The sequence below is a fragment of the Protopterus annectens genome, chromosome 12.part0, assembly GCF_019279795.1.
Source record: "Protopterus annectens isolate FY-2018-M chromosome 12.part0, PAN1.0, whole genome shotgun sequence".
Taxonomy (NCBI): domain Eukaryota; kingdom Metazoa; phylum Chordata; order Ceratodontiformes; family Protopteridae; genus Protopterus; species Protopterus annectens.
Genome location: NC_056746.1, coordinates 12,340,644 through 12,484,822, shown reverse-complemented (window position 1 = coordinate 12,484,822; position 144,179 = coordinate 12,340,644). Strand labels below are relative to the sequence as shown.

At 39.8% G+C, this 144,179-nt stretch overlaps 1 protein-coding gene and 1 long non-coding RNA gene across 2 annotated transcripts; both read right to left on the bottom strand.

Moving 5' to 3' along the window:
* Nucleotides 1–59,127: 59,127 nt before the first annotated feature.
* Nucleotides 59,128–61,624, bottom strand: LOC122816326. The gene is made up of 2 exons (XR_006367071.1): nt 61,564–61,624; nt 59,128–61,505 (listed from the first exon to the last, which is right to left on the bottom strand). It is a non-coding gene; the product is annotated as an uncharacterized LOC122816326 (long non-coding RNA).
* A 1,541-nt stretch (nt 61,625–63,165) lies between these two features.
* Nucleotides 63,166–138,781, bottom strand: SMIM22 (small integral membrane protein 22). Its single transcript, XM_044089054.1, has 4 exons — nt 138,695–138,781; nt 108,797–108,991; nt 86,586–86,668; nt 63,166–63,642 (listed from the first exon to the last, which is right to left on the bottom strand). Exons 2-4 carry the CDS (start codon nt 108,930–108,932, stop codon nt 63,595–63,597), a joined length of 267 nt encoding a protein of 88 aa, XP_043944989.1. The 5' UTR covers nt 108,933–108,991; nt 138,695–138,781; the 3' UTR covers nt 63,166–63,594.
* Between the last annotated feature and the right edge of the window lie 5,398 nt (nt 138,782–144,179).

The window sequence follows — 144,179 nt, the reverse complement described above, 5'->3', positions numbered from 1 at the left end:
AGCACTTCCCCTGATAGTGGACTCCGTTTTGAGAGATCTGTGTACTCTGATAGTAATCTGAACATTGACCACTGTATGTCCATGGGATGTAGAAATCCTATGTGGCTTAGCTCATAAGTAAGGGGCATGACATCCAGATCTAGGGATGTCATAATACCACTGTACTCTGCCCTCAGCAGACCAATAATTGAGTACTATGCACCCTTTGCATGTACTGCATCAAGTACCTGCAATAGTTGGAGCATCCTCAGTGGTTTCTCATCAGAACATACAAGGTGTAACCAACATGTCATATGCAGACCGATTTAAAAGCCCTATCACTGTATTCCCTTTCCTACCAATTTACTGAAGGGTGATCTGTGCCTGACCTACTCTGACCCAGCACTGATGGAAATGTTACATATTTGCAAAACTAACTGCATGAGGGTTACTGCTCCAAAGACCTAAACCTGATCTCTGACATGAATAGTTCATGCAGGAGAGACTTGTATCCCAATGATTGCCTTCCTCAGGAATAGGCTTCCTATTCACATGAAGCAGGGCCGTTTCCTGACTGTCTTCAAGCACAATCTGTACAAATGGATTGGAAATCGCAGATTTGCTCCTGGGGTGGTGCCCATGTCCCTTATTGACAGAGACAATCTCTAAAGATTGTCAAAATCCCATTGCTGACCCTAATTATCTTTTCCCCTAGGGATAGAAAATTGGATAAAATCTTGGTAAAACAGGCTAGGCTTGTAAGGGCTCTTGAGCCATTTAGCCTAGTAAACTCCTGTGAACCTAAGACAAAATGTAACTTGCACCCTCATGTGCTAGTAATGCGCAGCACTTAGAATTTGCCCAGTGTACTAATTTTAACTATGGGTCATTTGTGGACTCTCCCCTTTGGTTCTTACTTTCTGAACCTCTCCACTTCTTTCCCATCTTGTAAAAATGCATAATGTGTTGGACTTTGTAATTTCACCTGCAGGAGATGAAGTACTGCTTTAGGGAATGCCCTAGCCAAAATGTTAGAGGGATTAGAAGCATCTGCCTTGATTTAAGCTCCTGAAGAACAGGATAAGAGGAAAGAGAGTGAGAGTACCTTCTACGGTCAGTGTCTGGCACTAATTTTTTTGTCCCCGTCCATCTTTACTGGCTGGCACCCCAGTGTTCCACATCTGTCAGGTCTATCTCCTTGCCCCCCCTGACTACTGTGGTATTGCTGGGGTTAGTCGGGTGTCTCAGGGGCTCTACACACCTCTGTATCCATCTGGGGGGGTTTACTTTATACCCTACCCACTTCACCCCTCTCTTGTGACAATGTGTTAACATCCATGGTGGGCATCCAATGTGGGCAATCGGCGTATCACTCCACTTTGGCAGCACAGCCAGGCCCACCTCCGATGCCATGCCTCCTCCCAGTGATAGTCTCCACAAAGGATTATTGCAGTGATACACCCCACATACTGTCCACCCCCGGGATAGGCGCACCAATCCCACTCTGCTGCTCAGTCACCTGAGCCACTAATTGAACCTTGGTCACCTGGGTCATAGGGCATTATCCTTCTACAGCAGCATCTGGCACCAATGTAGTTGTCTATTTCTAGATTATATGTGGAGCACCCCCAGGTGCTCTGCATGGACAGTTATTTGTTGTGATTCCAGATCTTTGTTACTTCCCCATTCTTACATTTTCAGCAGGCTTTTGCACAGGTTTCCCAGTAATCCAGGAGAAGTGGATGTCTGCTGCCAAGCTGTAGACATCTGTGATTCAGAACCTCTTTCAATTCTATCTATTTTTAAATTACCAGTTGAAAGAAGAAATTGTGTACAATAAGGCTTGAAGGTGTTTGCATGGTACAGATTGTGTGGGTGTCTCTGATAGTAGCATGCACACCTCACATGCCTTACGGTGCATATAAAATAGTTCATGCACCCATTTAAGCAATTGTTATACAGGGTTAGAATTTTCAAATATGTACAATATTGATATGAAAATTTCCAAAGTTATTGGGAAACTGCTAAATTTCTAGCTGACAACTTAGTTTGTGCCACCCATGGTTACAACTATTCGACAGTCCCAGCTACCCATTTTTAATTACTATGGAACAAATCTTAGTGCTTTCAAAAGCTAAGAGCACCTTTTTTGGCCCTGATAATATACCAGGTTACCTAACTATCAGTAACAAATCTGGCCTATCTGAACCCCTACTTAATCTCTTTAATCTAAGCCCCTCCAATATTAAATTTCTAAAGTCTGGGAGACTGCTAAGGTAATGCTATTGTACAAGGGTGGCCCAACTATGGACCCTGGTAACCATAGACTGTCTTTTATTAGCCACTCATGTAAAGGTGTAAAATGTAATTCAGACTTCTTTAATTAGGACATAGTCTCCTAACCCTCACCAGTTCTGCTTTGTCAATGTCCTGCCTGCTTACCTTCATTAATTTCTTTGAAAAGTCACTGAATCCGTGGCTAGTAGTTACATGGCACATACAGCATAATGAGGAGCTGGCCAAGGTGTTTGTCACTATTCTCCATCCCAATGCAGACATTAACAGACTAAAGATGAATATAAACCCTTGTGTTGTGCAGTGGATTGCTAAATGGTTGTCTGACAGAACCCATTTGATAAGTTACAGTTGCCACTTCTGAAAGTAGAAAAGTTACTAGAGGTGTTGGCCTTATCCCACACCAGGCCAATGGTCCTGGCCTATAGTTTGTTTGTCACTGATTGCAAACTGTTATACAATCTTCCATTGAGTCACAATTCCTCCAGTCTGAATTATACCATCTTAACAATTGGTACAAAGAGAGTGGTCTCAAATTAAATGTGAAAAAATGTATTACAGTTCATTTTGGTAAAACAATTATTTTCATGTACCATATGTGACGCACCCCTCTAGTCAGACTCATTCATAAGGGATGTAGGCACTCTTATTGATTTATCTTTTGACCATCACATTTCCACAGCATTTTGGAATGACTTCTGTCTGGCTCATTTAATTTCCAAAAACATCTCCACTGAATCCAGTTAAGTATTACTTCCTTTTACTCGCATCTCATCAGTCCCATTACTGAAAATAATGCCCTTTTCTAAACCTATTACTTCACTTGAGAAACTTCAAAAATCTTTTTTGTCAGGATGGACTGGCAGCCCTTTTTCTTTACTCAGTCTTCTACAGACTGAGTATCTGAGTAGCCATTCCAGCCATGAAAGATCCAACCCTCTTTGACCTGTTCTTTTACAAAACAAATGGCTCTTCACATACCTGATTAAAGTAAACAAATTGTCATCAACAGCCAAATAAGCCACTTTGGCATGATTTCTATTTCCATGTATTCTATATGTCTGGAACAAACTTCCAGTACATGTAAAGCAAGCTGTCTTGCCAGTTTTAAAGTAAACTAGAAAAATGGATGGGCAGCCATCAGTCCTCACCAGTTCTATCTTCTCTTACTATCCTTGAGGCTGAAGGAACTTTTAAATGTGGATTTTTGGCTAGGCTTATGATGGTCTGAACTTTCTTATGACCCTTCTGTTAAACTAATGTGAACTGTTGAGCAGTTCCATGTGTAATTTACAATTTTCCATTTTTGTAAGTCATGTTTTGGACAAGTTATGAAATGTGATCATCTTTGTTTAGTGGTGCTGTTCCACAGGTGGTATATTGAATACTGAAACTTAAAAATGTATTTTGAAAAAAAATTATATAGGCATTTGTTAAAACGTGTTAAAAAAGCAAGTTTTTTATACAAGTTTTATCTCCCTTTTTGTGGAGCTGTTATGCTTACATTTTCTGCTGTAAATTTTTTTGGACTGTCTGTTTTAATGATCTGTAGAATTTGATTGTAAAGTATTCCTTTCATTGCATGTCAGATATGGTGAAAAAGTAATGGCTACCAGTGCTTTTTTTTTTTTTTTAAGAAATCTTAATGTCTAGCATTGATAAAAACAAATAATATATATGCAGTAAGGCTTACATTATTCTATGTTAGTAACAGAACAAGTTATGTGGACTGATACAGCATCTTTGCATTCCTTCCTTTTGTTTTTTTTTTTTAATGTAATAAGAATTGTCAATAATACTTAAAGAATAACCTTAAGAAAACTCAGTGTTACAGATTTAAGTACAACTTGGATTACAAGCAACACAGTAATTCAATACGAAAAAAATAGTTTTTAGGTTCATAGGTACTAGGTTATCTGCCCGAGAGCATTTATAAGCCTAGCCAGAGTGCCAGCTTTTGCCACCCCATTGATTAATTAACTGATCCTCTGTCAAGCAGAGCCAATGAAGTGATCCCAGGGGTGTATTTTCTGTTACCCATCCACTCGTCAAGGTTTCTCTTGAAGAGTGTTAGTGAGGGGCTCTGCCTGATGTAATTTGGAATTTGGAATTTTGTTCCAAAGCATGGGGAGTCTCTGTGACAGGAATCTATCCCTCCAGCATGTTCTATTTATTGTTGTGGTGAGGTTTAGCTCACTAGAGCGAGTGGCTTGCAGTGACTTGGATTTTTTAGGTGGAGCATGTCCATCAATTCTGAGTTGGACATGGCTTTGTAAGTCAGGCAGAGATCACCTCTGAGTAAGCGATATGCTACTGAGTACAGCCGGAGCTTTTTCAGTGGGGCTGCATAGGACATATGTTTGAGACCAGTAATCCTCTTGGTGAGGTACTTTTGTGGTCTTTCCAGCTGTTGGAAGTGTCTTGTGAGGTACATCCCAAATGGGGCATTGTACTCTATGATGGGTCTAATGAGTGACAAGTAGAGGGGCACTATAACCTCTTTATTTCTAGATGCGAACCCTTTAGTAACTAGATGGGCCACATAGAAGGATTTCCTAACTACTTTGGCAATATGATTGTCAAAGGAGAGATTACTATCTACATGGGTCCCCAGATCTCTTATTACCTCTTCTGTATTAAGGGGGCTGCCACCTATGTGGTAATTTGTGGGTGTTTTGTTTTTCCCAAATGGGATGACTATGCATTTTTTGGCATTTAGCTTGAGGCCATGACTTTGACACCAGGTGTCTGTCTCAGTAAGTCCCTTTTGGAGGATGTCCGTGTCGGCCAGAGAGTTAATTATGGCTCCCAGTTTGCAGTCATTGGTGAACTTGGTTAGCCATAGTCCTCCTGTGTTTACCTGTACTTCTGAGAAGTATATGCCAAGCAGTAGGGGTCCCAGGACCGAGCCTTGCGGGACATTACTTGCGACTGGTTTATAGTCTGACCTGGAGCCTGCTATTCTTATGTGAGTTCTGCCTGTAAGCCAGTTGGCAACCCATCTCGTGACGTAGGGGTTTATGTTCAGGTTGGTGAGTTTTTCTGTGATACCAGAGTGGGGAATGGTGTTGCAAGCCTTAGGGAGGTCAAGGTAGGCTGTGTGAACCACCTTTCCCTCATCTGTGGCCTTGGTGTCTGTCTCGAAGTCAACCAGGTTTAGTAGGCATGATCTGCCCTTAACAAAGCCGAACTGGGTCGGGTCAAGTGTTTGGAGGTTCCCAATGTCTTTGTTAATGAGTTCCATGATTATGTGCTCCATAGCCTTGCAGACTAGGCTAGTCAGGCTTATGGGGCGATAGTTACCAGGGACAGTTGTGGCCCCTCCTTTGTGGAGAGGAATAAACGTTACTGTGCGCCATTCTGTGGGCACATAGCCTGTGGAGAGGCTGAGGTTGAACCAGCATGTTTAGGTGGAGCTTAGTTCATTCTGTAGTTTGTGCAAGATGCAGCCTGGGACACCATCTGGTCCCATTGATGCTGTGTTTTTGGCTTTTGAAAGGGCTGTTTTCACCTGTGCGTCTGTGACGTTTGGGACACTACACTTTTCCGGTATTGTTGTGGGCCCTTTTGGAGGTGAGAGGGGTTGAAGTTTGCACTGAATCTATCAGCCAGGATGTTGGCAATATCAGTAGGTTCAGGATATTTTGTGCTATTTTGCACTAGTTCAGTGCATATCTGCAAGTTGCCACTTAGATTCTTAACCACAAAGCCTTCTTTAGCTATGTTATCTTTTGAATCCTTGGCTATTTTTCTTTTGAAGTTAGCCTTGGATGATTTCATGAGGGACCTCAGTTTCTTACTGATACTGATCAGGGATGTCTTTCCTTCTTGGGATTTGCTTTTTTTCTGAACAGGTTTCCTCCTCCTATTGTATAGCCTGTGTATTGCAGGGGTCCACCAAACTGGTTTCCTTCTCTTAGAGGAGTGAGTCTTGGTTTTGCTAGGGATGGCATGATCCATGCATTCTTGTAGGTGCTCAGAGTGCATTTGTAAAGGTTTCTGCATCTTGGGCACCATTATCCTTTAGTGTGGGGGCTGTGAAACTTACCACCTCTGTCTTAAGTAAGGTGAAGTTTGCTTTAGAAAAGTTTTTTTTTACTGTATTTTCCTTAGTTGGGTGGTGGTGGGGTGTCCAGAGTGATTAGTTTATGGTCTGATCTAACCAGTGACTGGTTGACCTCCGGTGTGGAACACCTGTTGCCCATGTTGGTGATGACCAGGTCCTTGACCTCCGGTGTGGAACACCTGTTGCCCATGTTGGTGATGACCAGGTCCAATATGTTTTCACCTCTGGTAGGGGAGTTTACCAGCTGATCCAGGGCTTTTGAGCTGATGAATTCCAGGAAGCGCTGGGCCTGGGAATTTGTACTCTAGTAGTTTTTCCAGTGAATGGTAGGGTAATTGAAATTGCCCAATATCAGGGTGTTTGGTAGGACCTTCATGTTTTCCAGTGTCCCTAGAAAGGTGGAGTGGTGGTCCTGTATCATGGAGGGTGATCTGTAGCAGGCCACAATTTGCATTGCAGATTTGCCTCGATGTTAGTTGCACATGGGTGATCTCAGAGGTATCATGCTGCACCACTAACCTGGTGGTGTAGGTATCCTTGATGAATATGGATACACTCCCTCCTTTTGTGTTTAGGTCTGTGTTCTGTGGCCAAAACATGTGGTATGAGTTGTAGCCTGGTAGTGCTGGGGTGCTCTCTGGAGCCTTGAACCAGGTTTCAGTTACTGCACAGATGTCGACATTCTCCATACTGAGGAGTGCTTCAAGAGTGTGCATTTTGACATTTAAACTCCTGGCGTTGAGTAGCATAGCCCTCAGTTTTTTGTTAATTGTGCTGTTTACGGAGGTGGGTTTGACTTTTGAGCCTTGCCTAAAAAAGTCACTATGGGGGCAGCAAAGAGCCTTGGCCAGTAATCGAAAGCCTAGGGGTGACAGGTGAAAGCAGTCTCTTGCGAAGCAACCTGGCTTGTCAAGCATATTGTCCCAGGCTGACTGACACTGGATCCCCTTTCAATGACACCAGAAGCTTAGCCAATTGTTGAAATTGATAATTTTTTCTTTATACTGAGGTATCATTCCTGGTAAGGGCAGGATGCTACTCATGGTCATACCAGCCTGGGCTACATGATCAGAGAGCTCTTCCAGGTCTCTTTTCATGTCATCCAGGGAGGTACTTCTCAGGTCATTCACACCAACATGAACAATGACAGAGTCATATTTGTACTTGTTCTGGAGTGACCTGAGTGCTTGTGTTATGTGGCGAATTCTGGCTCCGGACAGGCAGCTAACAGTAACCTTCTGCTTGTCCAGCCTAGTGAGTGGGACGTCAGTGTGTCTGACTACTCACCTATTACTAGTGTGTTAGGTATATTATTTCACCTTAAGGGCTGTGATATATAGTTTATCAGGAGATGAATATTTCTAAGTTAACAGATGGCTATCAAAATACTGATAATGGATATTAAGTCCAGCCAAGGACTAATGGAGGGAAGGATAGTGCCCATTGCTGTAAACAAATGCTGACTAGACTCAAATCAGCATTGAAATTTAGTAATTAGCTACAGTGCTAAATAATGCAGTAATTATGATGTAACCTGGAAGTATGAATGACAGCCCCCACAGAGCCAGCATGAGAGGAAATGGGCTACATAATAAATGGATGCAGATACATTGATGGTAACCATCTTGCTACTGCAGTGGCTGCACTGTCCGTGGTAATGGGATTAGACATGAAGGCTATTTGCCTGATACTATATACATTTGCACATGCAATGACACGCCTCGTAGCTGCAACACTGACATTGTGAGATGGTCATACATAAAATGCCAGCTCAGTTTATCATATAAATAGGGTGGAAAGGGAAAGACAGTAAAGCCAGGAATAAACCAAGAGCAAGCAGAGAAACATGAACAATGCTATCATGAAGGAAAGGTGGTTTTGTGGGGGAAGGGCACTTTTTAATGGGACAGGACCCATTAGTACATTTTAAGACAAGTAAACAGAGATAGCTGCAAGGAGGAAGGATGGTCTAGAGAAATCAGGGCAGGCAAATGTACAGAACAGGCACTGATGTGGGGAGTGTGGACATGGCTGACAGATGTAGATAGATGGGGTCAGCTGGTGTTGGGGAATATTAAAATACAAGCAGGGTAATGGAGTGACATACAAGGAAGGGGCACCATGATGGGGTATAGTGTGGGGGGTATGGTGGGCCTGTCTAAACGGTTTAGAGGATAACCCACCCAGGTGTCAGTGAACTACATGGCTGATATCCTGGGCAGGTACTGCCTCCAATGACTGAACACATGGGTCTGCCTGGCCTTGTGACTCATCAACCACACAGGTTGTCACTCCATTGTACAAGTTCAGGCACTGCACTGCTATCCCATCTAGGTAGAGACCAGCTGCTACCCCTGCTGCCAAGAGATATATGGAGTTCTCTGCCTTGAGAAGTGGCCATAGAAGATGCAAGCCCTCAGTATCATCTTCCACAAGGGTGATCTTTGCCCTCCTTGCAAAGAGGCTGCCCTAGGACTGTTGGTGCAGACAGGTGTCCATCACTATTTGTCTTGCATTACAGCTGAGCCTGTATTAAAAGGCAAGAAGAGAAAAAAAATATCTCAGACTAATATACATACATATGATATATAGTTGTCTACATACCACGCTTACCTTGCATGAGTCTGTCATGTCTTCTTAGGCAGGCCTAATGATTAAATGCAATCTGCTCTGTGACTGTAGAATAAACAGAATCAGTACAAAATATCCATGGCAACAGAAGGAAGGCAGTAGTAGCAATAGGCACTGTTCAGCATGTGCAGTTTAAAGCCATCTACAAATCCTAACTGTAGTAAGTTGATCCATTTCAGTAAACTCTGCCTCCCACTGGTAGAGGAGGTTGGGCTGCACTTGTTTCAATGCCAGCCTGCCAAGCTACTGAGGATTTCTGCTGGCATCACCCATTCAAGTGAACAGCATTGAAACAAGTGCAGAAGTATCACCCCAACCTCCTTTACCAGTGGGAGGCAGATTTTAGAGAAATGGATCAAGGCTAGGCAGACCCATGTGTTCAGTCACTAGAGGCAGTACCTGCCTATGATAGCCATGTAGTTCATTGACACCTGGGTGGGTTATTCTCTAAATTCACTACACTGGAGACAGAAGTGCTACACACATGTAGCATATGTATCTTTGACAAGGGTAAAGCAGGAAAGGTTTTTGGGATCAGGAGATGTCCATCTATACACTTGTTGCAGTATTCTTCACTTGAGAAATATCCCTGCCAGATGGCGCCCTGATGTTGGGCAATATACAAAAGGCTTTCACCACTCTAGGGTACATGATATGTCTAGCATAGGCTGCAGTTATATGTAGGCCATAAAATGGCTGTATGCACTTACCATCCTCAGAACTTTTCTGCTGCCAGTCAGCAATTAAATGTCGGTCTTGCAGTTTCCAGCATTCTTGTTGTCATTTTTCTCAGGTAAGTGCCCCATTGGGGAATTTTTTTTGTTCATTTTTGCTATGTCATCCAGGAAGGGCAAGTGCCAGTGTGGAAGACAAATTCCACATAAGGACAGCCATACCCAGTGCCTCTTCTGCCTAGGCCTCCAAGCACGACCATAGGTCATTTAGTATTTGCCAATCATTTGTTTCAAAGACCCTTAGAAACAGGCTTAATGCCTTAGCTTTGTATTTGGAAAACCAACATTTAAAAATTTAAATGAATGGAGGGTGCTCCAGGGTGCGATGCTGAGTCACTGAAGCATAAGGGCAAAAAAGCTAGGCCTACACCTTCGGCTGCACCTCTGCCATCTGACATCCCGCCTGAGGCACTTATCGACCTGGAGACACATGGGATCTCTGGCTTGGAGTCAGAAGCTGAATCCATTTCTGAGGTCACCTTGCTTTTAGCTGTAAGCACTTTGATAGAGGTTCAGCAGACATCCGACTTGGATGTTGAGGGGGAACTGAGACTTGAATGCGTTAAGGACCCTAGGGGGTTAGCTTGCAGCTCTGCATCTGAAGTCCTGGAATCTGAGCTGTCCAACACTAGGCTAGTGCCTGGCCTGCCAACCCTTCAAAAATAGTGTCTCCAGCTAAGAAAAAGCAAAAAAAACCAAAAAACGTTTATCCAGTACAAAAGAGGCCCCTTCTGAATGGCAAGCCTTTTCCAGGCCTTCATGGCCCTTAAACAGACTTCTACAGTGCCTCCTCCTTCCCCAGGCCCAAATCCTCCCAGAAAAAGGTTAGGGATTCTCAGTCATCAGAGGATTCCACTTCTGAAGAAGAGGAATCCTTAGACTACTCATCCCAGATACCCTCTCCTTTACAGTATGCTTTACCTGAAGTCAAGATGCTGAGTCCCTATGGAAGAAATTTCCATTGGGGAAACCATCTTAAAAATGAGGGGGTGACTTCAAGTGGGATGCCACCCAAATTTCAGATGTACAAAAAAGTTATTACCAATTGCTACAAATGGATTTGCCTAGCTCTTCTATGGTTCCACCTGTTCACCCAGCATTTTTGGATGCATTTAACAATGCCTCTCAAAATTCATACTCTATCCACAGCCCCTAAGAAGCCTGATCATCTTTTACAAAGTCCCAGAGGACTAGAAGTTTCTTTTCAGATGCCCTGCAGCAGACCCAGCAGTCATTCTGGTTAATACTGACGAGCCTTCCAGGATGCTCCCTTCTACTTCCCTGTTGCCCTCAGACAAGGAAAGTAGAACATTGGAAAGACCAGGTAAAAAGACCTACACCTCAGCAACTGTAGCTTTCAGGGCTATAAACTGCCAGACCCACATGACTAAAATATTCTCGAATTATTGTCTCAGGCTACTGCTGCCATCTCGGACTTTCCTAAGTCTGAGGGAAAAACAGCCCTATCTCAGTTGGGAGCCTCTTCGAGTGGCCAAACATTCCATTAAATGCAGCTATGATGCTGTTGAAGCCTGTGCTAGGGCTTAGACTTCAATCACTTATGATTTCAATTCCAGACTCATGAATGCCCCTTTAGTTGACTGTTCTCTGTTTGGCCCTGCTGCTTCAATTTTCAAGTCTCTACAAGAAAAGTCCAAGGAACTCAAGGAGCTAAAACATCTAGTTTCACCAGTGCCAATTTTCCATAGGAACTTTCCTTCAGAACCTGTCTTTGTCCATAACTGCTGCCAGCACTAGAACGGTAAGTCTTCTAGAGGTGGAAAGAGACTTCAGAGGACCAAGGGTTCCTCAGAACCCTCTTCAACAAAAGCAGCCCTTTCCTGACAAAGCAGGAAGTCTGTGACTACCCTGTCTCTGTTCCCCCTCCCCCTCCCTCCACCTCTCAAAATCTGTCAGGGTGTGTGGATAGGCATTACCAAGACAACCTGGTCCTTTCCATCATACGAAATGGATATCTTATGGTCTGGCAATCCACTCCCACCTTTTGGGGTGTGTCCCCCCTCCAAGATCAGCTACATCTCTTCCCCAACCTCCTTTCAGATCTGTTCTTACAGGGCTGCATTCAAAAACACCCTGCCAATTCCAAGGGAAAAGGGTTCTATTCAACGATGTTCCTCATTCCCAGAAAGGATGCCCCCTGGATGCCAATTCTGGACTTGTCCAACCTCAACACATTCTTAAAGGTCCCTTCCTTTGGAATGCATTCTCTCCAGACCCTTTTCCCTCTTCTCCTTCCAAGGGGTTTCATAGCATCTCTAGACATAAAAGTTGCCTAATTGCACATCCCTATTCACCCAAATTATGAAAATATCTGTGTTCTCTGTGAGTTCCTGGCATTTTCAATTCTCAGCATTGCCCTTTGGCCTCTCTACAGCTCTGAGAGTTTTCACCAAATGCTTGGTTGCGGTCATTGCCCATTACAGGCTACTAGGAATCCAGGTATTTCCATACCTGGACGGCCTGCTCTTACAGACCCTGAGCCCACAAATCCTGCAACACAATCTCCAAACCAGCATTTTCTTGCTGAGAAATCTGGGATTCCCAATCCACTACAAAAATAAATCTACCCTTTATCCAGCCCAAGACCACATTTTCCTTGCGTGCAGAATTCAGACAAATTAAAAGTATCTCTACCCCCAGAAAAAGCACACTTCCTGATGTTCATCGTGCATACAGCTGCAGTCATAACAGATGGGTTCTCCTGCCGTCAGGCGGGTCCTCGGTCGGCCGAATTCCAAAGTGTAGGTCCGGCGTCGGTTGTCACTTCTTCCCTGACGTCAGTGTGACAGGGGTATAAAAGAACCAGCCAACGCCATTTTCTTCAGTCTTTCTTACCGAGCGGTGCCCGAAGCAGAAGCAGTTCGCAAGTGCCGGTCGGCCAGCTCCTGAGATTACGAAAAATTTGGAACCAAAGTCTTCTTAAAAGCTAAGTACCCCGTAGGGGAAACTTTTTCTTGCCTCAGACCGATGTCAGACAAAGTTAATAATTGTATTTCTTGTGGGAAGCAAATACCGCATAAGGATTTCCATTCCCTCTGTATACCTTGTTTAGGCCCAGACCACGACGTCTCGGTCTGTCGCTTTTGTGCTACATTCAACAAACGCACTATTAAGCGTCGGGCGGAGTTCGCCCAGCATTATTTTGGGAAAGCATTTAACTATACTATGTCGTCGGATACTCCGACTCGGTTTTGTCTAAAAAACGCAAAGACAAGGACCGACACTCGAGGTCCACGGCCTCTACCGACACCACGCCAAAGCCGACTACACGTGGTCCGGTTCTCAGCGAGGCGCCTACGCAGCCCCTGATTACCGACTGCACATCTTTGGCGGTGTCTCCTGTACCCGAGGTCGCAGGCTCCTCGGCCCACACCCTGACTACAGATACCGAAGCCACGCTTGGCGTTGAAACACACAATGTGGACAGGTCCACCTCCACTCAAGGTGTCTTCAGACCTTCCTCTTCTTTCTCCATCAAGGCTTTCACCAAGTCTAAAGCTACCATGCACCCTAAGAGACCAGCTGCACAGGGCCCATCTCCAGGCCCCATGCCTAAGAAACAGATGCTTAAAATGGCTGAGGATTTAATTACTCTAATCAGAGGTTCTCAGCCACCTCCGGACAAAAGACCCAGAGTGGAGGAAGATTCCCCCTCCTCTGATCAGGGCTCCATTATTTCAGAGCACTCTGATTATCAGGAACAGTCTTACTCCCCTTTTGAAGACTCTGATGCAGAGGAATCTATTCCTTCTGTATCCCCCCCTGAGGATTACTCATTTGGAGAAACTCTGCATACCTTAAGGGAACACTTCCACTGGGGCCAGGATTATTCAGATTCCAAGAAAAGGCTCAGGGAATTTCTTTTGTTACCCCAGCACAGGCCTCTGGCTCTACCTCCTGTCCTGGACATCCTAGATGATGTTTACTCGGAGGCCTGCCTTAACCCGGACTCTCTTCCTCCAGCTCCAGTTAAGCCTGACAGGTACTACAGGGTTCCTGACTCGCACCAAATTCTATACAAAAGCCATGCTGATGACCTAGAAACCATCTCACAGGGGCCCAGGGGAGTTAAGGCCTCCATTGCCAAAATTCCATTGCCTTCCGAGAGAGATTCCAGATCCTTAGAAAGGTGGGGAAAAAAGGTATATACCTCTGCTACCTTACCCATGAGGGCCTTAAACTGTCAGTTTCATATGCTAAAATACCAACAGTTTCTGTTATCTCAATTGAAAAGTAAAATGTCACAACCTGAACAACCAGACATGAAGGAGTTGCAGGATTTGATGCATAGTGCAGAACAAGTGGGTAAACATACCTTACAATGTGGTTTTGATGCTCTAGAGGCCTCGTGTAGAGCTGCTGTTACAGGCTCAGTCATACGTAGGCATGCCTGGCTCAAGGAACAAGCCTTGCCTGATCATGTCAAAGCTAAATTACTACGCCCCTCTTCAAAAGGATGCACTATTTGGGGCAAATGCTGAGGAAGTATTACGGAAAATGGAGGAAAAGGCTAAATCAATGCAAACTGTGAAAGAATTTCTGCAGGTTCAACCCCCACGTTTTAGTAGAAATTGGCCTTCCAAAAACTGGTCCTTTCCTGCCACAGACAGACCCCAAAGAGGCAGATACAGGCGCCCGAGGGGCAGAGGACAAACACAAGGCTCGTACAGAGGCAGACAATGGCAAGCTCCTACACAAAGAGGTGGTGAGGACAACTTGCAATCTTTCAGAAAGCAAAACCAATGACTTTCCCCTTTGCATGCCAACCAGGTCTCAAATGGCAGCCCCCTTAGGAGGAAAGCTGGCACTATTCTCAAAAAATTGGCATATTGTCACAAAGGACAAATGGATCCTGAACATTATAAACAGAGGCTACAAATTCCATTTTCATACCCTTCCAAAAATGAAAGGCATGCCAAACCTGCCACACAATCAAAGGGCAGAGGCACAAAAGCAAATTTCAGATCTTATAAACATGAAAGCTATTCAAGAGGTACCTACACACGAACAAGGTCAAGGTTTTTATTCCAGGCTATTTCTGGTGCCAAGGAAGGGAAAATATTGGAGATCTATTTTGGATCTTTCCATCCTAAACACATTCCTACTCGTACCAAAATTCAAGATGCTCACTCTACAGCAACTTCTTCCCATGCTGGGCAAGGAGTCTTGGCTGGTAACATTGGACCTCAAGGAGGCATACCTGCATGTCCCAATCAGACAAAATTGCAGAAGATACCTCACATTTCTTGTAGGTTCAACCCATTATCAATTCTCTGCATTGCCCTTTGGTTTATCTACTGCGCCCAGAGTATTCACGAAATGCCTGGCATCAGTAATTGCCTACTGCAGACTTCAAGGGATACAAATATACCCTTATTTGGACGACTGCCTGATCCAAGTGGACAGCAAGCACATTCTTCTGAAACATCTGGCTTATGTAATAATGTTATTAAACTCTCTAGGATACACAGTCAACAAAGAGAAATCAAGACTAATACCCTCTCGGAAGATAATTTTCCTGGGTGCCAATTTGGACACAAACACCCAGATGTGCCTACCTCACGCCAGAGAAGCAGGGGCAACTAATTCAATATTTCAGAACACTGGCGAATTGCACCAGGCTGACTGCAAGGAAAATCCTGCAGGCTCTGGGATTCATGGCATCTTGCATCTTACTAATCCTATGTGCAAAGCTGCATATGAGAAAACTACAATGGTACATAAAAAACATATGGTCTCAACACAGCCACAGTTTGGAAACAATAATACCACTAATTCCATGTCTGCAAAAGGAATTTCTGTGGTGGGCTCAAGCATGCCAAACTAACACACGTCTTCCATTCAGCAAGCCTCAAGCAAATCAAGTCATCACAACAGACGCCTCGGACTACACCTGGGGCACATGACAGACCGGTGCATTCAGGGCAAATGGACCCAAAAAGAAAAGCACCTTCACATCAATCAAAAAGAAATGCTAGCAGTGATAAATGCTATTACAGCTTTCAAGGACCTTCTACAACCAGGTCAGCTATTGATAAGAACAGACAACACCACAGTTATGTGGTACATAAACAAGCAGGGAGGAACACATTCTTATCCCCTATGCAGACTGGCCATGTCACTTTGGAACATGGCCATGGACTTACAAATGGAACTACAAGCACAGTACTTGCCAGGCAAGGAAAACACGCTGGCAGACAACCTAAGCAGGAGTATGACAGATCCACACGAATGGAAGTTGCATCCAAAAGTTTTTACAGAAATAATCCAAGAATGGGGAAGGCCAGACATAGATCTCTTTGCCTCCCACAAAAATCAATTGACAAAATTCTGCTCAAGGATCTTCCATCCAAAGGCCTGGAGAGTGGACGCTCTCTCTTTCAGTTGGACATCAATGACAGTTTATGCCTTCCTACCTCTTCCTCTGCTGCCCAAAGTCCTATTGAAGACCAGAGCAGACAGACCAAAGATGATCCTCATTGCTCCGGACTGGCCAAGGCAACACTGGTACCCACTCCTGAGGAGCCTGACGCATTCCCCACCATGGACCCTGCCTCTAATGCCTCTTCTGACTCAGCACAGCTTCAAAACTCTTCACAATCAGCTGAAAACACTCAATCTAGCCACATGGAAGATTCCTTAGCATCGCAGCAGGCCCTGCTCTCCAAGGAGGTGCAGGATGTCATTTTGGAGGCCAGAAGGCCATCAACTAGAAAAGCTTACTCTGCAAAATGGAAACTTTTTTGTGTTTGGAATGAGAAAAAGGGCCAGTGCCCTGGAAAACTGAATTTACCTCAAATACTACAATATTTGGCTGAACTGCTAAGCAGTGGACTTTCGTTCTCCTCCATCAAAATCCATGTCTCAACCATTTCTGCAGAATACAACACTGATCCACCTTTATTCTCTCACCCTCTATTAAGACAGTTCCTCAGAGGGGCTAAGAATTTAAGACCTCCAAGAAAACAACCAATACCTGCTTGGGATCCTGGAAAAACTGACTTTGCCTCCTTTTGAGCCAGCTGCCTCATCAGATTTACAATATTTGTCCTGGAAAACAGCTTTCCTTCTGGCTATCACTTCAGCTCGTAGAGTTTCAGAACTATAGGCTCTTATGGCTGTCCAGCCTTTTATCATCTTCCATCAGGACAGAGTTTCATTACGTACCAACCTGTCCTTTATGCCTGAAGTGGTATCCAGGGTAGCTTTAAATCAGGCCATACATTTACCTACTTTTTATCCTAATCCTCAAAACAAAGGGGAGAGATTACTGCATTCCTTGGACATCCACAGACAACTGCGTTATTATTTGGACAGAACAAAACCTTTCAGAAAATCAGAACAGCTTTTTGTGGCCTATGCGGTAGGAGTTCAAGGAAAATCAATATCCAAACAGACACTCAAAATGGATAGCCCGCTGCATACGCTTTTGCTATTCCTTTCATGGCAAAACTGTACCTACAGGCATTAGAACTCATTCTACCAGGGCCACAGCCACCTCTGCAGCCTTCCTCAGAGGAGTTCCTACCAAGGATATTTTAGAAGCAGCCACTTGGAGTTCTGTGCATACCTTCTCTAAGCACTACAACCTACCATTATACTCCAAATCTAGAGCAGGCTTTGCCACTGCAGTCTTGCAGGGCATTTTGGCTCCTCCTAGCTCCACCTAGTGCCTACCACCCCTTTCTTAGCTTTGGGATTCTACCCATCTGTTATGACTGCAGCTGTATGCACAATGAACATAGTACAGTTTTGTACCTACCATAAATGTAGATGTTCGAGTGCTAATACAGCTGCAGTCCAGGTTTCCTCCCTCCTTCCCTCTAGGGGTCTTCTTTTATGGTGTATTTGCTTGCAACTACTGGTCTTTGATTATATTGCATTGCATTATTACATAATTTTATGTATTGCCTTCTTTCTGGGGGCACCTGACATCTGGGGCAAGAAAAACTGAAGAAAATGGCGTCGGCTGGTTCTTTTATACCCCTGTCGCACTGACGTCAGGGAAGAAGCGACGACAACTGACGCCGGACCTAGACTTTGGAATTCGGCCGACCGAGGACCCGCCTGACGGCAGGAGAACCCATTTGTTATGACTGCAGCTGTATTAGCACTCGAACATCTACATTTATGGTAGGTACAAAACTGTACTTTTCTTATGCCTTTACACCACATCACAGCCGGGGAATTTCTTGGGGTACTAGGGTTCATAGCCTCTACCATTCCCATGGTACCTCTGGAAAAACTACACATGGGGAAGCTCCAATGGTTCCTCGGGTCTGTCTGGACCAAACATTCTCATCCTCTAGAAATCCCCATTCCCCTGATCCCCTTGCTTGAAAAAGGAAGTTCTCTGGTAGGATCAACAGGTTAGCCTAAATCCAGGACTACCTCTCCACCCTCTGGATCCAGTCCAAGGAATTTACACAGATGCCCCAGACACAATGTGGGATGTGGCCAAGGGAAAATACACTTTTCAAGAAAGGGGTCACTGTCTCAGAAAAGGGTAATGAGAGCATTGCTTCTGGCCCTTCAGACCCTTTTGCCCAGCCCCACTGAAGTTGTTCACTGACAACCCAGGCTATGTACTACATGAACTACAAAATGAACTGGCACCTCACCTAAGTGTCATGTTCAATCATAGCCTCACCTCAGGCTTTGTGCCCACTGAGTGGCACATAGCTGCAGTTATCCCACTTCACAAGGGGGGATCCAACTTGGATCCCGGGAACTACCAACCCATCAGTCTGACAAGCCTGATCTGCAAGGCCATGGAACGTATTATCATGGAACTTGTAAACAAAGACATTGGCAACCTTCAAACACTGGACCCCACACAGTTTGGGTTCATGAAGGGCCGGTCTTGTCTGCTGAACCTGATTGACTTATTTAAATTGGTCTCCAGAGCCATGGACAAGGGTAAAGTGGTCCACACAGCCCATCTGGACCTTGCCAAGGCCTTTGACACCATCCCCCACTCTGGAATCATAGATAAACTTACTAAAGCTGGGCATTAATCCCTACGTCACTCGATGGGTTGCTAACTGACTTACTGACAGAACACACACTAAAGGTAACCGACTCCAAATTCAGCTCCAGACAAGTGGAGTACCTCAGGGGTTCAGTCCTGGGACTGCTGTTGTTTGGCATCTACTTTTCTGAAGTACAGGCTGTCAAAGGAAAAATATACTTTAAAAATGATCAAAACACAGTAGGTTCAGGTTAAGGCACTTTAATCTTGCAGCAAGGAGACAAAAACGTGCTAATACAGAGTTTGTCTAACCAGAAACAGGAAATACTTTCATTTTTATACATTCTATAACTAGTCATGGCCTACCAAGCTGACGTAACAGATTACCACCTTTTTCATCATCATCTGTTGACCATCATTCCCATGAATTTCTGCTGATTTATCAATTTTTATGTGAAACTTCCTGAGGAAAACAACACGGCCTTGATTACTCCTAGTTAGATACATGTTATGTTACCATTCAAGGTACTATGGCTAATTCAAGCACAATGCTAGCAGTTCATTTCTCTAATAATCCTTTGTCTACTTTATCTCTAAGTTACTGCAGCTGCACATGTTCTCATGCTTTGAACAGAGCTGATTGCCTAAAATCATTACATTTACAGAATATAGTATTGTTCATTCATTCGTTCCTGACCTAGCAGATCAGCACCTGCTTCTCAAGTACATTTCCAAAAGGCATAAACATGAATATTGCTGTGCTAGCAGTTACTAGGTCAGAGGGCAACTTGCAAGTTTCAGAAAGCATACCGCAGTTCTGAAAAAGCATCTTTTTCAGTCTCGTATGAAACTCAATTTATATATAACAGTGCATGAAAAATAGAATGAAAAGTGTATTAAATCATTTGATTATTAATTGGCTTTAAGCATACACACATTAATACATATTTTTCTAACATTTCCATCCTGTTAATACTTTTCAATTCTATTTTCAAAAAAGAATAAACTGCTTGCTTCTTTTCCTAACCTCTTCCATTTAGGATTTGCAGTTAAAGTCATTCAGTTTAAACTTTTATGAAGGTGTTTCACACTCTATCAGCTCTTCAAATTCAGTACTCTGATATAGTCTCAGATACTGATATATCTATGAATTCTTTGATTAATTTCTTCATGCAGGGGATTCCACAACAAGCACAAACTCCTATTAGGAGTAATCCTACCCCAATGGCAATCAATATGTTCATTAGGATGGAACCCCACCCCCCAAATACATTCTGGAAAAAGTCTGTCAGAGGGTTTGGGCCTGGTTTGGTCATGGCCAACACTTGCTGAATCACCTCAAGATGATCGTTAATCTCATGCTGATGATCAGGAATAAACGCACAGCATTCTTTGATTAAAGCGCACGTCCCACCCCTCGCCGCTAGGGTGAAGTCAAGAACCATTCGGTTTTGGAGTACTACAGTTCTCAAGGCATTCAGTTCATCAGTTATCAGTTCAAGAGCAGAAAAAGTCGCATTACTCGTTACTTCAAGAAGTTTTGACAGTTTTCGCAGCTCCCATATCGATTTAACTGTACCATATGCAGGTAATATACCTGCCCAGGATATGACAGCATCACTCAAGTCCATGTGCGCAAGTTTAGTTCCCATATTACAATGGTCTTTCCAGACCGCTTCGATCTGTCCCACTAGATTCTCAGGTTTCTTGACAGTCTTTTTGGTCACGTCTCGGGTATTTCGAATATTTCCCTGAGGCAAAACTGCAGTGTGTCGGATGGCCAGGACCAGGTACCCCAAAAAACAACTGCCAGACCAATTCTCAGGTAACCATTTATATGCTTTTTTACCACACACGAAATAACAGTCCTCTACTTTAGTTATTACTTTGTTACGAAATGACTGCCCTGCATGAAACATTTTCCTATCTATTACAGATAACTGTTTAAAAAGTACAGGATTACGTTGTACCTGATTAAGAGTCTTATGCATAGATTTCAAAAATGAGTCATAATCTGTACTACAAGATCCACCTAAATCGTTTGGTTTTCTATAACATTTATACTGTACTGTGACATTACACTTACTCCATACAACTTGGATGGTGTCATTTTTCTAAAAACATACAATTCCTTTTTGTGTTACAGGCAAATACAGTGCTACCTTATGTGCTTTAATAGCAACCGTGTCAAAAAACAGATTTTTCCAGGTCTCATTGACCCCTAGGGGGATAGCAGCCATCAATAAACCCCCGTAAGCTGTTGGTATGGCCGTACAGACCCAGCAGTTCGAAACATTAAAAGTCTCAGCATACACACATGTAATTGCCTGATAAGTGTTGAAGTTCGGATGCCAGTCATGTTTGGTTCATTACGTCTAATCAGTTCAACTTTTGTGGCAGGAAAAAGGAGTGGCCACAACAAAAAGAACAGTGTGATTAGCATAGCTATTAAAACAATCATACAATAGATTATAGGTTTATAGATTAGTACTATGTTAACTGCTCTTGTGAGCCATTTTAAGCCTAGCCATTTATCCCTTGTGAGACTCAAACCCTGCACTTTGTGCTTGTAAGGCAAACACTTTAACCATTAGGCCACCCTCCCAACCCCCAAGTTTTCTGAGGTTGCTCAATGTCTCTATTCACTCTGTACCTGGCCATTATTTTCTCGTACAACAGTAACAAAGTTTTTGTCCAATTCAAAGTTCTTAACCAGTTTACAGTGTGTCAAATGAATCCAGGAAGCTCACTTTGCGATCTTGACTGCAATAGGTGTCGACAGTAGTACCTGGTACGGTCCTTCCCACTTCAGAGAACTCCAGTTCTTTCGCTTCACAAGCTTCACCCAGACCCAGGTGCCTGGGGCTACTGGTGCTTCCGATTTTGGTTGTTGTTGTCCTTCAAGGATGCATCTGCAGTACCGAAGACTTCTAAAAAGCTAAGTACCCCGTTGGGGACTCTTTCTTGCCTCAGCCGATGTCAGAAAAAGTGAATAACTGTTTAAATTGTGGGAAACAAATACCTCATAAAGATTTCCACTCTTACTGCTTACCTTGCTTAGGCCCAGACCACGACGTAGCAGCTTGTCTAGCTTGTGCTTCTTTCAACCGACGAACGCTTAGACGTCGGTCTGAATTTGCTGAAGAGTTTTTCGGCTCCGCTTTTGCTTACATTATGCCGTCGGATACTCCGACTACGCAAATTTCTAAAAAACGCAAGGAAAAGGACCGACACTCACGGTCCGCAGTTTCGGCCGAAACCACGGTTAAGCCAACCGCGAGTGTCTCGGTTTCGGCTGAAACAGAGTCCACGGTTCTTCCTTCGGCCGAAAGCTTGCCACTTACCGAGGCCTCATCCAGCTTGGCTGAATCTGCTACTGAAATCCCACCTGCTCCTGCAGGTTCACAGGATTTATCAGATACTATCCCTTTGGATATTTCTACCCCTGCACACGTGGAGCTCCTAGGCCTCCTGCATCCATGTCGATTAAGGCCTTTGCCAGGGCTAAAGCAGCAAAAACTACCAAAACTGTGCGTGCTAAAACCCCCTCTCACAGGCCCAGTTCTAGTTCACAAATGCTTAGTCTAGCAGAGGATCTCATTTCTTTGATCCGGGGATCCCAACCTCATCCAGACAGGGCCTCTCGCCCACCTCCAGAGAAGAGGACTAGAGTAGAGCCCCCTGAGCCAGTTTCTTCAGATGGCTCCTCTGATGAATCCGATAATTCAGACCCTCCAGAGGCCCCTTTTTCTCTTTATGAGGACTCTGATGCAGAAGAGTCCATTCCTTCTGCCTCTCCGCCTGAGGAATTTTCTTTTGGGGAAACCTTGCATGCTATGAGGGAACAATTTCAATGGCAGGGCCAGGATTTTTCAGACTCTAGGAAAAGGCTTAGAACCTTTTTGCATTTGCCACAGCATAGGCCTTTAGCCATTCCTCCAGTACTTACTGTTGTGGATGATGCTTTTAATGATGCTTGTACTGCTCCTGATTCTCTTCCTCCGGCCCCTGCTAAGCCCGATAGGTACTACAGGGTTCCGGACACACATTATCATTTGTATAAGGCCCCTTTTGCAGATCCCGAAACTATCTCCCAGGGACCCAATGCTGTAGCAGCTACCTCTACCAAAAGCCCCCTCCCCTCTGAAAGGGAATCTAGGGCCTTAGAGAGGTGGGGTAAAAAAGTTTACACTTCTGCAAGTGAACTGTCAGCCTCTTGCAGACATGAGAGGTTTCCACTGAGGTGTATAATATGCCCTCCCAAACAAAGTTTCAAAAGGAGTTAATCCTTTTGCATTTGGAACAGTTCTCATGCTCAACAATGCTAAAGGCAAACTGCACCCAGTTCTTCTGTGTCTCGGTCATCAACTTCCTAAGCTTGTTCTTCAACACCCCATTATGCCTCTCTACTAACCCTGCAGATTGGGGGTGATAAGCGCAGTGATTCTTTAACGATATTCCAAAATAACGACTAAGTTGCTGTACTGTTTGGTTCACGAAATGTGTACCGTTATCACTATGAATCTTTTCCGGTATGCCAAATCTGGGTATAATTTCTTTAACAAGGACCTTTGCAACAGTAGCTGCATCTGGATTTTTAGTTAGAAAAGCTTCCACCCATTTGGAAAACATATCTATAATGATAAGGCAATACTTTTTATTCTCGCATTTATTCAGTTCTATGAAATACATACAAATAGTATGAAACTGGTACGGTGGTGTAGGGAAACTCCCTTGCTTAGGCTTCAATGCCCCTTGTGCATGATGCTTGTTACAAACATGGCATGCTGCACAGAAATTTTTTGTGTAATTTGTAAATCCATAGGTTGTAAACACTCGATTTACTAACTGTACCATCCCCCCTGTTGAGACATGGCTCTGCCCATGGCTGAACAAAGCTGCATATCTAAACAAGTTAGATGGCAAAATTGGTTTCTTCTCCTTGGAGATGTACAGTCCCTTTTCAAGGATTGCTCCTCGTTTTATCCACTTCTGTTTTTCTACATTTGTAGTAAGTGTCTGCATTGTTTTTAAACATTTCTAAATCTAAGGTCTCAGAGGGTTGTAATTCCTCACTCAAAAGAAAAGCTTCTGAGGCTGAAGCTGCTTGCTTCGCAGCTGTATCAGCCTCATTACCTTTTGAAATCTTATCCTGTTGCTTGGTATGAGCTACGCATTTGCAAATAGCTACTTTTTGAGGTAACTGAATAGAGTCTAATAGTTCTAAAATGAATTGCGCATGATTAATTGGTTTACCAGTAGATGTTATCATTCCTCTATTTTTCCACTGCTGCGCAAAAACATGTACAGTAGAAAAAGCATACTGACTGTCAGTATAAATGTTCACTTTCTTACCTTTTGCTAAGGTACATGCCCTTGTCAAGGCAATCAATTCTGCAGCTTGTGCAGATAAATTGTGTGGTAAAGATTTTGCTTCTAAAGTTTTAGTATCAGAAACGACTGCATACCCCACTAGGATCTGTCCTGTAGGACCCCTTCTGCACGAGCCGTCCACATAGTATGTCACCTCGGCATCATCCAAGGGATGGTAAGGTCTTGTCTAGGTAACGTCTTTTGCTCACTCTCCTGCAGGCAGCAGTGCAGTTTGCCATCTGCAGGGGTTGGGAGCAAGGTTGACGGATTCAAAGTTGTGCATCGTTCAGTTGTCATATGGGGTTGGCTCAACAGTATAGTCATACAGGAAAGATGTCTAGCAGGAGAAAGATATGCTACTTTTTCTTGCAGTAAAATAATTGACTGCATACGGTACTCTCAATGTGAGAGGGTGGAATAACACTACTGAGGCCGAAGCCTGCACTGCCATTGCAGCTGCAACTACTGCTTGTACACAGTGAGGCAGGGACCGCGCCACTGGGTCTAACTGATGAATAGTAAGCTATGGGGCATTGCTTGTCCCCATGCTGCTGTGTCAATACTGATGTCATATAACCCTGCTTACAGTCTGAAAAAATGGCTTATGATAGTTTGGTAATCCTAAAACTAAGGATGATGCTATCAATTGCTTCAGCTTGCAGAAAGCTGCTTCTGCTTCTGGTGTCCATTGTAATAAATCCTGTGCTGCCATCGGCTATTTGAATATTAAATTGGCCAGTGGAGCAGATTCCAAAGCATAATTTGGTATCCAACTCCGAAAAAAATTAGTAGTTCCCAGGAAGGGCATCATTTCCTTCTTGGTAGTTGGTCTAGGTGCTTGCAATATTGCTGTCTTTCTATCTTCGTCTAATATTCTACCTTCTGTGGATATTACATATCCCAAGTACTTGACTTGTTTTCTCCAAAGTTGTAGTTTATTCTTGTCTACTTTGTGTCCTTGAGTAGCTAAAAACTGTAATAATGCTATGGTGTCCTCTTTGCATTCTTGCTGGGTGGAGGATGCCAGCAGAATGTCATCTGCATAAAGTAAAATCTGACTACCTCTCGGTGGGATAAATCCCGCCAGGTTGCTTGCCATTTCTTGTGCAAATATTGTTGGACTTTCACAATATCCCTGTGGTAATCTCGTATCTGTATATCGCTTTCCCTGAAATGTAAATGCAAACCAATATTGGCTGTCAGGGTGTATCGGTGTAGAGAAAAATGCATTACTAATCTACCACAGAAAAATACCTTTTCTGAGGCTTTAAATCATTCAGTAAGGTGTGAGGGTCTGGCACCGTTTGTGCCCTGGGTATAACTGCATTATTTACAGCTTGTAAATCTTGGACCATACGCCATTAACAGTTTGCTTTCCTGACGGGAAATAAGGGTGTATTACATGGTGAATCAGAAGATTCTATTAAGATTCCTTCCTTAAGCAAGGCTGCTATTATAGGTTTAATTCCTATCTCTGAATCCTTTCTCAAGGGATACTGTCTTTTCTGGGGTCTAAATGCTGACTTTGGCGTAATAGTAACTGGCCCTGCTGTTCGTAGAAGTCCTACATCTGATTTCCCTGCTGACCAGAGAATGTCTGGTATGTCTCACAAGGCTTTTTCCTCTTCTAATAAGAGTAATACTCAGCTATTCTCACTAGCCTGTGAGTGCACAGCTGGGTGTGTGTGTGTTATCCAGTTCAATTTCTGTTTCTGTACTCCCTGTTTGGAGAGCTCTAATTCTGTCTGCTTTTCCCACCTTGTGACTTTTTCACCCAAGTCTGCCCATTTCAAATCTCTATTCTTAGTTAAGCTAACATGTGGCAATCGATTAGATTTGTAAAGTGCTAAAAATTCCTGGGGCAATTAACAGCTTACTACACTGTTTCCTTCTGTGTCCCAGTACAAATTTCGTAACACTAGTCTGTTTGCGTGGTTCTGAAACAATTCCTGCTCATAATCTTTATCAGGTCCTGGTCTATTACAGTAATATAGAGTACAATGCAACAAATGCTGTTTGTCCATGTCGAGGGAGGGGAACTTACTGATGGCTACGTTCATCAGTTCTTTGGTTACTGCCCCTGGACCAGTCGTAACTAAGTTCTGGCTGTACCAATAATATGCCTCACCCTCCGGTCGCACTACAAAGGTTTCCATTTGTCGCTGCGCTTCCATACCCTGCATGGTTGGAACTACGGCTATGCCAAATATCTGCATTAAGTCTCTGCCCAAAAGATTTACTGGGCATTTTGCAGAAACTGCAATATTACTTCTCTGGGTCATCCCTGAAACAGGGTCTGTTATTGCTATGTCATGGGAGAGTGGCTCCCGATACAGCTGTCCATTAGCTGCTTTCACTAGTATATAATCCGGTGATTCTGAATCTTCTGGTAATTTGGAAGGGTGTATCAGGGTCCGTGAAGCCCCTGAGTCACACAAAAATTTGACTTCCCTCCTCTCTACCAGAAGCGTCACTTCCGGTTTTGTATCCGCTAAGTAAAGCTCTAGGCTCAATAAGGCTAAGTCCAAAATTTCACTTTCTTCAATGTCTGCAAATTCATGTACATCCTCTACCCCTTCTGTCACATCCTCTACCCTTGCTATCACATTTGCACTTGTCCTTTCCTGTTTATTGTCATTCAGTGATTCCTGACTATCATATAGTCATTCCTCATCTTCCTTATTTTCTGTAGTCACCTTCTTATTTAGCCTGCAATCCCTTGCTAAATGTCCTTTTTTCCCGCATTTAAAACATTCACCCTTTTTCTTTCTTTCTTCAAAATTCTCTGATCGCTTGTCAGATTGTTTATTTCCCTGGGTATTCTTCTTACCCTTTCTCCCAGTTTGTACTACAAATACTTCTGACCCATCTTCTGCCGAAAATACTTGTTTTCTTTTTCTTTTTACTATTAAAATGTCTCTCTGCATGTCTAGCATATTCAAGTAATGGCTGTAGTCTATTTGTACGATGATCTACCATGTGCTTCATAATAAAACTGCTAATGGGAGTTATACTACCCTTCAAGAATGCATTCTTTAGCTGTTGTTCATATGGGGAATCTTGTGTCTGGTTTTCTGGTATCTGCATTCCGCAGTGGTTATTAAAACATTCCAATAATCTAGCATAATATCTATCAACTGTTTCACCTTCTTGTTGAATGCACTGATTAATGCAAGTCCAATCAGCCCTAGGCTTCCATTTTTCAGAGATTCGGTCTGTCAGACCTTTCACTCTGCCATCCAATTCTGCATTAGTATGTGGGAGTGGTCTAAGCTGTGCGTCACGAGGATTCCAGTCGCCGCTAATCATGTGCCAATCTGGACCTACAATTTGTCTAACTACTTTTTCTACTTCTCCATTCAAATGGTAACTCAATCTCATACCCTGTAAGTCTTCTAAAAATTTTCAAAAATTCACTTTTGGATGGGGAATTCCTTCTGTGGCTTTCCGGATATCCTCCGGTGTCTACGGTCTATAAACTAAAAGAGTCTGATCCTGTCCTGCCTGAGGATTTTGTACTTCTATGAGTGGACATATCTCTTCTTCACTCAAAGCCTGTGATTTTCTATTTATTTCGCATAATTCAATCTCCCTCCTCAAGTCGTGTGTTCGAGACCTTGTCTCGATAGGATCCCTGACAAACGGTTTAAATGCTGTAGAAACAGCGGGATATAGCGGTGGTGGATCAGCTTGTCCACTCGCTTCATATTTTGGTAAGGGAAGCGGAGGGGGCGAAGGAGGGGCCGTTGCTATTACCAAGTTATTGTCTTCTTTATCTAAGAACATCGTTTTTGAATTCTTTATTTTCTGTTCCCTGCGATTTGCTTCCTCAAGCCATCTATGCGCCTGAGGGACTCCTAATTGTCGTTGCTTTTTTAATTGACCTTTTGAGTCTGTTTTTAGTTACCTGACAAGTTTAATAAGTGCGAGTTTATCTAAGTTACCATCGAATTTATACTTGTCAACCCATTTTGTATAATACTTAACATTGTCGGCACGTTGTAATTGCATATACTTCGCATCTTCAGTTAGGGGTGGGTCTCGCGTCTTCAGTTAGGGGCGGGTCTCGGGAGCTTTTCATACACTGATTTCCCATTGTTGCCTTAGCTAAGCTGTAAATTGTTTCGAAACCCTTTTTATCACGTGGTACCACAGTTCTATACCTTTTCACAGTTTAGAATAACTGCCTACCTATCCTGTTTCCCTGATCTATGACAAAAACAGTAACCCCTTTTTCTGTCCCTGATCTGCACATGCAAATCTTCCTGACAAAAAACAGTTCTGTAATAATCCCTGATCTTAAAACAGAAATAAGGTAATTCCTCCTTACCTGACCCTCCGTGAGTTGATCCACCGGATCGTTGACTCGTCCTCCAATCCCAGATCAGAAACAGTGGCTGGCCTCTTTTGAACGACAATTCAGTCTGAGGTCTTTCAAAACAGAAGAGCTGATTTGGCCTCTTCTCCGTACGGATGCATGCCACCGGGCCCAATTCTGACCTAGGCCTAGAGCGAGAGGTACTTTCCGGTCCGAAGGACCAAACTGTCAAAGGAAAAATATACTTTAAAAATGATCAAAACGTGGTAGGTTCAGGTTAAGGCACTTTAATCTTGCAGCAAGGAGACAAACACGTGCTAATATAGAGTTTGTCTAACCAGAAACAGGAAATACTTTCATTTTTATACATTCTATAACTAGTCATGGCCTACCAAGCTGACGTAACAGATTACCACCTTTTTCATCATCATCTGTTGACCATCATTCCCATGAATTTCTGCTGATTTATCAATTTTTATGTGAAACTTCCTGAGGAAAACAACACGGCCTTGATTACTCCTAGTTAGATACATGTTATATTACCATTCAAGGTACTATGGCTAATTCAAGCACAATGCTAGCAGTTCATTTCTCTAATAATCCTTTGTCTACTTTATCTCTAAATTACTGCAGCTGCACATGTTCTCATGCTTCGAACAAAGCTGATTGTCTAAAATCATTACATTTACAGAATATAGTATTGTTCATTCATTTGTTCCTGACCTAGCAGATCAGCACCTGCTTCTCAAGTACATTTCCAAAAGGCATAAACATGAATATTGCTGTGCTAGCAGTTACTAGGTCGGAGGGCAACTTGCAAGTTTCAGAAAGCATACTGCAGTTCTGAAAAAGCATCTTTTTGTCTCGTATGAAACTCAATTTATATATAACATGGTGCATGAAAAATAGAATGAAAAGCGTATTAAATCATTTGATTATTAATTGGCTTTAAACATACACACATTAATACATATTTTTCTAACAAGGCCAACACTAAGGGACTCTGGCTAACAAAGTTCGCAGATGACTGCAAACTGGGAGCCATTATTGAATCCCCAAATGATGTGGATATTCTGCAAAAGGGCCTTACAGAAACAGATGCTTGGTGCCAGAGCCATGGGCTCAAGCTCAATACCAAGAAATGTATAGTTATCCCCTTTGGGAAAAAACATGTACCAGTGAATTACCATATAGGTGGCAGTACACTAAACACCGAAAGTGTGATGAGACTTAGGGCCACAGGTGGACAGTGGTCTCACCTTTAATCACATCGCCACAACAGGCAGGAAATCCTATGTGGCACACCTCCTCACTAAGGGCTTTTCATCCAGAAAAAAGGAGGTCATTGTCCCACTGTACTCATCCCTCATTAGACCCATTATAGAATACAACACCCCGTTTGGTATGTACCTCTCAAGGCATCTGCAACAACTGGAAAGGCCACAGAAATGCCTCACTAAAAGAATTGCAGGCCTAAAGCAGATACCCTATGCTAACCGCCTAAACAAAAAAAACTCCCTGTACTCTGTTGCATATCATCTACTCAGAGGCAATCTCTGCTTAACATACAAGGCCATGTCAAACCCAGAGCTGTTGGACATGCTACACTTAAAGAAATCCCAATCCGTCAGAGACACATGCTCCAGGGATCTAAACCTTGTCATCACAATGAACAAAACATGCTGGAGGGATAGGTTCCTGACTCAGACTCCCCAGACTCTGGAGTAGACAGCCCATACATGTCAAGCAGAGCGCCTCCTTGGCCCTCTTCAAAAGGAACCTTGATTGGATGGGAGAGAGGAACTTCACCCCAGGGATCACGTCAGTTGCCCTGCTAGACAGGGGTCCAGGGAAGTAAATACTGTGGGAAGAAATAGCCAGGGAATTGTTATGGCTAGGCTTGTATAGGCCCTAGGGCCGATAGCCTAGTACCAACCTAAGACAAACATGACTGTGCTCTGGTATGTGAACAAGCAGGAGGGGACCAGATCCTACCTCCTTTGCAGGTTGTCCCTCCTAGTATGGGACTTCCTGGAGAAACAAAACATTACCATTCAGACAATGTACAGCCCCCCCATCAGAAGCCTTGTGGCAGATTCCCTGAGCAGATCCTTCACTCAATCCCACAAGTGGATGCTTCACAGGAATGTGTTCCTGGACATAGTCTAACAAAAGTAGACCTGTTTGCCTCCCATCTGAACAGGCAAGTTCCAAGATTTTATGCCAGAGTCCCAAGTCCTCTGGCCTGGAAAGTGGATGCCCCCCCTTTCTCATGAAAGGGGATATTTCTGTATGGATTCCCTCCCCTGGCTCTAATACCAAATGTCCTGCTCAAAATCAAGCAGGACTGACCAAAAATATTGCTGGTGACTTCATTTTGGCCAAGACAGCACTGGTTCCCCTTCTTTAGCCCAGGGCCATCAGCACAAGTTGGACCACAGAGTGGACCTTCTCACACAGAACAAAGGATCCCTTGTTCACCCTCAGCTATCGACTCTTCAATTGACTTTATGGGTGATAGGGTTCCAATTCCTTTTCAGACATCTTTTTTCTGAAGATATGCTCAGGGTTTTTGAGGAGGCCAGAAAACCAAACACTATAACATCATATGTTTCCAAATGGAAAAGATTTTCATTATGGTGCCAATCTAAGGATCAGAATCAATTAACAGTAGACATTCCAGTGGTTTTATCCTACTTGTGTGAGTTGCTCATTGCTGGCTTGGCTTATTCATCAGGCAAAGCCCATGTCTGCCTTATCTCCCCCTCTTGCCTCCAGGTTCAAGGTAAAGCAAATCCATAAAGGCATCCTCCACATTAGACCTCCCAGGAAACCCATCCCTCCTTCCTGGGACCTCAACTTTGTACTAGAGCAATTGACTCTGCCCCCCTTTGAACCATCAGCCTCCGCTTCCCTCAAGCATTGTACTTGGAAAATGGTCTTGCTGGTTGCTTTGACTTCTGCTAGAAGGGTGTCAGAATTCTAAGCCCTAATGTCTGTTCCCCCATTCTAGTCTTCCATAAGGACAGGGTGTCTCTGAAGACTTAACCCATCCTTTATGCTGAAAGTGGTAAATGAACTCTCTCTCAACCAATCCACCCAACTTCCTTCCCACCCCAAAAAACGCAGTGAGAGGATCCTATATTCCTTGGATGTTCACAGACAACTGAGGTTCTATACCTGGACAAGACTAAACCTTTCAGGAAATCTGAACAGCTTTTCATTAATTTCCATCCCAGGGAGCTGAGTCTCCCTGCTTCCAAGCAGACCATATCATCCTGGATCTCCAAAACCATCTCCTTTTGTTCCACTAACCATAGAAGGACTCTCTCCTCCCCTGTAAAGCCCCACTCTACCAAAGCCATGGCTTCTTCAAAGGTCTGGATAACAGTGCCATTCTTGAAGCTGTCATTCATACCTTCACCAAACATTACAAACTTTCTCCAGATCCAGAACTGGTTTTGCCAGAGCCATTCTCCATAGCTTTATTGAATGCTCCTCTACACCTGCCTCCTCCCTTCCCTCTTGAGCTTTGGCACTCTCCCTCAAGTGAAGAATACTGCAGCAAATGAATAGAAGGACATAGACAATGTGTGTAAAATCTTACCATAACCATAGATGTCCATCTCTTTACTGCTACGGTATTCCATCCCTCTTCCCTTCCCCACTGAACTCTTGCCTTTCCTGGATGCACACACCACTTAATCCTTGGCCTTTCCTCCTGGGGCATTCAGTTCTGAGGATGGTACATGTGTCCATCCGTTGTATGCCCTATGTATCACTGAAGCCTACTCCAGACATGTCATCTAGCCTACAGTGGTGAAAGCCTCTTGTATACTGGCCGACGTTGGGGTATCCCTCAAGTGAAGAACACTGCAGCAGTGAAGAGAGGGACCTCTATGGTTATGGTAAGATTTTACACAACTTTTCCTTGCAGGGAGTAGTGCAGGACATCACAGCTGTGGCCAGCCGCAATAGACATTCGTACCTGTGTTTTGCAGATGTTAAACTGAGGCACTATCTGCCTAAGGTGGTAGTAACTGATATGGATGTAAAAGATCCCTTGGCATTTATCGAAAGACTAGAAGTGTTTTATTAACATTTACATTCATTTTATACCTTAAAACATTAAATCTAATTACCTTAGATTTATTACTCCCTTCCACTGGTAACTTGTAAAATAAAATTCTCCACAAAAATCCTCTGCGTCATAAAAATTTTCAAACCTTTTTCTCCTTTACCTTCCTTAAATTCATTTTATTCTCATAATCTTCTTTTCCCCGTTTTCTTCCCATACATTTTTATACATTTCATATAACCTTACCTAGCATTACTTTTTCTCTTTTACTTTTCTCATTGCCTAAAATAAATGCATGGATTCTAAATAACACTACTGGATTTTTTTTAATTCAAACCATCATTTCTTTTTTTTTTTTTTTTTTTTGATTATAAATTATTCCTTTTCCCACTGGGGTCAGCCTTGAGCCCAAATGAAACTAAAAAATATCTAATAACTCTTACCATTTGAGTGGGAAACTATCTATATATATATATATATATATATATATATATATATATATATATATATATATATATATATATATGGGCTTACTTCTAAATTTCAAAGTTTCAAAACTTCAAATTTCTTATGGTCGAGACCATAAAATCGAAGTTGTGAAACTTTGAACCATTGAAATGAGGATCCCCATATAGCATGGAGCAGTATATTTATCATTTTCCTCACTGTAGTGTGATCTCGGAGTTGCTATATTTAATTAGCAGGAGGTGTGGGGGTGCATGGGGGCTTGCCACCCCTGCAAAAACATAAGTTTGTTTTTTATTTACATTTTGAAGTTTTAAAACTGACATTATGATCTCAACCATAAGAAATTTGAAGTTTTGAAACTTCAAAATTTAGAATATATATATATATATATATATATATATATATATATATATATATATATATATATACACGTGTGTGTGTGTGTATATATATATATATATATATATATATGTGTGTGTGTATATATATATATATATATATATATCCTTCCCTAAATATGCTAGTTTTCCAAATACACAAGTAATCAACATATGTCTTTCTCTGAAATGATGAAAAAAAAATTCCATAAAGCTAGCAATTTATTTGTTCCAGTATCTCTCTCCATTGACTTTGACATTGTCGTACTCACCAGATGTCACTCCAAAAACTTTTATTTCCTTTCTTTTGAAATATATTCAATTTATTTTTCAGCTTACACAATCCCTTACACTTCATTTTGTTTAAACACAAACCGACTTTTCTATCCTTATTACAATCGCACTTATCCATCCCTTGATTTTTATTAGAAATAAATTATCTGCATATGTCATACATACTGATAATATAACATGTACATTTCTTTCTATGTCCCATCCTGTCTCCATCATTTCACATATACGTTTGTACTACTGCATTCATTACTAATACAAATTAGCACATACGTACCGGGCATTCCTGTTTTATTCCTCTTTTTTCCCATCCATCCGTTTAGCATAACCTGTAGCAATGAATTTTCATAAAATTTCTTTATTACATTAATATTTTTCTCCTATACCATCTGCCACACTGCTTCATGACTCACTGTATCAAAGGCTTTAGCTGCCTGATATGTTATCGCTCTTACTTTGTTGTTTTCTTTCAGTATCATCTCCACTATCTCTCTCAGTATAATTAATGTTTCACGTTTTCCTTTTATACCAAAGATCACGTCTCCTAACTCATCCAATATTTTCTCCATGTTTTTTGTACTAGTTTCATAAATATTTTATAGTCAGCATTCCCTAATGTTATAGGCATCCAATATTTTATCTTTCCTTTTATTCTTTACCACATAATTGTATAATTCCATCACATACATGTTCTTCCCTTTTAACCCCCTTCATCCATTTATTCTGTATTTTGTCTTCTATTTCATCCGTAGTCATTTCCTTATAACATAGGTTATACCATCCAGTCCTGGTGCTCTTCTTTTATTACTCTCTCTCTTTCTTCTGTTTACTTTTTCATATTTTGTTCACTGTCCATTTTTCTTGCTCACCCATTTGTTCTTCATCATAAATTTTCTCTTCAAAATTCTCTACCACCATTATATCTTGTTTGCATTTTGTGTCCTTTAGTATCTATCCTTCCTTATGTCATTTTTACTTTTCTTAAACATCATCTTTCCTTTTAGGAAAAAAAACTTTGCCTGTATAGCATTATTTTACTTTTTCTCTATTTTTTCATATATCTGTTTCCCCTTATTTGTCACTTTTATTCTGAATCTCTCATTGTGTAAAATTTATTTATATTTTGTCATATTTTTTATTCTTTTCACTTCGAAACAGTTTTTTTTATAATTCTTCTTGTATGTATATATATATATATATTACCCACCACTATGTCTAGTTTTTATAAAATGGTCTCAGTCGTTTACCCCCCACTATGTCTAGTTTTTATAAAGTGGTCTCAGTTGTATGATCTTTCCATATTCTTTTGCCCTTATTTCTTCCTCCTTTTTAAGTTCTGCATCTAATCTCTTTCTTTCCCGCCTCCATTATTTCTCTGTCTTCCCTTATTCAAGTTGAAAACTCTGCCATCTACTCTCCCCATGTTATTTCTTTCATGCTTTAAGTAAACTATAAAAGTTCCCGTCTTGTATGTCCATTCTCTGTTCTTTCCTACTTTTAAATTACCACATTTTATGAATTTTCTTATTTTAATGTAATGTTGGTTCCCTTTTCTTTTCTCAGTTTACAGTTCCCACCATTGCTGTTGCCATATTTACTAACTTTTTTTTATTTCTTCAAACTATTTTCTGTCTGTCATATTAGGAAATGCATAAATAAGTATTCTCATTTTCATATCACATGTAACTATGCCTAATACTACTATTGTTACATTTATAATTCTTGATTTTGATAATAATTCATATTTCAGAACATATCTCATCTCCTACTGACCAAACAGTTTGCTACCCCACACTGCCTTTTTTCTTTCATGTCTGGTATCCAGTAAGCAAAAAATATCCACTTTTATTTTTTAGATAAACACAGTCAATGGCATATAATGGAACCCACAAAGACGGTGGCGTTGATATCAACGGTTACTTAGAGTCAAATAATCTTTGTTATATCCTTAAAGCTCTCTCTCAGCGTTGAAATACAGCACAGTAAAAAATGCAGCAGCAGTCAGCAGACCGCTAAAAGCTTTTAATGACAGAGTAGCGCTTTCACCAACAGGCTTTATCAACTCACAATAAAAACCTCATACTAATGCTTTATATACATTTTATATTTTATTTGTTTTATTATTTATTTGCATATATGTATTCATAAGCATTTAAGTACATGGAATATATGTTCATATATAGTTATTACATCCACATCAATATATTTTTAGGGTGCAATAGGATTTTTAAATATATTTTTTGAATGTCTTTTTATGTTATGTTTCCTTTATATGTACTTTTTTATATATGCATTTCATAGATATGTTTTATAGGTAAATATGTATAAGAAGTATTTGTTCCAGACAGAGCATTAAGTACAAGCATGTAGGTAGTTATCATACAATATGTAAGACATCTCTTTAAAAGTATTAATTAGTCTTAATTGATTTATTAACTGACCAATGAATGTTTTTGTATTCCATGTATATAAAGCATTAGTATGAGGTTTTTATTGTGAGTTGATAAAGCCTGTTGGTGAAAGCGCTACTCTGTCATTAAAAGCTTTTAGCGGTCTGCTGACTGCTGCTGCATTTTTTACTGTGCTGTATTTCAACGCTGAGAGAGAGCTTTAAGGATATAACAAAGATTATTTGACTCTAAGTAACCGTTGATATCAACGCCACCGTCTTTGTGGGTTCCATTATATGCCATTGACTGTGTTTATCTACTTTATATTTTATATCACTGGCATTGGAATCCAGTTCCGTTTGGTGATCGTTCTTTTGCTGTTCATTTACACTTTTATTTTTTACACCATTCCACCACCCAAACCCTTATAACATTTCTAATGATATTAAAATGTAATGCTAAAATTCCTATATCAGCCTTTGTCCATCTTTTGTAAGCATTTTACTTCCCGGTCTTATTTTTTTATTTTTTTTCCTACTCCTAAGTTTCCTATCAGTTGACTTTTTTACTATCATGTTCTTCTCTTATATCCATTTATCCTTCCTCCTCGTCACTTTCTGAAATTGCAAATCTGTTCTCTTCCTCTGTTAATAAACTCACTTTGAATTATTTCTTCTCTTACTAGCCTTTTATTATTTAATGTTTCTTCAGTATCCCTTTCTCCCATATCACCTTCTCTTTCAACATCATTTGTAGTAATATTTTCTGTCTTCTTTCTTTCTTCTGAGCTTCCCTCTTCATCTTCTCTATCATTTTTTAAAATGGGACAGTAAAAGCAGAAATATCCAAATTCTTTACATTTTCAGCACACAGGTTTGTAGTTTGTTTGCTATATGTCCCCTCTCCCCACAATGGTCACACCTTCATTTGTTACAGCCTTGTAGTAAATGATTTTCATTCACACAGAAATTACATGGTTTAGGTTGGCCCCATTACCCAATAAATCCTTTCTTACCATTCACAATTATTGTATTTGATATGCAACATAATTTCCTTGCTTAACATCCATTGTTACCCACACTTCTCAACCTCCAGTCCATACATTTTTTCACCATACAGTTTTTTCAACTACCTGTACTTTACTGCAAAGTGAAAAAAAAAACTGAACTCATGCTCATCCATATCTGAAGTCCTAAATTGCACATTTATTTTCTTTTTTTGTTACAATCCCAAACTCTGAAATAGTCTTCTCGTGGTGCTACTGTATTAATTTTTTCAGTTTCATATTTTTCCAGCAAATTAAAGCTTTCAAATGTTAAAATATTTCAGAGCCCAAATTAATTAATGCTGTTATCTTTAATGTCAAACCTTAGTGAGAAAATAATGCTATTCATAATATAATACCCATTTACTCTGTCATTTGTTTTTACTCTTACCACTGGACATCTGTATGTCTGTTCAGAAACTGCAAATGTTTGTCCCCTTTTGGTTCCTCCTTTCATTCTTTCTAGCCTTGTGGCATCTGCATAACTTTGTTTTTGTAACAAAAAACCCTGTTGTGGAGGTAAACCCTTGAAACTGGCTACTCCAGTGTTTTCCCTTCACCAGCTGTTACTTCTGTTTCTAACCTCTCAATTTCTTTGTCCTGTAATAATCTGTACAATGTCACTCCATTTCTTCTCCTTCCTTTGTCTCTGCGTGATTCAAGTCTACCAGCACTGATGTCACTAGTCCTCCCAATTTCCAACTCTGTAACAATTATTTTTTCTCCTGCTCCTCTCTCCAGCTCTGCTGCACTTTCCTCCATCTTGAAATTCCTGAAACTGCAGTAGCAACCCTCTGGTGCCAGCTAGCAGCTCCAGAAAGTGTTTCACTTCCTCCCTCCAAAGAATAGGGAATGTTTCCTGGTGCCCAGGCCAAATTTCCCCTCGTCAGTATGAATACCACCTCCGGTGTCCTCTGAAATGAAGCCATTGGCCTAATGGGACAAAGTGTAAATAAAATAAATACATTAAATAAATTTAATACTGCATGTTAAGAACAAAGCATGGGATATTTCCATAGAGACATCCATCACTGGAGGCGGAACACTAAAGCAAAGGCACCTGCCAGAGGGAGAGGAATTTCTGGTAACCCTGCCTGGGACAGATGACAGAATCCTCAAACCTGGCAGTGGCTTGGATATTGAAGTCAGGCTGATAACTGCCTGGGTGTCTTTAGGGGATGCAGCATTACTGTTGTGCAGTTACCTAAAAATATAAATAGGTTAGTCAGCACAATACACATGCATGTCTGTTCTCCAGATACAAGGTCTGCAAATGTGACAGCTTGCACAGCTAGGTATGTACATGCACACAGGCTATGCAAGTCCTCAGCTTTTAGGAGGCTGTGCCATGTTGGTGGGAATGATGCATATGATCCATCATTGCCACAGGTATGTTATCTTCATGCTTTCACAGGTTCCACTGGTAGAAGGTTCAGCACAACAGATCACCATATGCTTGATGTTGGCGTGTCTCCTGTGATTGAGGATAGCAATCCTGCACATGACAAAGTAACAGTGTCACCGTTGCCAACACTAACAGTAATGAACATGCACATATGCCCCACAGATAAGAACAGTGAAGGGACAAGGTGAACCTTTGATGTCCTTCAAGGATGCATCTGCAGTCATAACATATGGGTTGTCCTGCCTCAGGCAGCCCTTCGGTCGGCCGGATTCCAAAGTCTGGGTCTGGCATCGGCTGATGTCGCACTTTCCCCGATGTCAGAGCGTCTGGGGTATAAAAGCATCAGCCGACGCCATTTTCCTCAGTCTTTCTTGCTGCGCGGTGCCCAAAGCAGAAGCTGTTCGCAAGTGCCGGTCGGTCAGATCCAGTGAATTCAGCTACCGAAGACTTCGAAAAAGCTAAGTACCCCATTGGGGACTCTTTCTTGCCTCAGCTGATGTCAGACAAAGTAAATAATTGTTTAACTTGTGGGAAACAAATACCTCATAAGGATTTCCATTCCTACTGCCTTCCTTGCTTAGGCCCAGACCATGATGTATCGGCCTGTTCAGCCTGTGCTTCCTTCAACCGACAAACTCTTAGACGTCGGTCGGAGTTTGCAGAGGAATTTTTGGGGCCAATTTTGCATATAAAATGCCGTCAGACTCCGACTTCATTTGGTGAAAAAACGGAAGGACAAGGACCGACACTCGCGGCCCACGGTTTCGGCTGAAACCATGGTAAGGCCTACCGCGAGTGTCTCGGTTTCGGCCGAAACAGAGTCCTCGGAGATTCCTTCTTCCGAATCCATTCAACCGACCACCGCGGCCCGGGAGGCCCCGGCTGAGTCGGCTACCGAGCTACCTACCGAAACTAGTGTCCAGGAAATGTCTGACACCATACCTTTGGACATTTCTACTCCTGCACGTGGGGCAGCTAGGCCCCCTGCTTCCATGTCTATTAAGGCCTTTTCTAGGGCTAAAGCTGCTAAACTTTCTAAAGCTTTGCCTCACAAGACTACCTCCCAGAGGCCTTCCTCTAGTTCTCAGATCCTCAGCCTTGCAGAGGACCTTATTTCTTTAATTAGGGGTTCACAACCTCACCCAGACAGGGCCTCTCACCCTCCACCAGACAAAAGGCCCAGGACTGACCCCTCTGACCCACACTCTTCAGATGAGTCCACGGATGGATCTGAGTTGTCAGACCACCAGGAGGAGGCTTATTCGCCCTATGAGGATTCTGATGCTGAAGAATCAATCCCTTCGGCCTCCCCTCCTGAAGAGTTTTCCTTTGGTGAGACTCTACACTCCATGAGAGAGCATTTTCAATGGCAAGGTCAGGAATTCTCTGATTCTAGAAAAAGATTAAGGACCTTTTTACATTTGCCTCAACATAGGCCCTTAGCTATACCTCCTGTTTTGAATGTAATTGATGATGTGTACAATGATGTCAGTACAGCCCCTGATACTCTCCCTCCAGCCCCTGCCAAGCCTGATAGATACTACAGGGTCCCGGATTCTCATTTCCATCTGTATAAAGCCCATTCTGCAGACCCAGAAAACTATTTCTCAGGGCCCTAAAGGGGTTGCAGCCACCACTGCCAAAAATCCTCTACCCTCTGAAAGAGAGTCTAGAGCTTTAGAGAGATGGGGAAAGAAGGTATATACTTCTGCAACTCTTTCTGTCAGGGCATTAAATTGTCAATTTCATATGATACAGTACCAAGAGTGTTTGTTAGATGAACTGAATAAGAAACGTTCTTCTCCTGAAACCCTTGACCGTAAATCCCTTCAGGATTTGGTACACAACCACAGCAGGTTAGTAATCATTTCTTAAAATGTGGCTATGATGCATTGGAGGCTTCATTTAGGTCAGCTATGACTGGGGCAGTCATTCGTAGGCATGCCTGGCTGAAGGAACAATCTTTGCCAGACCATGTTAAAGCTAAACTCCTGGATGCTCCAATGGAGAAACAAAATTTATTTGGCTCCTCTGCTCAGGAGGTCTTAAAGTTTGAAGAAAAGGCAAAATCTGTGCAAACAGTTAAGGATTTCCTGCAAGTACAACCACTGAGATTCAGCAGAAACTGGCCTACTAAGAATTGGTCCTTTCCAGACTTGGACAGAGCCCAGAGAGGCAGGAACAGATGCCCTAGAAGCAGAGGCCAATCGAAGGGCTCCTACAGAGGCCGTCCATGGCAGCCTGCCAACCAGAGGAGTAGTGCAACAGCAGCAACAACAACTACTACACCAGGACAGGCTCAATGACTTTACTCTGATTCCGCCTACCAGGGATCAACTGGAAGCACCCTTGGGTGGAAAGCTGGCTTTATTCTCAAAAAACTGGCATTATATTACAAGGGACACATGGACACTGCAAATAATAGACAAAGGATACAGGTTCCACTTCCACACTTTGCCAAAAAGAAACGGAATGCCAAACCTACCACCAAATCAGAGGGCAGAGGCTTTAAGGCAGATCAACAACTTGCTTCAAATGAAAGCTATAGAAAAGGTACCACTTTCAGAACAAGGCCAAGGATTTTACTCCAGACTATTCCTTGTACCAAGAAAAGAAAATCAATGGAGGCCTATTCTCGACCTGTCCGCACTGAATACTTACCTCATTGAGCCAAAATTCAAGATGCTGACCCTACAGCAACTTCTTCCCATGTTGGGCAAGGAGTCATGGCTGGTGACTCTAGATCTCAAGGAGGCACACCTGCACGTCCCTATTCGACCAAGTTGCAGAAGACACCTCAGATTTCTTGCAGGATCAGAGCATTATCAATTCTCAGCATTGCCCTTTGACTTATCTACTGCGCCCAGAGTATTCACGAAATGCCTGGCATCAGTAATTGCACACTGCAGACTTCAGGGGATTCAGATCTACCCATATCTGGACGACTGCCTTATACAAGTGGACAACAAGGGAAATTTGATAAAGGACTTGGCCTATGCCATCCACCTGCTACAGGCCTTGGGATACAGTCAACATCCAAAAGTCAAGACTTGTGCCATCCCAAAGAATAACCTTTTTGGGTGCAGATCTGGACACAACCACCCAAATGGCCTTTCTCACAGAAGAAAAACAAAAACAACTTCATGATTCTGACAAGACAAACTCAGCTTACTGCAAGGAAAATCCTGCAGGCCCTGGGTTACATGGCATCCTGCATAACTCTGATACCACAGGCCAGGCTGCATATGAGAAAATTACAATGGTACCTAAGGAGTGTATGGTCTCAACACAGTCACAGTTTAGAAACTTTGATACCAATCATTCCTTGCCTTCAAAAGGAATTTCTGTGGTGGGCTCAGGCCTGCCAGTCCAATAGAGGGTTGCCTTTCAACAAACCAAAAACAAAACAAACCATCACCACGGACGCTCCAGACCGAGGATGGGGAGCACACATGGAGGGCAAATGTATCCAAGGCCTATGGTCTCAAGGTCAGCTACGCATGCACATAAACCAAAAGGAAATGCTGGCAGTGATGCATGCAATCGAGGCTTTCAAACCCTTCCTCCATCAAGGACACCTGTTAATAAGGACAGACAACACCACGGTCATGTGGTACATAAACAAGCAGAGAGGCACACACTCCTACCCTCTCTGCCGGCTGGCTATGAATCTATGGGAACTATGCCTGAACCTCAATATCCAACTACAGTCCCAGTTTGTGCCAGAAAAAGAGAATACACTGGCAGACACCTTAAGCAGAACTACCATGGATGCACATGAATGGATGCTGCACCCAGACATCTTCCAACTCATAGCAAAGGCATGGGGAATGCCGGAGATAGATCTGTTCGCCTCCCCCCTCAACCATCAACTGAAGACATTCTGCTCAAGGACATACCACCCACAAGCTTGGAGGGTGGACTCTCTCTCTTTCAGCTGGAAAGCTCTAAAAGTATATGCCTTCCCACCTCTCCCATTAATGTACAAGGTTCTACTGAAGATCAGGGAGGAGCAGCCAAGAGTGATTCTGATAGCTCCAGACTGGCCAAGGCAACACTGGTATCCATTATTGAGAAGCATGTCACAGGCAAAACCATGGCTTCTCCCCCTATGGCCTCTTCTTCTGACGCAGAACAAATTCAAGATCATGCATCCCAACTTGAAAACATTGCAGCTAACTGCCTGGAAAATTCCTTAAATCCCAAACAAAATGTTTTATCACAGAGAGTGAAGGACATTATCTTGGAAGCTCGCTGGCCTTCCACAAGGAAGACATACTCAGCTAAATGGAAAAGATTTCTCATTTGGAACACATCAAAAGGCTCAGATGTGACAGTGGCAAGCATGACACATATTCTGGAATACTTAGCAGAATTGTTCCACAATGGCCTGTCCTGTTCTTCCATTAAGATTCATGCCTCAGCAATTTCAGCAGAATACAATGTGGATCCACCTATCTTCTCACACCCTCTCCTCAGGCAATTTCTGAGAGGGATCAAAATATTAAACCTCCAAGAAAACCCCTCTACCCACTTGGGATCTCAACTTTGTGTTGGAGAAACTAACACTTCCTCCTTTTGAACCAGCAGCATCAGCAGATCTACAGTTTCTGTCTTGGAAAACTGCATTCCTTCTGGCAATAACTTCAGCAAGAAGAGTATCTGAGTTACAAGCATTAATGGCAGTACAGCCATTTCTTATCTTCCATCAGGACAGAGTTTCACTAAGAACCAATCCTACTTTTATGCCAAAGGTGGTATCTAGGGTATCCTTGAACCAAGCTATTCACTTGCCTACGTTTTTCCCAAATCCACAGAATAGAGGGGGGAAAAACTTCTGCACACCCTGGATATACACAGACAACTACGCTACTACTTGGACCGAACTAAAACTAGCAGAAAGACTGACCAACTATTTGTAGCATATGCTACTGGGGTGCAAGGAAAAGCAATTTCCAAACGGACAATTTCAAAATGGATAGGAAATTGCATTTGATTTTGTTACTCCTTTCATGGAAAGACAGTTCCTGAAAACATCAGGCCTCATTTCACAAGGGCCACGGCCACCACTACAGCCTTCCTACGAGGGGTGGCTACCAACGACATTTTAGAAGCTGCTACTTGGAGCTCCATGCATACATTTGCCAAACATTACAATCTACCTTTCTACTCCAGATCCAGAGCAGGTTTTGCTACTGCAGTCCTGCAGGGGATATTAACTACACCATCCTTTTCTTAGTACCTCCTCCCCCAGATTGGCTATGGTATTCTACCCATATGTTATGACTGCAGATGCATCCTTGAAGGACATAGTACAGTTTTGTACCTACCATAAATGTAGATGTCCGATAGGTATGCACCTGCAGTCAGGTTTACCCTCCCTCCTACCCCTCTGTGGTATTCCTAGGGTACTTACCCCTCTTTTAGCTAGCTGGGGGAATCTATTAGGGTGTATTTGTTTGTATATACATGTATATAATTATATAATTTTGCAAATGTTTGGAACTTTTTTGCATTTATCCAAATTTAGCCTTCCTAGAGGGCACCTGGCATCTGAGGCAAGAAAAACTGAGGAAAATGGCGTCAGCTGATGCTTTTATACCCCAGACTCTCTGACGTCGGGGAAAGTGCGACATCAGCTGAGGCCAGACCCAGACTTTGGAATCCGGCCGACCGAAGGGCTGCCTGAGGCAGGACAACCCATATGTTATGACTGCAGATGCTATCCTGTTCGGACATCTACATTTATGGTAGGTACAAAACTGTACTTTTTGCACTTGGTATCCTGTCCATGTTAGCCCCACCCAAGCTACACAGGAGTAACCATCACAGATTACATCAATGAGCTGCAGTGCTTCTAAGTTGCATGCATCCACCATAGGATAGTGATATTGATGTGGCCATTGCTTCTGTAACTGCAGGACCTTTCCTAACCTGGGTATCACACTTGATATCAGAGGACTTGCAGGTTAGTGATCCAGGCACAGATGGCCACTATACATAACATGTCCAGTATGTTTGGTGTTATGCTACATTGCCTGAGTGAGGAAGTACAGTTGCTGCAAGGACTGTGAGTCATCCTGCAGTGCATGCAGAGCAACATGGCAGAAAATGACTTGGAGCAGACATGTGTGCTCTGGTCAGTGCTGGGCTTGCTGGCATCCATGGATATATTTTTGAGGATAGTGGCACATGCCTACTAGACCCATGCAAGCAGTTAGATGTGTGGTACACAGTTACAAGCCAGGCTTGTGCAGATAGCACTCATTGTTCCAGAGATTGCCTCACCATCACCTCTGTTCATGTCTGCCTTCACTGCTAAGCATGAACACTCGCATGGTCATAGAATAGATGTGTCCAACCTGCAGCCCTCAGAGCTCTGCCATGCGGCCCTCTAACTCCAATATCGATGTATGCATGCCCCAAAACACTTTTTGCTGTGTTTTTCGCGCCCGTGACCTGTAACTCTTAACATCGGTTTGTGCATGCACCAAAGCATCCTTCTAGTTTTGATTTTTTTGCACTAAAGAAGGGTCTGTGTGTTCGCGCCATAATTTCGTGCCAAAGAATCAATGTGTGTGTTCTTGCTGAAGAGGGACCCGTCTATGGATTTGCTGGCATTGCCTTTTAAAAAGACAGCACTTAACCTGTGTTAATAGGTAAGTATGGTGTGAGTGAGTGCATGCATGAAAGCAGAATGTTTGTGTGCGGGAAAGTAGAAGTGTGTGTTTGTGTGTGCATGACAGAGAGAGAGAGAGAGACACATGCACAAAGAGGCTAACGTACAAGCAAGTTAGCTCACAAATGCATCCTACATTAAAAGTACACTTTCATTAAATTGCAGCTTTTCTGACAGGGAGAGTGTTGTATTGAATATGAAATCATACCTCTCAACTGTATGAATTTTCGAAGAATGTCTGGATTTTTGCTTCATCTTCCAATTTGTGTCTTTTGCTTAGGAAATAAAAGTAGTCATCCAAGGTAATGCAGTCCCAGGGAGTAAGAATGAGACAGCAGCCTAGGGTTAATGGGTCAGTAGTGGATTAACTAATGTGGCATATAAAGTTAATTTTTTTTTTGACAAACAAAAAATCACCCAGTACTGTCTTGTTATTGGTGGGTTCTAAGCAGTAGTAGATTGGACAACAGTAAGCATATCTTTGGTGGATCATCAATACTGGCAAATCAGGTGGACACAATGTCATTTTTTAAATGTTGGGGGTTTTAGTGTGTATGTGTGTGTTTGTGTTGGGAGTGCTGCAATAGTAGATGGTTATTAAAGACAGAGACTTACAAACTGTGGAGAATACGTTTCTTTGTTTCAAAACCTGATACTTGGGTACTAGGAATGCCAAAAATAGATTTTTTAAGACATAGCTTCTTGCCATGGATGGATATTTACATTTAATGGACAATGTTAGCAGTATGAGTGTGGTCCTGTAAGGATCTGGAGGATGCTAAGTCTACCACTGCCAATGTCTTGTAAAGTGACCTGGAAATGGATATTGGGATGTTACTGAAAAAATACAGCAAGTGAGCTTTGAAATGTAGTTTAATTAAACAAAGTGCACTTGCAATTTACAGGCCATAATTTAATTTATTTCAGGTAGTCCAGATCCTGGTAGATTGTATACCATTAGACTTAATTAGGGAGAGGTGTCATTCTGTGGAAATAAGCAGACCTAGTTTCAGTGAAAGCTCTGTGGTTTGCAGGTAGAAAGTTGCAGGATGTGGAGCCAATGTGTTTTATTATTTTTAATGGATTTGTCATGTCAAAGTATGGTTTTCTTTGTTGCAAAAGAAGGCAGGATTGAATAAGCCATATAATACTTAACTGACAATAATGGGATAGAAACATTATACGTGATGTATAATGTTTGCAGCTACACTTGTTTCAATGGTGTCTGATGCATAACTATTTTTGGGCCTGTGTCCCAATTTTATTTTTTGCTTTGTCCAGAATTCTTGCTCTGATGTTGAGAGGTATGGTTCCATGCTAAATCAGAAGGTTGTATTTACCTTGGGAGACTTTTCAGCATAATTATGAGAAGCAGAGCATTTTTAATATCTCCACTTATTTCCAATATAAACTGCCATGTAACCTTGCAAATAACTTTCTTATTAGGCTACTTTAATTCTTTTGGAATTGACAGGTATGCTTCATTGGTTCGGACGTAAGCATAGAGTGCTGTGACTGATTTCTTGCAGCAGTCTGTAGTTTACTTATCACAATAACTTTTCTGTGTTTGAGTGTGTGATCAATTTAACAGTTTTAAAGATGTTTTCCAAAATTAAATAAATACATAATAAATAAAAAAAAGTAATCCTTTCTTCACTTTGAGCTATTGACAAAGTGTGGAAATTTGTTTTTTTCAAAAGCGATGGTCAGCATTACAGCTTAGTAAACGGTCAGTCTGTGAATAACTTCTGAACAAATTAAAATGTCTGAATGTCAAATGGCTTTAGATTGGAGGGAAGTTATATGTTTACTCCAGTATGTAGTATGATCTTAGAGAGTTTATAGATTTCTTATTGATTTAATTTTTGCTGAGCAGTTGTTTGTTGATTTATTGATGGTCCTTTTGCAGGTGGGAAATTGCATGGATGAATCCATCTCTATTATGATTTTTTTTTCAGATATTTTGACTTCCAGACAATTTCAATCAGCGAGACTGTGTCATGTGATTACTGAGGTTGCCTATTTTACAAGTAGGGGCTCCTTTTCTGTGTGTGAGAGTGTGTGTATGTGTGTGTGTGTGTGTGTATAAGAGAGAGATTTAATATGTATACTGAATATATTTTTGCAAATGGAATTCTTAGTTAAATAGGCCCCTCTTCTTAGACAAGTAGACTTGAGTAACCAATATTAGATCTTAGCCATCCAGCTGGAAAAGTTTAGTATGTGGATTTTCCTTCCGGTTTGATGAAGGCTATGCTACTTAAGGAGTACATTCATGGCTATCCATCCAGTTGTAGTGTTGTTGAACTACATTGTTTGATAATGAGAGGAGCTTTTTACAGAAGTTGAAAGTTTTTGTGTCAAGAACCTGTCCATACAAAGTGGCTTGTTTATGTTACAGTGAAGGCTGTGGTCTTTGTAGTGAGTGTTTTAAATATAACCAGTATTTCTGAGGTGGAGAAAGTCTCTTAAGGCAGGATCTTTCTTAGCCTGGAAAGCAAGCCAATGATGAAATTTATAGGGGCCAGTGAGGGACAGAGGAAAGCAAGAAGCTTTTTAGTCTGTTTGGATAACTAAGTGAACTCAGTCCTTTGATGTTTTTTTGTCAGAAATGGTTGTACTCTTTCTTTTGGCATGGTGTTTTGCTGAGGCACATGCCAAAAGGGGTGTTGCACTCAATAATTGCTCTTGTAAAGGAAAAATACAGGGATGTTATGATCTCCTTGTCCCTGGATGAGATACCCTTACTAATGAGGCGGGCCATGTAAAAAGCTTTCCGTATAACAGAGACAACGTGGTGGTCAAAAGTCAGGTTTCTATCAACCTGGGTGCCCAAGCACCTCACGACTGATTGCGTGCTTACAACATCGTTATTAATGTGACAATTTGTGGGGACATCACTCTACTCAAAGGGGATGATTGTGCATTTTTTGGCATTTAGCTTGAGGCCATATTTCTGGCACCAGTTATTTGTTTGAGTGAGACCCTTTTGTAGCTTATTCAGAATTGTTTTATTAAGTCAGTAATGTGAATTCTTTACTTTATTGCAAATTTGTTGGCTTATTTTTGTGGATTATAGTATTGTAGGACTGCTAATGTTGACATTGTATGCAGATGGACTGCTGGAGTGGTTTTCCCAGTGAGAAATGCTAGTGCTGTAGTGAATATCTGTTTATTTGTAAAAAAAAAAAAAAAAAAAAAATCTATAGATTAACTAAGATGTTAGAATTAACAGTTAGATTAGAGAATTAAAATCAGAATGAGAATTAGAATTTTAAGGCAAATATTAGGCACTTATTACATTTATTAATTGTTTGAATGCACCTACAGTACAGCCAGGAGGTCGACTTTGGTCTCCTGTGGCAGCGAAAGAGTTAACTATATGATATATTTTATATGCGGCCCCAAGACAATTTCTGTTCACTCAGTGTGGCCCTGGCAAGCCAAAAGGTTGGACACCCCTGTCATAGAAGATGCTTTTCCAGTTGCACTGTGGTTAAACTCCACTGGTACTGCTACTCTGGATCCTACAGATCAGTGCTTTCCCACTCCCATGTTGGCCTGCAGAGTGCAGCAAATAGCTATATTGCAGGGTCATGAATGCCAACCATATACTCCTTGATCACATGGAAGTCTACAGTAGGCTTTCCATACATGCTTACAAAATCTTATACCATCTAGCAGATGGGACATTTCCAGTCTTGATTCTGCAGAGCACCATGTCACACCTGGCCAGTATTCACAACTTGAAAGCTTCACCCTACACTGGAAAATTGAGATCCCTGTGTTCTTCCAACCTTGTAGCCATGTGAGTGTGGATACATCCTCCTACTATCTCTTGCACATATGGTAGCATTGCTGTCCATTCTCTCTGCAAGGGATGACTGTGTCCTGCCTATGTGGGTTTAGTAATGTTTGATGCACAGTGTAGCCAGTTAGTGACTAATGCATAGCGTGAGAGTATTAATTTATGCATGGGTTTTCTTGTATGTGGTTCATGTCATGGTCCATAGTTGTGGACCAGATGCTCTCTTTGGCAGTGCCACTGTTTGTTGTGTCTGTGACTAACTCACATGGTGTACCATTGTAGTCAATTTCTCCAATGACTTAACTGCTGCTGTCTGCCTGATGCTACTACAATGCTACCATGTTGCATCTAATGCCATAGCACCATATGGACTGCAGGTCTATGGTAAATACTGTCTTGGTGCAAGTCTGTGGTATATATTGCAGTGTACCACCAGATGTATTCTGGCAGCAGATGCAAGCCTTTGTAAGTCTAAACACTTATTCAATGACATTTCAAGTTTGTGGTAGCGCAATGTTGTAAGTCATTATTATGGTCTGATGGGGATGATTGGTGGGGTAATCAGACACAATTCCATAACAAATCTTACCTGCAGTGGCATCACATTGCGGACTTTCTGGGTGGCAGGGTGTGCACCTAAGAATGGAAAATCACAACTTCTGGTATACGTTGCACATGTGCTAGATGTAGGAATCATAGGAACTACTTGGATGGCACCGAAACATGGTGTATATAATGCCCTGTGCATTGCAGCCCACCTGGCAGTTGAAGTGGAAGCCCTTCTGGCTGATGTACAGGATACCATGTTGTAGGGGGGCCTTGATGTCATTATGCGTACAAACAGTGGTCCTTAGGACCTCAGGGAAATGGAATATGTTGTAGAATGCCCAAATAGTGGTGGTTGTCTCTACTGGTGTTCATAGAAACCAAATCTACTCCTCCACATACTGTTGCATCATGTCAGGGAAGTGCTGTTGTATTTATAATGCTGATGTCGGAAAACTTCTTAATGAATTCCTGAAAAACTCTTTTTTTAATTTATCCCCTTTTAGATTCTGAAAGGCCTTCATTGCAAGGGTGGTTAATGCTACTCAAACTTCATGTCCACTGAGGTGGACATTGCACATATCACCCTTGATTCAGTGTGAGCATGGCACATGTCTGATATAACTGCCCTTTGGTGTCTCTATCCATAGGATAATGGTTGATATTGTCCTTGTTGTGGAGGCAGTGATACATTAGCCAGTGGTGGAACAATCTGTGAGGGAGGTGATGATGCACAACACCATGGTTACTTGTTCCAAAGATGCCCACCAACACATGCTGCTTGACTAATGCTGCTATTTCTTCTAGTATCATAATACTAGTAAAGCTCCTGTACTCCAGCAGTTCTGGTGTATAGATTATCATCGGTGTAATTTTATGTTTCTGAATCACACTGTCATGTTTTATTTCATAATTTTTGATAGCTCTTTTTAGCAGGTTAATACAAATTTCTGTGCCTTTATTGCATTTGTTTACCATGTAAAGGCCCATTTTCAGCAGAGGGAGAAAAAGCTCCATGGATTAAAAGACATATGATTAAAATACAGGAAATACAAGTTAAGAAATTGCAAGAAAGAATAGTAAAAATGCAGAAAACACAATATTAACTGTCTTTCAACTTTTCCCGGTTAGGGGTCGCTACAGGGGAACTCTGGTCCGCTAATGATTGGCAGTGGATTTTTACGGTGCCGAGTTGCCAGCCGACGCCCAACCTTCAAGGAAGGCACACCCATTCACACTTGCACCTACCTGCATATCTTTGTCACTTGACCATGGGGAGGGCATGCAGACTCCACACAGAAGGTGCTCCAATATTAACAAGTTAGGAAAATATAGCTGAGGTACAAAGATACAGTAATTATATAAATATTATGAAGGCAGTTCTAACAGAACCAGAAATATTTACAGTGTAAGTACAGTTTTTACAGATGTACCAAAAATGTTCACATTAAATACTAGTTTTGATGATATGCAAAAATGTTCACAGTTAAGTACAAATTTATAAACTCACAGGAGACTGGATGCTGGAGGGTGATGTGAGTAATGCAAATGGGAAGCTGTCAAAGATACAGCATGGAGTGAGTTCTACATAAGGGATGTGTTGAGTGAAATAGTTGATGAAAGGAGAAGAGACTGCTTCTTGTTGCATGGAACAAACTGGGACGGGGTTTGACAGAAGATATGTAAGCAGCAGTAGAGGTGAGGACTAAGAAATGGGTCAGGCTGAAGTGGGTCATGGGCATAGATAGGAGTTCATAAGGTAAAGTTTGAATCAAGTTTTTTTTCAAGCTTTTTTGTTGTTGTGCTAGTTAGTTGTTTCAGGGATAGAGTTTCACAGGTTGGCAATAGTGGAAGAGTGTTGAGAATTCTCCGCCCTACTATCAACTTTGAATATGAAGAGAAGGGATTTGTAAGTGGAGTGAAGAGATCTAGTTAGGGAGTTTTGCTGGCGGATGTTACTTTGGCTGGGACAATTAAGAGGCTTATACCGGAGGTTATGAGTGATAGTTGAGAGAGGGATAGTGGGTGTTTTGGTTTAGGCCAGTAAAGTTATTCAAGTGCAATGGCGGGGTTTCTAAGCCATATTGGCAACAAATTTGGCTATTTTATTATAACATTGGTCAAGGATATTTAGTTGGGTGATTTATAAATTGACAAATATTAGAGCTGCATAAAGTAAAACATGGAAGGTACAAGACAAAGCAACATGTTTTCTAACAGTGTCTGTCAGGCAAGGTCTAATCCTGTAAAGGGCATCAAGGTTTTGTGTTTTACAGTAACATTTATGTAATGATCATATTTTAGTTCATCTTCAATTGTTACCCCAAGAAGTTTTATACGGGGTACAAGTTTGATTTTTTTTTTTTTTAGAAGAGGTTATGTCAATGTATTTCTCCTCAGCTAGACTTTTTGGAGTAAATATGGATTTCTTAAGATTTAACTATATCTGTTGGAAAGTAAGCCAGGCTTCAGCAGAAGGGATTCTTGGGTAAGCTTTTGTAGCCTTTCCATTGTATTAGTAGAGCAGATCAGAGTGGAGTCATCAACATATTGTGGAATAGTGACATGTTTGCTTACAGTTTAAAGATTGTTTATGAAAATAAGTAGGGGACTGAAGGTGAAGCTTGAGGAGTACCTACTGCTGTACAGAGGAAAGAAGACCTACAAATGTTCCATTTAACAGCTTGATACCGGTTAGATAGGTAACTTTTAAACCAAGAAAGAAAGGTATGATCAAGCCCTTGGGAGGAAAATTGCTGAAGTAGTTTTGCATGCATGGAAGACTTTATCGGAGGCTTTTGATAGGTCAAGGTAGATTGCTGAAGTGCAGTGGCTATTCTGCTTTGGTTTATGGTTGTGGTGAAACTAAGTAGAGACATAGCTATACTGTGAAAGGACCAAAACACGCGTTGTCAGGGGGACTGATTATTTTTGTTGTACTTTAGTTTGGATTGGACACATTTTCTAGGATTTTAGTTGGGGGGGGTAGCTATTCTGTAAACGGTGAGCTCACTTGAGCTACCTTTGGGCATTGGTAGTACAAATGATTGTTTTCCCAGAGGTTAGGGAAGTAGTTAAAGGTTATTGAGCACTTGATCATTGAGACAGGGTTGATTTTCATTTTGTTTCTTAACCTTCTGTTCAAATCTTGAATTCAAAGAGTTAGAAACTATTTGATGTTGGTGCTGATAAAAAAGGTCACTGCGATTTTACATTTTAAACATGTTATGCTAAGGGCCACTCCCTACTCACCTTCCTGTCTTAGGTTATGACTGGGTAGCAGGAGTGTTGAGGGCTAAGATAAGCAATAAACATCGGCTGGCCCATCCCCGGGGAGGGGGGATTTGAGAATCTACATGCAAGCAGGGCAAGCATTAGAGACACCCTAGCTATAGACAGAATGCTAAATTAGTGGAATGGGTATGAGCGAGCTGATGGCATGGGCAGTGCTGCCTACATTTCACATTGTCTCCACCCAGGAAGACCTTTCCTTCCCCATAACCTAAATCCTCACACCTAGCTGGTTTACATTATGCCCACCTCCTGGTTTTTGCCTCTCGAGTGGGAAAAATGACGAGTCTTAAACTTCTTACAGCCTCTCTCTCCATCCCTGCCTGCAGAGGGAAAGGCCCATCTCCATGTTCACAGTGGGATTCTGTTGGGATCCCCAGTGGATGCACTGAGGGCATCAGGGGGTAGAAGTAAAATGGGCTAATAGGAGCATGTGTGAAGATCAGTGGGAGAAGGTAGGTGGGGTAAAAACAGATGTGGAAAAACAATCTGTTATTCTGTGCTATGGATTGTCAGTATAACTCCACTTTAGAACTGCACAATTGCATGGTGGTTTTACTTAGCGAAGAGCGTAGTTGCCTTGTGACGATGTTCTCGCCTACATCGCCTACTGCTGTTTCACCCATTCCTGCTGCTCTAGTCTCTGATAGTCTTTAGTTTTTAATAATACTGCTGCTGTTCTGGGTCTTGTTTTAGTTCCTGTTTAAATCCTGTAGACCCAGGGGTGAACATTTCTGCTATTGCATTCACTGCTGTCCCTTGGCTTTCCAGTTTTGGGGAGTGGTATGTACTTGATTTATATGGCCATATGCATTTTTTGCTGCATTTTACGAGTTGTCTGGTCTTTGATTGCTTTAGTGTATTGCCATAGTTATGGTAGATTCTCATAAAGCTGTCTTGATGAGAAGCACTGATGGCTGGGGGAGTTTTGCTTGGCTGCCTTATTTTCTTTGTATTCAGACTATATACCAACCCATTTGTCAAACAGCAAGTTGTTTGGGGAATGTGTGAATCCTATATTCAGGGCACAGGGGATCATTTAAGTATACTGTTTATTGTTTCTGTTCTAGCGGCTTGTTCCAGGATGGTGTAGACTCAGCCAACAGCTGGACTTTGGTGTTATTTTGCTGCTGTTGTCATTCTGGAACTCTTATTTATTTATTTACTTATTTGCTTGCATTTTGTTCTGAGGTTCTCTCTGAATGTCATTCTTATGGACTTTAAGATCAGTGTAGTTTGAGAGCATTAAATAAATAATATCTGGAAAGCAATATACTTGCACAGTTTTTCTTCTGTTTAATGCAGTTTTGAATTACACTCAAACATTTATACTTGAGTGCAATTACACAGAATTTTCTTCCATGATCTGTGATCTTTTTATATACTTCTGTGTTCAATAATTTTATTTTCACTTGGCTTTTTATAATACTTAGGAAATAAGCACTTAAATAAAACAGAACTTGAAAATTAAATTTCTGTTAATCCAACACAATGATTAATGAGACAAAACAAAACTACACCCAATAGGCTGTCCTTCATGTTTGCTGTAGTGCCTTTCTAGTAACTTTGTAACACTCTCTTGTCTTCTAGTTTGAGTGTTAAACATTTTATACACTCACTTTGCAGAATACTACACTTTCTCCCACCATGCATTGCTTTTGCACCCAAGGCTGACCTTAGTTTTGGCCCAGTAGGGCCCTAGTCCCTCAGGGGACCCTGTCCAGAGCTATGACAGGGTTATCATGCCTTGCGTAACAGAGGTTTGCCTGAGAGATTCTACAGCAAAATGATAGACATTTTCCTGTTAGTCTTGTTCCCACAGTGCTTGCAATGCTCATTAGTAGAGCAGACTACATTTCCAGTCATGCATTGCATTAGTGATAATCCAATATTAGTAACTGTAGTGTCATGCCTTTTGTATAGCAGACAGTGCAAGCATCTCATACTGATAGTAGTCCATTGCTGTTAGGGATTTCAACCCCAGACTGGTGAGTTTAATCATCTGTTTTGTACTATTGCTGTTATCTAAAAAGATAAGACTGGCCTTAATTAGGGAGGTACTATGCCCTTTTTGTGTGTGTGTGTGTGTGTATTTCTTGACGTGATTTATGACTGGTAGCTAATGAGTACAAGTACAATAAATAACTATGGAATAACCAGTCTCAGAAAGCATGAAAACAAACATGAGTGAGTATTACAACAACAAAAAATAGCAGATGCTGTGATGTGAGGAAACTTCTGATCACCAATACTTGTGACAGACAGAATGTCATGAGTTCAGCAGTATGGCAGGGAAAGGTTTGCTGCAGTCACAGACAGGAGCAAAATAATTCCAGAGAAGTAAAACATAAGGTATGTGTGCTGAGTGGTGGGAGGCACAGGTGGACAAAACATGATCCTGTTGGCTGAAAATGGTAAAACAATAACAGAAACAGTTTATATTTTTTTATTACAGGGCAAAAGTTCATAGGTAAGTACTAGGCTAAATGACTTTGTGAGTCATTTTAAGTGTAGCCAGTTTTCCTCAAATGAGAGAATCAAACCTTGTACTTTGTGTCTGTGAGGTAAACACCTTAACCATTATGTCAGCCCCTAACTCCATAATGAGTTTGCATACAAAATACTGTGAGAAATGAAAACTTAGAAAATGGCTGGACGCAACTCGAGATGAGTGTCATAGCAAGCTAAGCAGATTGTGTGGACTTTCATGTTCTCTCTACAGCCAAGTGAGTTTTGTTAATGCAGTCTAAATTCTTCTCACCTGCCAAAACATGAAGCTTAATGCCTCCTCTAAATTATTCCTGCATGTAATCTTTACTGTTATATTTGTGACCTGGGATATGGTAGGAAAAGATATGCATATATTAGTCCACTTACACTGTTTAACAAACAAGTAACTAAATAAAAATAAACTTTTAGAAATAGATTTAAGTGGGTGGTGATGACATTTTTATCAAGAGGCCAGAGATTATAACTATTATTGTTGGACTTTCAGAACTGGGTAGGAATTCTTAATTCAAAGCTACTTCAGGCAATAACTGCAAGTTTGTGAAGGAACTAAGGAATAATGGGAGATCAGAATGTATAATGGAGATGAAATTTCTCATGCTCTTTTTGGGCACTCAGTCTTCCAAGAACTATTAAGTGAAAGTCCAATCATTCATTTGTCCAGTAATTCCTGGTATCTAGTGGCAATGGGCATGGAAGGCAGGAGCTAGAAACTGTGGGTCGGAAGATTTTACCAGGACTGAAGTTTCAAAGTGACCCCGCTTGTTAGTAGCAAAGTCTGCTTGGTTTTGTCTACAGCACCTTTCAAAGAAGGTGGAGCATGTAGTATAAATAAATTACAAATATATATATATATATTTTTATATTTAAAGTTTGTTGACCAGTGTAGAGCACTGCTCTACCTAGACCATTTTCAGGTACTAATTAAAGAAACAATAAATGTTAATATCAGTGCAACAGCAGTAACGTACGGATGAGCATTTAGGGAGATATAAGTCAAGATAATATGCAGCATAAAAGAACACAAACATAGGTAGACATGATACAGGAATTTAGTCGGTGAGCTAGGTAAGAAGAAGAATTGTATAATGTCACGTTTCTGTGGAGAAAATAATAGACGAAGAAAGATTTACATTATGTGCAATAGTTAGGTATGGGATGAAGGTGAGCAAGGCATGAGCCCAAATGAGGTGGGGGGAATGGGAAAGAGAGAGACAAAAAGAGAGAAGAAAGTATTGGGGGACAAAGGGAACCTACAGCTACCCTGGTTAAGGCAATACAGGCAGAACTGTAATATTTTGGTAACATGTTTATGGTAAGCCAGGGTAAACCCACCTGATGAAGCATGGTGTAGACACGGGCCTCAGTGTTCCAAAAGTCAGGCCCCTAACGGTGTCTGAACAAGTTATGAAAATCCTAAGAAAGGAAAAGAAATGATACTAGTTTGCAGGTGGGGATGAAGGACTCTATTTTAACATGTCTTATGACAAAATATAAACTAATATTTATTAATGTTTGATTATCGTGAAAGTCTGACTGGGTAGGTGCCAATTTTCAACAGAGGCATGGGGAGGAACTCAGCACAGTGCCACAAAATCATTTTAAGAACAATATTTTACAAGTTTCAAAACTAATACAAAAACATCACCAGTTTAGATTTTTATATTAATTATTATATCAAACTAGAGATAATGTGACAACATTGGTTAGAAATAGTTACAACTTATATCACAGTAATTTAATATTTAGAGATTTTTTAGCCGGTTTAGAGAACTTAAAGATAGGTTAGTGTAATACAAACATGAGCTGCAATGTGAAGTGAGTTAAAAAAAACAGGGTTATGGCGTATGTACAGTCAGGGGAAAGAAACTGTTTAAAGTTAGGAAGCGAATAAAGAGGCGTAAGGTATGAATAGGTACTTGTTTATATTTATGGATATAGTTTAGAATGTGGTTGAACAGCAGCAGACATAGATTTTGACTAGGAAGTCTTTTAGAATGGCTTTAAAGGACTGGAAGGAAGGTATTGACCTGATAGACATAGGTAAGGAGTTCCAAACCTTAGCAACAAGGTATGAGTACAGACAATACCTAGCAGAGAGAAGTTTTAATAAATAAACATATTTTAATTTTTAATACACTGATACCTAAACTGAGATAGTCTTATGTTCAAGAAGCCGGGAAGGGAAGCATGTGGTGATAGGCAGGGAGGTAGCTGAGGAGCCCCAACAAAATGGCTTAAATTGGGTCCCACAGTTACTAAGGCTGGCCCTGTTACACCAAATGTCATCCTTCCTTAAGCACCTCCACTGTCAATATATTTTGCTCCTTTTCACCGGCTTCATCCACAGTATATTTTTTGCTCTGTTTTGCATATATCAGCACTGTTGCATCATTTTCTAATTTACTTATCCTTTCAAAAGTCCCTGAAGCCTGGCACCAATGTGACACCGTCCTTCCTCATGTTGTCCATGACTCTGCAGTGCTGGCGATTGTCCCCTGGTTCTTCCTGTAGAGCATGTTTCACGAAAACCAAATAGTCACATAATGCTTTCTTCACAAGAATTCATATTCTGCCTAAATTTTAGTAATCAGACTTGCATGTCCCCCTCTTTTTGACAAAAAAAGTGTGACCAGATGTGTTTCCTAGGGTTCTAGCCTAGTTTTATTAAGTAGTTGTTTCTCAACAATTACTTGAACTACATGATTTTTTTTCTCCTAATTGCATGCAGGTATTACTATTCTTTAACAGCAGGATTGTAGCATAGGTTATTGATTTAGTTAACATTTGTTTACCTGGAAGGTCTGACTAGGACAGAGCCTATTTTCAGCAGAGGCCCAGGGAGAAACACTCCAGATGCATGTCTTTGGAATGTGGGAGGAAACCAGAGCAAGCACAGGGAGGGCATGCAAACTCTGCAGAGAAGGCACCCTAGCTGAGAATCGAACTGGAGAACCGCTTTCTGTGAAGTGACAGTGCTAACTGCTGTACCACTGCGCCACCCAAAAGGTTGAGTAAGTTGAAGAAGTAAGTACTACTGTTTTTATTTACTATCTTTTGATAGATACACAACTGATATTATTAAGTAGACTTTTGGCATCCTGAGAACTATTTCAGTCCATAATAAGTACAGAACTTACTGCTGCTTTAAAACTGACCACTGAATATAGATAAAAGCTGTATGTATTCAGCTGCACACCTAAAGTTGTATTAAATACAAAAGTTAAAATAAATAATACCAACAGAGGGGCACTTTTGAGGTGTGAACATGGCTGAGGCTTTAACAAAGAGAGAGAGAGTACCATACCTAAAGAGTAGTTTTCGACAGTGTGAAGATGAATTCTCCAATGGAAAACATACTGGTTTTTCAGTGATAAAATGGGAAACAAGGGAGAGCCGCAAGTGTCATCTTAAAAAAACAAAAAAAACCCCTAGATTTAGAAGGGCCCAGGTCAGCAGAGAAGTGAGCAAACCTTATTGTTTATAAACACACATGCACACTAAGCATTTCCATCACTATTTTTCTTCTACATTTGATGCAAAACATTAGATTATTTTAGCTGCTTATAATGCATAATAATGTCTGTCTGGTAGGTTGACATATAGAAAGCTTCCTTATCTTATTTGTTGAATGAGGTCATTACACTTTAGAGTCTAGTATCCCTCATTAACTGCGGCACACAGCAGAATGACATCAGATGCATTACAATTAGAGCCCCCCCCCCCAATGCCTCATCACTTGAGATGCCTGTTATCACTTACTGGGTTACATGGATGGCCCCAGTGCTAACCTCAAATTGCATTCATTCCTAGAAATTATGAAAATAAACATGATCAGTCCAAATGAACCATCTGGGTAAACCAATGTTTCTGCTTTTTATACAGAAATAAAGAACAAAAATTGTGACAAAAGCAACATTATTTTATTCACTTAAAAAAAAGTTGTTTGGCTCCAGTCAGACATAACTGGCCTTCCTGACTAGTCGAATACCTTTGAATACAAATACTCAACAATTAGCAGGTACAATTATTTAATTAGAGAAATTTTATTTATTTGAAATATAATGCTCATTAATTTATAGGTATGATTTCCAGTGATTTTTATATACATTCTGCAGAAATTAAAAAGATCATTATTCTAGAATTCTGCTGTTGTATGGCAATGTGCCATGGAAAATGGTATTTGTTTAAATAAAAATAAAAGGTGGAGGTTTTACAGGTTAACCATTCCTTAGCAAAGTAAAAGTGACAGTATTAATGGAAGATGGTGAGTAGCCTTGAGGTGCACTTTGTGGTTGTACATATACACACCAAACAGAAGCAGTAATGTTTCAAACTATTATGATGCAGGTTTTTAATTTCTCAGAGGAAGATGATTTTAGCTCTTTATGCAATAGTTCATTGGAAAATGACAGAGCCTGTAAATGATCAAAGTACTTACATAAAGAGTCCCCCATTCCAAAGTCAGGAGTAATTTATCATTGTTGCTTGAATCTAGTACCCACCTGCTTCAGAAGGCTTTCATCCCCACCCGCAAAAACATGAGTGGCTTGATTTGTTAGGCAACATTTCATAATCTTTAGCCATCGAGCAGACGAATTTAGTGTACTGAAAATGCACAGCTAAGGCACTTAGAAAATATTTTACATACAGCCACATGTGCAAATATTATGGCTTAAAATCTGCAGGTTAGAAAGGCAATGTTTCTCTTGGAAAGTGCAAGTCTGAATAAATAAATTACAGAGACCTTTTACTTGTGCACCATGGAATGAGTTGCTGTTTTGCTGGCTTCTGGCTTCATTGTGAAGTACATAATACTGGTGGTGTATGACTTCACCAGAAACAGAAAGTTTTCACCTGTGATTCTATTACTGTTTCTAGTTCTGGACCTGAACTATGAGGGCAAATCATTCTCTCTTAAGTTTATATCCTGCATCTTCCATGTACAGCTGTAACTGATCAGGTTCCTGTCTTTTGTCGTTATAAAAGTTGGTATCAACGTGTCTCTAAATCCTCCATGTGCTCCTACATTTCTATGACACTACATTCCATTTGCAGCTTGTGTGTAAGGCATAGAGACACTCCATGAGTAATTATAATTAACTACTAATGCTGACTGTAAATAGTACCACGTAGTTTGAAGAGGAAAGGCACCAGATGGCCCTGATATGTATAGCTTGTTTGTATTTGTGTGCGTCTGTGGAGGGGGAGGATAAGTAAACACATTTTGTATGCCAGAAGTATTAGTTCTGGTGAGCTGTGAAGCTCTGAAGGATGTGAAACCACAGTAACTGAGGGAGTGGTAATACCAGTAACATGGGTTTGCATTGAATGGCAGCTAGCTACAGAGTAGGCTGAAGACCTTCATTATGCAAAATAGGATATACTATTTCCAGTTTCTTTTTGTAGTTGTAGTGTCCAATACAAATCACAAGTCACATGTATAGGAATCTAATTTCATCATAAGACATTCAATCTGTGACACACAGGTACTTCAAATTAGGAGAATCATCTGAAATGCAGGTAATGCCCCCTCTTCCATCTCCCTTTCTAATTTAGAAGAACTATTTTTGTGCCCTCCTTCTGCTTGATTGACATCATGGGTTTACTTCATTCAGATATTATAGTGCTGAGATTTCTACCTATACTGTCCCACTATCCACAGCAATTGAATATCATTTTGCTGCAGAGTTAAGCCTTCTTACTCCAATAGAAGGGTAGTTCTGTGATGGAGGAGGGGCATGGATACCACTCTGCCATTGAAGGAATTGCAATTATTTGAATCTTTGTTTTCTTAGTGCTGATAGCTGTGTTTCTCCTTGACTTCATATTGACTGACTTTGGATCTCCAGTGGTTACCAATGGACTCAAAGGCTACAACAGTAGCTGTGTGCATATCCTGCATGCATGTTGCACAGCTTTAGTTTGACAACACACTTGTATATACATGATGCCTCTGCCATTTACTAGTCACCACCCCTTGTAGTTACAGAGGTGTCTGTACTGAGGTGAGGACAACCTTTATGACTATGCTGAATCTTTTCTGGCCAGTGTTTCAGCCCCTGCCATTTACTAGTCACCACCCCTTGTAGTTACAGAGGTGTCTGCACTGAGGTGAGGACAACCTTTATGACTATGCTGAATCTTTTCTGGCCAGTGTTTCAGCCCCTGCCATTTACTAGTCACCACCCCTTGTAGTTACAGAGGTGTCTGTACTGAGGTGAGGACAACCTTTATGACTATGCTGAATCTTTTCTTACAGAGGTGTCTGTACTGAGGTGAGGACAACCTTTATGACTATGCTGAATCTTTTCTGGCCAGTGTTTCAGCCCCTGCCATTTACTAGTCACCACCCCTTGTAGTTACAGAGGTGTCTGTACTGAGGTGAGGACAACCTTTATGACTATGCTGAATCTTTTCTGGCCAGTGTTTCAGCCCCTGCCATTTACTAGTCACCACCCCTTGTAGTTACAGAGGTGCCTGTACTGAGGTGAGGTGTTATCAGATTAACCCCAGGGATGTGAGGACAACCTTTATGCCTATGCTGAATCTTTTCTGTTCTGGCCAGTGTTTCAGCTGTCAAAGATTCATTCTAAACTCATTTCACTTGTGGTACATGTAGTGATATTAATATTGCATTTCTGGAGAAAACCAAGCCTTGAAAATAGCCTTCTTTGTTCAACTGGACCCACCCACAACTGGAAGGAAAATATATAGTAAAAGTTTCTTCTCAGTTTTGACCACAAAGAGATACAAGATGGCACTCAATACAGGAGGGTTAAAGCATGACTGCTTACAAATCTCAATCTGCACACATTGTTCTTAAGTTAATTACATGTGTGCTGTTCCTTGTGTGAGCTCGTGCACCAACTGCTTTTATTAAAAAACGGAGAGTCCGGTTCTTGGCATAACTATATAAACATACATTTTACTCTATAATTGCATATTTTGAGGTATAAAATTTCAGATCCACTGATACCACAAAGCATTTACCCATCTCCTATAGATTACAAAACTATGCTACACAGGCACTGCTTGAGAAAGGGGAATGTGATCAAATCACGTCTGACTTTAAAATAACAATCTAGTAATTAAATTACTTTGCTAGACCTAGCAGAAAATGTCATAAAAATCATTGTTGTGACATTTTATAACAGAAGTGGCAGCTGCAGCACTTTTGTATGGGTGAACCAATGATGTAACTTTCACTTCACATATGTGCATACACTCTGGCCTGATAGCTAAACAGTTTGTGCTACCACAAAGCACAGCCTGTTGAAAATACAAAAATTGGGTTATTTTCATCATCTGCTTTGCAGGCATTTATTCTTTCTATCATCATGGCAAGTTTCTGAAACTTATAAGGCCATGATAGCACTCTTATTTGGTTGTAAGATCATATTTTAATTGCATATTAATCAAAATATACTTGTTGATGACAGCTTGTAGATTGACTGCCTTCTGAGAAAATTTACAGGGACAAAGCCTTTACATGTCCCTATACTGGGGTGGAACCATCTGTACTAATATAAATACCTCTGCACTCACCTATAAACTAATCTGAGCTGTTGGTTGCAATTGAAGGGGTCTGGACAACTTGTTTCAATAAACCACATTTTATTTCCCTTGTGTGCAAGCTGGATGCCTTGACCATGCTTGAAATTTACAACTTCTTTAACAATCTCCTGTGTAATAATATAATAACTTTCATTGCACTGAGAAGAGTAAATAGTTTGCTTTCTTAAAAGAAGCTCACTGTTGTATTTAATAGCCAATAATCCATTCCTAGTAGAGATAAACAAGATGTTTGGACCTTTATGGCTATTATAAGCTTTGCTTTTGACTTATGAGAGTTATTGCATGTGGGTAGAAAATTATATTTTTGTGAGCCGTCTCCCAGAAGCAGGCATAAAAAAATATAGTTTACATTAGCAGTATCTATCACCTGTGTGGATAACATATCAAACTGCTAGCAGAGGGAAGATAAGTTTTTCCTGTTGGGTGAGTTGTGTGAAGAAGTTCTTTTCACTGTACAGAAAAAGTGGTTAAACACAAAATTTAAAATGTCAAGTAAAAACAAAAAAAACATTTAAAATAATCATCTCTCTTAACTATGTTAACATGACAGAATTGGCATTTGCAGTTTACATCTTTTGAAAGTAGGACTACAAGAAAACAGACTAGATAATTTGACTTTGACAAGGAGTTTTTTCTCTAGCTAATATCTTATTGTATACAGTAGTGTAAACCTTCATCAAACAGACATGTCCAATTATGTAAAAAGATGGTCCACATGATCACTTGGTAGGGCTTTACTGGTCTATGGTTCCATGGCGAGGTTGTCCACACCAACTTTTGGATTCTGCAGCTATGAAAAAGAAAAGGGAAAATTTGTTACCAAACTGGGGTAAAAAAATGACATGGTGGGCTTTAGTATTATTACCATCACCACATGATAAAATTACAACAGCGTTATGTCTTCTCAGAATACTGCTAGTCTGGTCTTTTCCTGTTTGTATCACAGTATATGGATGAAGCATAACTTATATTTATTTTGGCATGGATTGGTTTCATTCTCTTACCCTGCATCTAGTTTTGTTTTCATTTTTCATTTTATATTTTATGGTCAACCAGGCAAACCTACTACAATGCAAGTGACACTTTTTCAGGTTGACCCAGGAGCACTGTTTGGTTAAGTCACACAATAAGCAAATGGTGACAGAAGGAATCAAACCAGTGACTACAGGATGAAGCTTGTTAGCAGCTGATCGTCTTAATCCTCTGTTCTAGATTACCACACTTACTCTGAGCAAGCCCACATTTTCAAAATATTATGGAATTCCAAGTCACATTAAATCATTCTTCAGAGGCATTTTTTTCTCATGATCACAATGAATCTGAACTTCCATTTGTAAAGGAAAACACCACACAATTCAAGCATTTAAATTTTCTGAGTATAGAAATCGGCATTTTACTTCAGAATGCTCATTTACTATAACTGTATATGTGTTCTTATATTTAGTACTTGTAAAAAAGTGTTAAAATCTAAATTTTAACAGTTACAATAATGACTAGAAATTATATTGGACTTGACAGTCCCCGTTATAATTCTGAGAGTTACAGCTCATAAAAATAGAATTTCATTTTTAAATACCTATAAACCAATGTTCTTGCTGGTACATTTTTATGATATAAACACTATCATCACCTGCACTGAGTTTCATTTATCCCTGTCACTCTGCAATAACTATGCATTACCAATAACTAATCACCCTTAAATATTTTTACTCTGTTTAATTAGTTACACAAGGTTATAATGATGGGTAGGAAGTGGAAACAGTGGAAGATCTGTCTGCAGGATTGCATAAAAGAAAAGAGTGAAGCAGATCATCAGAAAAAGAAGGAAATGGGGGAGGGTGGAGTGGTAACTAGTCAGCCTGACTAAGTTATTAGTAAAATCTATATATGAGGATGAAAACAGGAAAAGATGAGAAAAACGGATTTAAGAAGGCAGTAAAAATTATGTGGCAGGCTGAGCTAGCCGTAGAGAAGGAATTAAATGTGGTTTGGGCAGGGGTTGGAACAAGGAAGTTTTTCAATTATATGTAGGAGAACAGAAGACTTCGGTATGAGATTACTAAAAGCAGAAGCGGGAAAACAAAGTACTATGAAACAGACAAAAATACTGAATTATCACTTTCTTTTCATAAGAAGAAAACCATGTGAGGCATTATCACAAGAAGGTATAGCAGCTATGATTCAATATGCAGATAAATGAGAAGCAGAGATGTGCAGTAGGAATACAAGGGACTTTGTAGAGATCAGATACTTCCAAGGGTGGTAAGAGTTTACTGTAGTGGTAAAACTGTATAATCCCATTAGAAACTGGAGCATTGCTGTTGCATAGGAGGGTTGCAATTATAACATCTTTTGTTTTCCTTCCTGGAGCCAACGATCAGCTGCCACCAGCTCCTGCCCTCATTTGCCAGGACCATCTTAGCCTCCCCTGACCCATGTCTAGGGCCTTTGAAGAGAATAAAGACACTGGGGCAGTATCATACTGCTGCCAGGGAGTGGGCCCTATCCTCTACCACACTGCAGCAGCCTTGTGAGCTCCACAATTGCTGCATGCAAGTTTCTGCTCGTATGTAACGTCCTGACCAAGCAGTATACTTCATTGCAGCATGGATCTCACCAGGCTGTTAGCACTGCTATAGCAAACAGCCTGGGCATGGCTGATCTAGGTTTCCATTCTTACTGGAGTACAATAAGGGCTCAATAGATAGCTGGTAGGACACGTAAGATGTCTGAAGATAAAAAAGTATAGAATGCATAGTTTACCTACAATCTATTGTTAAACATGAAATAATATCTCCATATGAACCCATCTAACAATGCATTTAGATACTTTACATATCCTGGCAATATGCCCAATACAAAAAAAAAAAACTACATTTGTTGTGCTTAAGGATTATGGGTTGGATGAAGTGTTAGTATGCTACAGTGTAACACATCAAGTCTCAGTAACTATCACTTAACAGAAGTGAAGAATGGCACATGGACATTTATGTCTCACTAAAAAGAATCTCATAACACAAATTCAAGAACAGAAAGTGTTATCTGTTTTGCACTGAACAAAGATCAGGATTTATTATAAAACTCATTTCAAACTTTACATCAAAAACTTTGGCAGCCATTTGCTAAGCAAAACAAAATACTGTCACACTGAAAACAGATTTAGCATCAACAGTGTTAAACCTGTCTTCCGTTGAAGCTCATATTTGTTGAAAATGCATCTGTCAACCCATTAAACTTCAACAGATGGGCTGAGATTTATAGCCAAATAGCATACAGTGAAGCACTAATTGGTGGCTATGTGAAGGGTGAAAGAATTCAAAAGACAAACGTGTAACACATTTACTAAAACCTGTGACAGCCTACTGGATGAATATGCCCCTTTCCAGGAGCAGCCCAAGAGCACTGTCTGATAAATATATATTGGTCAAAATCACATAAGAGAAAAAAATGAAGGCTGGGGGAATCCAATCCTGTACTACAAAAGACAACGGAAGTCAGAAGGAGTCAAACCTTTTACTACATGAAGCAGCTCATTAAACGCGTATAGCCTTATTTATCTGCAATAGGTGTCAGACAAATTGCTGTAGCCCAAACATAGTGCATTTTATTCCTCCACGCTGGCAAAAAACAAGCTAAATTAATAATATACTAATTAAAATATTAACATTAAAGCCATAAACTTCATGCTGTCTAGTTTATTCGCATCCAAGTAGCAAACATGGTTGGTTAATAAAACAAGAAAACCATCGATCCTACACAAAGAACAATGCTCATAAGATTATACTCCTGAAAACTAAAAGTGATTCCTTCCTTTACACCATAACTACTCTGGGATACAGGAACTAAATATTTACACACACACACACCAATTACAGCCAGTTGTATGACTGTACACATCAGATATCTGCATGACATCAAGTGAATGAATACATTCATAAATGTGCAATAAATTTATCTCTTTACTGCTGTCAGAACCATCTAATGCAACCTACTGCAATTCTCTGAACTCTAGCTCAAGAATCATAAAGACAGGAAATTATTTTAAATGTTTATCTTGCATATTTAGTAAGTTGCTAAAATAGCAAGCTTAGCATTTGAAAGCATGTCTAAAGGATACAAAATCTGAAGCTCACACACCTGTCATTATTCAGTGACTGTAATCTGCAATAATTTGTCAGAAAGCTAAAATTTTTAGAAGGAACAAACCAAAATACTTCTCAACTTCTTTGCTGAATAATTCTGGACAAAGCTAAAAATAATGGATGGGCAAAGGTGCCAAATGAGATAAATTATATTATGTAGTTTTATCTATTCATTAACCAAGTAAACACACCAGGCAGTGTCTCTTTCAAGGGGCAACCCAGAAGCACTGTCAGGTTAAATGACTTGTTCAAAGTCACACAGGGGTCAAATGGGGGTGGAAGGATTTAAACCCTGTACTTTTGCCTAAAGGAAGCAGTTTGCTGGCATATCAGATCCTTATGTGGCAGACAACTGTCATTCACTTAGAAGGTTTTTATTTTCTAAAAAAAATTAAAAAAAAACTAATATTTTAATGAATGGCATTTACTGACTGTGATCCTCAGGGATTTCCCAGAAAAATTATATTAATGGGGGACAGGGCATAAATATGACGCAAAATAAGAGATGAAAATGATGTACCCACAAAGTACCACATCAACAACAATGTCCTTAGGACACAATCAGTAGCAAGGGATCTGGGCACCTTGGTAGACAGCAATCTAGAATTTGATCAACACATAGCCTCCGTAGGGCATACAACATGACTCATCTCATAAATAAGGGCATAGCATCCAGGAAAAAAGAAGTTATAACCTCTCTGTACTCTTCCTTAATCAGGCCTATAATCGAGTATAATTCCCCCTTTGGCATGTACCTCACTAGGCATTTGCGGCTGCTGGAGGGACCGCAGAGGTTAACACCTTTCCTATGAGGACAGGCTTAAGTCCCTCTCACTTTACTCAGTCTCATATAGACTGTTCAGAGGAGAACTCTGTCTGGCATTTAAAGCCATCTCAAATCCCGTTCTACTGGAAATGCTGCATATTGTAAATCAAACACCACACGTCACATGCACTTGGGACCTAAACCCAGCCTTTGACATTACTAGGACCTGCTGGCAGGACAGATGTGTGTCCCAGAGACTCCCCCATATGTGAAATAGACTCCCTCTCCATGTTAAGCAGAGTACTTCTCTGTCCTTGTTAGTGTAACCTGGATGTGTAATAGAAAAAATACCCCTGGGATCCCACCTATGTCCCTGCTTGATAGGGAGGATAGGTGCTGACCTTGGAAACATGGGCGCAAAACTTTTGCTAGGCTTGGAAAAGTCTCATGGTCAGTAGCCTAGTAACTTCCTATGATCTTCAAAATTAGAGATAGATAAGAGACAGACTAATTCAGTAAAAACAAAAACAACAAGCTATTGTTCTTCTACAACTAGAATCAGGCTTGTTTTGCTTGTAAAGCTTTTCCCTGAGTGACTAATTCCAGTCACTGTTTTGTTTTATTATTTTGTATAAATGTTTTGCTTTTATGCTTTTTCCCTTTCCCTGTCTATCGGGCCACCCCAATTGGAGTGGATTTTATCTAAGAGCTATCCAGGAAGCTGTCATTTAGGGAGTCATTAAAGTTGTGTGTCCTCACTGACATACTGACAGTGAGAAACATTTATTTGGCCCAGGGGTGTAGCCAGGATTTTCAGATTTGTACTCACAACTCCATGTTGCTGCCCCCACTAAGCCACACCCTCATCATCATCATCATGTTGCCACCCCCCTTACGTACAAGTCCAAGTCATACCCCCATCACAGTGCTTTCCTCCTCCACCCTCAGCAAATGTCTGCCAGGAAGCTAATCTTTTGCATGAAACACCAAAACAATAGCAGCCATTTTAGTTCAAACATGCATTTGACCAAGGGGGGAAAGCACATAAAGTATTTCCCCATTTACGTTGTATGCTAAACTTTACCCCAGCTGTGCCATATCCAGATTGCTACTCATGAGTGCCTTTTAATAGTGTGACACAGCCCCTACACATAAGCTGCTGGGAATTATCTGTATTTGTCAGAAACACTGTCACCTTACATAACATTATCCATAACCTTAATTTGGAACACCTAGAGATCTAAATCACCATTAAAAAAACTCCTATTAACTCTGTTGCTAGCCACAGATCCCCCAATGATTAAGAAAAGTACTGTAACACCACTCACTGGTTAAATATCAAATCAAACACCTTTTGTTAGAGGGTACAATCATCCAAACATTGAGTGGCACACCTACACATCTACAAAATGGATATGCTTGGCATTCCCTAGACTTAACACCAGCTCAAATTGTAAAAACTACCCATGAAAGTCTCATAGACCCTTGACTTGGCCATTACCAAACTAGTTCCCACCTATACCCCACTTTGCATCTTTTCATCCCTAGTGAAATCTGTCCATAAGTTACCTTCTGTGTCAGGTGTAGTGGTACCACTGCCAAACCACCTTTAGAGACTTCTCCAGGACAAACCTACTTCAGCTTGTACAAGACCTAGACAAAGGTTCCCAATAGTCCTTCAAAATGGTCACAACTAAGACGGGTGCCACATTCACTTCCAATTTGTAATAATAGCCAACAGCTGTGTAAAAAAATTCAGCACCCATCCACCCTAAATACAATTATAAATTCAGGAAGAAACGTATTTGGTGTTACTACCTTATTAATAAACTATACAACAAAATAAGGATCATAATGACAAGTTATAAAAACAAAAATCTCCCTCCCTTACCTTGAGACCACAGTGGAACATACCATAATGGAACTTAAGTGCACAACTAGAAAATGAAAAGCAGAGTCTGAGCTTAAGGTTCCTCTACATACCGAAGGAAATTGCAAATCTTTTTTCACTTGTGTCAGGAAAGCAAGGAATAATATCCAACAATGTACCAGACTCGTGTATAATATTACTCATTCTGATTTCAAGGATATAGCCAATATATTAGGAGACACATTTAGTGATAACTTCCCACACCACTCCACAAAGTTGCCCCACTATCCATGAAGAGTATTGCAAAACAAAATAAATATTTTCACATCTGAACACACAGAGGTTTTGTTTATACAAAATGTTTGTTAATATATTAAAATGCTGTCAGATACTCAAAGTACACATTTGTTATCATTCTAATTGTATGGTCAAAGAAACAACATAGGCAGACAAAAAAAAATCAAACATCCAAAAGCACAACACAGGCTTGCTATTTTACAGGTCAATTATAACTTCTTCATTGGCAGTACAGTGTCAGGAATCAGGAAATATATTAAACACTGTTTATGCACATAAAACCACTAGCAGCAGTTGTCACCCAGAAATGATTTCCAAGCTAAGTCCCTTGGTAATAGAGCTGGCAAACTGCAGCACAGTGTTATTAAGCTAACTGGCCTCCCCGTAGATTGCTGTCTATACTCAAAAACGGCAAGACTGCATTTGTTCCACTGCAGAATCAAAAGGGAATATATTCAAAACAGCTTGAATGACAGCAGTCAGAAGCACAGGAAATGTATCTCTAATAAACAGAAGTTCTGAACATCCTAACATTTGAAAAGACACAAAGATATAAAGAAACCACACAATCTAATTATAGCAGAAGCAGGTAGCAAAATCCATCTGTGTACACATATTGTAGAAAAAAAGTTAAAAATCTAATATGTAACAACTGGACAACCTTTCTGTATTTAAGAATTATTCTTCGCTTAGCAATCAACTTCCCTCTCGCAGGCCAACCTTTATCAATCACCCTATTCATGTTTGCACAATTCATATCAGGGCTGAACAGTACATAATGCCCCAACATCTACATCTCTCATCTCAATGGCCACGTAAGTTAATTTTTTCGTTCCATGTTTATAAAACCTTCATCTAGTTATACTGTGAAATTCCTAGCCCATATATTCCAGCTTTCCATAATATACCGTCTCATCATATCTTACATCACATGTTCCAAACACTAATGACCAACTTGTCACAATCTAAAGCTCCAAAGAGTATGAGAAGGCAAAAAATGGAAGGGTAGCCACCGAGCAAGTTGGTCAATCCAGCAACTAGTCCACAATCTTAAAATAATGATTTGGTGAAGACAGAAGCACTTTAAACCCAGCACACAGTCTGAATGTGGCACACACACAAAAACACAGGATTCAGCCAGCAGAAGCAGCAGCATACCTCTCAACTTCTTCGCTAAAGAATTCTGGGCAAAGTCAAAAACAGTGGGGGAAAAACTTGGGACATTATTTTAAAATATTACTGTACTTCACTTTAAAATGTTGTTAGGATAACAGGTTTAACATAAATATTTTCTGAAGAATACGTATGAAATTATAATGTAAGACAATACTGACTGTAATCCTCAATTATTCACAGAAAATTAAAAAATAGGGGTAGGACAAAAATATGAGGTAAAATCAAATACTTTTAAAAAGTATGAATAGTAGAGATGGAGAAAAAAATGGAACTTCAATTATCCAAAATAATGACAAACAAATTTGAGCAGCAATAGTGAATTCACCAACAGACCACAGCAGAGAATACAATTCTGATTTTTTTTAAAATGCTGGTTTAGAAAACATACTTACCAGCTTTCATACCTGTACTCTTTTGAACTTTAGCAAGCAACACCCCCCCTTCACTTCTACAAAGTTTAACCAATTACAGTAGCTAGTCTGCATTAATGATTAAGAGAAAACCCCAAAAGAAAACCAGGAAGTTGTTTTCATGTTCTGTGGCTTTCCCACCTTCCAGGGGACATTTACACTTCTTAATCGGTCAATTAACACCTTCTGTACAAAATCGGGATGAAACAATAATAAAATGAAAATACCTGATGAATTATAAATTACAATGCAGTCTCAAATTATGATGTTTTCATTCACTATACGACCATTTTTTCTTAATACAGCTAAGGTGGTTCCTCCTGGGTCCTAGTACTTGCCCTGTTGCTACCCCCACCCCCCATTCACATTATTTGTACTGTAATGCGTACACTGCGTATGCCTCCTGACGTCCCTGATTTGGCCTAACCCTTTCATGGGTTGGGAGCTTGTGTGACCCCTATTACTGTAGGGGCCAAAGTGCATTGTTCCATGCAAGAGCAAACTCCCATGCACTTGCTAAATGAAGGCTACTGCCAATCAGCCACACAGGCATGCTCACCTCTTCCCTGCAACAGGCTGCTACAGCCTATGATGAGCTCATTGTCCACCCCCAAGATGGGCATGTCCATCCTTCCTGTAGTTCTGCCGAGAACTTCAGCCACTAATCAAACATGGGTTGCTTGGGCCATAGTCAGAGTTGTATTCCCTCTCTGCTGCCAAAAATGGCTTGATATTATTTTTTTTCTAAATGTGGAATAAATTAACTTAGGTTCATAGGTAGGTACTTGGCTATCTGCCCGAGGGCATTTATAAGCCTAGCCAGAGTGTCGGCTTTCGCCGCCCCATTGATTAATTAACTGATCCTCTGTCAAGCAGAGTCAATGAAATGATCTCAGGGGTGTATTTTCTGTTACCCATCCACTCGTCAAGGTTTCTCTTGAGTGTTAGTGAGGGGCTCTGCCTGATGTAATTTGGAATTTTGTTCCAAAGCATGGGGAGTCTCTCTGACAGGAATCTATCACTCCAGCATGTTCTATTTATTGCTGTGGCGAGGTTTAGCTCACTAGAGTGTGTGGATTGCAGTGACTTGGATTTCTTTAGGTGGAGCATGTTCATCAATTCTGAGTTGGACAATGCTTTGTAAGTTAGGCAGAGATCACCTCTGAGTAAGCGATATGCCACTGAGTACAGCCAGAGTTTTTTCAGTTGGGCTGCATAGGACATATGTTTGAGGCCAGTAATCCTCTTGGTGAGGTACTTTTGTAGTCTTTCCTGTTGGAAGTGCCTTGTGAGGTTCATCCCAAATCAGGCATTGTACTCTATGATGGGTCTAATGAGTGACGAGTAGAGGGACACTATAACCTCTTTATTTCTAGATGTGAACCCTTTAGTAATTAGATGGGTCACATAGAAGGATTTCCTAACTACTTTGGCAATATGATTGTCAAAGGAGAGATTACTATATACCTGGGTCCCCAGATCTCTTATTACTTCTTCTGTATTAAGGGTGCTGCCACCTATGTGGTAATTCATGGGTGTTTTGTTTTTCCCAAACGGGATGACCTATGCATTTTTTGGCATTTAGCTTGAGGCCATGACTTTGACATCGGGTGTCTGTCTCAGTAAGGCCCTTTTGGAGGATGTCTGTGTCTGCTGGAGAGTCAATTATGGCTCCCAGTTTGCAGACATTGGCGAACTTGGTTAGCCATAGTCCTCCTGTGTTTGCCTGTACTTCTGAGAAGTATATGCCAAACAGTAGGGGACCCAGGACTGAGCCTTGTGGGACACCACTTGTGACTGGTTTAGAGTCGGACCTGGAGCCCACTATTCTTACCGTGTGAGTTCTGTCTATAAGCCAGTTGGCAACCCATCTCGTGACGTAGGGGTTTATGTTCAGGCTGGTGAGTTTTTCTGTAATACCCGAGTGGGGAATGGTGTCGAAAGCCTTAGCGAGGTCAAGGTAGGCTGTGTGAACCACTTTTCCCTTGTCTAGGGCCTTGGTAACTGTCTCAAAGAAGTCAACCAGGTTTAGTAGGCATGATCTGCCCTTAACAAAGCCGAACTGAGTCAGGTCAAGTGTTTGGAGGTTCCCAATGTCTTTGTTAATGAGTTCCATGATGATGCGCCCCATAGCCTTGCAGACCAGGCTAGTCAGGCTTATGGGGTAATAGTTACCAGGGTCAGTTGTGGCCCCTCCTTTGTGGAGAGGAATAACTGTGGCTGTGTACCACTCTGTGGGCACATAGCCTGTGGAGAGGCTGAGGTTGAACAGCATGTTTAGGTGGGGGGTTAGTTTGTTCTGTAGTTCGTGCAAGATGCAGCCTGGGACACCATCTGGTCCCATTGACGCTGTATTTTGGCTTTTGAAAGGCCTGTTTTCACCTGTGCATCTGTGATTTTTTGTGACACTACACTTTTCCGGTATTGTTGAGGCCCTTTTGGAGGTGAGAGGGGGGTGAAGTTTGCACTGAATCTATCTGCCAGGATGTTAGCAATATCAGTAGGTTCAGTATATTTTGTGCTATTTTGCACTAGTTCAGTGCATATCTGTGAGTTGCCACTTAGATTCTTAACATAGCTAAAGAAGGCTTTGTGGGTATCTTTTGAATCCTTGGCTTTTTGGATAATTTCATGAGGGACCATAGTTTCTTACTGACACTAATCAGGAATGTCTTTCCTTTTTGGGATTTGCTTTTTTTCTGAACTAGTTTTTTCCTTCTATTGTATAGCCTGTTTATTGCAGGGGTCCACCAAACTGGTTTCCTTCTCTTAGAGGAGTGAGTCTTGGTTTTGCTAGGGATGGCACGATCCATGCATCCTTATAGGTGCTCAGAGTGCATTTGTAAATGTTTCTGCATCTTGGGCAGTGTTATCCTTCAGCGTGGGGGCTGTGAAACTTACCACCTCTGTCTTAAATAAGGTGAAGTTTGCTTTAGAAAAGTTTTTTACTGTGGTTTCATTAGTTGGGGGTGGTGATGGGGTGTGGACATCCAGAGTGATTAGTTTATGGTCTGATCTAACCAGTGACTGGTTGATCTCCGGTGTGGAATGCCTGTCGCCCATGTTGGTGATGACCAGGTCTAATATGTTTTCACATCTGGTAGGGGAGTTTACCAGCTGATCCAGGGCATTTGAGTTGAATTCCAGGAAGTGCTGGGCCTGGGAGTTTGTACTCGAGTAGTTTTCCCAGTGAATGGTAGGGTAATTGAAATCACCCAATATTAGGGTGTTCGATAGGACCTTCATGTTTTCCAGTGTCTCCAGAAAGGTGGAGTGGTGGTCCTTGGTCATGGAGGGTGATCTGTAGCAGGCCACAATTTGCATTGCAGATTTGCCCGATGTTAGTTGCACATGGATGATCTCAGAGATATCATGCTGCACCACTTACCTGGAGGTGTATGTATCCTTGATGAATATGGATACACCCCCCCTTTTGTGTTTCGGTCTGTGTTCTGTGGCCGAAACGTGTGGTATGAGTTGTAGCCTAGTAGTGCTGGGGTGCTCTCTGGAGCCTTGAACCAGGTTTCAGTTACTGCACAGATGTCGATGTTCTCCATACTGAGGAGTGCTTCGAGCGTGTGCATTTTGAGATTTAAACTCCTGGCATTGAGTAGCATAACCCTCAGTTTTTTGTTAATTGTGCTGTTTACAGAGGTGGGTTTGACTTTTGAGCCTTGCCTAAAAAAGGCACTATGGGGGCAGCAAGAGCCTTGGCCAGTATTCAAAAGCCTAGGGGTGACAGGTGCAAGTCATCTCTTGTGAAGCAATGTGGCTTGTCGAGCATGTTGTCCCAGGCTGACAGACACTGGATCCCCTTTCAATGACACCAGAAGCTTAGCCAATTGTTGAAATTGATAATTTTTTCTTTATACTGAGGTATCATTCTTGGTGAGAGCAGGATGCTACTCAGGGTCAGGGTCAGGGTCATACCAGCCTGGGCTACATGATCAGAGAGCTCTTCCATGTTTCTTTTCATGTAGTCCAGGGAGGTATGTCTCGGGTCATTCACACCAACATGAACAATGACAGAGTCATATTTGTACTTGTTCTGGAATGACCTGAGTGGTTGTGTTATGTGGCGGATTCTGGCTCCTGACAGGCAGCTAACAGTAACCTTCTGCTTGTCCAGCCTAGTGAGTGGAACATCAGTATGCCTGACTATAGAGTCACCTATTACTAGTGTGTTAGGTATGTTATTTCACCTTAAGGGCTGTGATTGTGTGGCACACTGATTTTGTGTTTTATGTGTTGTCTGTTTTGTGACGGGAGGTGCAGGTTGTTTGGGTGTTTGCTTTGGAGGTCTCTGATGCTTTTGCAGGTTTTTATTTAGGGCCTCTGAGTATGATTTTATGTATTTATGTGTATTTTTTGCCAGTGCTGTTTTAGTAGGTCTGTGTGCGGCTGGAGGTGTGGTGCAAGTGTTAACCTTCTCCTCTTGACTGCCTGTTCCAGTCTTGGGTGGAGACAGCTTAGCTTCCAGTTTGGCTGTATAATTGCATCTCTCGCATATGTTAGTGTTTTGTGGTAGGAGGAGAGGGTTGTCTGTGTACATGAGGCAGTTGTAACATTGCCTCAGGATACCCAGATTCACCAGCTGGACTGGAGAGTGCACCTGAAGTTGCCCTTTGGTCATGCCTGAATAGTAGGGTGAGCTGCTTAGTCGCTTGGTTGGTGAGGGGTGAAGAACGAGCCTTGTCCTGCTGGGCAATCAGTGTCAGGGTATATTAGTGCTTGCTATTAGGTCTGAGCAAGTGCTGGGCTGTAAGATGCTTTTTGAGTGCTCAGGTTGAGAGTTTGACTAGTTTCAAGGGAAAAACTGAACAGGATAATTAGTGAAGCCAAGAATAATTTAACAGTAGCTAACCGGCACTGCCCTGTGCACAAAACCATTAAAACGTGTTTTTTATAGTAGGGAAATGAAAGAGATAGAAATTAGCCCAAAATAGACAATAAACTACTAACTTCTGGGCTGGAACCACTCTTCCAGGGACAGATTGGTTGTTCAAGCTCCCCTCTCTCACAGGTGAACAGAGAAACTCCCTTCTATCCAAGTAAGGTATGGGCAACTCAGAAACTAGTATCACAGCCCTGCATTCAGCACTATCCTGAAAACTGGACTATACTAGCTTAGAAAGGCGGGAAACAAGGAATATTGTTTTTTTTTTTTGAAAAGATAAGACAAAAAAAACAGTAAAAAATACACTTAAAACAGCTTTAAATGACTACAAACGATCAGAAAAGGCTATCACACTTTAGTGTGTAGCCTACAACAGTTAAACAAATTATTTAAACAAAAAAAACAACTTTTTTTAAAAGTGCAGGCAGTCAAATAAGTACAATATGTGAAAAAAAAAAAGCTTTTAAATCACAATAAATGCTGTAAAATCTGCGTTTAGGCAGAAAACAGTTAAGTACAGCAAGAAAGTACAGAAAACTGATACTTAATCCTGCCAAAGTCTCTCTTCTAAGCTAGAAGGGTTGTATCAGTTTAAGGCTTTCTAGTGCTACCCAGTAGGTTAGTTACAGGAAAGATGGGAAACAAGCGCAGATGTGGTCTTTTAAACAAGAAAGTTGAAAGAGACGGACAAACTGTCCAAATGGTCAATAAACTACAATTTCTGGGCCAAGAACCTCTCCTCTCATGGTAGACAGGCTATCTAGTGCTTACCACTCCCATTGATAAGCTAGAAGGCTTTCCTCCAACACAGAAAGGCTTGCGGGGCTCAGAAGCTTACCAACAGTCCTGAATACAGCAACTCTGTATCTGGACTAGGCTAGTTACATGAAAGGTGGGAAACAAACGCAAGTGCGGCTTTTAAACCAAAATGTTGAAAGAGATGGAAAAAAAACTGCCCAAACAGCCAATAGCTACAATTTCTGGGCCAGGAACCACTCCTCTTGTGGTAGATAGGCTACCTAATGCTTACCACTCCCACTGATAAGCTAGAAGGCTTCCCTCCAATACAGAAAGGCTTGGGGGGGGGGGGCTCAGAAGCTTACAAAGAGTCCTGGATATAGCAAATCTGTACCTGGACTAGACTAGTTATAGGAAAGGCGTGGAACAAGTACAAACATAGGCTTTTAAGCCAGCAAGTTGAAAGCGATGGAAAACTGCCCAAACGGCCAAATAAACTACAATTTCTGGGCCAAAACTCACTCTTCCCATGGAGGATAGGCTACCTAGTACTTACCACTCTCACTGATAAGCTCTAACACAGAAAGGCTTGGGGGACTCAGAAGCTTACTAACAATCCTGGATACAGCAACTCTGTAACCAGACTAGGCTAGTTATAGGAAAGGTGGGAAACAGCCACAAGTGCGGCTTTCAAACCAGAAAGTTGAAAGAGATGGAAAAAAAAACTGCTCAAAGACAATAGCTACAATTTCTGGGCCAGGGACCACTCTTCTTGTGGTAGATAGGCTACTTATTTAGGTGGTTGATGTAGTCTGGCAGTATTTTTATGGGCAGATGTACAAGTACATTTTCTGTGCCCAGTATGAGAAGTTGCATTTTTTTCCTACAATGAAGTGAAAGGGAGATTTAATTCATGTTTTCATCTATATAATTTTACTTTGTTTTTTAAATTTTGTATGATTTCTGGCAGGATTAGATGAGCTAGAGTGTTTTGACGTTGAGTACATATCTTCATTTTGCAGAAGCAGAGTAAATTTTACTTCAGTTTTTAGTAAGCACTGTAAATATGGTACATCTAGTTGGAATTTTAGTAAGGCTAATGACAAGCCATGGATGTTGATAAACTTTTCATGTTGTGCTAAAAGTGCAGATAAAAAATGTTCATAAGTAAATTTTATTTCTTTTATCTGTGTTTTTCCATTAGACTATGTATTATTTTTATCAATTTCTATACAAGTTATAAGTGCTTGATTACTTTGAAGTCTCACATGAAATTGGCTGCAGCTTGTGGTTCTTTTTTGTATGTTTTAGGGAGGCTCAGTCAGCAACTTAAATGCCCAAGAAGTACCAGACTTCTATGTGGATTTATAAATATCTGCATATTTGTAAATTCTTCTTACATGGATAACATTAAGTATTTATTTATTTACTATTTACTGACAGGGTTAATCTCACTAGGTCAGAGTCCTGTTTTCAGTAGAGAATTGAGGGGGTTATTTTTATTGACTGTATAATCTGAATAGGGCACTCGGGAACATTTATTCCCAATAACTTTCATGGGATCCTTTACATTCACCTGAGCTGCCACAAACTCAAGCAGATATGGTCTCAGTTTAAAGTCCCATTCAAAAGACAGCACACTCAGGAGTGGAGTGCAGCACTCCCACCCCCTCCTTTATAATGCACTGCAGTGTCCGTATTGGAAAGACTAATCCAGGTACGTGATGTGGGAATATAACCCTCAGTCTTCTGATCTTCCAGTCCAAAAGACAAATATGCCAGTGGCTCAAGAGGTAGCACACCATTTTGATGTATCTGACATGCACTGTAATTGGATAGAGGAAATAAATGCATGTCCTTTAGTACAACTTCATAATATGAGCTTTTTTTTTTTTTTTTTGCATAGTTTAGTCTTTTCTCCAGGAAATGCTTTCCAGTTTTTCACTTCCTAGACTTACATTTTGTCATCATGAGGTTGAACCTCTCTTTTTAGTTCTCACTTTCTCCTTCAAGATTCTTTTTTCTGGCTTGACTGAAGTATGCATACACTTAACTGGACAACATCTCACACTACTTACTGTAGCTTGAACAGTGCTGAAAGGAACCCCTCATAGGATGTGCATACATGCACAACATTTGCAAATCCATACTAGCTTCTCCATGCTCTGTGGTTATACCTGAAACATTCACATTAAAGAGGAGTGGTACAAAGACACCCACCATGTCGCTGAATTAGTCACACTCGTGTCTCTTGGAAGTGTACTTCTTACCATTACCTTCTGTGTCTTCCCGTCCAGCCAGCCTTCTACTCTTTTTACAGATATCTTTTCCACTTCCAGACCGTTCAGCACTATAAGCAGTTTTCATGCGTCTGTGAGCTAAAGGCTTTGTTAAAGCCCAGGAAATTAATATCTACTGGATTATCTCTATCTGGTTCCTTAGTTATCCCGCCATAAATCTGCTTCAGGTTGGTCCCCCCATTCCATTTGCCCCACATCGACATTCATTAACCCTCTGAAGCATGAGGAGCTGTAGGAAGGCCAGTCGTTTCACCCTCTAAATCTTTTCTATAAGTTTCATTTCTGCTGCGGTTAGACTCACTGGTCTGTTACTGTTTGGATTGCTCCTGGTGCCCCTATATGGAGTAGCACAACTATCATTTTTTTATTCCTTTCATATGGGATTTCTACCACAGCCAGTGATCTGATGAATGCCTCGGGTAAAGTTCTATCAGAGCTGAAGTTATTTCTTTCAGAACTCTAGCATGATAGCATTTACTTGCACACTGTCCTTATTCATCCTTGAAAGATCCCTCTCCACCTTTTCTACACAAAACCTCTATCAAGACCTTTTCTGCTTCTCATATTGTTCCATCTCATGCTGGCACCATCCTACCTCCTTTTTTTTCTTTTATAAGCAGTTAATCAAAGAAATCATAAAATACCTCAATCTGGTCTACTCTTTCTCTGTAGTTATCCCCATCTTTAATGCGATTTGCGCATATTCGTAAGTACATCACAGCATTTAATGAGTTAAGGGCCACAATGTACTCATAGTACTTTCATTCCTTATTTATCTGAGCTGTTTTTATAAAAAAAAGCTTCATGAACTTTTTTGTTAAATCATGACCCAAATAAACTTAGTACGTCTTTCAGTGACATCAACTGAGGAATAACGTGAGGTGTATCCATAGATCATAATGGACACATCTCTGCACATGCGAGATGATAAATCCATTAAAATCGATGTCTGGACTGAAGTTATGGACCAGTGAGTCTAATCTCAGCAGACGTGAAAGTTATAGAAAATATTTTGAGGGAGAAAACTTGTAGGCCTTTCTGTAGCTCCCTAGGCATCAGACTAAATCAGTGCAGATTTGTGGCAAGGAGATGTGACAAAATGCTGGGAAAAGCGGTATTTTTAAAAAAGTTATCAAAAGTGGGGCATAATGAAAATGTTCACCATAGAATGACGATACTGTGTGGCCCTTGGTGCACCACATGTTGTGATGGCAAGGTATGATTTTTTTTTATTGTAAACAAATCACTTTAACCAGTTTTTGCAATGTTTGATTCTGTTTGCTGTATTTCTGTAAAGATCCACCATATCTGCTTGATACTTCTAAGCTTGTGTCAAACAGCAACTCAGTCAAAAAGTCTCATAAATGACAGCTCAGCTATACATATTCCCCAAATAAATAAACATTTTTTTGCAGGGGATAATCCCTCTGTACCTCTCCCAGTGTGAGAGATTCACTCCTTTGCTTCATTGTTATCTCAGAGGTCACTGTACCTCAAAGAAAGACTGGATACCGACAGGCAGTGTAACACTTGTTTCACACTTTCTCTTAGGAGCACTGATCCTGGCTCACCAAAAACTCACCAGAAATTGAGTAAATAATGTGTCACTATATAGAAGCAAGCAATATAACCAAAGCAAATGTCAGCCTGAGCCAGCATGCTCAAGCAAGTGTAAACTAAGCTCAGATTCCTGCCACTATCTCTACTTTTCCAGGCCACTGAAAAGTCCTTGCTAGCTCTTTCCCTTACTGCTTATCTGCTTTTTTTTTTTTGCTTCCTCTTCTGCTTCTTAGCCCTTATATGTCCTACGACTTCCCTGACTTTCATTATTGTTTTGCTGTATTTATTGTCTTTCCTTCATTGCATAAGCTTTTCTAGGGATCCAAATCAGAATTTGGGGCAGAGGCAGAATCCCAAGTTTGTCTAACATATTCCATAACAATTATTTCCCAAATATATACCATATTTCTCCATAAGTAAGACCTAACCAGAGAATAAGGCCTAGCATGGTTTTCCAGGGTGGTCATGATATAACCCCTACCCCAAAAATAAGCCCCAGTTAAGATCATCAACAACACACAATGGACGTGTTAAATTATAAAATAACAATGTTACTGACACCTGTTGACTGAGGTTATCGTACTCTGCTCGCCATTTTTGGACCATTCGGACACCCATTTTCTTCTCTTTGCAGAAAATCATAAGATTCTTTCCCCGGGAGTCCTCCACGATTCATACGGTAACCCTAATCCTCACTCACACTTGACGTTTGAGATCCTTGGCCCATAAACACTGGCAAGTGTACTTTGATTGGTCAAAGTACAGACAACGCATGTAAAATGTGGGCACTTGATAACGGATGGGTGTGGTTGTGTCTTCTTAACTGTCACCATTTTTGTTGCCACTCCAGTCTCGTAAGTCTTCAATTAACCCCCCAGACAAGATGAGTGCAAAAAGAAAGAGCTATTCCATTGAGTGCAAGAAAGGAATCCTGGAGGACTCTCGGGGAAAGAATCTGATGGCTTTCTGCAAAGAGAAGAAGTTGGATCTCCGAATGATCCGAAAATGGCGAGCAGAGTACGATAACCTCAGTCAACAGGTGGACGAGGGAAATATTAAGAAGTGCAAGTGTGGATCAGGTCGGCAACTATTATTTCCTGAGCTGGAAGACATCATCTGTGAATGGATTGCTAACAGGAGAGCAAAGGCTTTGGCTGTGCACAGGGCTGATATTCAAGCATTTGCCCTTCCAATGGCACCACATTTAGAAATATCCCCAGAAGAATTCAAAGCATCACAACATCGGATGGATGGCTTCCTTCAGTGATATGAACTGCTACTAAGAAGATCGACAACACTGTTCAAGCTGGAAGATACTGAAGTTATTAAACGTGCACTTGCATTCATAGGTTCATAGGTGTGTACTAGGCTATTGGCCCTGGAGCCTATGTAAGCCTAGCCCAAAAAGATTCCCTGGCATCTTGCTGCCCAGTGTTAGTTCCCAGTGGCCCTATCAAGCAAGGCCACTGAAGTGATCCCCGGGGTGAATTTTCTATTGCCCATCCACTCATCAAGATTTCTCTTGAAGAGGGCTAGTGAGGTGCTCTGCTTGACATGAATGAGAAGTCTGTTCCAGAGCATGGGTAGTCTCTGGGTTAGGAATCTGTCCTTTGTTCAAGTCCTTTGTTGATGGCATCAACTTTTCTAAATACCAACTCTCCAACATGATTGTTATGGATGAAACTGCGGTGTTTATGGGCCAAGGACCTCAAACAACAATTGATCAGAAGGGTGCCTTGTCAATCTACATTCCCTCCACTGGTTACAAAAGTGCACACGTTACCTGTATTTTGGCAATTCATCTAGATGGAAAGAAAAACTCCACCTCTAATCATTAGTAAGGGCAAGAAAGATAAGACTGAACGTGTTTCAGGCATTTACATTCTTGAAACCAAAAAAGCCTGGTACACGCAAGCAGTTATAAGGAAGTGGGTCGATTTAATGCTGCCACTTGTTTTGTGAGGTGGTGAAAGAGGTCTGCTAGTCTCGGATTCAGCCAGCACTCACCATGCTAAAGACATGACGAACTTCCTTGCACAGAGAAGAATAGATCAAATAATGATTCCCGCAGGAGTGACTGCCTATCTCCAGACTCCTGATATTGCAGGACCATTTGCGCATGGACCTCAATGACTACATTGAAAATAGAACGGAGAGAAATCAGTGTGGAAACTTTGCAAAGCCTAGCCTGCAAGAGGTCGACTTGGGTGAAGAATTCATGGGATAAAATCACTGACAGCTGTGTTGCCAATGCACTACGAGCAGGCTACATGGACAAGCAGTGCTCATTTAAGGAGAGCTCTATTGCAGGGCATAACAGATTGGGGCCAATGGTTCTACAGGAAATGGATTTGCAAGAAATTCAGGCCAGAATTTGGGGGTTGGAGACTTATGACAGTGTTCCAAAAGAAGATGACATGACTCTATTTGAATAACTTTTCCGTTATTGGGGCAACAGAATGGATTGCTTCTGCTTTCAGCTGCTAGCAAGCTCATGTCAGTTTTCTGACTTTATTGTATTACGGTAACGTTTCATTATCAAGGGGTAATTACAAAGTACGGCCACTAGTTCCCAGAATTCATTTTTATGACTTTCCGTTATTCGCCTCTTACAGTTTGGGTAAGGAATAACGAAAGCATCCCCACTCAAAAAGTGTCAGTTATTCTCCTGTTTTATTTCCCGCCTCCAGTACACATGTATTGAGATTTTTCTTCACTTTCTATTAAGCATGAAATATTGCACTGTGAAAGCCAAGGTGTAGACATTCTGAAGTTGAAATTTTTGTTGCACTGTTTATGTAGAATTCTCGCACAACTTAACGTGTTACCTAGAACTGTTGCCCAATAATGGAAAAGTACCAAATAAATGTAAATTTGTGTACATGAAAAAATGTTGATTTCTGTACATGAATAAATATCAATTTTTGTACATGAATAAATGTAGATTGTTGTATGGGGGGGTAAATAAGGCATCCCCTGATAATAAGCCCTAATGCATATTTCGGTGGGGGGGGGAAAGTATAAGACCCGGCCTTATTTTCGGGGAAATACGGTAGTTACTTTTGTTTTGGAAGCTGCTGAATTGCCCTATCAGAGGACCTTACTACTGCCCTTCTGCTCTCACTTGAAGTTCATCTAAGTCTTAATCAGTCATTTCTAGTATTCCTGTTCAAATGCATTTAAAAAGGAAATGCTCAGATGTGGTCTTCAATACATTGATTATATCCTCTCATTTACCTGAAACTAACTAACCAAACCATCAACAGTTGCTCCAGTCCTTCCAGAAGAATTCAGCCACATTAATTTAATGGTGACAAACTCCTCTACTCTTTCACTTTAATGCATCTTTCCCTTCTTATATTGTAACTGCAGTATACATCCACTTTCCAGTGTTGTTCCTTTGAGGATATCCTTCTGTGTGAGCCATAGTTCTTTGGCTCCTATTGTCTCCCATGAGCTCCCCTGACCACTTTTAACTATTCCCAAAGTTCTTCATAATTTGTCACCTAGTAATCCTAGATATTCATTTTGTTCTTGTGAGCTCTTTCCCTCTTCCTGGAATGAACCACACCATTGCATGGCCACTGCTTGCTAGGGGTACCATAACCTTATGTTTAACAGCCTCTCTCCCTGGCTGGACACTATATCCAGTAACCTTCATTCTGTTAGTGTTGCCACTTACTCAAGGTTCAGACCATTCCGCATATTAGGGATTTTACTCTTTTGCTTTTTTGTCTGTATTTTCATATCAGTGCACTCCATGGGGATTCAACCCCCCCCCCCCCCCCATTAATACCACCCTACTCCTAATTCCCTACATTTTTATCCTGATTTTGAGGGTGCTGTTGTTGTTAGCCTTGGACACATCTAGTAACTGGCAGATAGGTTCTACCAAACAAATAAGTGCTGTCTTTCACTCTAACTGCCACAGTCACTTGTTTTCATACTTTTGTCTTCTCCCCATGTTTCTTCCCCATTTAGCTATGTCTGCAGACTTTATCCCTTCTTGTCATGTCATCTTGATGTCCCTACTATTTCCTGAAACCTTTGTACCCCAGTATGACTGTCACAACTCCTTTCTGGTGTCTGATGAGAAGTTCCATTCCTTTCTCACTGGCCACATCCTTAAGCTCCAACCCACACATATGGGGCTCGAGGTTGGCAAAGATGCAGGAGCCCACAATTGCAGGCCTCAGTTTACTGAGCTGTGGAAGGCAAAAGCAATAATGGTGACAGCATTACACCAATATATACTGAAGGAACATTAGGCCTGCTAAAGTTGTGGCAGGATCTAAGAAAGAACCACAAGGGACAGACCTGATGATGGATAATGAGGCTAGAAAATCTGACATGGGAGGCACTGTTGCTGGGCAAACCATCACATTCACAAACATGTTTTGTACAATTTTTGGAGAACATACAAGTAAATCACAGGCACAGAAATCTGAATGATTCCTCCAAAGAGCTCTAAAGATTCAGTCATACAAACTGTGACCACTGCAGTGACATGGCATTCTCACTAACTGTAAAAAAATACTCTCTACTATAAATACGTAAACTGCATGTCATCTCTTAGGTACGTACTTAAATGTGAAAACATGTTTAAAATAATAAGTAATCCCAAAATACCACAAGTAGTAGTGATAGTGTGCAAGTACCTGAAGATTTACAGATTTAGTTTAAAATATCAACTGTGTTTTACTGTTTGCAATCACTGTGTAAAATCTTATTAAAGTAACAGGACATAGGAGTAAAATGAGAGTTGTTCCTAAACAAGCAGAAAACAAGTGAACTAAACATCTTTTTGTGTAAACAGAAAAAAGGCCACTTCAAAATAGCTGATGCAGACTGGAAAAAATACAGAACACATTGAAAAAAATGATAGTACTCGTAGTACTGAAATATGAAAATACTAATAAAGGAAACAGGACAAGGACATAAACATCCTGGGCAGTAAATCTGTGGTAAAAGGAAGTACAGTAAAGACAATCAGAGGTGTTTTACTCCTACCATAGTCTCTTACTGTCCCAAATATTTACATTTAAAGAAACGTAGAAGCAGCATTGTAAGACAACCACGGGATTACTTCGTCTGACTATACTAGGCTTTTTAGTCCCTCTCACTCAGCATAACTTCTTCTTTCGGCTTTTCCCGGTTAGGGGTCGCCACAGCGGATCACCTGTCCGCTCATGATTGGCAGTGGAGTTTTACAGTGTCGAGTTGCCAGCCCGGTGCCCAACCTTCCACATTAGGAACACACACACACACTCACACCTAGGGCCAATTTAGAGTGTCCAATCCACCTGCAGCATGTCTTTGGGATGTGGGAGGAAACGGGTACCCATGCGACCACAGGGAGGACATGCAGACTCTGCACAGAAGGCACCCCAGCCGAGGATCGAACCGGAGAACCTCTTGCTGTGAGGCGACAATGCTAACCACTGCAGCCTTGGACTGTTATATTCTCCTAGGTCTTTCTTGAAAATGGGCTGTGTGTTATTTAATATGCCTACTCTATGCACATGGATAAACGTGTAAAAATTCCAAGCTGCAGATATAAATATCGATGCAGAATACCTTTTTGTGGTGAGGAGCCGAATCACAGCAACAGCAGCAGAAGCACCTTATAAGAACCAGGATGAAAAGCAGCACCACCATCCCTGCAAAGACACATGGGAGAACATGTCAGTTAAGATGTGAAACAAAAACCTTCCTCATACTCTCGCAATGTAATGTTCTATTTGACATCGGATGTAAGATGTTAGAGTGCTATAAAGATATGCAGAATACAAATTTAGAATAAAGGCAGATTAGTTAAACTATTAGACATAAGAACATTTCAGGTATGTAAATTCATGAACACACACACACACACACATATATATATATATATATATATATATATATATATATATATGTATGTATAGATGTAGATATATATGTGATGCACATAGGTACTATGCCATTTGTGAAATCAACATTCTGCATATACCAGTTTGGCAACTCTGATTAGTAGAAATTGCATTTTGCTAAATCAAAAAGTATCAAAAAACATTGTTCTTCTATGGAAGATAAGACCTGCATTCTATATTTACTATATATAGTGGAGACCAGCCTTAAACAGTCAATTGATTGCACACACACGGTTTGCAAGAAATTAATCAGCATGTCTTGATTTGTTTCCCACAATTTAAAATATAAAAATCTAACTTTGACAGATTATAGATTAATTTGATTGGATATTGAACATTCCAGTAAGAAGTAAATGTATTTTTTATTTCCCCATGCAGAACATTCAACATTTAAGCAATTGAACCCCCTAATATCTCAAAGTCTCAACAAACATTCAAGTCAGAAGCACACGCTTCAACTCATTATACTCTGCCTGACAGACAAAATTACCATTTAATCATGGCAAAGGTGTGTGTGTGTGTGTGTGTTGGGGGGACTGCATTAGGAAAAAAATTGAACTTAATTTCTTTTTCCTGTTACCATTCTTTGCATTAGCCCAGAAGCAAACAATTTTAGTAAAGCTTTAATGTTCAGAGGAAATCCTTAAAATAAAAATAAGTAAATAAATAAGAATCTTAATCTGAGTAAATTATTAATTCCCACTAGTGAATATTATACAAGTCAGTTGCTTAAGTCACACTTATCATATCATTTACACACACATTATATATATATATATATATATATATATATATATATTTATTATTATCAGTATTATTATTATTATTTAAGTGGGTAAGTGAGTAGCATTTCCTGGACCCTTTTCAGCTGCACAAAACTGAGGAAAATGCACTCAAAGAATTATTCTTTATATGACTTCAATTTGAACACAGAACTGTTTACATAAATCAAAATAATCTGACAACAGGTAAATCCTAATTACTGAAATGCTACAGCATTCTCCACATGCTCTACACTGAGAGATCAGTCACACTGTATACTGAGGAAAGGAAAGCCAAACTGCAAATGAAAATCTGTAGACTTAATAAACTATAAACACATTCTGTACTTTATTCTGATGGTGTTGCTTCACTTATTACCCCTTTTTAAAGAAATGAAATGCAGGATTGCAACTTATAAGTAAAAATGTTTTCTGGAATAAACAGTAGACAAGTACAGTTTCCTGATCGGATGGAAAGTTTAACTATTAATGTATCCCATTGTATTAACCCAATGTACAGAAGCTGTCTGAGTCATCTGACTACTAAACAAGTACAAAACTGGTACATGTTTAGCATTCAGATGATTGAAACAGCATCTCCAGACTAGTGAAGTTTTTATAAAACTAAAAACTTAAGGGAAATAAAGGTTATGGTATAAAACCAATAATCTCTAATGCACAGTTGGCTTTTCTGGGTATTTGCTCACTCCTGACTAGAACATTCCTTTGGCTTTACTGTCTGGATCAAATGTGGGCAGTCAGTTGTTAATCTAAATAGAATGCATGCCACTGTTGTAAGTTATTGTTGTAATACTTTTTTTTTTTTTTTTTTTTTACTTACCATACATTCATTAAATCTGAATCCTTCTCCAAGCAGCACCCAGTTGTTCCTGGCAGATGCTGCAGCCTTTTGAATGATTCAGCGTTTCTTTCCACCACTATTCTTTTGTCTGTTTTTGCACAGATACAGTCACTTATAGCTCACTTGAAAAGGTTCATGTAAAAGAAATAAAAATGCATATAGTACCACAGATGTCTATCTGTGTCGCAGCACCCTGTCTCTTAACGAAAACTTACAAGATCCAAGGCCTTGAATCTGTGCCGCATGACATCTGTGCACCTTTCAGCTGGCTAGTGTGACATTACCAAGCCTCTTTATGCACAGAATGGCTCAAACAGCTTTATATTACATTTGCTTGATAGTAAGAAACAGTAACCTATCTAGTCTACCTTTCTACCTCACCTGTATCCCTCTCCTGCCCTGTACTCATCTTTCTGTATCTCATACTCTCTCAGTTAACTTCTTGGATTCCCTCTTGACCGAGGGACCCCAACTGTCTCTGTGAAGATATATTCCACAGAACCAAGGAAATAGTTGTGCCACAGTCTCCTGCTTTTGCCTCCTCCTCCTCCTCCTGTTTTTCCTGTTCAGAGTGACCAGATTCCTTCACGTTTTCCTGACATAATCCTGCACACTCATTATAGCCCTTGTTATCACTAGTGAGGAAAGTTCCTCTAACCTTATGCCCTATCTTGAACGCCATTCTGGCAGACTTCCTCTGGACTCATTTTGTCTGTCTTATTTTCCTTTTCTTGTATGACTTTTAGAACAATGAATGTATTTACCATGACTTGAGAGAGTAGGAGATTTACTTCTTTAGTTTTTGGAGTCTGCTCACTGAAGGATGTATCCCATTCTGTTTGCTAATGCCACAGTCCTCTCAGCCTTATCATGGTTGTCCAATCCAGATGTGATCAACACTTTCACAGGCTTTCTGTGTTCTGTTATTATTAGTTCCACCCCCTGTGCTAATACTTTCAAACAAGTTGTTGTGGCCCAAATGCAGTACTTTGCATTTTTCTGTACTGAACCTCAGCTACTATGTTTCTGATGACTTGTTAGCCTTTCCCCGTCCTTTTGTCTCCATCCTGACTACTGCTACACATACCATTGTGCCATCAGCTAATTTCATTCAGCTTTCATTCCCTCAGAAATGTATTCAGTGAACATACTGAAGAAAACTTGAACACAGGACCAGCCTGTGTGGTGCTCCTTTAGCAGCCTCATTATTTCTAATATTGCCCATCTCATCACAGCCAACTGTGTTGTGTTCCATCCATCAACTGTGCATCAATCTAGTTTCATAGACTTGCTCGTAGCCCTCTAACTCCTGCAGTTTTCTTACCAGCTACCTCTGTAGGACTGACTCAAAGACATTAGAGAAGCCCAGGTAGACTACATCTGTAAGCAGTCCCTTGCCCAATTTAGTAATCATATAATAAAACTGGATCAGTCTTCACTGTTGGCTCCTTCTGATCACGAATCTGTGTTGTTTGTTGACCAACACTTCCCTCAGTGTTTTATGAATGGTTTTCCCTGTCATTGCAGTTTTCTTTGCATGACTTTCCTGTCACTACTAGTAGGATAACAGGCCTAAAGTTGCCTGATTTTTCATCTCCCCTTTAGTTTTAGGGTACAACTCTTGCCATCTTCCAGCCCTCAAGGATGTCAGTACTGGCAAGGGATAGACTGAAGGCCTCCATCAGAGGATCCACTAACATAATGGCCAGATTAATGTGGACCCAGGGAGGCAGCCTGTGTGGCCTCTGAGCTAATCTTCCCTTATGGTAGCCACTTTGCTTTACACCTTCTCTTCCTCTGTCCTGGTATATGGCCAATGTACTTCTCAATCTGCCTTATTAACCTGCCAGCATAGTACCTTTCCTTCCTTTTTCTTCATGAAGATTGAGATGATGATTTAATTCAGTACATTTGCTGTTTCTCTGTCTTTTGTGATCTATCCTTCATCTTTGCTTGACCAGGTTTGTCTATCCCATCCTCATTTTTTATTACATGCATAAAACTTTTTTGCTTTCCTTCTGACTACTTAAGCTATTTACCTTTTAACTTGTGCCTTTGAAACCCTTACCTCTTCTGTTGCCCATCTGCTTGCCTGTTTATACTGTCTCACCCACATACCCAGCTCTCCCTTCTGCTTCTTATATGCAGTTTTATTTGCATTAGCTGTATTTACTTACCTCACATTCATCTGATGCCACATTGACCATTTCATAATTTTTTCCAGTTTTACCTGTCCCCTTCCTCAAACCCAAGCTGTTATTTTTCTCAGTTTACACCTAGAACTTTGACTTATCTTTGACCTTCTCTCCAACTCAGCATAATCTACTCCTCTAAAATTCTATACCATTGTCTTTGTATCCTTATCACTCCTGGGCACTCTAAACCACATAGTGGCATTATAACTATTGGAAAAATTGTCCCCTCAAATGGACATCTGACTTCCTCTTTTCTGGTTAGGACCTCAGTCAGAATTCTATCCTTCCAGTATGCTTGATGAGGAAAGTTCCAATCTAGGTACTGTTAATAAGTGTATGAAGATAACATATTTCATTATGGTTAGTACCAGAAATGTTTTTGAGGGCTGTTGCATAGATAATCAAGGTCTGTTTAGTGGTGGTGTTAACATTAATGATGATAAATTACCATGGTATCAGACCACAGCATAACATTTTAAGAACAGGACTGAATTACTGAAAAGATACAACAATTTAAAACTAAACAAAAGTAAGTACAAATCTAGAGTTACAGACCTGAGATATACAGATCATGTTAATTTTATCACCTGAAGGTCTAAAACCAGACAGTGAAAATGTCAGAATAGCTGTACAGATGTATCCTTCAGAGGATAAACAAGTTCTCATGATATTAGCACAATGCATTATATTTTATTTGTTCTGTTTGATGTAACAGTTGTACAACTGGAGACATGCGATGATACTGTTATCTTCATTCCTATTATGCTGCCATTTTGTGAGGTTGTTAAAGTTGCAGTTTTACTTCAAATGCTGCAGTAAAGTGTCATTATTAGCAACACAAAGCAGATGGCTGGATAACGCACAGTGTGCCTTGTGATACTGTGTCAGGACCAATATCTTTTTCATATGAAACAATTGAAAAACAACATTCAGACAAAAAAAAAAGCATGCCAAACATTTAAGTAGTCTTGGAACTTAAAGTTGCTTTATTGAAGATTGCCATGTTACTTTGCAATAAAGTCTTTTTACCACATATCAGCCTTTCAGTCTGAAATAACTATAAACATACTAAAATGACTACTTTTAACCCACCAGAACTTTGAGAACCCATTTGCCAATTTTGCTGTAGCATCAGTTACCACCCTTGCCAGTCCACCATTTATGTGAGTGAGTTAAAGCACTCTCCATCTAATTTAAATGCCCTTGAAAACTATTTGCAGCTAATCAAAATATGTTGTAATTTCTTAATGGGAAGATGCTGGTTGCTCAACATTTTACTGTAAGTGTACTAATTAAAATAATATACAGGTTATAAAAAACAATATCTGTTGTGGTACAGACAAGGGAATAACAGAGAGGTGCATAATTAACCGTTGCGAAGACGGTATATTTTTGAGTAATGGAAATGCAAATTACCTAATCATAGATGGATAGAATTAACGAACCAAATCAAATCCCATCTGTCTTCAAAAATAGATAAATATGGTGGAAATGAAGGAGGATGTTTACCCTGCAATTCTGATGAGAAGTAGGGTGGTGTGGTTTTCCACCTCAATTTCTTCAGGAATATAATAAACTCCACAGTCCCACTATACCTTGGAGTTGAATGTATTTACAGAAGGAATTGTAGTTTGACCAGTTGTTGTTGTTCATTTCAAAATAAGTAGCTGTGGTCTAACACCACCATGCAAAAAGCCATTGCCTCATACAGCGAGCATGATGCCCACAAACAGAATGATTACTTCAGTTAAGGAGTACCACTGTGATTTGCATCCCATTCATAGAAACGTTCTCTCACCTGAACAGTACTGCAGCTGACATGTAGCTCACTCACAAAAACAGCATCAAATACTATAGCATCATAGAGCCCAATTACAGCACTAGAATTACAGAAAAAGAGTACCACAGTACCATACTGCCCAATCACAGAGCTTGGACCCTTGATGATGAATACCACAGTAGCATGCAGGCCATTCACAGCACTGTGATCCCAGTAAAGGAGTATCCCAGTAATATGCAGCCTAGTCACAGAACTAGGATCCAACATAAAGAATACCACAGTACCACACAGCCAAATCACAGAACTAGGATCCCATTTAAAGAATACCACAGTAACATACAGCCCAATCACAGAACTAAGCTTGTAGTTAAGGAGTACCACAGTACCTTACAGCCCAATCACAGACCTAGGATCCCAGAAGGAGTATCACATTAGCATACAGCCCAGTCACAGAACTAGGATCCATGTTAAGGAGCACCACAGTGTCATATAGCTCAATCACAGAACTGGGATCCCATGTAAAATTTATCACAATACCCTGCAGCCTAATCACAGAACTATGATCCCATATAAGGAGTGTCATGGTACCATACAACTGGATCACAGAACTGGGATATCAGATAAGGAGTATACCACAATAACACACAGCCCAATCACAGAACTAGAGACCCAGATAAAACCATAGTTCCTACAACCCACTCACAGAAGCTGCAGCTTATTTGAAGACCACATTAGTGCCATACAACTCACTACTGCAGAGTAATGCAGTACTATGCAGCACATTGAAAACAGCTAGTATTTCAGCTGGAAAATGCTAGAAAACCATACAGCCTGTTAATCTAACCCACATCTCAGCTGAGGAGTACTGCTGCCTACAAGAAACAGCATTTCATCTTAGAAATACACCAGCACAATGCATTCCAACAAAAAGCTTGCATAAAACCAACTCTGAGGGTATACCTCTCAGCTGCTTCTGCCTGCTTGTCTAAACTGCATCCCCCTCACACTAGATTCCATACCTCCACTGAAGCAGTTCCTAAAGGGCATACTCCATCTGAAGACTCCCAGGAGGGAGAGTGACCCAAACGGGGAACCTGTGATTTGTGTTGGAAAACTAACCTTATCACCTTTTGAATCGGCTGCTTTTGCACATCTAAAATGCCTTACTTGGAAAACAGTTTTCTTTATAGCTGTTGCCTCTCCATCTGCTAGCAGAGTCTCTAAACCTTTCGCAGTTCCATAGGACAGGGTAACCCTGTACACTAATCCCTTGTTTATACCAAAAGTCACTAAAGAAGTAACAAACTACTCTATTCAACTTCCAGTCTTCTTCCCTGGTCCCCAGAATAAGGACAAAAGGATCTTGCACTCCCTACATGTACATGAGCAATTGAGGCACTACAGAGACAGATACCAGATATTTCAGAGAGTCAAATGAGCTGTGAAAACAAACAAGGATTACCAGTGCCAAAACAAACCTTTCAAAGTGGCTAGTACACTGAATTCACTTCACTCATGTCAGGACAATGTATAAAAGTCAGACTGTATTCAATAAAGGTAATGCAGCTACTACTGCTCTCCTAAGAGGGGGTTATTGCTCAGGACATTTTTAAAACAGTTATTTTATTAAAAGCATCTCTAGGTCTCTCACACTACAGCTTGTGTGTGATTGGTCTGGATATTCCCCCCTGTTGTTGTCAAGGTTCATTGTTCGAATTACATCTAGAGGTTGCACAACCACCTGTATTTCTAAGACAGAAGATGTCTTCTCCCTAGGTTAGGCAGGTCTACTTTTCTGTACTTTCCTTCCCATATTCCTAACAATCTGGCATCCATACTCTTTAACCAGGACAACTTTGAACCTCTTCATACCCTTTTCCACAGTAAATGGAACTCCATACCTTATCATAGCCAACTACCATACCCCCTCCATGTTACCTGCAGCTCACTAGGGATACCTAAACAAACTGACATCTTGTCCTATGAAGCCTAGCACTATTCTTTTGGAAGATTTCAACTAGCCCTCTATTAAGTGGGAAACCTACACCACCTCGAATAAATGTGTACAATGATTCCTGAATTTTATTAATACTAGGTCCCGGGTTCACATCCCAACTAGGGGTTCAAAAATATTAGACTTGGTTCTAACCAGTATTGCCACCCTCTGCTCAACATCTACAGTTATGTCACTAATCAAATCTGACCAGCAGTCAGTAACACTCACTATAAAGCCTGACTCACCACAAAACCCTTCTGTCTTTAGAGACTACACTAATGCAAACATAATCCAGCTAGCTGGTGACCTAATGAAATTTAAGAAGTCTCCTTAGCTTGATGACCCCATATGACATGCTGTCACATTTATAGATAATTTCTATGCCCACCTGAAAACATGCATTGTGCAGCTGTCCCCATAAGGCATAAATACAATGCCAAATTCAAGAATAAACCCTTATGGTTGAACCACAGTATAAACAAAAATATACAATGAGGTGAAGAAACTCATAGCCCTTAAAAGCAAACTTAACACCCCATTATATAGAGCTGAACTCAAAAAGGTCAATAAAAAACTCAAAAATAAAATTAAATCTTCCAAAAGTAAATAATTGAAAATTGCTATCTCTGCTAAGGGCAACCGCAAAGCCTTCTTCAGTTATATCACAAAGCATGGAGGTAATGTCCATCAGTTCTCGGAGCTAATACATAACAATGCCTACTCATTCCCTGAGAACATATCCAACATATTAGTGGACAAATGCAACTCTAGCGTTACTCCCATACCTCTCCCTAACTTTCCTCAGCTTATTAGCACACCCATGAAACTATTTCTGATCACCTAAAAGCAAGCCCTTAATGCTCTCTATATGGGCAAAAACACTTGCTCCATGTGTCCTGAAAAGGTACCAGGACACCTTCTTGTCAGTACTGGACTGTCTGATAGACTCATTACTAAACTTATTCAGCTCTAGCCTCTCCACTTGATTTCTGCCTGAGGAATGGAGAACTGTAGTGGTCATTTGACTTCACAAGGAGGATCTACTACTGATCTAGAAAACTTTAGACATCACTCATATCTGTAAAACAATGTTACATAGCATTATGGAACTCATTAAGAAGGACATAGGTAATCTATAAGCTTTGGACACAAGCCAGTTTGGGTTTGTTAAAGACAGATCCTGCCTCCTGAACCTGTTGGGCTTCTGATGCATCAGGCCCAGGCAGATCTGTTCACACTTCCTACCTGGACCTGGCCAAGGCCTTTTATGCCATCCCACATTCTAACAATATTGATAATTTAATCAAACTAAATGTAGACATTTATGTTACCTGCTGGATTGCTAACTGGCTAACAGACATATTAGCATTAGAGGCATGCTCTCTTTGAAAAGAGTATATACAAGAGATGTCCCCCAGGGATTGGTTCTAGGAAGACTTCTCTTTGGTATTTACTTCTGTGATATCAATGCTGACATCAGAGGCTGTGAATGACCAAGCTTCCAGATGACTGCAAACCTGGAGCTATCCTCCCCATCTGACTTGCAGATTCTTCAGCAGAAACTAGCACATACCAATAAGTGGTACCTGGAGCTCATACTAAAACAAAATGCAAAGAAATGCATCCTTGCCCTTTGGCAAAACTACGCACTCATGCACCTACCACAAATGGTGATTCAGCCATTAGGCACTTGGGCATGTTCATTGACAAACTATCCTTTGATCAACATGTATTCACTGTTTTTTTTGAAACAGGAAACAGCTTTATTAAATTATCTCATGACACAGGCAACCATACATTTATATAAATGAAAACAAACCATATTGACATATTTTCAGTTACAAACTTTATACATCTGTTATAATCTATCCGGTCAAGCACCACAAAGCTCATCCAGTTCCTGCCTTCCCTTAAACCTCATTCCTCCTCAAAGGCATTACTCTGCATGCATTGTTCCCACAATTCCCATTTTTCTATGTAATTTGCTCCTGCCCTTTTATAAAGATCTCACTTCCAGTTGTTTCATCATTATTACTATATTCCCTACTTCTAGTATAGGTGGTTTAGACTTTGATATCCATTTTTAGTAATTGCTTTTTTGGCAGCCATCAAAATTAAACTCACCAAGGCCTTATGATCTAACAATTCCGATTCTGTATCATAGCTCAAAAAAAATTTTCACAACTCACTATTTCTGTTGGAGTAGTCTGCAAGGAATTTTTAAAGTCTGCCAACATTACACACAAAAAAATACTTCCCAATTGCTTCTTTCTTCCCCATCATACCTCCAACATTTGCAATCTACCTGAAGAAAAATTCTATTTAGTCTGCTTGGGGTATAAAAGTAGCTATGTGAACACTTCCAAGCAAAGAACCTAAATCTTCTAGACTTTGTTGGATATTTGGGAGCCATACATATATCCACCATTGTTTCTTTGTGAATTGCTTTTCCAATCCTTTCTAACCTCCTCTGATGTAATCCTACAGTTATGCAATATTTTATATGCCCTACTAATCATCCCTTTTTTAACAGGAGCTTTTGTTTTAAGATTCTACTAAAAACTCTAGCATTGCTGGTCTTTCACTTAGGATCCCTCTATTTCATTCTCTTTGCCTGTACTGTGATATCACTCCATGATAGGGTAGGTAGTCTCTGGCCTACAGTCCAAATTAATTATTGGCCTCTTCCCATTCTATTACCATTCCCTCTCTAATTATTTGCTCCCAATACCTCTGTTCCTTTGCCAGTTTTCTCTGGTAAACTTCACCCCATCTTGAATATTCTCTGTACCTCTAATTACAGTCATCCCTCAGGAAAAACTCCTTTCTCCATCCCTGTGTTGGCTTAGTTCTGAGAATATTTTCTGCTGCTTTATGAATATAATATTCGGTGTGATTATTGTTATTCTTCTTAAGGATCTGCATCAAAATCCCAGTATTTCCTTGTTTTGTGAGGTTCTTCCCATTATATCATAATCTCTTTCCTCTTTGAATTACAGATTTCTGCTCGTGTTATATATAGGAACCTTAACTATGTACCTCTGAAATACCCCGTTCAAATAAAGTAATCCCAAACTGCCTTATTCTAATGGAAGGATCAACTTATTCTACTTGACACTTGCTCTCTTCTCCTCCCAGATAAAATCCTTCACCTCTTTATTAATTGCTAGCCACAATTTCTCCTCTGATTGATAAAAAATATGCTTGACCTGTGTATAAAACTAAAGGGACTAAAATCATTTCCACTGCATGTATCCATAAAATAGAGCTTCCAATTTCTCAATTTTTGTATTATCTTTTGTTTAGTGTCTTCCCACCTATCCTTAGCTGCAAAAACAGAATCCCTTTTAATCCATACTCATAAGTACTTCATTTTATCATGTCTCTATAAATATGGGCATTGCTGAACCAGTTCATGTATGGGTACATAGTCTATGGCTATTGCCTTTATTTTACTTTCATAAAAATACCTGAAACTGTCTCAGAATTTTCCATAACCCTGGAATGTCCTTTTCTGGTTTTGTCAGGTATAAAATTATACCATCTACAAATAAAGCCAAATTTTCTTGACTACCATACCAATTATATCCTTGAATTTCGAGTCCCTTATTTTCTGTCAGTAGTTCTAAATATAACGTAAATAACAAAGGGGAAACAAGACTCCCCTGCCTGGTTCTTCTACTCAAACAGAACTTATCAGAGAGGAACCCCCACATTTTAATTTTCACCTCCGATTCCTCATGTACCCCCCTAAACAACCTTATAATTTTATCAGGGAATGTAAATGCTTCCATTGCCCTACTCAGAAAATCCCAGCTTACTCTGTCAAATGTTTTCTCTGCATCAATACCCATCAAAATCCGTGTATTTTCTTACATTCTGCTTCTGTCTAGATCATCATTGTTCTATTAATGTTATCAAATGTTTGCCTCCCCTCCACAAAACCACATTATTCCATATCTATTGATTTTGGCATGACCTTTGCCATTTGTTTAGCCATTATAGGCATAAATACTTTATAATCATGGTTTAGAATTGAAATGGGCCTATATGAAGCTGGATCTGATGGATCTTTGCCATCTTCAGGTGTTACAGCCACCATCATTTTCTTCCAGGATGTTGGTGCTTCTCTTCCTTTTAAAATACTGTTAAAGAAAACCTTCCAGATCTTTATCACTTTCTTCACGCCTAGCTTTCAAACATCCACAAGAGTCCAATAATTCCTGAGGACTTTACAGTAGATTGGTTATACATCACCATTTTTATCAAATGTACTCCTATCCTAACTGTTAGTAATTGAGCCTCATATTTAATTCTTCCATAAACATTTCCATTTGTACTTTTTATTGATTTCCACATTTCTCTGCTTTACACAGATTTTCATAAAATTTGCAAAATATTTCTAATACCCTACAGGATCTCTGGTTATTTTCCTTGTTATGGGCTCCCTAAGCTTGGCAACAACCCTTTCTACTTCCTGTTGTCTGAGCTATTGTACTAAATTGTTTGTGCTCTGAAGGTATCATCAAAAACAGTTGCTTAACAGCAATCTTTCTAAACTCATGCATACTATTGAGGTAACCCCTTATTTTTTGTTTAGAAATCTGCAATTGTGCTTCTTCTTGTTCTGTGAGATTTCCTCTGTTCTGTACTATGTTAACCTTTGTTAATCCCTCTAAATAATTCTTGTTATTTCTTAAGCATATCTCTCTTTCTTTTATTTCCATCTTATTTTTAAACTCAATTTTAATTTTATCCACCCCTTGGCTATATTTTCAGAAGAAATTTCTATCTTCTTTAATAAATCCTGAATAATTTCCACTAACCATTTCTTAAATTCCTGTCTTTTTAACAGATAGGTGGGGAAGCTCTAGTGTCTTATTTTTATTTCATTACCCTGCATTTTTATTTTTACTTATTAATGGCACACAATCTGAAATAGCTATTGGATCTATATCAAAACTATTAATTAAATGCCCATATTCCTGTGAAATATAATTTCTGTCCAGCCTAGCCCAGATTTTGTACCTTAGGGAATAATATGTAAATTCTTTCCAAACTCCTACTACTGAATTCACATCTTCCGTACCAAATATCTTCAAAAATCTACCCTCTGTTGTTATATTTTCCTTTCTAGCCCCACCCTCGATACATTTTCACTGTTGCAAATCAAATTCTAGTCCCCTCCTATAAGTAATATTCCCTGTTGGAAGCTGATTATTTCTCCCATAATTTTCTTAAGCTCCACTGTAGCAGTTTTAGGTGGAATATAAATACATGCCAGTGTAATCCTCCTCCCTTGCCAGTAGCCCCTTGTTATTACAAATCTAACATTATTATCTTTTTTCTTCTTTTATCATTATTGGTGTTCCTCTCACAATTAATATAAGTGCTCCAATTTTTATTTGTCCCACATATGCTGCTGAATAACCATCCTGAAACCATTTCTTTATCAAATTCACATGCTCAGTTCTTTCCAAATGTGTCTCCTGTAGAGTAGCTACTTGCATTCTATATTTTTAATATAGTTCACTACTCTTTCTTTTTTGTATATGTCTGTGAGACCATTCATATTTTTGTGAAGACTGTGCATGCCCTCCCTGTGTTAATATGGGTTTCCTCCTGGTGCCCTGGTTTCCTCCCACATTCCAAAGACATGCAGTAGGAGGACTGTACACTCTAAACTGGCCATAGCTGTGTGTGAGTGAGTATGTGGTATGGAAGAACTATGGCAGGGCTAGCCACTCAGTGGTGTGAACCTTGGCTCTAGTTGATTGTCATTATTGAAGTGACAGCCCCAACCCCATGTGCAAAAATAGGAAAAGAGGTTGTGCATGGCTGGTTGGCTGGTAGATAAGTGATTTTATGGTAAGAATGTTTTATTCCAACTTATGTATTAAAGTGTTTTTTAAAAAGAGTAGCTTCAGCTTTTATGTTACATGCATACACTAATGTTTGGCAGGTCGATCTTTTATACAGGTGTTTCTTGACATATCCATTTGAACCTATGTCATATCTTACAAAACTTTTTGTTTTAATGAACCCCCCCAAAAAAACACACCTCCAGAACACCCTCTATCACCTTAACACACAAAACTATGTATATCTTCAAATAATAAAGTTTAATCCTCCTAATAGGAACATTTGCCCTAGATTGACAGACACACTTACAGGCTTAAATTAACCTATAATGAAGGTTATTCTTGCTAGGATGTAAGATACAGTCTGTGCTTCTACTTCCACCAAGTGTGGCCTGTTTTTGTCTTATCTTTGTTCCTCTACCAAATGAAAAAACAACTTGAATGCTTTCAGAAAACATTATTACCTAGCAATTAAAAGAAAGAAGTATTCTGTTTTTATTGCCCGCTTATCAGATTGTCTCCATAAAAACATGAGAACCAGATACACAGTTGTATTCCACTTCACATATTGCATTATAAACATGTATGTGCTAGATGGAACCACTATTCAGTATTCATTATATTCTGTATTCTTTTATTTATTTGCTTCCCACTAAAACGTGTTATTAAATCAAGAAAAGGGCCTTAATCCAGGCATTCCACTATGCAGAAATAAGAAAAGGCATATCAATTTTACTTATATCATGTCCTTTTGTCCAGACTTTCTTCTCCTTTTACATTGCAGTGCCTGCATCTCTTATTACTGATCAAGAAAGAAGGAGAAAATAGGTGCAACTGTTTACTTTAATATCCCAATTACACACAAAATTAACTGAAAAACCTTTACTTTATAGCAGCATGCAGTATATGCCATGTAGCATAAAAATACAGTAAGCTCTCAGTTGACCAGAATTCTTGCAACCGAAACTCTCAAGCAATCAGAAAAAAAATGAAGAAATAGAGTACAATTTTCATGTGTTGCAGTTTCTATTCCCCCCCTCAGAAATATACCTTACATTTTTAGAGTTTTAAAAAGGAAGATAGGAATAAATTCCCTCTCTCAACAACTTAAGAACAAGTCAAACCAAATAAACAGTATAGGGTACAGTATTAATCAGGCCTATTTTTAATAGGTAGCTCTCAAGCAACCAGAAACTACAGTTGCCCGGCATCTACCAATCCCCATGGGTGCTGGTTAACCAAGAGTTTACTGTACTGTGAACAGCAAAATTTTGTTTTACTTACAGTGAACTCTTTCCTTCCTTCCTCTCCCCTCCTAAATCTTCTTCCAGCCTTTAATGACTTGAAGTAAGGCATTTGCTTTGGAGCCCCTACAAGTTTAACAAAGTCAAAAATTCCAGTACTTCCAGGTTTTCTTATTCCATCATACTTCACAAATATAAGTAATGCTTTTTAATCTCACATTTATTGACTAATTTCTTAGTTGCTGGTTTTCTTCCTGTAGATCTCCATCTCCCATATCATCTTTATATCACGATATCGAAAGCTGAAAACAATGAACACAATTTAATCAAACCTAAATAATCTAAAGCACACAATATCGAACATTCAGAACAGCAAATTTTTTCCCAGGTAAAAAATTTGCTTTTCCGAAACACATTCACACAACACAGGCACATCAAAAACAGCAATCCACACACTTAAAATCATACATTTAACCCTACACTAAACTATACAAACACTACTATCTATCCACGTACCTTAATTCAACCCTAACCCTAAGGTTCATCACTATTGCACACTCACCTTACCCACGCTCTAACCCTAACTCACTTAACCTGCCCCTAACCCTAAACTCTATCACTATCGCACACTCACCTCACCAGCACCCTAACCCACATAACCCGCACCCTAAACCTAATGTCCACACAATCACACACTTACCTGAACCTCCGTAACTTTCCACCTCAGTGCTAAAAATAGCGAAGCCACAGAAATGGACAACCAAATTCTTTCCCTAGGAAAGAATTCGATGTTCTGCAGCTTCGCTATTTTTAGCGTTCCATGCATAATGTTCGACATTGTGGTATTCGATGTTATCGGCTTTCGATAATGTGATATGAACCCCCCATATTCAGTCTCTGGTTCATTTCCAATGTACTCCTGGTTCTTCTAGTCAACCCTTGAAATATTTTCTGTTTCTAAGCATTTTCATTTGGAACATTGGAAAATGTTTCACTTGCATAGTCTCTTTATGGGCTTTGTTATCAGAAGAATAAGAAACAGAATCCCATTCTGTTTGGCAACATTTTTTGTTGGACAAACTTTGTATTTCCTCCTTAGCATGTTCTGCATTAAAGAATAATTTTGACCATCCAAGAAAAAATATTCTGAAAATAGTTAATACAGCAGCTTGAATTTCACACCTGCTTCTCAACATTCCCTTATTGCTGGAATAAATTGAACCTCTTCTGCCTGGTGTACAGTGAGTAATCATTTTCCTCAAACACTCTTGTCTCCCACTTTCAGTACTTTCTCCTTCTGTCATAATTTTGTCAGAATCAACTCCTTCTGCTGGTAAGATTGCATCTTTACTATTAAAGATCTGGGTTGCTTTCTCATGCCAGGTTTGGAGCATATGCGCTATGTGCTCTTCCAATTAACAACCTCCTGCTGTAAAATATCAGTCCAGTTGCTTATTTGTCTTCATAAAACTAATAGAGTTTGTTCCTACCATTTTTTCTGGTACAGCAGAAAATCTCAGTTTTTGCCTATGTGTTCTGTCCTCTAATTTTACCATTTTTTAAACATTTCTTCTTGAGCAATCTTGAGCAGTTTCATAATCAGCCAGTCTTTTCCTCATGTGAACCTTTGATTTTTGCAGTTTTATCATCTCATCTGAATATCTTCCACTTTTTCCAGCCTTTTGTTATTTGAGTTGATACATTTCTTCAATGTTGCATTTATTTTAATCAGCTCTGAGCACATTTAACTTATTTTTTCCTTTAGATTACTGGAAGTCATGTCTGGCACCAGTGCTCAAGCTTGAACTGCTTATCTCCCTGATAGGGCCCACCATTGTCATAGCTTAAGGCAATTAAACTGGCTTTAACTACACAACTGCTTAAAATATTGACAACTAACTACAGCATACAAATTCATCATCCAGAAAATTGCCCTGCACTACATAACTTATTAATGACCTACTTTCCAGCAAGGGACCACCACACTAGTAACAAATTCTTATAACTTACAAATAAGTAAAATGATGTTGCAGGAGACTTGCTGTACTCCCTATATGTTGCTAAACTCTGGAATAGTATTCCCATACAAATAAAACTCTCTGACAAACTCACTCATTTTAAATTACTGCTTAAACATCTTAACCAATTCTGGTCCTGCATATGCTCATCTCAAGGTTGAGACTGTTGACTGTACGATACTCTCCAAATGCTCTCCTTTAACATAATGCACTCAACCTCTCATTGAAATGACAAAATTATTATATGTAACTGCTGCCTTTACAATCCACTAAGTCGCATATGGGCTTTCTCTGCAGTAACTTCCACCTCTGTAAAATCTTAGGCTATATAAATGTAACTATTGTCTGTGTATAAATGTAAATAGAAATGTAATTACTTTATGTTTAACCGGAACTTAATATAATGTAATAAGTAAGCAAATGGAGCTTTTCTCCCCGGGCCTCTAGTGAAAAAGGGTATTACCCAGTCAGACTTTCCCAGTAAGCAAAGGCAAATAAATAAATAAATACTTTTTAGCTAAACAGCTGCAGGTTGCTTCTCAACCATTGTTTTCTCCTTACCTTTTGTGACTGATTTTCTTTCAGGTTTTCTGAATTTTTTTTTTTTTTTTTGCTGGCATCCAGGCAGTGCACTTACTAGCCAGTTACTCAAATTTCTCCAAAACATGAATTCACTGGCCCTTTTCTGAGTTTTTGTTTTCACACTAGGAGAGGTGAAATTAATTTGTTACTCACTATGCAGCCATCTTAAAAGTCCCCCCCATATATCCACTGTTAGAAAATCCCTTTACCTACCCAGACTAATCACCCGAGTATTTCTTTCAGATTTAAGGGAGTTATCATCCCTTTGTACCCCTCCCTCATCAGGTCCATAATAGACAATAATGGCTCCTTTGGTATGTACTTGCCAAAGAATATGACCCAGCCTAAGAGGCTGCAGTATTTTCTCACTAAGATAATCAGAGACGTCTTCCTTGAGCTACCTAGACTACCTTAAAGCACTCTCTCTCTTTTTTTTTCTATTTCCTACTGACTCTTGAGAGGTGACCTCTACCCTGCCTACAGAGCCCTAAAAGATCCAGCCATATGTGACCTGCGGCACATCTGCAAAACTAATAATACCAGCTCCAAAGATTTTAACTTCCACCAGAACATAGATATACAACCTGCTGGTGAGATACATATGTATATCAGAGAATCTTTTATAGAATAGCCGTTCATTGCAAAGTAGCTCCCTGACCCTTTTTAAGAGTAACCTGGACGAATGGATGGACAATTGTAACTACACACTAGGTCTGGCTACTCAAGTCCTCATTGAAAGGGGCCAAAACTAGGTATAAGTTAGTGATGTTAATGGCTACCTACAATATTGTGACTAGGCTACAAGTGGTCTTCTGGATCAATGGCCTAGTATTAATCTATGAAGTTATACTATGCCATGCATTAATGTACTATATTACACTTAGTTTTCTATATTATACTGTAATATACCTAAGCAAAAGTCAAATGGTGAGGATACAGGCTTGTGCCATATTTACCCATGACTGCTGGAGTTAAAACCACAAGGGTGAAGCCCAACTGATCTAATGGAAACACAAATGAGTAATCAATACAATACAACGCGCGCACAGACACACACACACACACACACACACACACACACACACACACACACACACACACACACACACACTCCTATCACTGATTCCTTTTATACCTTGAGCCATCTTTTTTTTTACTAACGTTTGCTGATTTGTAGTGCTCAATGTACATATTTTGGTTAGTAACATTTTTAAAGAAAAACTCCCTCAGTTTCTTCATATATTTTGGTTTATTTGACTTAAGATTAGTAGAATGGGTGTTTATTCTGGGTATGCTTTCATTTGCATTTATTCTGGGTATGCTTTCATTTGTTTTCTTCCTTAATAGCTTTTTATTGTTTTCTGTTAACAGTAGGACTCAAATTTAATCTTTAGAATCACATCTGAGGCACTTTGCTTTAAATTGCTTAAATGTGTTTAGTTTTACAGCTCTCTTTGTATAATTATCCATGGAAGTATACTGGTGTTTCTGTTGTCAACACATAGAATAAACTGAAATATTAGCAGTACAAAGTGAAATAATCTTTAAGAGAATGTTGTCTTAATTCTTTAGTCCTTGATGCCTTTTTGGATGCTTTTTGCCCCACCCATCAGTCCTCCTTAACCCCTTCATTTCCTGTGAAAGTTAGATATGGATTCTTGTACTGTATATAATGTCTGATATGTTTTTGTCTATTCTATTTTATGAATAATCTTATATGTTCATAGGTAATTACTAGGCTAGCTGCCCTTTTGGGCCATTTTAAGCATAGCCAGTTTCCCCTTTGGTGTTTGAATTAACCTATTCCATTTGGTGTTAGATTGGCCTTACCCATCCCATGGTTAATACGTGTATATTACCCCAGTAAGAATAACTGAGATCATACCATAATTAATTTGAGGGGACCCATATGTCCGATAAAGCATTAAGGAGCTGCCTCTATCTACAAGTAGTACAAGGAGCAGTCCTGGGGTAAAATTTCTATTACCTATCCATAAATCCAAGTTACTCCTGAACATGTACAGGGATGAGCTTTGTTTTATGTGGAATGGGAGTCTGTTTTAGAGCAGTGGTACCTTGTGAGATGTAACTGTCCCTACAAACTGCTCCCTAGACTATTTCAGATGCCATTTGACTTGCTGATGTGCAGTAGGTCCATCATTATTGGCTTGGAGGATGTCTTGCTTGCCAGACACAGGTCACCTCTTAGCAGTCAATAAGATACCAAGTATAGCCACAGGGCTTTCAGTCAGTCAATGTAGGACATATTAGTTAGGTCTTGGTATCTGTTTGGAAAGGAATTTCGGTTGGTGTTCCAATTGTTGCATGTTTCTGGACAGATACATACAAAAGGAGCTTTGTAGACAATGATTGGGCTAAAGAGCTTTGTAGACAATGATTGGGCTAAAGAGGGCTCAGTAAAGGGGAACAATGACATCTCTAGCGCTAGATGCACTCCTTTTTTTATAAATTATGTGATATAGATCTTTCTTATGACAGTGTAAACACTTTGGTCAAAAGTTAGGTCACTCTCCACATAAGTCCTCAAATCCTAAACAACTAGGCTAACTCTTGGTGTTGCTGTTCCCTGGGTAGATGACTTCCTAAATGATATAATAACCCATTTTTTGGCATTTAGTTTCAGTCCATGATTCTGGCACTTATTTGTTTGGGAGAAATCTTCCAGCAGAATGGCTGCATCATCTGGGGATTCAGTGACTGCCCCTAACTTGTAGGCATAGTCAGCCAAAGCCCTCGGGTATCATCTGGGGATTCAGTGATTGCCCCTAACTAGCAAGCATAGTCAGCCAAAGCCCTCGGGTACCATCTGGGGATTCAGTGACTGCCCCTAACTTGCAGGCATATTCAGCCAAAGCCCTCGGGTATCATCTGAGGATTCAGTGACTGCCCCTAACATGATTAGAATTCTCCAATTTTTGTTTTAAATATTTTAATGATTGTACAATATGTGAAGATTTTCTTCTTGGGCCTCCCCTGAAATGGGATCATACTTAACAAAGTTGGATTATACTGGTAAACAAGGGCTAAATAAAACAAAATAAAATAAATACTTGCAAACAAACTTAGACATTTTTTTATCTTAAGATTCTTTTGCATTTAGCCTTGAACCATCATAGAAAAGCAGTTTAAAAGTGAAACACTTTCAGCTATGACATGTTTTAACATTCACTTGAGCTTTATGTGAAATCTGTTTTGTTGTTTATTCATTAATAAAGCTGTTCTTAAGCAAATACTTAGAGAAATGACAGAATTTAAGTGACGGTTTTACAATACAGCTGTATAAATTGGGTAGATAAAAAATGTGAAGCTCAATGCATCCCTATGCAATGAATACATTCACAGCAGATTTTTTGACATCAGTTTAATGTGGTTAATGCAGATAAAATACATTTATAAACCAACTAATAATACTGATGATGATTAAATCAAAGATAAATGATATATAGAGAAAAATCCACAGATGTAAGCAGTAATATGTGAATATAAAAACAACAGTGTTTATTTAAATGTAATGTACAACTGCAGTGATTCACATTTTTTGCATGATTTTTGTTTCTTACCCCTCCCTGCTTATAGATGTCAAATGTTCAGTGCAGGAATCAGGGGTAAAGCCAAAAAATAATGACCAACAAGACACCTAAATTCATGGAAGATTACAAATATTGTTCTTGTATACTTAGAAAGTTGCTAGAACAACAAAGTTTGCATTACCATACATTTTTGAAGGATATGAAGTCTAAAACTCAAATGAATTACTTTATTTGCTGACTTCAAGTCCGTAGCACTCTGCCAAAATATCACAAATGTTATGAGGAACAGACTAAAAATATGAGGCAAAATCAGTGACATTATGCAATACTGGGGGAAATTAGAGTTTTGGCCCTGCTGCTTGCCAGCTATCATCCCATGTGATTAATCAGCCCATTTGTACCATGTAGGACATGGAACATCGTTCTTGCAGTCATGAGGATGTTTTTTTGTCTTAGGCCCTAATCCTTCCCCTTGGTGATTGACTTCTGCACTCCCATCATTACAGTGGTCTACGATGCCCCCTCACCCACCCATGTACTAAGATGGCTGACATCACTGGCTTGGTAAGTGAAGCCCACTTCTCTGATTACAGCTGTTTCACCCACAACCGTACTCTTGAAGGGAGTGAAAAGGCCACTAGACCACCAGTGTCCCCCACCTCTGATAGTTAGGACTTTATCCTTCTATACCATAGAGCTTGGGAAGCTCATAATTTTTAATATAATAAATTAAGGGTTTTTCATTTGAATAGGCTTTTTTCTAAGGGAATACATTGCTTGGGAAAGAAAGCCCTCAAAGTAGAAGAAAAAAGATGAGTAGCTGAAAAACAGTAATTCTATGGAGATATTGTTTAAAGACGATAAATGCATGTTTTTAAACTGTGTTGGTTTACAACATGGTTATGGCTTATGTTAAGAATCAACTAGTTAACAACATGTTAAGAGAGAACTACAGCTATCCATTTCAAGGCACTGTAGTGATTAATTAGTTCTAGTTACCAGCCACTTGTTCACATTTCGTCTTACCTATGAAGATGAAGAAGATGGCGAAGGCTGCGATGTCCCAATCTGACTGGAACAGCTGCTTAGACTGCAGCCTGGTCAAAACATCGTTGAACTGGGCTTGGAAATCACCCGCCAAATCTCTGTTCTCACCAACCATGGCTTCAGTCAGAGCTCACTTAAGCAAATTATTCTTGCCTCTGTATACGTTTACAAATTCTGCAAAATAAAAAAATCACGGTAAAAGACAAATCTCAGTACAATGCAGTTCCATAATAAGCAAATTACTAAATAGGTTGTTTCTGCTATTGAGTGACTGTGTTGAAATATTCCAATAATGAATGGTAACAGTAACAGAAGAAAAAAGGAAGAGTGACAGAACTATGCAATGGCCTGCAAGATGCACACATTTTACTAGCAAATATCAAACACAAAAAAGTTCTTTGATCAGAGGCTGTTTAAGATATAAGGTTCTCTGCATAACTTAAAATGACAAAGGTACATTTATCACAGATGACTGATAGGCAGCAAAGTAAACCAAAGAAATTGTGATTTTTGAACTAGATGTTTAACACAAGCTTTTCTAAAATGTGTTACTTTCCTGCTATATATACATTATTGCTGAATTTCTGTTTCCTTATGAGTCTGTCAGAGCCATGTGATTTTATGTCATTCACAATTATGTGCACACTAAGATGGTGAAGGAAGACTTGGGACTGTTCAAGTTTCATAGAAGGCCTCCTTCACAACTGCTCTTCTGCCTCAAATACCATTTCACTTGTTCAAAGCATCCATACACCCCTCTTCTAATCCCATTGCTCTAATGTGTACTCGTGAATCTGGCAATACGTTCCAGGGATTTATAATACTCTATGTGACGTATTATTGCATCACTTCTGTTTTAAACTGCTCTCCCCTTCCACATGCTATCAATATTCCCTCCCTCTACTTTTCCTCAACTCCACATTCCCTTCATAAATGATTTTTTTTCTAGGAATTGAATGCCAACTTCCAGAATGTAGCATTCCTAACATTTACAGACAGTGCGTGTTTCTGGACCTTATACCTTTTCAGTGCAAAAGAATAGCAATACAAATATACCTGAACTGACACGCCTAAGGGAAAATTCACAAACAACTAGGCATTCTGCAAACAAAAGTATTTTAACAAATCTTATAACAATACATCTTATTAAAAAAAAATATTTTAAAAAGTGTTTGCCCTGGCATGCATGGAGTATATCTAGCTACACTCGTGTTATCACACACTCATTTACAATGCATCAGTTCCATAGCAACCATGTGGCCTTTCTCTTTTGTGTTTCAGTGTACATGTCAAGCAGTTAAAGCTTTCTTCATACTCCAGTGTCTTGAGTCCCTTACTGCATTGGTAACTTCCAATTATTTCTTGTGTTATATTTTTCCCAAAACATTGTACCTTCTCTATGGGAAACAACACTAACTGTACCCATACTAAAAGTTCCCACATGCAAATCCTCATCTGACTTTAGGCCCATCTCTTTACACTCTACACTAGGCAATATTCTGGAAAAATGGTCCACCCACAAATAACCAAATGGTGACAGGAGCACCATGATGGCACTTCAGACCCTGTCTGATCACATTGTACTAGACATGGACAAATATAACATTGAGATAGTTGGAGGGTATGGTAAGGGAGTATTTCTGGAGAGGTGACTAGCCTTGAGGTATGTTGATTTTTGATGTAAACAGAGACACCTCCACCTATTTTCCCTTTCTGTGCAGTAGCTGGTCTAAATGTGTAGAAGGCATTATAGCCCTGCACTGCCAGGGTGCTCTCTGTGGCTTTAAACTATGTCTGAGTAACTAAGCAGACATTTTATTTTCCAGCGTGAAGAGAGTTTGTAGGAGTGAATTTTTTGTTTAGACTCCTGGCACTGAGCAGTATCATCTTTAGATTCTTCTGGTTTGATATGTCACATGGCTTATCAGGCTTGCAATTCCTTAAAAAAGGCTCTATGAGGTAGACAAGGACATCCTTGGAGAAGGTTGAAGTCTGCTCAATGCTGGGCTCATACTGTTCGAGAGCTCCACCATGTCTCTTTTCATATAGTCCAGGGAGGTACATCTTAGTTCATTTATTCTCACATGGACTATGACTGATGCTGGTACTTGTGGTCTAGTAACCTGAGTGCTTGTGTGATCTGTCAGATTCTGACCCTTGGTAGGCAACTGACCATAACAATCCCCTTGTTCAGCCTGATCCAGTATGACAAATGGTGCATCTCCTATGACCAAAATGTTTGATTGTGTGGAGTTCTGCCTTATGGGCTTAGACATGGAGACATTGTGAATAGATGCTGAATATGTCATGGTGGATGATGTACTAGTAATGTCTGTTTGAGACTGTTGAGGATGATTCTTGTAATTACTGCATCTGGGAGGCCTTTTAGGTTTTGGTGTGGGTATATTACTTTTTAGAACCTCGGCATGTGTAGGTCTATGTGTTTGCCCTGTAATGTGCATGGCTGGTATTGTGTGGCAATGTGTGTTTCTGATAACCTGTTTAGTATTTGTGGTGGCTGAATGTGAAAGTCTTGCATCCATCGTACAACCATTTGTCTCACATACTGTATTAGTTTGAGAATTTGGTGGTTGTCAGAAAACATGAGACAATTTTTACATTGTCTCAGGATGCTCATTTCTGCCAAGCTGGCTACAGAGACAGTAGGAAATTGTAGATCCATAATATCAGGTATATGTGTAGCATGTTTCAGGGGAGATGGACCCATAATATCAGGTATATGTATAGCGTGTTTCAGGGGAGATGGACCCATAATATCAGGTATATGTATAGCGTGTATCAGGGGAGATGGACCCATAATATCAGGTATATGTATAGCGTGTTTCAGGGGAGATGGACCCATAATATCAGGTATATGTATAGCGTGTTTCAGGGGAGATGGACCCATAATATCAGGTATATGTATAGTGTGTTTCAGGGGAGAGGGACCCATAATATCAGGTGTATGTATAGTGTGTTTCAGGGGAGATGTACTCTTAATATCAGTTATATGTTTAGCTTGTTTCAAAGGAGATGTACCCATAACATCAGGTATATGTATAGCATGTTTCAGGGGAGATGTACCCATAATATCAGGTATATGTATAGTGTGTTTCAGGGGACATGTACCCATAATATCAGGTATATGTACAGCGTGTTTCAGGAGAGATGTACCCATAATATCAAATATATGTATATAGCGTGTTTCAGGGGAGATGTACCAAGTGATTCTATGCTAATAATGTTGTGTGTCCACAAAGAGGGATACCTAAGGTGCAGGAACACATCAATAATTACACTAAAAAAGAGAAAGTAATATCATTTTAATGGGAGATTTCAACCATATAGACATTGACTAGAACAATTACCACACCAACAACAGACACTCTTAATTAATACTGAATTTTCTTAATGAAAATAACAGAGACATCATTCATGGTGCTGGCAGGGTGAATAATATACTTGATATTATACTAACAAATATTACACTTGAGATGTTATCAATTTACTGGTAGCCAAAAGAATAACCTTTCCAAGTTAACTCAATAACATTTACAACAGAGAAAGCATCCTAAGTCTCCCTCAAAATATATCCTAGCACCTAAGTCTCCCTCAAAATATATCCTAGCACAGTAGACCAATCCCACTTAAATACTGTAAGGTCCTGCTAAAGTGGTCAAATCTGTTAGATAAACGACAAAATTAGGCTAGCGTCAAAAGCAACAAAAAAAGGTAATCTTAAGTTATGTCAGATAAAGTGGAAATCGGTGGATGTACTACATAGTAAATATGTTATTATATCTCTGCCTCATTTATTTGCAAACATTCTGCTGGACAAATTCTGAGCCATTTGTATGAAATTTTTAAGTACAGCACTCCTGTTGGTCAAGGATGACCTCCTTTCCAAACATTATAGATGAGACAATAACCATAACAATAAAGACATTTATTATCGCCATGAAACCAGACAATGTTCTAGGCAGTTTCATCCACAATAAGAAATTATATACAAGACCATTATACTTTTTATATTAATGAATGTATTGGAAACAAATATGTTTTGAAAATTTGGATTCAATGTAGAGTGGTCCTCATGCACGAGAGATACAACTTCTGACCCTAATAACTATCAGTAGGCCCAACTTTTATTCTCTACAGACTTATGTAACTGGTAGCAACTTAATTTATCCTAAAAGATACTGGTGACTTTCTGGTTTCCACTAACAGACTCAGAAGGATCTACATTTACCACAAAAAGATCATCTATCATTAGTCTGATGTTGTTTTTGAGGATGTAACACTGGCATCTGAAGAGAGATTGAATAAGTGGAGATTATTTAGATCTTGCCAAGGCATTTTACATGATCCTACATAATAATAATATTAACGTCTGCTTACAATCAATAGCTGTATAGTTTTATGGGTGAACAACTGTTTGAAGATGAAAAAAAAAAAAAACAGGAATAGCAGGTTACCTGTACAAGCCCACCGAGATGTGTGGTAGACTGAAAAGTCTAAGCAAGATGACGGAGATCAAATAGCTGAGGGGACACCTTTCTTAGGGATTGGGGACTAGGTCCAATACATTTATTTAGCAAACATTTATATTATTTCTTGACATTTTTGAACATTTTCTATATCACTATGATTGAATTGAAACTGTTAATGTTTAATGTCTGTAGGACATATTTACTTATGTGCAGTTACATGTTTATGTGTAGTTAAAGGGGTCTTTATGTACATTTTTAACATTTTTAATATATTTGGAAGTTTAAGAGTTTTTAACATTGGCATAGGATTTTATTTTAAAGTGTGAAACACTTTAGAACACCCGACTGCTATGGGTTTAATTGACCATGCCGCGCTATCCAGGCTTTGGGTGTTCTTGTGGAATAGGTTACAGTAGAGCTTAAGTACAGTACTGTTGCTTTAAATGCAGACTCCACTACGTAGTGCTGTTACGTATACTCATAACTGGTGAATTGTAACAATTAGTCAACAATGATAGAAACAGTTCAACTATTTTTTATGACTAAAGGACAAAAAATATTTTTCTAATTTGGATAATTATCAAAAGAATGTTGGTTACTACCCGAGTATGGACAGGCAGGTAACATCAACCGTTTTATTTTAGTCTGCGAATGTATCAGTTGTAACGGAGTGCATTTAACTAGTTATGTTTCCAGCTAGCCGTAGAGGTTTAAAATTATACTAAATTGAATATGGATTTAATATTTTAGTGAAGGTTTGTTAGAACCTTAGGTTTAAAGCTGTTGACTGAAGCATTGCATTTGGAAATGTGAATGTAAACAGGATTGCAGTATTGTTTGACACTGAATTGCAAAGCTATCACATTGAAATGGTTGGTATTAATTCAATGAATTAATTGAAGGAGTGTTAATTAGACATTGGGTAGGGTATTTAAAGAGTTGCTTTACACTTGAAACGTTGTCTGAGGAAGTCTCACTACCAGTAAGATGAAAAGCGCTTTACGTTATTTTTGCTGTTTGCTGTTTTTAAATAAAGAAGTGTTCGTATTGTGGACTTAGCTACTAATTACGCTTTGGCTTTTTGTGGGCTTGTGATTGGCTGCTGGGACCTTCCTTTTGCTGCAGTAAGGAGGTTTTGGTTTGTGCTTTTACCCTGTATGGTAGACTTTCCACTAAACTCGTTGCTGGGACTATTCCTCTTTGGTTATTCTTGCTTTTATATATAACTACATGACTAGGACTATGGTTAGTGAAGAACAGTGGTGATTCCAAACTAGGAAATATTAACTTCAGAAGGGATACAAAAGCTCTGTGGAATGAGTTAACTTGAAATGACAGCTGGTACAGAAACAAGAGCCTCACCTTTAATGCCATTAAATGTATTGTCGAATTTACGGGGGGAAAACGATATACATACTTTGACTACAGAATTAATAGGGAGATAACAAAGGTGGGCAGTAAAGTTTTAAAATATCTGTGAAACACTATGGGCAATAGCTTAAGCTTTGGTCCTCCTGAGGGGCTTTACAAATGCAGAGACACAAGTTACAGATTATCAGTTATACATCATGTTCTCTTTCTCCCATTGGAGTACCTCATCCAGATATAAATATGCTTAAACTAAACATGTGAACTTATTCTGCATTGAGGTATTCAAAATTACCAGGGAAATAATTTGACTCCTGTAGTTCTAGGCAACTGAAAATTCGCTATGCTGAAAACAAAGCACCAACCACACTGATGTCTGAACCAGCAATAGTGAGGTCTAAGAAAACATTTGGACCTGTTCCGAGTACAGTTGGTATAGGTATGTCACTATATAATGGCCACCAAAATAAAGTCACTGCAACCTTTACAAAACTGTATATGCTACTGTTGTGTTTAGTAAAATGCTTATTTCAAAATCAGCTACATTTTCAATCTCAGTATTAAGCAAACAGATCTGATCCAAGTTACCAAATGAAAAAGATTTTAATTCCAGTGTATTGTAATATAATCAGCCTATCTGGGCAAAAAGTAATATAAGTGTTTGCTCTCATCTGTAGAACCCCATTTTTGTTTTTTTGAAAAGTTACACTGAGTGAATATAAAAAAAACAGAATTAATGAATCTAAAATGCCCAGAAGTTTAGGAAAGTAATAAATTAATCGCCAGCTATTGAGTTTTAAGAACCAGATGAAGCTAATTATGCAGAAATTAGAGGTTTGTCAGTTTAGTAAAGCATAGTTGGAAAAGGAAATACTAAGTGTGACGTTTCCCAGAAAGGGATAAAAATGAGAATTCAGGCTAATGAAGTCTGTCTGAAGAGAGAAAGAATGCAGAGATTTTGGGAATGTTCGAAGTTTCAGACCAAATCTCTAAACTGGAAGCAATAGTGTGCAACATTTATGAGCTCTTAAGAACACTGTGAAATCTGATCCATACTTCAAGCAAAGACTGACCATGTTCATGGAATCTAAGGAAGGTTCCAGATTCTTTGTATCACAGACCAGTTTTAGGCAGGCTGTTCAAATCCAAGGAAAAAAGCTGTTAGCAGTGATTCAGGAAAGGAGACTGTACTAGATGGGACTACAGTCTTCGGCTCCTCTGATCTCTCTCCAGATGCGCGTAAGGTCAGAAGATCATTTGCATAATTAAGGATAATTTTATGAATGAAGAAGACTAGAAATAACTAAGCCATCCTTGCAAAGATATAAGTAATATATTGCAGCTCACTTCTTAGTTTTAGTTGTTGTATCTTTCGGCTTTTCAGGGTTAGGAGTCGCCACAGCGGAACTCCGGTCCGCTAATGATTGGGAGTAGATTTTTACATACCGAGTTTCCAGCCCTGACGCACAACCTTCAACGAAGGTACGCCCATTCACATGTCTCCACACAGAAGATGCTTTAGCTGAAAATCGAACAGGACAACGTCTTACTGTGAGACGACAACGCTACCGCAGCACCACCACTGCAGCACTCAATTTTTAGAAAGCCAAAATAAAGCTGAAAACTTATGAATGTATTACAATTGCCACGCCATGGAGATACATACACTTTTTTGTGTATGTTTAATTTTACTTTTTAACGCTTTTATGTTGCATATGCATTTGACAATAAGGTATGTATATATACTGTTGTACTTTCCTCACAAAATACCAGTGTGATTAAATAAATACATGAAGGACATCAAGGCATGACTGTTATGAAAGAGACAAAATGGTGACCCAATATCAATATGGACTTTGCAAAACCTTTGTCGACATGTAAGTTTAACATAATACAAAAAACACTCCTGAAGAGAGACCATCTGCTATGAATTCTGTTACTGCAAATATTGTGGTAGAGAACAGATGCATTTGTATATGAGTTTGAAGGAAAGAACTACCTTGTAGTAGTAAAGTATGTTAGTCTTGAGATACAGATACCATCAAGGCATAACCAACAGATTTATGTTAGGTTCCAGACAATGTTTACCACACAGGCAGTTCTTGTCTAAAGAGTTTGTACAATTTGCTGAGGACTATGGTTTCATGAATATAGTGGAATGCTCTTAGTAACACCTCTTTCTGCTCTGCAGACCACAGAACCCATTCCTTGTTATCCTCTATATCCTTATGTGCACTTTTGTTTTACATTCAGATTCATATTAGACATTTTCAACAACTTTACAGACATAAGCCTAACAAAAATTCTTGCTGTTTGTTACAACTGATCCACTGGATACATCATTGTTTCTGTGGTTCCATCAACAATAATGCCCCTGTCCTCACATTTCACATCATTTAGCTTGTCCATTGTGACTTTTTATTATCATCATGTCAATTATAAACATTAGAACTGATGTAGTGACTGAGGCAATTTCAATTAGAGTATCAACAGTGGCTGAAAGTTCCTTCAGTCTCCAGGTCATGTTTAAAAAAAAAGTGTGTACTCATAGATCTTGCCCCCATGGATGACCCTCACTGTATCACCATTAACAGGGCTGCCTGGCTTGTGTTGGTGGTGTTGAGAGTTAAAGCCATATCTATGGCCCAGGTGACCCATGTTCAAATAGCTTGGGTGCTTGACACCACAGGATGGAGAGAAATGTACATAGTTGGGTTCCATGTGGAAATTAGAAACAGCCATGCAATGTTACTTGCAGATGGATTTGACATCCTGATAGCAGCCCTTTGAAGAAATCACTGAAACAGGAAACCTCTGTGCCCATTATCATGGCAAAACCATAACAACCAGAATACGTCAAACAAAAGGCACTGCTGAGAACCAAGGAGCTGATTAAAACAAAAAAAATGCAAAGCAAATAGTCCCAGAGAGAAGTTTATTGGAATCCAACGCAAGACATAAAATGCTTAACTGCCTCAGACTGAAGAAATGAGAAGTGGTGTAGCACTGACACTTACTGCTTGACTCACTACATGATGCTACTAAACAGCACAGATTCCTTAACAACAATGTGATACTGCCCCCTGCTGGCTCACTGTCTTCAACAACCTTGAACATGGGTCAGAGTACATCTCGGAGGAGGCTAATCACATTTAATAGATCCAGTGGCTGAGGATAGGCCCTGGGAGTCACTGACTATCAGTTGAAGGGTGCAAAAAAAAAAACATTTTTAGGGTTTTCTGGTTACTAGTGAAATAGAAAGCTGATATAGCTAAAGGAATACTAGTTTTTATACTCCTACATGTATACCAGTCTCCCCAGCATTTCACCAGTTATTTAAAAAGGGTCAGCTTCAGAAAACCGAAAACGCAAACTCTCAAACGCTCACATGAGCGAATATTCAAAAACTCAAAATTGGTATTTTGGGATCGCAGTACAGTGAATATCGGAATATTTGCCCTTTCCTCACTGTAGTGCGATCTTGGAGTAGTTAGCGAGGGGTGTGGGTTATTCGCTCTTGTGATCGTTCGAGAGTTTGCATTTTCGGTTTTATGACATAGACTCTTTAAAAATAGCTTGACAGAAAGAAGGAGCCATATCGTGACCATTATCATCTGTGCGAAAGCCAGCCTGAAAACTGAGGAAAGGCTCTTCTCTACCTTTGGTGCCTCTGTTTGGAGCTGCTTCCTGTAAATGATAGAGGCGCAAACTGACCTTTAGATAGAACCTAATTACAGGTCAAGAGATGAAGGCTAGCCTATAAGTAGAAGATGAGGTCACCTGCATAAAAATACATCTGTCTTTGTCCTAGGAGTTTATATTCGCTGCCCTTCATTCTCGCTGTATCCTTTTGATATGTACTTATGATCACATTTATTTGTACCAAACTTATTGTCTTGCAATATTAATATTTACATAGCATTCGCTCATGTCCTGTGTTTTTTTAACATGTTTTAACAAATTTCAAACACATTAGAAAGAGACATAGTGTGTAGGGATCTTGTCCCATTTCAATTTACAGAGTTATGTTGCTGGTATGGTTTGACACCCATGCTGCCATTGGTCAGGGATATAGCTAAAAAGAGTTCTGTTAATGATCTTTCCATTTACTCAGTTGTTAAATAAATCAACATATAAATAAAATGTGGATTAACAACTTGTGATGGAACAGCATTTACAGAGCTCAGTGCACGTAAATCCTGTTACAGCTTATTATAGCTTTATGTCAGTGCAGTACCGAAGGCTGAATCCATGAGCTGATAATAAACTTAATCTGGTAGTCCTAGCTTTGTATTCCTTCTCCTTCTATTTGAATACTCTGTTACATCACTTAATTATACCAGTACCCAGGGTACCCTTAGTAAGCTTACCTAGTTAAAGTGCATTAAATAGATAAATAAATAAATAAATAAATAAATAAATAAATAAAGCCTCCAGTAGCTCAGGATACAAACCTAAAATTGCTAAGTAGTAAAAAAGAAACTTTGTGCCTGTCTTTTGAAACTATATACACACATCTCTGTCTTTACTCATAATGGCTTAGCGAATCACTCCTTACAAAAGCTTCCTGTACAGTTGCCGAGGATTATGTTCATACTTATTCAGTTTATGGCAGGTGTTTAGATCCCTCTGGTAAAACACAATGATGTGTGATCCTTTGATCTTTGTTAAGATATTATTTAAAATTAAGCTGCGTCATATTCCACACACAGCCTGTAATCGGGCTTACTCACATTTTCTGGTATAACCAGGTATCAGCAGCAAATGCAGTACACAAAGCAACTCCGTGTTCCTGTGTTACATAAGTCAGTATACTAACTTGTTTTTATGGGCTCTGGACTTTATAAATTGGATCACTATAGACATGCACTATAAATGAAAGTAAAATAAGGGGCTTTGGATTTTGCTAATACTGATCACAAAATGACCCACTAAGGGTGCAGAGTGGGTCTACCTTTTCTAATATGTCTATTCACAACTGTTTAACTTCCAGGTCAGATATGTGTTTGTTTATGTATTGTTCATTTCTTTGTTTAACTGTGTAGGTGAACAGATCCAAAATGTTCAGCGTGAACCAATGGTAATGCATTGTCACATTTTTTTTAATCCAAAATGTTTTCAGAATAACATAACGTGCACAAGGGCTGTAGTCCAAACGAATTGCACATACATGTAATATTTGTTGGTTTTCATTCCAAGCTGGATTGTTTCAATGAACAGTTATGGGAACTCACTCTGCTTACAAATTTAAGTTTTTAAGTCCCCCCCTCATGCAAAATATTGCCCCTCAGAGCACCAATGCAGAGAGAAATACTCTTGGCCTCCCAACAATCTACAGCCATAATTCTAATCAGCTCTAGAGTCACTACTTGTCAGCGAGAGGCGTGCAGTGACTTAAGACTATTGGCAGTAAAAAATTGGGATTCACAGGTTTAGGCTTCAAACCAAATTAATCCAGTAATATGTAGTGCAGTACTAAATCATTAACAGACTAGGAATGGTGTTGACATCTTAAAGAACAGTCTTACACTACAATGATATGCACTGCAAGAGAAGCCTTACTTTAGTATTAGTAGGATAGTGCATATAAAATATACATGAAGGAATAATAAGGGAGTGTCATAAACAGTCACCATGCATACTCTAGCATAACAGCACATCCCAGCCGTAGCTGTATGAAAAAGACATTATGGGCACTAGGAAATGCTGAGCCATGCAAACAATTGGCAGGTATATGACTGATAGGGAAAGAAAGAATAACAGTAGAAAGATAAATGTGTGCGAGTAACCACAGAGTGTTAACGGAGGTTGTCTGTTTGCTATTTACATGTACAGCATTTATCTCTTGGGCTCAAGTACACCAGAAACAGTCCACACATGATGAAATATAATTCATACAGGAAACTAAACTTCATAAATGTATGCTGAGGGAATTGTTATATTTCTTTGAGCTGATATACACAATCTTCCATCTCATCTATTTTCGAATTCCAAGACCCAGTTGGGCAGATGCCCAGGGATCTTGATACTGGGTCTATATTGGATGATCGAACTTTCAAAAGTTTGAATGTCGTATGGTCGACACCATATGATTTAATTTTTGAAAGTTCAAACGTTTTAATGGAGATCTCTGTACAGCACGGAATGGGAAGATTTCCCTTTTCTGCACTGTAATGTGATCTCGGAGTTGGTATGTTTAAAGAAGGGTGGTGTATGGGGTGCACAGCTCCAAATGTGGGGGGTGCAGGGAGGGCTTGGCCCCCCTGCTTAAAACATTCAGGTAGGTTATTTATGTAATTTATTTTTTTATTAGATATTCAAACTTTTAAAAGTTCGATCATATGGTGTGTATATGTATGACACATATCTAATATATATACACTACATGATGCTTAAAATCCACAGGACTGTCATATTAATCCTTCGCTCCAGCTGTTTGTGTTCATGACTATTTCAGAATTTACTTACCGTGCAGTAGGGTTGTTTTAAACCAATGTACTACACAGCATGAGCACACAAGCATGCACAGATGTTGAAAGAAACACATCTGGTCCATTAAGTCTGCCTGACTATTGCATCTAAGGCTGTAATGTTGCTTCTTCCAAGCCTTAGCCCTTGTACCCCTGTTCCTTGCACCCTTAACTCCATTCTGCAGCAATGCATTCAGATCCGCACACCTTCTTGTATCATCCCTTCCACATTCACCACCCATGTTCATATCTCCCTCCTGTCCTTTGTCTTCAATTCTGTAGCACTAAATTGCTTCCTGATATTGTGGTTCATCCATATAATATTTCCACGTTACCGTTTCTACCTCAGTGGGTATGGACTTGATGTTCTAAGCAAAGCCTAATTCTTCATTTTGCTTATTTCAGTAAATTTTTTTTTTACATTTTGTACTTTCTCTTACCTTTATTACAACCTTTCAAAGACTGCTACAAGTATTGATTTTTGCTGTTTGTAGAGACTTGTTGTTCAATTTGTTCATTTTATTCTTACCTTTATTCTATCTTTTAGCAATCATTTTACACTTGGCCATATTTTACATCAGACTGACTGTTTTTGCTACCTATGTACATAATCTGTGCTATTTTAACTACTGATTTGTATTTTTATCTCATACTGCATTTTTTTCACTGCTTTGTTTTTAACTACTGATTTGTATTTTTATCTCATACTGCATTTTTTTCACTGCTTTGTTGACTGTGTTAGTCCTACTAGGCTAGTGGCCTATTTTCAGGGAAACCTCAAGGTGGTATTTAAACCACTATGGGAAATTTAGCCAGGGCACTGGAAAACTTCCTGTACTTGTCACTGTTGTGAGTGGGACCCATTTTAGAAGAGCACTTCCTGTTTCCATTCCAGGCACAGAAGCAGCTTTGAGAAACAGGGAGGCAGATGGAGAGGGAAGAAGATGATGGAGTTGTAAAAGAAATGGAGGAGAAAGCAAATATCAAGATTAGAGAATGTGTGCAGGATTCTGAGGAAATGTTACAAAGAAATCTGATGGAGATGAGTCAGCCAACATTTGATGTATAATTACGACTCTGCAGCTAGGAGGGTTATGGGATGATTTACTTAAAGAAATGGTGGTGCAGAGTGAACCAGAAAATGAAGAAGATGTTTCCAGGGGTGGGGTAGGGGGTCATTATGGAGAAATACAAAAGGAGGATACAGAGACAATCCTGAAGAATAGTGGTGAGATGGGAAAGAAAACATATGCAGTAAATATACTTGTAAATGGCTGGTTAAGCCAAGAGGTACATATAAAGACTGGTGTAAGACAGGGATGTCCAATGAGTTGTATATATTTTTTTCATTGGTTATAAATATGGTAGTATGTGAAATAAATCACAAAATGAAGGAGGTGGAGTGTATAACACCTGAAGGATTAAGAATTTCAGTTCTGTTATATGCATATGACATTACAAAAAAAACTAAATTTGGATAAAAGTAATAAGTGATTATAGAGGTGATATGAATGGCTTTAAATAAAGAGAAAAGTAAAAGCGTAGGTGATGTAATAAAGATAGGAGGTATATATTTTGCGATGAATGAAATTTCTGTGTTAGGTCTAACATTTGGGAATAAAGATGCAAATAGAATCCAAGGGAAAAAGCAACAGAAGAAATAAAACAAGCCTGTCTTTTCTGGAGAACATATAAATTATCATTCAGAAGAAAAGACTTATTTGGTAAATTCATTACTTATGGGACAATAGCATACTTAAGAAGTGTATTTATGTTGTCAACAGTATTTGAAAAGAAATGATTGCAGTTTTTTTTTACTTTATTTGGACTTCTATAGTAAACCCATTAAAAAGAGAAGTTTGTATGTAAATAAAGAAGACGGAGGTTTAGGGTTAAATAACCCAGTGGTATGTGCTGTTTTCATTACATTTGTACAAATTGTTAAAGTGGAGAAAAGAAAAAGACAAGAGATTAGTAGTAAAATTGTATAACTATAGGTATGATAAATTTGGGGGTGTGGTAAAAAAAAGAGTAAAAGAGAAAAAAAAAGAGTGCATAAATAAAGAAATAAAATGTTACCAAGAAAAAATATTTTTGTGGAAAATAAAAATGGATGATATAGTATAAGCTAGAAAAGTATGGTATAAGGAATGTAATGATAAAACGTTACTCTGTAGAACCATGGGTAAATCTAGCAGATGAAAAAAATTAAAGCTATAAAAACAAGAAGCAAACTGTGTAATCAGAAAGTAGAATGTCAAGATTTTTTGTGGAGGTTGGTAATAAAAATATGGCATATGAAAAGAAAAGTGATGACACTAAGGAATGCGTGTGTTTGAAATGTAAAAAAGTTATAGGGAAAACTATGTGAAGAAGATTGTTTTTGAAGATGTAAAAGAAGTGGATAAATTAAATGTATATGATTAAATGTGGATATTATAAGAATAGAAGTAAAGAATTTGTTAAAAATAATTGATATAAAGTTATTTTATGTTATATGGGCTATATGGAATGAAAGAATAAATTAAATTATGTTTAATGGGAAATGGATTTTAGCAACAATATTAAGTAAAATCAGATGGTGATTATGGAAAAAGAAGTGGGGGTCTAATAGGGATGAAAATGTATGATTACAAGGGAAATTCTGAATATGTAAACAAATTTGTATAGCTATATATTTGTACATTTGTAAATATTTATAAATATATATTTTGTAAATAACAGTTTTTTGTATATAAATAAAGGGCCTCTACTCTTTTTGATAGGTGTTGTGGGCTTTTACATCCACCTGAGCTGCCACCAACTCAAGCAGATGGGACCTCAGTTTAACATCTCATCTGAAGGATGGCACACTGAGGACTGCAGCAACCCCCTTATGCTGCACTGCAGTGTGATCAATCCATCTACCCTCTGTGGGAATAGAACCCACGGCCTTCTGTATCAAAGTTTTTATACTTTAATTCCATCCAAAACGGTTTTATGTTTCGCAGTAAATCACTTTTATTGGCTTTACACCCTTTCATTCCAACTAGACTACCTATGTCTATTATTTCATTTTTGTAAGCATTTACATCTTTTACATAAACATTGGGGTGGCTGTTCTGGCTGGCTTAAATTGGACATTCTTGGTGCATACCAGAGATGAAGCAAGTGATACGGCGCTACTTTCCTGAGGGTAACATTTGGGGTCTTTGTTTCCTTACACTACTGAGGGTCCCGATATACCCTCAATAGCAGGTAATAGGGAACCATTCTCTCAAGACTCTGGTTAAGACTTTATATTTTAATGCTACACTGATTTGTAGCAAGACAGGTAATATTTGTAACTTGTTGCAATACATTGACCTTGCTTTGTATAATTGAGACCTGGCTAGATGAGAACTCTGGCCCACACTTGTTTGCTGCCTTTCCTGTAGGACTCTTGGTTGTAGACTGCCTTTGGAAGAGTAAGATTGGGGACAGAGCTGTGGTCCATAGTGTTGACAAACTTAGGTTAACCAAGTTGGACACTAGAGAGACCAACTTTTTGGACATGTCTAGTGAGAGGAGAAAACTATATATTTTTCCTTGTTTACTGTCCACCAGGTTGGTGAGGACTTTCCTACAACAGTTTACTGATTTTCTCCTGGACTCAGTTTTGGGCCACCAGCATCTAACTGTGCTGGGAGATTTTAATATCTGGGTTGATGCTGATTCTGTGAGACTAGCCGATGAATTTAGTTGTATCATGAAAGGTTTTGGGTTTGCTCAGTTCATTATTTTCACAATTCACAAGTTAAGGCATATATACTGGACATTGTCTTTCTGTTAAACATGGTGGCTTTAAACCTAGTCATCTTGACCTACCACATTACAGTCTCTCCAATCTTGCTCTGAAGGTTTTTTGTAATACTAATCATATTAATATTGAACTTTTTTCAATTTTGCTCCTTCATTTCCTGTAAAAGGGGACTAATTCAACAGATGCCTTAGTCACAGATTATAATAAATATCTTTCTTTGATTTTGGATTCCTTGGTTCCAGGCCATGTTCACCCAGTATCTACAAAGCAATATCAGCCTTGGTTTGATCATGACCTTTGTCATCTGTGTAGTGCTGGGAGCAGTTAAAAGCACTGCTGGCACATAGCAGGACTATGGATTGACAGGACTGAGCTTGGTGAGCACTTTGCAGTTGATTAAGCAAAGATCTCTAGCAAGAAACAATTTTTATTCAAAGAGGTCTCTTTGCAGCTGATTGACCAGCTACACTTTTCTGAGTGGTGGAGAGAGTCTGCAAACCAGCCTGTCTGGTCATCAGAAGAGCGTTAGCCAGTCTAGAATGTGAGTCTGCTGCTTAATTTATTGCCAAAAAGATCGCCTCCATTAGATCTGCTCTCCTTCCAGCAGACCCAAAGATGGGGCAGTAATTCCATTTTTCCTCTCGACAGTGTCTTCATTTGTGTTCAACATTCCTGATGGATGTGTTCACTCTTGTCATCTCTGAAAACATGTAAACTGAACCCTTACCCGTTGAAACTAATGAAGGCTAGCTTTGATGTGCTGGGTCAAGTAATCTACTAGATTTTGGCTCTAACACCGAATGACAGGATATTTTGCTCAGCCTTGACAGATGTTTTGGTTGCCCTGACCCTCAAAAAATAACTCTGAACTCAAAGAATTTAGACAACTGCTACCCTGTTTCTAGCCTCCTTTTTATATGGAAAGTTATTGAGAAAGCTGTTTATAACCAACTAGAATTCCATCTTTCAGCTAATGGTCCAATGGACACTTTCCAGTCAGGCTTTCATACTTAACACAGTACTGAGATTACACTCATAAGAGTGGTCAGTGTTCTCCCAATGGCAAGAGACCAGTGTTACTATACAGTGTTGGTCTTCCTGGATCTTTACAGCATTTCTCACACTGTAGATCATGGTATTTCTGCTGTAGCCCTCATCTGGTTTATCTCATACCTGTCTGGCCATACTCATTGTGTCTGTTCAAAACTCAGCATGTCTTCTCAATACCATCTTGGCTATAAAATCTCCCAGGGTTCTATCATAAGTCCAGGAATGTTCACACTGTACATCATTCCTCTAGGAGAGCTTTTAAGGGAAAGGGGCATAGCATACCACAAATGACACTCTGATCTATTTTCCTTCTCAGAAGACAATATAGTGAGTACATATTCCCTGTCTGATGATCCTGAAGCCATACATTATTAACTGTAAATCAGTTAAAACTGATCACTGCAAAGACTGAGGCAGTGGCTGTACATGCAACCTTGAGCCATTCTTCAGCCATACCACTGCACAGTGACATTATGCATTGTGTTAATAAGCTTAGTCAGTAAAATGCAGAACCTTAGTACTATTTGTTGACTCATAGTTAACATTTCTGGACAGTGTGTCAGCTGTTGTGAAGTCATAGGATCATAGGAGATTACAAGTGTATTGACCTGGAGGTCATTTTAAGCCTAGCTGTTTCAACCCAAAGGAATACCGTAGAGGCACTAGCCAATACTCAGGATTGCATTTAGTGATGACTATCCATTTGTGCAGAAGGGTTGTCACCATTAACCCCTGTAAGAATTTACAGTGCCCCATCCACTCATCCAGGTTCTTCTTGAACAGTGTCATAGAGGTGCTCTGTTTCACATGAATTGGTAGCCTGTTCCAAAGATGTGGCAGTCACTGGGACATAAATCTGTCCCTCCAGCATGTCTTATTTAAGTCACAAGCCATATTTAAGTCCCTGGAATGGGTAGCTCTAGACCCATTTGATTTGCAGATATACAGTGAGTTCATTAGGTTTGGGTCTTGGGTTGCTCTGTAGGCCAGGCATAAGTCTTCCCTAAGAAGTCTATATGACACGTTGTATAGTGACAGGGATTTTAGTCGGTCTGTGTACGGCACATGCTGAAGGCCCTTGATCTTCTTTGTTAGAAACCCCTGAGGTCTCTCTAATTGCTGTAGGTGCTTAGTACGGTACATACTGAATGGGGTGTTATACTCAATTATGGGCAGGATAAGTGCCGAGTATAGGTGATTATAACTTCTTTTGCTCTCAAGGTGATGCCTTAACTTATTAAGTGACCTACGTGGAAAGCTTTCCTTACAGTGCTGGACATGTGGTGGTCGAAGTTAGGGTTGTAGTGAACCTGTGATCCCAGGTCCCTTACCACTTCATGGGTACTTAGGGTATCTACTGATTTGATAGTGTGAAGGGACATTGTTTGTATTGAAGGAAATGATGATGGATTTCTTTGCATTCAGTTTTAGACTGTGGCTAATACACCAGTTGTTCATCTGCGTGAGACCATCCTGGGGTATACTGACATCATTTGGGAAATCAATATTGCACCTAGTTTGCAGCCTGCAAACTAGGTTAGTAACAATCCTTTAGTTTTGACCTGAACTTTTGAAAAGTATATGCCAAACAGTAGGGGGCCCAGCACTGACCCCTGTGGTACCCTGCTGGTAACAGGTCTGCTGGTTGATATGGAGTTAACCATTTTGATAGTATGTGTCTGATTTGTGAGCCAGTTAGCAACCCATCTTAAAACGAAGGGGTTTACATTCAGTTTGCTAAGTTCATCAGTAATGCTTGAATGCGGGATTGTGTCAAAAGCCTTTGTCAAGTTGAGGTATTCTGTATGTACAGATTTGTCCTCATCAATAGCTTTGGTCACACTTTCAAAGAAATCCACCAGATTTAACAGGCAGGATCTGCCCTTCACAAAGCCAAATTGGGTAGGTCCCAGGTTTGGAGGTCACCTATGTCTTTATTTATGAGATCCATAATGATACACTTCATAGCCTTACAGATGAGGCTGGCCAGGCTTATGGGTCTGTGATTCCCTGGATTTGTTTCTAAGTCACCTTTGTGGAGGGGAGTAACTGTAGCACTTCACCATTCCACAGGAACAAACCCTGTAGTTAGGTTATGATTGAAAAGGGTACTTAGTGGTGATGCTAGTTCATGTTTTAGCTTGTTTAGAAGACAGCCTGGGATGTCATCTGGTCAAAGAGAGGCTGTGTTCTTTACCTTGGACAGGGCTTTGAGGATCTGCTCTTCAGATATGTAAGATAGGGTGAGAGTTTGGGGGAGGATTTGTTGTAAGTTAGGAGGGGAAAAGGGAGTGACATTTTTGCCAAACATATCCGCTAGGTGTGTGTGTGTGTGTGTGTGTGTGTGTGCATCTAGGTGTGTGTGTGTGTGTGTGTGTATATATATATATATATATATATATATATATATATATGTGTGTGTGTGTGTGTATAGATGTATGTATGTGTGTGTGTGTGTGTGTGTGTGTGTGTGTGTGTGTGTGTGTGTGTGTGTGTGTGTGTGTATAGATTGTGTGTGTGTGTGTGTGTGTGTGTGTGTGTGTGTGTGTGTGTGTGTGTGTGTATATATATATATATATATATAGATGTGTGTGTGTGTGTGTGTATATATAGATTGTGTGTGTATCTGTGTCCTGTGTGCATCTGTGTCTGTGTCTGTGTCTGTGTGTTACCAGCACTACACATGCTTGGGTCCTACCCTTTAGGTTACATATGTAGCTGTAAAAGGCCTTATGGTTATCCTTGTCTGTACTTGCTAGGTTTCTCACAAAGGAGCTCTTGGACAATTTGACAAGTTGTCTTATTTGCCTGTTAAGGCTGAGGAGGTTGATTTTCCATTGTCCTTGTCTTTGTTTTCTTGGACAGCAGCTTTTTGCATTTATTGCAGAGTTTGTTGATGCTGGAAGTCCACCATGCCAACTTGATTTTAATTGGGGCTCTGGCTTTGATAATACCTGGTACAGTCACCAAGTTTATACAATTATGCAAGTGATTGTACAGAGATTTAGTGTAAGCTTCAGCGTAGTTACCACTTTCAACTTGGGGTGGGGCTTGGAATCAATTTATTACTTCACCTATGAGGGTATAGTTTGCCTTGGTGAAGTTTTTAGTCTGATTTCACCCTTTGTGAGTTCTGGTGTTAGTGTTAGTTTGAAGGTAACTGATCTGTGGTCAGTTTTAACTAATGAGGGTCTGGGTGGCATAAGCCAGGGAACCTTGTTGGCTAGGTTTACATAGGCCATTGGGCCGATAGCCTAGTACCTACCTATGAATAGTTGCAGCAGTGCACCTGTTTGACATGTTGGTGAGGACAATATCTAGAATGTTTGTTCCTCTTGCCAGGGTATGGACAATTTGCTCCTGGGCATTTGAATTCACAAAGTCAAGAAACGTTTGAGCTAGCGGGTTTGGGCTAGAGTTGATATCCCAGCTGATGGTGGTATAATTGAAATCCCCCATAACCAGTGTGTTCTGTAAAATTTGGATTGTCTTCAGTTTGGATAAGTAGGCTTCATGGGTGTCATGACCCATGGGGGGAGATCTATAACTGACTAGGAATTGAATGGGGGTCTTACAACCTGGACCTGGAGTAACTCCATGGAGTTGTCCAGTCTAACTAGACTTGAGGTGAATTTACCTCTAATATACATCAAAACACCACCTTCTTTGGTTTTCGCATGTTCCTTTTGTGGTCTAAAGGAGTGGAAGGCATTGTAGACCTGCAGGCCCAGGGTACTTTCTGAGGTCTTATGTGATGCCCGGGCCCTGGCCCAGCAATCAAGGAGCCTCAATCCTCACCACTAACACCAGTGAGGGGCGTCCATATAAGGAAAGGATAACAAATACACACACAGTAAAGTGCAATTTCCCTTAAGAGCTCACAGAGATCACAGTCAGTCTGGGGATGGTTTCTCCCTTTCTCTCCTGGTCCTCAATAAGACTCTTCACTGGCACAGCTATAGGGTCCAGATCTCAGCCTAGTGGGCAAGCTAAAACACCCAGCACCCTCTTTGTCCAACCAGTGCTTTGTGTCCCTGCCCAAGTAACTGACACACACACACTTTGAGATAAGAGTTATATACAACCACACAGACACTCCTGGGGAAGGTTTGCACAGGTTCTCCAGCTGTGTCCCTTTTACCCAGACTATATGGTAGAAATCACTGCCACCACCAAGCTAATATTTATCAGCTACTCCAAGGCCCTTAAAAGGGTGTCCAATTATTACTGTGCAATATTATTATCCAAATGCAGTGTGACTGAACAGTCAAGGCTTACTAGAGTGACTTGGTACAGTATCACTTTATACATGCAATGTACTCTAGAGCTTAAATTAAGTCTACATAAAACAGCCACAGTTGAAAGGTTTAAGAATATTTAATAATAAAGACAATATTTGTTACTACACAGTGCTAGTCAAGAGTTCAGAGATCACAGAGAAGTACTTAAAGTAATACAGTAGCAAAAGTTCTGACATCACAGAAAAACAAACTAGTCTAATCTTCCTATTTCCTAACTATATCTAAGAGAAAACACGGTTCTAAAGTCCTACTTACATCTAGAGCAAGACAGTGCTGGTGATGTTGGATGTTCTCAAGACAAATGCTCAAAGCTGTCTCTGATTCTCTCTCTTTAAATTGATAACATAACACAGAGCTGCTTCACATGACATCATTCTTCACACCTCTCTGGTGTTACCAGGCTAACAGAAACTACATTTACATTCTTTACACCTGGTCAGAATACAAAGCAATAAAGAACATTTATATATGCAAATTGAAACCATTAACTCTGGTTTTAAAACAATAGGCAGGATGCCTCCCTCTATACATATTGGCTCCGAATTGACATCAAAGACAGTCATAAAATGCTTGACTTAGCTTTCTTACAGCAGAGTGCACTGTTGTTATATTTTTGCAGTTCAATATTCAATGCAGTCCTTTCACATTTAAGAGAAAAAGCCTGTGGCTTACATTAATATTTACAAATGACAGAATTATCTATAGAATTCTATCTGACTAGGCTGGTAGCCTTTACCTATCTTCACACCTTAAACCAGGTTTCTGTGACTGCACAGTCATCTACATCTTTTAGTGATCAATGTGCTTTCAGGGAATGCAGTTTTTGGTTTAAGCTGCTAGCATTTAGCAGCATGAACCTTATTTTGTTCTGATTGGTTAATTTCATGTTGGTAATGTTTTCAAGTCCTTGCCTAAAAAAGGCACTATGGGGAGACGAGCCTTTGCCAGCAGCAGAAACCTTAGGGGTGCCAGATGCAAACCGTGTTTGGCAAAGCAGTGAGGTTTGTTGACCACGTCTTCCCAGGCAGACAGGAACTGGATCCTCTTGGAATGACACCAAAAACTAAGTGAATTATTGAAATCAATCATTTTTTTGTTTATACTGTGGCATCATTCTAGGTGAGGGTAGTATGCTGCTCAAGGCTGGAGACATTACTGCCTGGGACACATACACAGAGGACTCAACCATATCTCTTTATGTAGTCCAATGATGTACATCACAGGTCATTCACAGCAACATGAACTATGACAGAGTCATAATGGTACTTGTTGCTGAGAAAAATGAGTGCATGCATGATTTGGTGAATCCTGGCACTGGACAGGCAGCTGACTGTGACTTTCTCCTTGTCCAACCTGGTGAGTGGGACATCCGCGTGTCTCACTATTGAGTCTCCAGTTACAAGAAAACTTCATTTTTGAGTGTTACGCCTTACAGGCTTGGTTGGAGAGACACTGGTGTTGCTATGTGTCATGGGTGCTGTGTAGACTGTGTTAGCTGTAACAGGCTTGGGTTTTGGAGGTTTCTGGTGTTTTGGTAAGTTTTTTGAGAGAACCTCCATGTATGTGAATTTACGTGTTTGATGTGTACTATGTGTATGAGTAGTGGTACTATGTGAATATGAAACATTTCCAGGATCCAGGATCCAGGATTAAGCACTCAATACTTCAAGTTGATCTCTTGGTCGTAGCTCATACCTTGATCTCTTCCAGACTAGATTGTTGTAATTTACCAGGGAATACCTAACACTGAGCATGATTGCTTGCAGGTGGTACAGAACTCTGAAGCTAGGCTGCTTACTGGTATATTTCATTAGCAACATATTATGTCTGTTCTACATGGCCTTCATTGGCTTCCTTTTTGGTACAGATTGTGTACAAAACTTTGGTTTTAGTTTACCTGTCCGTTCATGACCTGGGTCCCTGTTACCTGAAGGAGCTGGCTGTATCCAACTGCCCTACACTGGTCTTGCACTTTGCCTCTTTGCTCCACAGATGAGTCTTAAGACCACAGGGTATTAAACATTCTTATATCAAGTGCCTCACAGGTATTGAACATTCTTATATCAAGTGCCTCACCTGCAGAATCTGCTACAGTGGTGGCTCTAGGAGTGCCCATTCTTGGCTGGTTTCAAATACAGACTCAAAACTTACCTTTTTGAGATGGGTTTTGATGGTGTGAGATGATCATGATGAATGCATTTAGCTACATTATCAATTTTACATTATTGTTCTTATGTTCTTATTTATCTACTTATGTTTTGTGAAAAGATGCAGCTTTATTAAAAGACTATTATCGTGATTAACATTACAAATGCAGCTAAGAGTATATTTATCGGACAGATGTTATTTTATATGTTTAAATTTGATTACCAAAGATCATTATCATGGAAAAAGCATGAAATATAGTTAAATACAAAAAAGAAGCTAATTATCAAATTGCTGCAACTAAGGAAATTCTTTTTTTTTTTTGAGCTGTGATACAGAATCAGAATTGCGTAAACATAGGCCCAGATTCCATAAAATTCAAAGAAACTATTTGTGGACCGTGCAGCACACTGAAGGAAGACTTCAAACATAAGTGCTGCAGATGCGATTCCAGAAGTCACACTGAAGGTAGACTGAGCACTTAACGTATTCAGCGTAGGATAATTAGGGGTTCCGCGCATGTCAGTTTGACGCCAAAATACATTGTGTGCACACAGTGCAACTCAAATGCAACAAACAGCCACACAAACTCTGTTTCTAAATTCAACTTCCTTGTAACCAAAGTGTGTCTCAACCTGGTTGTACTTGCATCTGGAATATTCCAGAGATGCATGAGGGATGCTGGGTAAGTGTCACAGACAGCTACCAGTCATAGCCTGACAAAATTCCTGGAAGCAATGTGCAGCAAGGTGGATGACTACATACACTTTTCATCCACCCACATGTACATGAGTACAAAGACTGAACATTAATATTTAGGTGTTGCCCCACCACAGCAGAACAGATTGCATTTAATGGCAGGTACCCCCTAGATGTACACACTGAGCATTACACATTATGAACATATGCAAAGTATCAAAACACAGATCATTAACTTAGGGCACAACTGACACAGGTATGCATACATACTTAGATTGTTGTATCAATGTATGGGAAACAATATGGGACACACATCAGTGCTACACATACACATCTCCACAATATAATAACATGAAAAAGAGAAGTCATGCAGGATATAATGCAGAGATTTTAATTTCAGAAAACACATATTACAGTACAGTGGTATTGCAGCTATGTGTACTACATTGTTGGGCACACTCTTACTCATGCTCTGGTGACCATGCTGACGTCTCACACCACGGTCCGATCTGTCCCTAACACATATGGCACATCTTGCCCTGGTTGCTCCACAACAGAGATGGATGGAGGGTACAGCACCGTATTGAGGTAAAGGACCATGACTGTGAGTCTAAGGCCTTGTAGCTGGTGGGACCTCAGCAGATGGACCAGCAGTTGAACTCTGTGCAGGTTGGACCACAGACAGTGATTCTTGATGACCAATAATGATTCTGTGGACAGATGATCTGCCTCTCACAGGTTGAGATCTGCTGAGCATAGTCATGGAACGGAGAATCCTGCTGGTAGTACAACACTAATGTAGTACTGTAGAGGCCAGGGTTTCCACCAACTGTGCCACAGCTAGCAGACTCTCATTCTGAGTGGCCAATGCATCAATAATCTCACCGTGTCTGCGCTCCTGTCCTTCATGCATGACATGTATCTGGTGTGCCACATGATCTGTGGCATGGGCAAATGCATGGATGTCTGAATGATCCTATTGCTGTGACTGTTCATTTGCCTGTAGTAGGAGGCCAACACCCTCTGACACTTGCCCATGCACAACATTCGCTTGCCTACGTCTATGTCTAGTGATAGTTGGGGGAGTTATGATGAAAGTATTTCCTGAAGGGTGTCTGGGGGGTATGGTGTGTAAAATTGAACTAACTTTGTTGGTCAGTAGATTTGCTATATCTGCTGCTTAGTATAGGTAGGACAACTTACAATTAGTTTAGCACATTGTTGTATACTGCCTTTGAAGTTGCGGACATAGCTATAATGGCAGAAATCAGAAAATTAAAGAATCACATACAGTTACAGTTATAATGAACTGCTTCTCTGTGATACTGTGAACAGTAAAAAGGCAAATAAATCAGATAATTTGCTATCTATTAAGTATGTTATCAAGTTTAATTCTGGCAATGTAGCACAGAGGATTAATCCTATGAGCTGCTAAATAGCTTCTTTCTGTAATGCTGGGTTTGCAAACCTTCCCACCCCCAGTTGTCATTTTGGCTACTCTGAGCAAGTCACTTAACTAGGCAGTTCTCCCAGGTCACCTTTGGAAAGAAGCACTTACGCTTGATAGGTTTAGTTGGTTAACAAGTGAGTGATAAAGAAACATGTTTGCTACTATTTGCAAGCTTATAAAAGCAAGTTGTATCATTACTGTTTCCATTTTTGTAGTGATCACCTGTACTCGTGTTATAAAAGTTCGAACTTCAGAATGGAAATATGTATGGTTTCCCCAAATTCTTTGTAATATTTTATATTTATAATTTTGCTTGAAGTGCATACTCCTAAATCAATGAAGATTGTAAATACATGACAAAAAGATTGTTATGGGACCCATCTACATGAAAAATGGATTTACTTCGTTGTATTTTGGAACATTATAACTCTACCTAGCAATATGTTAAGAAAGTGAGAAAAGAAATGCAGTGAGAATGCTACTTTTTGAAGGTTTATTAACTATATCTTAATGTTCGTGGTTTTGATATTTCTTTCTACATTCATATGAACTAAGTGTGATTTGAGAACATCAATCATAATGTACTGCACAGTTTTCTGCTTTTTTTTTTCTGGAACACAGGACAGAAACAGAATCAGGAGTGGAAATCCTACCCCTTCTGAGTCTCTGCAGAATGCTCGTTTTATTTATTTTTTATTTATTTATCATTTGTTGACCGGGAAAGTCCGACTAGGTTCCACAGAGCCTGTTTTCAGCAGAGGCCCGGGGAGAAATGCTCCAGATGCAAGTCTTTGGAATGTGGGAGGAAACCGGAGTACCCGGAGGAAACCCACGCGAACACAGTGAGAACATGCAAACTCCACACAGAAGGCACCCCAGCCGAGAATCGAACCCGTGAACCTCTTGCTGTGAGGCGACAATGTTAACCGCTGCACCACTGCGCCGCTCATTGATAAGAATTCCAGATGCATTTTGAAGATGCAGCATATAGAGTATTCTGACATGAGAATTATTTAATGGCATACCTTATCAGTCATGGGGATTTACAAATAGCAGGCAGCAATGTGTACAAATGGTGAAGTCGCACAAGTTGCTTGCACTGATACAGCCATCACGTTCAACACAATTATGTTACTCTGAGTCTGGCATCCCAGGTACACTACAATTTCATAGTAGCATGTCATGATGACAGCTCTCTGGACTTCCTTCTCTGAATGCCCATATCAGAAAGTCATGCAGCAACAATGCTAAGGCTGTCGCAAGGGTGTATTCAGGGTTGTAGCATGATGTATTCAGCCAGATTTTCCAACTTACATCTGGGTTTATGATAATATATGTACATATATATATTTTGTATTCTTCTTTGACTAGACTAAGTTGGCTAGATAGATTAATGTTTGTGTGTTTTAATGCTGACCAACTTAAAAAAAAAACAAAACGGAGAAATGACCACGCCAGGAATCGAGCAGAACCACTCAAAACTTTTTAATTAGCGCTTTTGTACACAAAATCTCACTAAGTGAACTTCTTCAGATCTGATTAAAAGTTTTGAGCGGTTCTGCTCGATTCCTGGCATGGTCATTTCTCCGTTTTTTTTGTTTTTAGTTGGTAAGTTTTTGTTTGTTCTTCCTTTTGTGTTTTAATGCTGATGAATTTAAGCCCCTTGCACCACATTACACAATGGTGGTCGTGAGAATCTATTCCCTTTTTGATTTACACAGGAGGACCGAAAAGGTGGACCCTTTCCATTTGCTCATAAAGTCCGCCATAGACTATACCAGCAAACTAATGAAAAACAAGCACAAACTAAATAAAATAAGAAGGGCAAATGTAGCTCAGTCTCCACAGCTAAAGACCACAAATCCAACAGTTCCAAAAGACACTTTATTAATAAAAATAAATCACTGTGTTAGCGCTTTCATTTAAAACCATGTTAAACTTCATCAGACATTTTAAAAATAGTTACATCACATCCTTTTTTACTGCCACTTCATTTTTCATTGGACCCTCAGTATGATTGATATGCATATGTAATAACCTAATAAATATTAAGTAGATATATTAACTATTGTTAAAAATATATATTAAAAATAGTAAAATACGTTGGATTTACTCATATGTCCCTAAAAGTGTTATACATATATCAAATAATAAATATGCCTATGCAAAATCATAAGACTAGCCATAAGATACTATTTTTATAGTATGTCTCTTTTCTGTATGCTGTCTCTTAATACTGTTAATACTGTACAATGAAAACCTTTTATCATGTTGCTTTGAGTTGGTTCTCCTGGACCGAGTCTGAAAATGGTCCATTGGGATTCGAACCCTACCTAGGTTAACAAATAAAACAAAATAAATGCAACGTATGCATTTGCAGTGGATGTGGGAGAGTATATATCCCATAATGTTACCGTAGGATGCATTTCCTGTAAGCATATTTCTCAGTCTCTTCAATCAGAAATAGAGGATAAAGCAAAATTAATCCGGGCAAATATATACATGCAATGTACATTTTCTGAAGACTTAGATGTCTGCAACTGTACTGTGTAATAATATTTAGTGAATGCAAAATCACAAGTTTTTGAGGGACAGAGCAAAATTTCAAGGCAAAATCAGTGACATTCCTAAAAATCAAAGCCAAATAAAATGTATGCCAAGAAAAAAAAAAGTGACAGACTGCCTTTAAATGAAGGACATTCATAACACTGATTTGATAGGCTGTCCCTGCTTGAACTGAATCTTTGTTCATTGAGCTGGGAGATCAGCCTTATCCCATGAATTCTGGATGGGGAGTGCAGTACAGCATCACAATGATTTGACCAAGGTCAATTAGAAGTGGAAGAAAGAAAAGGGGGAGGAACTCTATAAGATCTACTTTAATTAATTAATTGATTCATTCATTTAAATAAATAAATAGATAACTAACTAACTAACACTAGAAGGGGACATAGTGGCCCAGCAGCTCAGAAAGTTACATGGTCACCCTTTATGCCAAGAAGACAGGAACATCAGATGTCTGTGGGTTCTATCCCTGCAAAAAGCATGTTGAGCGATGTTCCATTTCTGAAAGTACAGTGTGCATGTGTGCATGGGGGGGGGGGGGTGCTGGAGGCTACTGCTTTACACATGTAGTACTAACCTTTGAGGAGACATTAAATAAAACACCCCCACCTGGAATGGTGGTGCTTCAGGTAGACATTAAACATTTATGGCACTTGCCAGCAAATAGCAGGGGACTTTTCATAGCATTAATCAACAAACAGAAAGGGAATTTCCTCAGAGTCCCGCACAAATTTTCTAAGACAAAATAAATAAATAGCTTTAATCTCCTGACAAAAGTGACAATAGGCTTATCAAGATTTATGTGGTCGGCATAATTAAATAATTCTCTCTCTTTATATTTAATATATATATAGTTATATATATATGTTATATATCTAGTAATTCATTAAAATAAATAAACAATACAGTTGGCATGCCATCCTTGAATAAATCAATAAAAAATATATTAAGTGCATTGTAGCTTGATGCAAAATAAATCTTGCTCATTTTAGGTATCAGACTGCTTTGGTCAGAGACAACAAACTTTATGGATCATCTTAAAGCATACATTGAAACATGTAGATGAAATTATTTACACCTGGGTAAAATCTACTTGTGAACTGTATTAGCACTCAATCATATAATCTATTAATTCAACACTAGTTGTAAAAAAAAATCGCTCATAGCATATCACATTATAGGTTCGTAGGCAAGTACTAGGCTAACTGTCCTTGCAATTACTCCATGTGAGAATGAAATCCTGTACCTTGTGTCTGTAAGGTAAACACCTTAATTATGCCATTTTCTTAATTTATTTGTTTACTAATCAGGTTAATGGAGTGGCTCAAAGACCCATTTCAGCCAAATGTGGGCCAATGTTGTCAGCCTGAAAACAATGGATAAAACAGCAAGACAAATAAAGCATACAAATATCCTTTAATAGTATTACTTTCACTCCCCAGAAAAATGAAAATAATGTGAATCCAAACATTATGTGAACACACACAGATACACATTCACTACTAAAAAGTTGTTATATTTTTTTCTATAGTATTTGAAAGTTTGAGAATTTTCCTACCTTCCATATATTTGTTCTCAGCTTCTTTTTCTGATGCTTGTTTCCTGCATTTGCTTCCTGGTTGCAGCTGCTGAGGTAAGTCATTTACATATGAGTGCCCCTGGAGACAAGGTGTGTTCCATGAATACACATGATTTCTGATAACCTGGGGATTATGTTGCAAGACAAAGTGGGAGGAGTATGTTCGACAGCTTTAAGCTGCAGTAGGTATATGCAAAATCAGATAGATTTCATCTGTTTTTCCGGAAATTACTTCTGGTCTTATCCCTTCTTAAATTCTTAGTGAGACAAAAATGATAGGGACCAATTCCCAAGATCAGGGTTAATTAATCAACTGGTACTTTCTGACATGGATTAAAATGACAAAAACAAAGATCTTTTTTTTTTATTATTTTTGGAAGAAAGAACATGTTGGGGACTTTTAATGCCATGTCATTGTTTATATAGAAGTCTTGTAACAGAAGTACTACTGATTTTGTGTAACAAAGGAACATTTTGAAGCTAAGAGTGAGACGTCTCTGTAATTCAGGAATACATAAATGTTCTGCTCCAGAAATCTGAATAGTACATGAACAGCATTTTTATTTTTATTTTTTAAAGGCTTTAGTTACTCTGATGCTCTTTACATTTTCCTACATCAGTAAAATACCATTATATCACCAACAAACTTTATTGTATGTAAAATATTAGACCATTGAATATATCGCATTAAAAAAAAAATTTTGATCTGTATTTGCTCTGTATTTGAATTTTTTATGTATCTCTTGGAGCTTTTCTCCCCGGGCCTCTACTGAAAATGGACATGTATCCAGCTAGACTAGCCCGGTCAAGAAATGTATAATAAAAATAAATAAAAATAACAAAAACAGTGAGTTACGGAACCTGAACAGACATTATTTAAATCCTCATTTGCAAAGCTGTTTCCAAGGCACAGAGAGGGGCAAAACTCTGACTGCAGTAACAGTGTCCCGGGTTTGACTGGTAAGAACATGTTCTGGAGGTGCTAGACAGGAAGGAAGACCAGTAGGAGCAGATGAATTCTGGTTCACCCATTCTAGGAGGAGGGCTGTGGGTGACTTTCACCTAAAAAAACAGGGAGAATCCATAACATAAGGGCTTGACAGATGCCTTGACCTGCATAAAGGTACAGTGTGTGTGTGTGTGTGTGTGTGTGTGTGTGTGTGTGTGTGTGTGTGTGTGTGTGTGTGTGTGTGTGTGTGTGTTTGTGTGTGTGTGTGTGTGTGTGTGTGTGTGTGTGTGTGTGTGTGTGTGTGTGTGTGCGCATGCGTGAATGCGCATGTACACACTCACCAATGGGCCAGTAATGCAAGTTCACTTTAGTGGTGCAGTCACTGGTTACAAAGGGAGCTGATGGAGCCAAAATAAGGAAGTATACAGACGCCTCCTACCCCCACGTGATAATGACCACAATCTCTTGATTCTTGCCTACTCCTTACAGTGTCCTCACATCCTGACCAGTAGGAGGAATGTGGCAGTTGGAACGGAGACTCAATATTTGCAAGGATGGGACTTAAAAAGTCCTAGAAAAAATGCATTTCCAATGCTTAAGCAAACTATGTTCCACTTACACATTGTTCCGTCTATCCTTTATTATAAAATTCTGCATTCATAAAAATATATATATGTTATCCACACACAAGCGCTCTTGCTCGCATGACAATACCAGTAAGTTGCCCATGTCAATTACGTAAAAAAACATTATCTTGACTGAATCTTTTGTATTCTTGAGAAACACACAGTAGTCATTTGTAAACCTACACATAATACTTTCATTTTATCTCAGAATCCTTTTACATCAGGGATCCATCACTAGGAACATTTGTAGATTCCTCACCTCTTCATTTTCAGAGCACCCATTTATTAGATGTCACTTCATATAGTACAGCTGTGTAAGTGAACTTATCGAGTAATCACAGCTGCAGTAGCTTTAGCTATTTGGGTTATATCCTATAATGGTATATAACAGCCAGCCAGATTCCAAATCTTCAGTGCACCTTCCACACACCCAAACCATCAGTCACCTTGAGTTGAGCTGACTGAAAAGATAGATTTTGGTGCCAAGCCCTTAAGAATTTCATGCCAGCAGAAAGAGGGAGGTTGAGCCCTGAAAGGACAGTGCTAGGAACAATATTTATTTATTTATTCAACATTTGTTAACCAGGAAAGTCCGACTTGGAACAAAGCCAATTTTCAGTGGAGGCCTGGGGAGAAACAGTCCAGACGCATGTCTTTGTAACTTGGGAGGAAACCAGAGCACCTGGATGAAACACATACAAGCACATGGAGGACATGCAGACTCCACACAGAAGGCACTCCAGCCGAAAATCGAACCAGAGAACCTCTTGCTTTGAGGTGATGACGCTACTGCTGCACCACTGCGCTGTCCTAATTTAATAATAATAATAAAAATAATACAAATGAAATGTCGACACCAGGAAAGAAGGGGAATGGAGGGAGGGAGTGGCTACTGCAGCAGTAATCATTCGAACATCGACTGTTATGATGTTTACTTACACAACTGTATTCATCATATTGAGCACTGCTGCATTAGCTTTAGCAACATGTGCAGATTACCTTAGTTTATTACATTTGGGGGGGTGGAAGGAGAAGGGTCCAGGAGCACCTGTAGAATAGTCCTAATAAAGCCTGATCTAGACCTAAAGAAGGAATCAGGCTTATAATACTTTGTACAAATATGTACAGAGGACCAAATTGTTGCTTCTAGAATACTTCTAGAATCCAACCCTTTCCAAAAAACCTTAGCTAAAGCCAAGGCCCCAGCAGAGTGGGCTTCGTAGAATAGTTTTGTTATGGTGAGTATGGTGAAAAGAAGTAGCTTTAGACAGCCATTTAGAAATAGTCTGTTTTGACACAGGTTGTCCCTGCTTCTTATCTTAATAAGAAATTAACAATTGTTATCAAAGAAACTCTGTCACTGTGGAAAACGAGATAGAGTTGACTCATCATAAGAGCTTGCAACTCATATAGTATAGTTTCATAGTTTCATAGTATAGTACTAGGCTATCTGCCCTGGGACATTTGTAAGTCTAGCCATAGTGATGTGGCTTTTGCCACCCCATGAAATGATACAAAAATGTACAGAATAAATCTAGAATACTGTGCCTCTTTCTAGTAGTGACATAATGAAGGTCCCCTTATATAATAGAATTAGTTTACTGTGCCCCTGTCTAGCAGTGACACAGATGTGACCCCTGGGGTAAACTTACGATCTCCCATCCACTCATCAAGATTTCTCTTGAAGAGAGTCAGTGAGGGGCTCTGCCTAATACGAACTGGAATCCTGTTGCAAAGCATGGGAAGCCTCTGGGTTATGAATCTATCCCTCCAGCATGTCCTATTCATACTTGTGCCGAGGTTTAAGTCTTCTTGAAGAGGTCACACTAATCAGTAAAACTGTTTTCCATGTTAAGAGCCTGGTGGCTCTCCTCTGGACTGTTTCCCATAGTCTGATGTCCCTCTTCCTGTATGGCCATTAGAATTGCTTGCAGTACTCTACACGGGGCCTGCCCAGGGTCTGATATAGTAAAGGTTCTATTCCTTTGCTACTGAGGTCTTTTTCCACATTACACCCCAACAATATGTTTGCTGTTGCTATTGCATTCTTATTTTGTTCTTGGTGGTTCAGTTCAGGTGTAATAAACATCTCCAGTAACTTTCTTTGTCTGTCACTACCATCTTGAATCTCCCTGCTCATAATAGGTACCTGAGTTGTTGTGACCTGTGTACAGTACGTTTACATTTGTAAACTGACATTTTCCTGCTCAGTTGCTTATTGTTTTCTTGGCCTTCCTTAGATTCTTTCCCCATCCTGCACTGCTGTCTCTGTCTTGTTTCATGTTCTGAAAGGGAGATCCTGCACTCTGGTCCATCACATCTATCTGAACCAGACACAGTGAAGATAACTGTGCTCAGGACCAGACTCTGCAGTACAACACAACTCATGTTCCTTAATTTTGACAATGTCCAGGTTACCACAGATCTCGCTGTATTCCTTTCCAGCTATGCTGGCATCTTATTTCCCAGTCTCAGTTCCACGCCCATCAGTTTTCCCAGAAGACAGTTGTGTGGCATCACATCAAAGGTCTCGCTGAACTCCTAATACGCTAAATCCATCAGTACTCTCCAGTCACGATATCTTGGAATCCAGTTAGAAAACAGATTAGGTTCAACTGACGCCTCTTTCTCCGTGTGAGCTCGTCTTAGCTGTTATACTCGAGAGTGATGATGCCCTGGAAAGCATGCTACTTCCCAAGCAGTTTCTTCATGATGTTCTCAGCCATTACTGCTTGGCTAACACATCAGCATTTCCTAAACTTTTTTATGCAGCCTTCATCATACATCCTCTCCTCTTATGCAGGAGTTTCACTTTTTGTCATTTTCTAGTCTTCAGGCACTTCTGTATAGGTCAGTTATCTGACGAAGGTCCCTTTCCAGCTATCTGCTAATACACTGGGCAAGCATATTAAGGACTGAGAAAACAACACAAGAAAAATAGGATCCAGGAAGCCAGTAAACTGAGTCAACGGCAATAAAAACAGTAAAATCCAAAAAGCACTCTGGACTCAGAAATGCCAATAAAAACTTTTAATCTTACAAAGCTTTCGGGATTTCTCCCTTCATCAGCTTCCTGGTACTTCTTCCTACATAACAACTAGTACACTTTAAAAACGTAGCCAACTAGACTATGTTACTAGGACTGCAAGGGGCAGAGCAGTTACAGGGATAGATCTTTCCTATAACAGGATGGACGAATTTGTGGCTGCTACATATTAATTTGCAACAAATACAGTTGTAACAGAGAAAAGTGCCAACCTTACTATTTGATTTATGTGTGGTAATTTCCTTAACATCTTTGTAACAGAGATGTTGTTTAAGGTTCTGACTATTCTTCTATGTAAAACTGGGTTTATTACCAATAATCTGTCTCAATTCAGGTAGAGCTTGTAAAATTGCCCAGTTATCTGAGACAATTTTGCTTACTCCATCTGCTATTCTTAAAGGAAGTAATATACCTTATCCCTGTTTGTTCATTGTTCCTAGAAGGCATGGACTCTTGGTTCACATTACCAGTAAAATAAAGTTTCACTGCACCTTGTCTGTCACTAACAACTTCACATTTTAATCCTTGTGACAGTCCACTGTCATAGCCTCTGTCCTTAAATTCTTGTATCATATTATCCATCTGTTCCATACAGACATTAATATCTGTTCAGTCTACTGGCCCTTAACATTTGACTCTTTGCAATGCCTTTAAAAATATGATTTGCATGCATACTTTTCTGATGAAGAAATCTGTTAGCTTGTACTTCTTTCCTCTATATGCTCGTGGACAGATTATCTTCATGTTTACCAGTTTTAACATCTAAAAATAGATTTCTTGATGGGAGTAATTGAGCTTAAACTTGAGAAAGCTAGAAGTATTATTTAAATAGCTGATGAAGTC

Coding starts and splice junctions, on each gene's coding strand:
- SMIM22 (XM_044089054.1), bottom strand. CDS start 108,932: ATGGTTGGTGAGAACAGAGATTTGGCGGGTGATTTCCAAGCCCAGTTC. Junction 86,669..108,796: donor CATCTTCTTCATCTTCATAG/GTAAGACGAAAT, acceptor GTGTCTTTGCAG/GGATGGTGGTGCTGCTTTTC. Junction 63,643..86,585: donor CGGCTCCTCACCACAAAAAG/GTATTCTGCATC, acceptor TCTTTTTCATAG/CTGCAGAATCCAAAAGTTGG.